The following is a 142671-nucleotide window of genomic DNA, read 5'->3' on the forward strand; positions in this document are numbered from 1 at the left end:
ACTAATATATTTTTCTATGTTTTAAATTTGGTTTTATACGTGTAGTTGAGGCACGAATTCAGCTTGTGTCGCGTGTACGTGATATCCGGAAGTTTCAGAGCATTTGATCGACGGCCACGGGAGGTGGTGGTGCCAAGAGTTCTTCATCATGGTTCTTCTACAACAAGTGCTCAGCAGCATCAAGGAGAATCATCAGCAAGGGTGCAGGCTAATAATAATAATAACGGGTCGAGCTCGTCGGAAACTTCCCTTTCATCAGGTGGTCCTGATTTGCCACCAGATACTGGAGGAGGAGGGTCAAGTAGCAATTGGAATAGTAGTGAGGTTCAAGTTCAAGCTCAAGTTCAAGAACCGCTATGGGAATGGGAACAACTCGATTGGCTATAAGCATGACTAACAATATCAATTCGTCAAGCCATGCATGCATTATTTCATCTCTCAAGACCGCTTCTCCACCACTTCAATAATTCCTCTGTTTTAAATTAATGGCGCTTTCACTACTTTTTCGTTTTAACTTCATTTATTAGAAATAGTTAGTAAGGGTAGACAAAAAAAAACAGGCAGAACTTACCTAAATAAGGCAAGTTATGGTTGTTTTTGATTGATTTTCACCGAAAAAATAAAGTAGGTGTAACTCTAATCAAAGAGAGATCTAGAATTATAAGCATCTTGTATCATTTCATTTGGTTTATTTAGTTTGCATAAAGGTTAATTTGTAACCAAATTTCTCTTATTCAATTCATATTTAATAAACCTAGCTCTTCAACGGATTTGTGATATTTAAACAATTTAAAGTTGTTCAATAACTTTAATTAGATAAATAAGGATGAGATGTTGTATTTGTTTTTTTATTTTTATTTTTTACTTTAAATTTTAGTGACCTTGTTAAAAGTTACACACGTTTTATATGAATTATTATAAATAAAAGTTATCTGGTATAAATCATTTTCATCGTTTGTAAAACAAAACTGCTGCATATGGTCCAATGAATTAACTTTAATTTTTACGCATAAATGTACAAATTCTAACGTAACTTTTTTAAAGTTAAAGTTGCCAACTAATTGAAAAGGTGTGTTGTTTTATCACTAATTCACACTATAAAATTAGAAGCACGTGTTTTATGTACTGCCTATGTATGATTAATTAAATTACTGTGATCAAGACATAAAACCAAAATTTATCTTATATGTTATGTTACTTTTAATGACAAAAAATATATTTGTCTAAAATAAATTTTTAATGGCATAATCTTTTTATACTCACCTAAGAGATTGCGAGTTCGAATCTCTCTATTTTCGGTAAGAAAAAAAAATATTTTATTCTTATATCTATATTATATTACATATGAACAAATAGTAATATATTTTATAGGAGGTAAAGAGTGAATATTTATGAAAATTAACATGTTGTTAAATTTAAAAAAGAAGAATAAAAAATTATTTTAAATTTAAATAATTAATATAAAAATATAATAAATAAAATACTAAGATTTGTTTAATTTAATAAAAAGTGCAATATTTCTTCCTAGAAGAAAAATCGTTTAAAAATGAGTCATCACATACGTCTATATATCTCTCTTGTGTGTATTGTAATCTAAGGTGATTACAAATATATTGATTAGCCAGTTGGAAAATGACATGTGGGGTAAATGTTTTAATTAGAAATTTTAGTTTCAACCTAATTAACTATGTTTGAACGTTAGATAATGACATGCACTAAATTTTGAGTTTGATGTAATATTCATATCTAATATTATAAAGAAAAAAAACTTCAAAAATCATTAAAATTTATTATTTTTGACTAATATTTTTAATTTAATAATCTAACAACATATTTTTATTCTATATTTTTAAATATTAATAACTAACTCCTAGTCAAAAATAATAAATTATACCAATCTATAACAATTTTGGACTAAATTAATGGAGGTTTGTTGGTATTATTTTGTATACGGGAATTTGTGGACGCAGAAAAAAAAATTATAATTGATTCTGAGTAGTGATAATTAATGATTTACAAAATAATTAGCTCACGGAAAAGGTAACAGAAGTTGAAGATCGCATTTTTTTTTATATATATGAAGTATGTTAGTTGCTAATTTGCGGGAGATTAGTAGTGGTTTGAAGTTTGATAGATATGTTTCTGACTTAACATAAAGTCAGAGCATGCATGTACTTCGGCAGGAATTTGAAATGCATGAACTTCGGCGGCAAAGGATTTTCTTTACAGATGACTTCTGAGAAGAACATATAGAGGCCATAGTCAATTGATTTACGATAATATTATACTCATATATAGTGATGGTTACATGTCAAATTCACTCTACTTTCCCCTCACCTGGGATAGGAGGAGACATGCATATTTGGGCACCAACTTCATATTATTACCATTATTTATTGTTTATTTACTTATTTCAACTATGCTTATTGCTCTCTCATATAGGTACGGGTGGAGAATGTATAGAAAAATAAACTTCCTTGTAAAAGTTATATCTAGATGTTTAGTTGTTTAGAATTGTTTTTACTCTTTCGAATTTAAGAATTATCTTAACAAAATTGTAGAGATCAGAGTAGATTGAAGATATGATATGATGTTACTGTCATCTTTTTATTCCGAGTTTTTAATGTTTCAATGGTGGGAGTGTTTTTGTAAGGATTTCGACACTTAAGTTAGCATAAGTCTCAAGAGAAACTAAATTAGAGATCATACTTTAATGCACATACTTAGAATAGTGCATATATTATGAGATTATGAACTTTTTTTATGGGATTGTTCTTTTCATGAGGAACTCTCATCTTAAGATGTTTTAATGTCTTATTGTGTCTTCCTTCATATAATGTTCTTAAGCCTTTATATAGTTAATACTGCAACATTTTTTTTTTAGAAAAAGGAAAAGTATAGGGTACCAACATATTATCTGCCAACTTATTGCCAATAATAATTAATTATTATATTTTAAATACATATATAAAGAGACACATCCAGAAAATATATCTATAAAGACACTTCTATTAAACACAGTCATAAAAAAGATATTTTTATTAAACACATCCATGAAGACACTTCCATTAAATACAATTATACATAAGAGTTGGCAGAAGTTGGCAGAAATGTTGTTGGTAACGTAGTGGAACCGTTAGAAAAAATAGTAAAATGATGGTTACAATGTAACAATTAATTTCATAAATTCAGTTAGGAAAAGTATAGGTAACCAACAAGATTTTTGAACAATGTGTAAACAATGTGAATTAATAGGGTTAAAAGAGTAAATTTAATTATTAGTATTAAATTAGGGTGTAGTATATTTTCATTTGATTGGTGGTTGTTCATGTTGTTCAAAATTTTCATTGTTCTCCTAGCACTCCCCAGTTAGTTATTAGGCATTAAAACGAGTTATGAAAAGTTAATGTCCTCTTTATAACATATTCTTTAAAATCTGAAAAAAAATATTTAATTATCAAACTAATTTTGTAAAATTTTTTATACTTTTAAATTTGATTTTTAGTATTAGACTTATAAAAATATTTTAGTACATTAATTATATATTATTTTATCAATAAAAATATTTGATTAAGTTTCAACTATTTTACCAGTTATATAAAATCAGACATTATATCATTAATGAATGTTGTAAGATTGAAACTCTGTTATTAGACATAAATTCATGCTAATTTAGGGAATGTGTTTGGGAAAGTTGACGTGAATTCAGTGGTAAGAAATGTGAATTCAGTGGTAATAACTTTAATTATTAAAGAAAATTGTCCTTCAAACCAACTTGGACTTTTGTCACGTCCAACTACTCATTATCTTTGCTTTTTCAGTACTTTTTCTATTATTAATAATTTTTTAAATCGAGATTCATTCTTGAACACTTGGATCATTGATTATGGTGGCACAGATCACATTGCATCAAATTTATCTTGATTCATTTCTTACACACAAACTTCTCTTATTATTTTGTTCATTTACCAAATGGTTTTCAAATTACTGTTTCTTATATAGAGGCATTGTTCAATTTTCACCATCTTTAGTTTTTTATGATATTCTTTATTTATCTCATTTCAACTTTAATATTATCTCCATCTCAAAAATTACTTCAGAAATAAAATGTGTACTCACTTTTTCATCTTCTTCTTGCACTCTACAGAGCAACAATTTGGGGACGATTGATTTGGACAAAATGAGAGAGAGAGATTATATGATCTTGAACCCAATTTCGGTTAAAATTCCATCCAATCCCCACCCATTACACCTTCAAATATATGGCATTTTCGTTTAGGACACATTTTTGGACAAGGACTTAATCATTTATATAAACATTTTTCTTTTATTTCTATGCATCTTGACGAGGCTTGTGACATTTGTCATTTTTTTAAGCAAAAAAAACTTTCATTTTCTCAAAGTTTTAACAAAGCCAATGCAAGTTTTGATTTATTACATTTTGATATTTATGGTCCGTTTCGACAAAATTCTATTCATAATCATAAATATTTTTTATTATTGTTGATGATTTTAGTCGCTTTACATGGGTTATTTTATTAAAATAAAAAAAGTGCAAAATCATGTAAAAAGTTTTATTACTTTAGTTGAAACATAATTTAACTCTAAAGTCAAAACTATTCGTTTCGATAATGGACCAGAATTTATTTTACATGATTTTTATGTTTCAAAAGGCATTACTCATCAACGTAGTTGTGTTGAAACTCCTCAACAAAATGGAAGGATAGAACGCAAGCATCAACATATTTTGAATATAGCTCATGCTCTTATGTTTCAATCTAATTTACCATAATTTTTTTGGTCTTATGTTGTTAAACATGCTGTTTATTTACTTAACAGAGTTCCATCATTCACAATTAATTTTAAAACATCATTTGAGATTTTATTTAATCATCCACCAAATTATCATGACCTTAAAGTTTTTGGATGCTTATGTTTTGTTTCTACCCTAATGGCAAATAGATCAAAATATGATCCAAGAGCAAAAAATGTTGTGTTTACTAGTTTTCAACATGGTTTTAAAGGATATATTGTTTATATTTTAGAAGATAAAAGAATTGAGATTTCTAGAAATGTGATTTTTTATAAAATGATCTTGGTTTTAGACATAAAAAATGTCCAATTTTAAACACATAGCCCAACATTAGCAAACACGCCTTTTCAAAAACAAGATTCAATTAGTCTTCTAGTTGGACCCTCACCCATACTCATTGACCCACTTTCATCCAATTCTTTTTTTTTTTCTCCAACAACCCCTCCTTCTTCCTCACTGCCATGTCCTAACCAACTTGAACCCATGACCCCTGAATCTATTTTAAGTCGTACAACCTCCCATCTTTTCGCAATAGACATTAACCCACCATCACCTCTTCATCACACGTCACCTTCCTCGCCACCTGAGCAACCCCGTCCTCGTCATTCTGACTGACCTCACCGACCTCCAGCATATCTCTCTAATTACTTGTGTAATTCCTCTTTCACTTCCACGAATTTCTCTCCCTCAAAATGTCATTATCTTCTATATTTAGTTATGTGTTTTTTTTCTCTTTCATCTTCTCATCATAAGTTTCTTTTATCTTTACATTTTGATATTGAGTCAAAGTGTTTTAAGGACGCCAATCAACAATCTAATTGGCATAGTACTATGAAAGATGAGTTGGATATTCTTGAGTTGAACAAAACTTGGCATCTTGTTGATTGTCCTGCAGGCGTTAAGCCGGTTGGCTGTAAATGGGTCTATCGCATCAAATGCAAGTCTAATGGTTCAGTTGATTGAATAAAGCATGCCTTGTGGCTAAAGGGTTCACTCAAACTGAAGGTGTTAATTTCTTGGAAACCTTCTCTTCTGTTGTCAAGCCTGCCACCATCAGATTAGTTTTGGCATTAGCCTTTTATGAAGCATTGACCCATATATTAGTTGGATGTCAATAATGCTTTCTTACATGGGATCTTTCTGAGGATGTTTATATGACTCTACCACCCGGGTTTACATCTCCTCGACCGAATCAATGCTGCAAGTTGCTGAAGTAACTGTATGGTTTACAACAATCTAGTCGTATGTGGTATGACAAACTTTCTCATCTTTTGCTATCTCATAGATATCAACATACCTTATCTGATTATAGTCTATTTGTTAAATTCACTGGTACTTAAATTTCTATCCTTCTAGTCTATGTTAACGACATTGTTCTCCTTGGTAATTCTATTTCTGAACTTGATGCCATTAAATCTATTTTGCACCAACACTTTTAAATTAAAGACTTGAGTCCATTAAAATATTTTTTGGGTATTGAGGTTGCTCAATCAACGAAAAAAATTTGCTTATCTCAGAGAAAATATTGTCTTGATCTTTTGGAGGATTCGCGTTTATTAGGGACTAAACTTGCCTCTGTTCTAATGGATAGTACCACAAAACTATATCAAGACAAAAGTCCCCTGACCCTTTTGTATATCATTGTTTGGTCGGGCATCTTATCTATCTCACCACTATTCTACTAGACATCATGTATGCCACTCAACAATTAAGTCAATTTATGACATCTCCTACTGAATCTCATCTTCAAGGGTACCAAGCATGTGTTACGATATCTGAAAACTAGCCCTGGCAAAGGATTTTTTTTCCCAAGAGAATCAGAAATTCAACTTCTCGACTTTAGTGACTCTGATTGGGCCGGATGTCCTGACACTCGACGACCTTTAACAGACTATAGTTTCTTCTTAGGCAGTTCTTTAGTCTCTTGGAAGACCAAGAAACAAACTACCATTGTCCGCTCATAGTAGAATATCGTGCACTTGCTAATCCAACTTATGAACTTCAATGGATACTGAATGTGTTACAAATTTTACGCATTTCTCCCATCTGCACCAGTTTTATATTGTGATAGTTATAGTGCTCTTCATATTGCTGCTAACCCAATTTTTCATGAACGGACCAAACATTTAGAGGTTGATTGTCACTTGATTCGTCAAAAAATTTAAGATGGAGTGATGAAATTTCTTCTCATTTTCTCTCCTAGGCAGCTAGTTGACATCTTCACCAAAACTTTATTTTCTCAACTCTTCTATCTTAATCTCAATAAACTTAGTGTTCTTGACATCTTTCAACCGCCAACTTATGGGCGCATTAAACCATTCTTCTATCTTAACTCATGATAACAATAAAAAAAATCTCACGACCCATAAATTCATCTAAACAAAATACATAAATTCACTTACTTTCATAATTTTATCACGATAAGAATTAGAATTATCATTAGATCATGCATAAAAATATAATCATGTGAATTTTAAACATAAAAATTCACTAACTCTAAACGGTGCGAATTAATTTGTTACGAGAAAGAATAAACAACGAAACTAATTTACTTGCAAAACGAGGTGTTTGGATAAATTCAAACTATATCGAATTTCTGACACTAAATAACGATCTTTTTCGAATTTTTTGTATTGATATTATTTATTAAAAAACATAGTGCTCCTTTTTTTAATTTTCTTTAGTTATTAAGAAAAAATAATCATTAATCTAAAAAGGGTTTAACTGGTATATATATTTGTTATCTTTAGTAAGATTTTGGATTCTAAATGAAAAATATTTATGTAAAATTTGAACAGGATTGTGCATAAAATTTAGTGGAATTAGTCTTTAGTATATAAAAATTAAATTGCAAAAAAAAAAAAAAAAAAAAAAAACTTGCATAAATTTTGTATTATTCAAGTTAGTTGCAACAAAACGGATAATTTATGCTAATAAAATAAAGGTGAAGTTAAAAAATTACACGTCTTAAGTTAAATTAGAGTAGTCTAATTTTAAACTCCATTCATGTTATTGTCCTACATTACCCAATAAAACATCATCCAATGCAAAAGCTGAGGAGAGTCACGGTGGTGCTACCGGAATTCTGTGCCGACGCCTCTGCCACCGCATACCGGAGAAGCTGCTGGCGGAGGCCAATTCCAATTTCCGCTTATGTCAGGGTTGCCACGCCTTTCATATTCACCTTATCCGATATCATCCCCTTCTCAAGTGAGTGCTTCCTCTTTTTGGTTCTTTTACCTAGAAATGGCTCGTGGTTTTCTTTGTTTTATTCATAATTTCACTGCGAATCCTTAGTTCAGTGTTGAGTTGGAGTCTCCGTAGATCGTAAAGTAAATCAATGTTCTGTTCGAAGAAGTGATTATTGACGTTTGTTTAAGCATTTTGATTAGAAAACTGTAATTAAGCAATCAATTAATTAATCAATCAAAATGTTCTGGGTTTCTGCAGCAAAGTAAGATTATGATACTTAATCACAGTGCAGATAAATGCGTTTCACTGTAATTTGCAGCTTCTTCAGAATGTTGGGGGGGGGGGGGGGGGGCTAAGATTATAGCACAACTTTAGCATACGAGACATGAAAGTAATAAATCTCAACAAAAAGGCTCTAAGAACTAGTCAGATAGAGTGCTACTTCCTCACAAGATTTCTCAGGAAATTTCATATGTCGGTTATAGACTTATAGTCATAGGTTATAAATTTACAGCTATAGAAATTAGAAAGGTCTTATCCTTATTTGCAAGTTGTTGAAAAACAAAACGAAAAAGATTGGGGTTGACTTAAAATTTTCAGAGATTGATCCTACTCAGGAGTCATCTATTTTTAGTATATAGCTGTCTCCAGTCTGGAAGTGTTCTATGACGCAATCATCTAGGACTCAATCTTTTGTCATGATCCTTGTCTGAAAAAGGAAGGCACTTCTGTTTTCTCCTTATTGAACAAATAGTTGACTACTTGACTAATTATCTTCAAGGCCTTCTTTAAAAAGTTAAAACTAAAAATGTACCTTAGCAATTGGAATTTATCATTGTTCTAGTTAGTTACTCACGCCACTGTGGAATAATCTAGTTAAACTCAAATTCCCTCTACCTTTTTATGTGGATCATTAATACAATTTCGTCTTTCGACCATAAATAGATATGAAGAAGAAACAAAAACATAAACAAAATCAATATAAATTTATTACAATTTATTTGTTTTCTTCCCCAGTAAGTACTTTCTGCTTAAAATGCCATGATATGAGTTGTTACTACAGAATTATCTCTAAAAGAATGTTGGTAAGCTAGCAGACAATTTATAACCCTTTAAAGTTCCAGTTCATTTTAAGGAGAATGATTGTTTCCAAAGGAGGGATGGACAGAAAGCCTTTACTGGCTAAGTGACTAGAGTGTTTACATAATATATCCATGGAAAATCATTATATTTTGCTTTATAAACATGCTTCTGATGAGGCTGTTGGATTTCAAATTTTATGGATGCCATAATGTATTCGACTTAATTGTTGTCTCCTTTCCATTCTGTTAATTTGATCTGCAGTATGATGGTGGAATATAAGGTGACCGAATTGAGCTCCTTGTTAATAAGATAGGAACAATGCAAGACAATGCGTTTCACTGCATCTCTTTTGATGGAAAATGTCGGATTCTATTTTCAACCCCCCCCCCCCCCCCCCCCAAATCTCCTTTTTTTTTTCGCATCTGTATGAAACTATGGGATATTTTGGAATCTGTAAATCTCTTTATTCTTACTATCCTTCAGTTATGAGTTTTTATAATTTACTTTTGTGCATTGTATTTACGAATATACGATGATAGCTGAAGATGGGAGGTTGGTTGGTTAAGTGGACTGTTGGACAAGGAAGTGCAACCTTTGCATCAAGAGTGGACAACGATTTATTTATTTTTGATGGGGAAGAATGGAGGATTGAATACTTTTTTTGCTTCAAATGTCCTATTTAATATATGTGAATAATATTAAATACAACACACACACACACACACATTTTTATGTGAATTGGTGTATACTATAATCGCACTATAAGGGTTGGAAGTAGATAATACCAAAGAAAAAAGAAATGAAGACGTATTAGATTAATTGCATTACTTTACTCATCTGTCGTTTTGGCTTGCCGACTGACCTATAAGTTATAACTAATAATATTCCCACAAAGTAACCGACTCCATTTTAAAACTTGCGCCAAAATGGATGTGGAAGCATAAGTTAGGGAGTATTTCTTTGTGATGCCTCTTTGTCTGTATATGCTTGATGTTCCCATCTTCCAATTGCCATTTGCCAAACTCTCTTTCCTAAACGCTTCTCCCTTTCTCCTTAGTTTCTTTGGAGTTCTCTCCTTCTAAGCATGGTCACGACAACTGTTACGTTGTTTACCCCACCACCACCTACCAAAGCCACACTTTCCTCATTCCCTCTCCCAAAAACTCATTACACATCAAGTTCATCATGTTCTTCAACTTCAAGAAGGTTCAGAGTCAGGGCCTACAGCAACACCAGCAAGTTTGGAAATTTCCTCAACTTGAAGCCTGCCCATCAACCTGAACCCTTGGATTTTGATCTCCCATGGTGCCATCCTTCTGATCGATCTCGTTTTGACGTGATTATCATTGGTTCTGGCCCTGCAGGCACTCGCCTAGCAGAGCAGGTTTCCCGCTATGGAATTAAGGTTTGTTGTGTTGATCCTGACCCTCTCTCCATGTGGCCTAACAACTATGGTGTGTGGGTGGATGAGTTTGAGAGTATTGATCTTGAGGATTGCTTGGATAAAACATGGCCGATGGCCTGTGTTTATATTAATGAAAAAAAGACCAAGTATTTGGACCGTCGTTATGGCCGAGTTAGTAGGAAGAAGCTTAAGCAGAAGTTGATTGAAGGGTGTGTCTCCAATGGGGTTAAATTTCACAAGGGAAAGGTATGGCAAATTCAGCATCAGGAGTTTGAGTCAACAGTTCTGTGTGATGATGGCACAGAACTGAGAGGGAGTTTAATTATTGATGCTAGTGGATTTGCAAGTACTTTTGTAGAGTATGATAAGGCGAGGAACCATGGTTTTCAGATTGCTCATGGGATTCTGGCTGAGGTAGATGATCACCCTTTTGATTTGGACAAGATGGTTTTGATGGATTGGAGGGATTCCCATATGGGGAATGAGCCTTACTTGAGAGCTAACAATTCCAAGTTTCCTACTTTCTTGTATGCAATGCCTTTCAGTTCCAATCTGATATTTCTTGAGGAAACTTCCCTTGTTAGCCGTCCGGTTTTGTCTTACATGGAGGTGAAGAAGAGGATGGTTGCAAGGTTAAGGCACTTGGGAATCAGAGTGAACAAGATATTGGAGGATGAGAAGTGTTTGATTCCAATGGGGGGACCTCTTCCTAGGATTCCTCAGAATGTGATGGCCATTGGCGGCACTTCAGGGATAGTACACCCTTCAACAGGGTACATGGTGGCTCGAACAATGGCCGTTGCACCATGTGTAGCCACAGCCATAGCAGAGTGCCTTGGCTCAACCAGAATGATCAGGGGGAAGCAGCTCTATGCTAAGATTTGGAATAGCATGTGGCCAATTGAGAGCAAGCTCAACAGGCAATTCTACTCGTTTGGAATGGAGACTCTGTTGAAGCTTGACTTGAATGGATCCAGGCGTTTCTTTGATGCATTTTTTGACTTGAAACCTTACTATTGGCAAGGGTTCCTCTCTTCAAGATTGAATCTAAAGGAACTCGCTTGGTTAAGCATTTCACTCTTTGGACATGCTTCAAACCCTTCCAGGTTTGACATTGTAACAAAGTGTCCAGCACCATTGGCTAAAATGATGGGCAATATTGCCTTGGAATACATTGGATGATGCAAGGTTGTGAAACATGTACCATAATCAATGTATTTTCATGTCTTAGTCGTAGCCGAAGTTGGATATTGATTTGTCGAACTTTGTTCCAAAATAATTTAGCTGTTGGAAATTATTTCAGATTAGTTGAATGTGAAACAGACATGCATCCACATCACAACCTATGCAAAGAAAGTTTGATTCTTTTGACCGCAAGTGTACCTTTTTCTAATAGTGATAGTATTCTTTATGCATATGATAGGCTTAATCCTGTTTTCTCCTATAACGAAGTTCTAAATAAAAGAAATTTTAGATTAATTACCTTACATTATATAGATGCATCTATGAACAACACGAATAATTTTGAAACTAGTGCATTGCTACAACTAACTACAGCCTGAAGAGAAAAAGAACAAAAGGAAGCATGAAACAAGAAAATGGCACATATACCACAGAAACAGAAAGAAAATGTAGCACAGCAAAAAATTGATAATGGGGTGGTTGAAATTTCATAGGCGAGTAGTGAAAACGCTGAGGATGGTCATGCTTTGGTGGTAAGGTGTGATTTGGTTTGGTTGGTGAAATCTGAGGTACTGTTGGAGGGGCCTTAAGCACTGGCGGATTCTGGTGAGTGATTCTCTGAGCTGGTGCTGGTGCATGCGCCTCTCTTCCAAGCTTTGTCGTCGGGGAAGGTGTTGAGAGCAAGAGTTGGTGGGGTTGGGAGGGAGGAGGCAGTGGTGGCGGATATACTCTTGGAGTTGGTCAATGAGGCAGAAGAGGCGGTTGACGTGGCGGCGGCATTGGGGGTTGGGGTGGTGGAGGTGGAGATGTGTGAGCCAGGTGGAGTGGCGGAGGTGGCGGAGGGCCACCGAGATGCGGTGGAGGGGGAAGTAAGAGGATGAGGGTGGGTGGCGTGTCCCTGAGGTAATAACCATTATGAGTGTGTTAGGAACATGGGCAGGAAGAAAAGTAACACTAACATTTAGCCATATATAGAGGGGAGTTAGATAATTGTTTGAGGTACTCATTTTGTATTGTATAGTAAGGTAACACTTTTTTTTCTTAATAAATAATATTTTTAAAGAAATATGTATGGATTTTATAATGTAGGGGATAAATAAGTACAAATAATATATCTAAGAGTGAAGCATTGACAGTGGCATGTGTGAGAGTGAGATAGAAAGATATGGGTGTGATGGTGGTAAGTGTCAACTTCAGCTGCGGCAAAGTGGTGGGATGGAAATAATATGTGTCTGTCTTGATTGAAGGCGAGGACTGAATTTATGGCAGTGCTAACTTTGGGGCCTCATTCATGGTTGGCACTTACCACTTAAAAACACTGGTTTTGGTTTGTGTCCGTGTGCTGACGGTGCTCTGCTGCTTCTTTTCGGCTTTATGCACTTGTCACTCCAATTTGGTCATACCCTTTCAAATTTGGACGATCTTTTTTTCTAATCAACATTTTTTATATTTATGGATAAATGAATAAGTGGCGAATTAAGTCACTCTTTGCATAAATCTACAATTTTTAGTGAACAATCAAGCCAAAGACACTGTTTGTTTCATATCCATATTCATTAGAAACATAAACATAATGACATGTTATGTTGAGCCACAATCAAGAGATAAATACCCAAAATTTATGTATTACATAAGTCATAAGATATGGGGAGACTAAAATATAAACATAAGACACTTTTTTTTTTGACATTTTTATTTCTAATAAATTTGAAAATTCCAACATTTGCCCTATGCTCTCTCCCTTCTCCCTCTCATCCCCTTCCCTACTTCCTTTCTCCTCCTGTATTTCCCTTCTACTTCTTCTGCATTGCCATTTTCTTTTGTTGCATCACTTTTTTGTTTTCTTCTTCTTCTCTTCCACCACTTCTCTACTTTTGTCACACCGCCTCTTCTTCCTCATTTTAGCAACTATTCTTGCCTGAAAACCTTTTTTTAAAAAATATTTTTATAAAAGAAATTATATAAAAATACTATATTTATATATAATATACTAAATTTAATGTTTAGGATAGTATTTAAAATATGTAAAAATATCTATAATAAAATATAACATGTTAAAAAAAGTTTAATAACTTTTAATTATAAAAAATTATATATTATTTATATTTTAATAGAGTGAGACAAATTGATAAATTAATTAGACTAATTTATGACCTGAACATAACCTATTAATAAATTTAAGCTTTTACATCAATCTGAATTTAGATCTATGATGAATCAAACTAGTTTAGACTAAACATAAACATAAGTAATAGATTTTTCCTTCCTATTTATTTTTTGAGAGATTAAACTAGTTTAGACTAAACATAAGCATAGATCATAGGCCCCTCCACCTAACCTATTCTCCCTTAGTCCCTCCTAGTAATGATGGTGGAAGATGATGATGAATCTAATACTAGGATAATATGGATTTTTTTTTTACCGAACTATATATATATATATATATGAAAAACTTTTAAATATACCAATATACCATATTTCAATAAATTTTAATTATTAATTTTAATTATATATATTATATATTTTTTTATAGTTAAAATCCACAGTTAAAAATAATTAAAACATCAATATACCAATATATTTTAAAATTTTCACATATATATATATATATATATATATATATTAAGTGTCTATATTTCATCCCATACACAAATCAAATACAACATAGGTGAATAAATCTACAATTTTTATTTGGTTAACATAAATCTACAATTTTAATCGATAAAAAATATAAAAAAATACTACTTGTACAACAAAATTTAGTCTTTATTCGGCCTTTAAATTTAATATTTTATTATTTTAATTTTTTAATTAATCATATTTCCTATTTTTAAGGAATTACTTTTATTTTGAATACTTATCACCGTAAAATTTGTAACCACTTGCAATACATTAATTTTTTGCAAACCAAACCATAAAACTCGTAACAACTTTTCGTGTACTAATTTTTAAAAAATCAGTGAAGTTTTCAAAATCAATTAAACTCACTTCAATTATTTTTTTTTATTCAAAACATTCAAAATTCATGTCAAAAACACATCTAAAATTAAATAAACAACATAAACACATTTAAAATTATGTATTAACACATCTAAATTATTGTCATTGTAGTTCTAAATTACATATTGAACACAGAAAAAATTAAACTCAAATACATATCCAAAATGATAAGAATGCATTCTAAATATTTTATCAACACATCCAAAACTCATGTAAAAAAACTTATATATGTACATAAAAACATAATGAACAACATAAACACATCCAAAATTAAGTATTGACACATCCAAATTAGGTTAACATTACAACTTCCAAATCAAACATATGAGTGCAAAAAAAAATTATAATCACAAATACATTTAAAAAAGGTTAAATTACACAGTTAGTCCTTACACTTTCAATGAAATTGCAAATTAGTCCTTACACTTTAAAAGTTTATAATTGGGTCCCTAAAGAGAATTAAAATTTGCAATTTAGTCCCCGCCGTTCAAAAAGTGTTTGATTTAACAGAATATTTTCAGAATATTCTGTATTTTGAACATGTGAGCTGCACATGTTTGACAACAGGGACCAATTTACAATTTTAGTGAAAGTATGGGTATCAACTGTATAATTTAATCATTTAAAGTGACCAAAAACTCCTTAGACTATCTGAACCTACCCCGTCCCTCCCCAACTCTCTCACTTTCTAAAACGACACCGAACCCCACCGCTCTCTATCTCTCACCTCGGTTCACCGTCGCTACGCCGGATCCACCGCATTTGTGCTCACGAGTCGGGTCTCGCCTCCTTCCTCCATCTCGCCTCTTTCATTCGACAACTTTTTCTTCTCTTCCAATCCCAATACTGAACACCGACGATAAATGAAAGAGAACAATTCCAATCCTAAGCATGCTCAAAGTGAACAATTTAATGTCTAAGAAAAAAATAGTAACAAATCAACACAAAAATAGCAACTTAATTTATTAGTGAATCCGGCGCGGTGACGGAGGCGAATGATGCGTGAGCATCTTTCCTACCTTTTCCTAGTGAATTTGCATTTAATTTGTAGAGTTTAATCAAGAATTAATTATCTTTTAGCCACTATGGATGCTACTTTGAGTCGTGTGCAATTATGTTTATTTTAGGTAGTATTCAGATGGATTTGATGGAGTTTCCACAGAAAAAGAGAAGAAGGCGAATGATGCTGTCAACCCTGACCTCTCTGCACTCAAACCTGAATAACTTGAGTTACAGAGGTCCAATTGACGTGATTCCAGTGGCGTTGAAAAGCTAACTTCCTGAGCTTTCCAACGATGTATAATAGTCCATACTTCTTCTCCATCAATTCTGCTAAGGCTGCGCCTAACTTGAGATTTCTCAAGTTAGGCGTGGACTATTAAGGAATCAAGTGGTCCCCAACTCTCTAAGAAGCAAGCATGCAATCTCCTATTAATTCTGATTTAAATTTTATTTTATTTAAAATATATATTAAGAAAAATATATTATTTAGTTTTAGGAAATATATATTTTACGTGATATATAATCCCCTTATATTTGGTTAATTAGGGTTTTTGTGGCATATAACTAGAATTGAACTTCACCCTCTAATTGGAATTAAGTGACCAAGGAATTGGCGGTCAATGAATTTTAGAGGAGACTAAAAAGGTCTAAGAAATTAGGGTTTAGTCACATATAGTTTGCCATGAATTAAATCTTGCATGAGAGACAGAGAGTGTTGGGGTTGGGGTGCCATTTTGAAAAGTGAGAAACTGAGAGTGAGAGAGCTGAGGAGGGGTAGGTGGATTCAGATAGTCTAGAGAGTTTTTTGTCATTTTCAAATGGTTAAATTACACGGTTGGTCCCTATACTTTGACTAAAGTTGCAAATTGGTCCCTATTGCAAACATGTGCAGCTCACATGTTCAAAATACAGGATATTCTGAGAATATTCTGTAAATCAAACACTTTTTGAACGGCGGGGACTAAATTGCAAATTTTAATTCTCTTTAGGGACTCAATTATAAACTTTTAAAGTGTAGGGACTAATTTACAATTTCACTGATAGTGTAGGGACCAACTGTGTAATTTAACCTTTAAAAAAAAGAAAAAACACAGACACTTCCAATATTATACATAAATTAAAAAATAGAACTTTTTATTAAGCGAAAAAAAGGATAGCATATCTTCATGAATGAACTCAACCAATTTTTTTTTAGAAATTTGCAAGCAGAACTGCCAGAGGCAGAAGGAGTGCGCCGTGGGGGAGGAGACAGGGGGAGGCGCTGGAGAAGGGGGGCGGTTGTGCGTAGCGCGAGGGAGGAGACCAGGGACGGGGAGGAGCCCATCGAGGGAGGAGGCGCGGGGGTATGCGCAGGGGAAGTGCGCGTCGCGGGGAGGAACGCGTCGCCGAAAGAGGAGATCGTCGCAGAGGAGTGCGCAACGCGGGAGAAGACGAGCGGCCACAGATGAGGAGGGAGAAGCCTGCAGTTCTGATCTTTACGAAGCGAAGATTTTACTAGTGATTTAAGATGGTTTAAGATTTATTTTAGAATTTTAACTAATTTGATTTTTGGATGTATATTTAAATTGTAATATATTAATAATTAAATATATTAAATTTGAAAGAGAAATTTAAAATTGAAATTTAAATTTTAAATTTTAGTTTTATTTAGTTTGTATTTTGAATGTGTATTTAATTTTAAAAAGATACTAAGGGTCCGTTTGGAAAACTCTAGAAGTAGCTTTTTTTAACTTTTGACTTATGAAAAGTAGTAATATTAATGTCGGGTGCAATTTTCAAAACCAAATTGCAACTTTTTAAGAAGCTATTTTGGAGCTTATAGAGAAGTTAAAAAAAATGACTTCTCTCATAATACTTCTATTTTTCATTACACTTTTGACTTATGAAAAGTAGTAGTATTAATGTCGGGTGCAATTTTCAAAACCAAATTGCAACTTTTTAAGAAGCTATTTTGGAGCTTATAGAGAAGTTAAAAAAAATGACTTCTCTCATAATACTTTTATTTTTCATTACATTTCTTTAAAATAAGCACTTTTAGAGTTAAAAATCCAAACACAAAATAACTTATTTATAAGTTACTTTTAACAGAGTTATTTATTGTTTAAGTTATTTTATCAAAAAGAGCTTAATTAAGTTAGTTATCCAAACTAGGCCTAAATCTATTTATAATTTTTAGATGTGTTTGTTTTAATTTTTTTAAATTATTGTAATAAAAGGCAAAATATTGTATAACTTTTAAAGGATACCTAGTAGAATTGAAAATTATAGAGCTAAAAAGACCAGAATTCCGAGAAGAAGGAACTAGCAGTGGTTTTCAGCCCATGGGCCTCGTGCCTTTACCCGCTAATATATTATGAATCGCCAGTTAGCGACCCAAAAAAGGAAACACAGAATCAGCAGAGTTGGTTTTGCTTGTCATTTACGAAATACGAGCAAAGTAATTAACAAACCGAGGGGAAGTGAAAGTGAAATTGTGTAGACTTGAAGGACAAAACCTTTTTCTTCATTCATTCATTCTTCTTCTTCGAATTTGAGTGTGGGATGCTTTGGAAGATTCAATGAATGGAATGAAATCAGCGTGGATGAGGCCAATTCAGCTTCCTGAGCCGCCAAGCCCCACCGCCCCCAGGTCTACTCCCGACGTCTTTGATTCCGCCATCATCGTCCGCCGCGCCGTCGTCATCGGCAACGGTTTCCCTTCCTCTGAGAATCAGTCCCTCGGATTGGTTCGAGCCCTTGGTCTCTCTGATAACCACCTCTTCTATGTACTTTCTCCCAACTCTCTCTCTCTCTCTCTCTCTCTGCAACTAACTTTTTCTAAATTCTTCTAACTGATTTCGTTGTGATTTTGACTCGTGAAGCGTGTGACGAGGCCCAAGGGTGGAATCAACGAGTTGCTTCAATGGCTTCCGGTGTCTCTCCACAAGAAGATCGATTATATCATAAGGATATTCCGTGCTTGCTCCCAACTTGTCTTCAAATCTCATCTACAACACGCCAAGCTTGGTCGAAATGGTTTCAGTGACTCTGCTGCTGAAGGATTGTTGGCGGTTCTAGAGGCTGATGTCAAGCACATAGTCAATTTGGCTCGTGATTCTTTTGAAAAGTATTGAATTCTTGTTCCCTCTTTATAACTGAATCGTTCTTATCCTTGTTTCCAATCATTATACAGTTATCTGTCTTATTGTATGCTATGAATTACAAGTTAGAATGGTTCTAACTTCAAATAGTAACTTATTGGAAGTTATGAGGAAAAAGCTTTATAACCATCAAAGAACATCTATGTAGTTGACATTTAGAACAAGGGGCGTTTTTGAAGCATGAAAATTGGACACCAGTCCCTTAGTTAACTCAGCTTTTCACTCTCGTAGTCTCAATCATATTCGGTATAACAGAGACTATGGAGTTGTAGAGGATTATCTTTGCTGGTGTTTCTCAAATTTGATACCAAGTCTTGGAATATAAGTAGGCTAAGATGAATATGTTCTCCTACGTTTCAGAAAAGGTTTTTTTTTTTTTATAGGCTTCTGTATGGTAGTTTCACCATTATGTCTAGGCTTTCTTAACCCCAAGGGAATCCACCAGTATTCCATGTTGTGTTATTAGAGGATGAGGAAATATATGCACACATATGATAAACTATGAGGTTGTGGAAATTGAGCTCCCTAATTTTCTCCTCTATGGTTTCAACTGATTACTTTTCATCTAAAGCAAAACCCCGTAGGTGTCCTTTTAGTGTCTGTTAAGTGGTTTATGGGACATACATGTCTTGCATGCTTAAAATATTTGGCAGTTTGTATCATAGAAAGAACAATATAAATGATGCTTTTTTTTCATCTAGGGAGGGACCGTTGTTGGTGGTTGCATCTGGAAGGGACACCATTTCTACTGCAAGTTCGATAAAACGTTTGGCATCTGAGAGTGTTTTTGTCGTTCAGGTCCGCGAATCTCCTGTATAACTTTTTTCTTTTAAATTGTATTTTGCTGAGATATCCTTTTAGTTGGTATGATAAATTCATGTGCATTATATTCTAGATGTTGTTTTGATGCACCATAATACATAGATAAGCACTATGATTCAAGTTATATGATGTCAAGCACTTGTCAATTTGCCTTGTGATACTTTTGTTTGCCCTGTTTTTATTTTTCTTTGATGGTATAGCTTCTAATTTACTTGTTCTTTTGAAATACAATCTGTAAGATGATATAGTAATAAAATAAGTTCAATGCATTAAGGTGATTGTACTTTCACTCTTTAAGGTTGTTTAGTTCTACTATTCCCTGGGATGTTCTTGACAGGAATCTGCAGGACGCTTAGCTTTCCTTTGGGAATGGATCATCTCAATTGTGAAAGTTGAGTGTTGGACCTCACTATTGATTTACCAGGTTAACGAAAATATAACACCCACTAATGAGTATAATCAATGGTGAAATCCAACATTTGACTCTCTCAAGGTGAGAAAATATATGAGAACCTTGCTTTGTCAGACCATACGGGGTTTTGTATACTTAATTATCAGACCATCAGTTGTGTATACTTAATTTTTCCAAAACTAACAATAATAAAGATGTGCTTGCTCCTTACAATGCTGGATTGTGTATTACCTTGTCTCTGTTTGCATGTAGCAATGTTTTCTTCTGCTCTATTTTTGCTTGATATTTATCGTTAATAATAAAGATTGGCTTGATATTTAGTCTGAATTTATTTCTGCTTTGGTAGATACAACATCCAAGGGTGCATTTGCACAGATTTGACATGGTGATTACACCTCGTCATGATTATTATCCATTGACTCCACAAGCACAGAAACAAGTTCCTAGGGTTCTTCGAAGGTGGATAACTCCACGCGAGCCTGCAGATAGTCATGTGGTATGTATAATGTTCCATGTGCATGTACTGAAGTTGAGAAATTGTGATTTCATCTATGGTATTAGCTACTGTCTATTTCTGAGGATTGATATGTGGTAATTAAAACTCAGGTTCTTACCGTGGGAGCCCTACATCAAATAGATTTTGCTTCACTCCGTAATGCTGCCATTACATGGCATGATGTGTTTGCCAGTGTTCCTAAGCCCTTGCTTGTAGTCAACATTGGAGGACCAACAAGTAATTTCTACTATGCCTGTCTTTCAGGATTTGTGTTTAAAACTGCAATGGTCAAAAGAATGTAGTAATTTGCTTAATTTCCATTATGGATACAGGAAACTGTCGATATGGTGTTGATCTTGCAAAGCAGTTAGCAGCCTCTTTGCTTAATGTCCTTGCTAGTTGCGGGAGTGTGAGAATATCCTTTTCAGAGAGAACACCACAAAAGGTTAGTCATTCCATGGTTCATACAATATCCATTTTATTTTATTTTATTTGTTATCTCTGACTCACTCTTCTCTTTCTTTTGCCTTTGAAACAGGTGTCAGATACTATATTGAAGGAACTTGGGGGTAATCCCAAAGTTCATATTTGGGATGGACAAGGTAAAGATTTATTCTGGTTTAGATTTGGTTGTTAAGAGATTTGTTTTGATAGTAAGCTCTGACAATTGAGCACAATTTTCAGAACCAAACCCACATTTGGGGCATCTAGCTTGGGCAGATGCGTTTGTTGTCACAGCAGATTCTGTGAGCATGATAAGTGAAGCTTGCAGCACTGGGTAAGCTTGTTAGAAGTATTTTTACAGTTCAATTAATTTGGCTTACCTAACCACTAAATGACTTTACTGAAAACTCAATTTTATTGTTCAATTTTAATTTCTGGCATACCTTTTCTCACAAGAAAACAATTTCATTCCTCCCACAGGAAGCCTGTTTATGTTATCGGAGCTGAGAGGTGCAAATGGAAGTTCACAGAATTCCACAAATCATTGAGAGAAAGAGGGGTTGTCAGGCCTTTTACGGGTTCAGAAGATGTAAGTTATTCTTTTACTTATCTATCAAATTCAAGGGTTGAAAATTATGCAGAAGGATTATATATATATATATATATTGCATTGTTGGCATTCCATTCCATTGCTACTGTTTCATTGGTTATGTTTCCTTAAATTTTCAGATATCAGAAAGTTGGAGCTATCCGCCCCTGAATGACACTGCTGATGCAGCTAAAAAGGTCTGTGAATCGCTTGCTGCACGAGGGTGGAAACTGAAGACATAGAGTACATTTCTTAGTGGACATGATACTAAATTTTGTTATATTTTTTTTTAAGGGTAGGAACCCCTTGTCGTTCGTAAGGAAATTCCTGAACATATGCCTTTTATAGCACAAATAGGAAACGTTGATGGGATGTTTATACTGTATTCTTTTGAGTTTCGACCATGTCAATTTTTGAGGATATAATGTAAAGTACGGATTGCTGTATGATTGCAGCTTGTAAAATGAGAAGAGGATGTTGGCATACGTGTATGCCAAAATGGCATTTTATTCAGTTAAGGTGAATAATAAAGAAAAACTCTGATTATTTAAACTCTATAGTATCCTCCGGTTCCCTATTTCACCTATTTGCTATCAGGTCTTTCTGCATCTTGTGATTATGTTGTTCTAAGCTATGCTAAAAGCTTCGGTCACAGGAGAAAGATTACTAAGGACCGATACCAGGTAGGTCTGTTAACTACGATATAAAGAAAACACCGACTTCGTGGCAAATTTGCAATTGTGATATAAACATATGCATGAACTCTCCCAATCAACGTGTTAACAAATCCCTTCGTATGGTACTTGAGGTACTATCTCTTATTTCTAATATTCTTTTCTTGAATTCTGCACGTATTGGTTTGTCAAATCATTTGTAAATTTAGTAGGTGAAGTTGTCACATGAGATTAGCACTAAGAACCTGACGAAATCATAGGAAAATGCTTTTGGTACGGGTTGGAGCAAGTAAGTTCTTAACAACTCCTTAGTCAGAAACATGATCAGAACAAAATTCTAAACCCCAACTCCACGAAAATGTAAAAATCTACACAAACTAACTCTGTTAATTGAATGGTACAACCGTCTTTCACATCTATGTATATATATATAACAGCTTTAGATCACATTCCAAGAAAAAGAAAACCATTTTTCCATACCCTTAAAAAGAGCACTGCAATATCATATGATGGAGCCCAGCAAAGAGGTTGATGCACCGGCAGCTACCTCGCCGCAGCCACAATCCAAGAGGACAAGGTCCAACAATGGCAAAGGCAAATCCATTGCTGAGGATGCTCAACCTTTGGCACCCATAGTTTCAACAAAAGCCACCCCACTCCAAAGAGGTGGATGGAAAAAGGGTGTTGCAATCCTAGACTTCATCCTGAGGCTTGGCGCTATTGGGGCCGCTTTCGGCGCTGCTATCCTTATGGGGAACAATGAACAGGTTCTTCCATTCTTCACTCAGTTCTTTCAGTTCCATGCTCAATGGGATGATTTTCCTATGTTCCGGTAAGTTTATTCATATCTGTCACTATATATATGAACCCATTTTCTGTCTGATTAGTCATATTATGTTCAGATAGAATTCTTCAAAAATTCAATATCATCTATTAACTTTGGTCTTTACAAGCAGGTTTTTTGTGGTAGCAAATGCAGCAGTGGCTGGATTTCTCGTACTCTCCCTGCCATTCTCGATTGTCTGCATTGTTAGGCCTCTTGCAGCAGGGCCAAGGCTTCTCTTATTGATCATCGATACAGTAAGCTTCGGCTCAATATGCGAATTAAATATATAACCATTTATGTGTCTCTTCTTATTACTTTAAGCTTTTGAGAACAACAATGCGAAAAGACAATGCGTCCATTCATGATATCAATATAATGAATTTGTTCATGTAATGCACTTAACTAGAAAGAGAAATGATCAAAATTGCAGGTTATGATGGCCTTTGTGATAGCAGCTGCTTCAGCTGCTGCTGCTGTTGTATACTTAGCTCACAACGGCAGCCAAGACGCCAACTGGATGGCTGTTTGTCAGCAGTTCACGGACTTTTGCCAGGTTACCAGCGAGGCGGTGGTTGTTTCTTTTGTCGCGGCGGTTTTCTTGTCTTTCTTGATTTTTGTGTCCTCTTTGGCCCTCAAAAGAGGTGGTTGAAACTTGAAAAAGGGATGGAGATGGTTGTGATTGTTACATGTTACTCCTAACTATTGTTAACTTCTCTGTCTTGTGTGTAAAATCATGTTCAAACTTTTTTGTGATTTCCAGTGACTCCTTATATTAATACTTCATATATGGTAATGTCCACAAAAGTGATGTCTGATGAAAAACACACTATTATGAAAAGAGCAATGCTAGGGGCAGCAATTTTGGTATTTTGTAACCATTAATTGGCCATCAATAATGTTTTTAATGGTGTGAGATTACATCTAATGGTGAGAAATTACTCACTTTTCTTTTAATGGTTAAAACTGACAAAAAACACAAACATTGCTGGGCCTCTAAACTTTTCCTTATGAAAATATGATAGTATGAACTGAACTCAACAAAAGCATTATATCTAAGCTTCACGCCTGCATGAATGATTATTATTATATAGAGCGCTAAAAATAACCATTCCACTTTTTTAAACTATTAGACTTCTATCTAAGTTCGTTCTTTCAGCTTTATTAGTCAGTGCCAAAATCAAATACAAAATTATATTCGAATATATTAATTTTATATAATTTGATAAACTTGCGGCTACATTGTATCATAACTAAGTCTAGGTTGTCATCTAGTATACCTATAACCTATGAAGCACCGCGTGTCGGACACATTTCGAACACGACACTCATTGACACTCATTGACACTCGTCCGACACGCGTGTCTGATGTGTTCAACCGTATTTTAATAAAAAATAAAAAATTCTTCTCCGAATACGTCTGGACGTATCTAATAATCTAAATACCATCACATATTCACATGTCAGCGTGTCTTATTCTTAACATATATTTTTAAAATAAATTTAGATATAGTATATATTATTATTTATTAAAACAAAAAATATTTTAATATCAATAAAATATCAAAATATCATTATAATTTATCTAACAAATATTTTATATTTTATATGTATACGTGTCTCGTATCATATAAAATTTTAAAATTACGTGCCATATCCATGTTAGTATCCGTGCATCATATCCTATAACCTATGCATGTTATTTTATACTTGGCTCATGATGCAAATGGAGTAGTGGCCATTTGTCATAATTTTCATTAATGGTACAGTTTATAAAGGTTATCAACACATGCAATTGGGTTATTTAGTGAATAAATATGTGTGCTCTATGCTTTTAGGTACAACACTTGGTTGATTGCCAATTGATCAATTTTACATTTAACAAAAGAATAAGAATAGTATTATTGGTTTATTGCTAAGCAAAAATATGACTAATTAATATTATTAGTTTAATTTTAACGTACTAACAATATAAATAATTTTTTAGGTTATTCAATTATTAAATTTATATATTTGGATGATCTTTTAAATAATAAATTAAAAAAATAATTATTTTTAGTGATGTAGTAATTTAATATTAAACATTTGTATAAAATAATTTTATACTATTGATACATAAAAATTAAATTTTTATTATTATTATTATTATTATTATTATTATTATTAGAAATTTAATTTTAATATACTATTAGTGTAAAATAATTATATATATATGTTTAATTATGTAATAATATATTAATAAAAAATAAATTTTTTATATATTAACTATATAAATAATCATAAAAATATTGTAATTATACTAGTATATAAAAAATTTTATATTAAAACTAAATTCTATTATTAAACCAAGTGCGAATAAAAGAAGTGGCCACTCATTGCCACATTGTTCAATTGCGTCATTGTGTTAAATAACGTATAGTGTATATTTCGTAAAAAGGTGGCGGCGATACCACCACGTAGCAGCTATACATGGTGGTGAGTAGGTGAGTAGGGGTGTACATAGGTTAAGTAAAATTAGGTTTGTCTTAACTTGGATTCTGTACTAAAGATATATCAACTCTATTTTTTAGATTTTAACTCAATTTTAAATCTGATGAAATCTAAATATTTTCTAGTCATAATTATACTGAATTAAAATTGGATAAAAATTGGACTTTTAAAATTTTACTAATAATTTATTAAAAAATTATTTATAAAAAAATTTATTTATAATGTACTTATTTATAAAAAAAATTTGTTATTGAAAATTTGATATCTATATTTAAACTTGAATTTGTTTATAAATTTTAATTTGATGTTTTTTTATCTATTTTCTAATTTAACAAGTATAATTAAAAATAAAAAAATAAACTTATAATTAATATAACATAATATTAAAATTAATTTAAAAAATATTTTTTTTAATTCTATTAAAATGCACATAAATCAAATAAAATCAAATTTATCTCGAATATAATTTTAAACAATATCTAGATCTATTTTTGAGATCTTACCTAATAAAAATAAAATCACACTAAATTAATTTCTAAAATATTCATATTGGAACGAATTTTCAAATCGGGTTAGATCATATACACCTCTCAGTGGTGAGGAAGCAAGTAATCTATTATTAACAGCCACATCTCCCATGCCCAATCCAAACATAAAGTGAAATTTGCCATGTCACTCTTTGTTACCATGCTAAGTTTGCTATACTTGCTAACGACTCACACTCACTAAGGTGGCACGTGCCATCAACAACAGATTAATTTAATATATATTTTGTGTTGCTTTTATTCTCTATTGTAACATAATAATTTCCATAAAATCATAGTAAAAAAATACTATGAAACATAGATGCCTAGCGAGTCCTGGAAATCCTTTCTTTTTTGTTTTATAAATTCTTTATTTCAAATTTATAATAATAGAAAAAATAATAAATGAGGTTAATTTCTTTAAGAAATAATCTGACTTATTTGATAAAAGTTTATCCAAAAGCTTCTTTTGTGTGATATTTTTTTTCTTTTTTTTTTTATTTTTTTTTTTCATATATTCAATAAAATTATTAAATATAAAAATTTCAGTACACAACACAAAAATTTTATGTGATCAACATATAAATTTTTATATATTAGTTTAAAATTTTAATTTTCTATAAATTTTTGTGTGTATATTTCTGGTAAGCTTTATTAATTTTTAAATTCTTTTAAGAGGATATTTAAATTTTTTTCATCACTCTAATTATGTAGTATGAAATATCGGAATTTTTTTTTTTTGCGTTGTATGAAAATTTTTTTATAATATCTTAATAAATTTTTATACTTTCTAACAAAAAATTATGTGCTTCTTTTTCATTATCTACTTTTTTTTCTTTGTCATTTTTTTTTTCATTTTCTCTTTTTTGGTTTTTCCTTTCATAATTTTTATTGTTTTATCCATTCAAAAAAGAATAAAAATAAGAAAAATAGAAAAAAAAACAAACAAAAAAATATAAAAAATCTGCAATAATATCAAGAAGAAGAGTAAAAAAGAAAAAAAAACATTAACAACAATAGCAATACCAAAAAAAAGGAGGAAACATACAAAAAAAAACAGAGAAAAAAAACGTATAATTCACGTGCACGATTGTTTGAATGGTTTTTGGTGAGTTTAAATCATTAATCTTTTAGTAAAACCTCTTGTACTAATAGCAGCACTGCTATCAATTAAGCAATTATACTTTTAAGTCTGATTAAATTACCAAAACAATATCAATTATACAGTTAAATATTATTGAGCTGAATACATGCATTTAATTTTTTTTGACAAGTTAATAAAGTGATTAATTTTTTTTTTTTTTGAAGAGAGATAACTCGACACATTAAAGTGGAGCAAGTAGGAACAAGAAAGCAACAGTAAAACTAAAATAAAGACATAGATATAATCTGCTGTCATCTCTAACATTGCCATCAACAACCAAATGGATCAACACCACATCAATCCCTGTAGCTCATAAACGACCTATTCTTGATGCCATCAACACCTGTCTCAGAGCTCTGGAAAATTCTGTTATTTCGTTCTAACCAAATGTTCCAGATAATAGTAAAGAACCCTATCAACCACTTCTTTTTCTCAGAGTTGCGTCTAGGCACTTCAATCCAACTCTCAAATAGATTTTTGACCATCCTCGGGATAGCTCACGCTCTATTTGCACACGTCAACCAAGTACACCACACCTGCCAAGTAAAATCACAACTAAGAAACAAATGGTGCACAAATTCTATTTCCTTTTTACACAAAAGACAAATCTTATCGCTATGATGTATGGTTCCTAGCCTACTCAGCCTCTCTTTAGTGTTGATTCTGCCTACTAAAACAAACCACGCAAAGAGTTCAACTCTTGGAGGTACCAATCCTCTCCAAATGGCGCTAGTGAAGCTGTAGCTTGTAATGTCTTTCGAGAGAGTCTCTTTCTGCAGCACCTGCACAAAAGAATTAGTAGAAAAGATACCAGTTTTATCAAATTTCCATACAATTGCATCCTCTCTACTAGGCGACATTCTGACTAGTCGTAATCGTTCATGAAGTTGATTAAGCAACTCAAATTTCTATTGGAATAACTCTCTCCTCCACTGAAAGTTCCACACCCACTCTATCCCATCTCAGAACCCACAATCCCCTACAACGGATCCTTGTTGATTTGAGATAGAGAAAAGTCTTGCAAAACTATCTTTCAAAGTACCACCTTGTAGCCAGTCATCCTCCCAGAAACGAATACGTCTGCTATTTCCCACCTCTATAGCCAAGCCATTAATCATCATACCTCTTGCCTGTGGCTCTCTAATATTAAGCTGACAAATATCTTTCCACGAGCCACCCTTTAACAGTAATGGCTGTTTTGATAATATTACAAAAGGGTTCAAATGATTGCAAGAGCATACAACCTTCTTCCACAACGGACAATCTTCTTTCGAAAAACGCCACCACCACTTGAACAGAAGTGATGCATTTCTGATTAATGCATTCCCCACCCCCAAACCGCCTAACCTTTTCAGAGCTTGCACCATCTCCCATTTCACAAGTGGTATACCGTTATTCCCATCTTCTTTACTCCACAAGAACCTTCTCTGTAGCCCGATTATCTTTTTTGCAACCGCCTTTGGCATCTTGTACAAGCTTAAGTAGTAAACCGATAGACTATTTAGAACGAATTTTATGAGAACTAGCTTGCCCGCTTTGTTGAGGGACTTGGCTTTCCACAAGCTGAGCTTATCTTTCACCTTATCTATGATCGGTTTCCAGGTCTTCACCAACCGGGGGTTTTGCACCTAGAGAGATTCCTAGGTACCTGACAGGTAAACTAGCTTCGGCGCATCCCAATAATCCACACATATTTGTCACCCATTCTTGCTCACAGTTAACAGAAATCAGATTTGATTTATCAAAATTAATACTCAGGCCAGACATCAACTCAAAACCACACAAGAGCCTCTTATAGTTCAGTATTGTTTCCGTATCCTGTGGGCAAAATAAGATTGTGTCATCCGCAAATTGGAGATGCGACAATTCTATATTATCCCTTCCCACCAACAGTGGAGAAATGCGTCCATTCCTAACTGCCTCACCCACCATCCTGTGCAAGAGATCAACCACAAGAACGAATAGAAAAGGAGAAAGAGGATCTCCTTGTCTAAGACCTCTCTCCATCCTGAACGGCTTGGATGGTGACCCATTAATCAACACCAACATAGACGCTATAGTCATACATTCCTTCACCCATGCCCTCCATCTAAGACCAAAACCCATCTTTTGTAGCACAACATCCACAAAACTCCATCTCACTCTGTCATAAGCTTTCTGAAAGTATAGTTTGATAATTGCCGCCTGCTTCTTGCGCAACTTCAACCATTGGACCGTCTCACAAGCAATGAGAGCACCATCATGTATTTTGCGACCCTTTACAAATGCAGACTAAGTCTCTCCCACTAAACCTGGCATCACTGACCGCATTCTTCTCACCAAGACTTTAGATATCACCTTATATACACAACCATCCATACTAATTGGCCTTAAGTCTTTAAGTTCCTTAGCTGCCACAAATTTTGGAGCTAGTGCCACCCATGTTACATTCGCATCCGATGGTAGCTTCGCACTTTGAAAAAAGCCCAACATAGCTTCAGTAAACTCCTTGCCTATCTCACTCCAACATTTCTTTATGAAGTTCATATTGTACCCATCACTACCCGGCGCTTTACTGGACTCACAATCCCATACTGCCTCTCGTATTTCCTCAGGCGATGGCATCACCTCTAGCTCTGCTGCCTCGTCTTCATTAATCTGCTTTACCAACCCATCACGAAGTCCAATCCTCGGAGTATATTCCTGTCGATATAGCTCTTTATAAAATCTTGTAATTGCCACTTTTATTCTGGCATGGTTCCTCACCACCCTGCCATTAATTACTAGGGAGTCAATTCTGTTGTTCCTTCTTCTAGCCGATGCTAAGTTATGGAAGTATCTGGTGTTCTTGTCCATATTTCTAGCATATTGAGATCGGAACATCTGCTTCCAATGGATCTCCTTTCTGGCATACCACTTCGCACAACAAGTCACAAGAGCCTTCCATCTAGCCTCCAATATTCCATCATAACTACTAACACTAACCATATCATCAATCTTTTTAATCTCTTCTTCAAACTTCTTTATCCTATCGTCAATGTCCCCAAAATTGTCTTTGTGCCATCTCCTTAGCGGTACCATCAAGGCCTTCAGCTTACTAGTGAACTGTTCATCACCTAAGCTTCAGAACGGTCTTGGACCCGCACTAAGTCTTGCATCTTCTAGAATCAACGGACAATGGTCTAACAGCCTTCTAGGTCCTCCTCTCAACCGAATATCTGAAAACTCCTCCAGCCACTCCACACTGACCAGAACCCTATCTATGCGACTACAAGAACGACCTCGAAACCATGTGAATTTTCGATCAGTTAGCGGTAAATCCACTAGCTGTAAATCTTGCACCATTCCTTAAAGTCTATTGCAGATGCCGGTAAACTAGCAGTGCCTCTTCTTTCCTCTAACCTTAGTATCTCGTTGAAGTCTCCCAAGAAACAAAACGGAACTTGACATAAACCCACAATATAGCTTAACTCCTCCCACATCATCAGTTTCTCACTCTGGACATGTGCTCCATACACCAAACAGAATGCATAACTAAAGTTTTTTTTGTCAGCAAACCTTGAACGCAAAGCCAACCATCTCCTTTATAACAGTTCAATCGTTTAAACAACAAATCGTCCCACATTAATAATAAACTGCCAGAGGCTCCTACTGATTCCACATAATCCCAGTCCACCGTGTCACAACCCCACAATCGAACTACATCAAATTTAGTCACTTCCTCCCTCTTAGTTTCAATCAAACCTAGCATATTTAATATGAACTTCTTTTTTAACTCTTTCACCATACTCAATTTTCCATCCTCCCTTAGTCCTCTAATATTCCAACAACTATAAATCATTTAAAGGAATTTTTCCACACCTTGTTATGTTATTTGGGCCTACTCCTCCTAACTTTCTCCTTTTGTTTTGCTATCCTTCTTTTTGCCGCCATAGCTTCATTTTAACTTTGTAAGATTGCCATTATGTCTTCTTTCTCATCATAAAAAATCGCACCAGACTCCACTGCCAATTTCCATGTTTCTTTATTTTCGGTTAACTGACATTTCTGCGCAAGCCTCTGATCAGCATCTTGATTTGTTTCTTCCTCTCCTGCATTGGATCCTACATCCTCTGTAACCCTTTCTTCAACAATTTCACATTCCCCAGCTTTGTCTCCAGCTCCGACTTCTACATCATTGTTCTCCTCTTCCTGAGATTGCACCCATTGGCCTCCCTGGGTTGCCCGGTTCGCTCTCCTGCAATTCAACTAGTCCACTGCCTGTACTTTGTCCTGTCCCATCTCATACACCTTCGCTACCCGGCCCTCCACAACAACGTTACAGTATCCTTGCGTTTGGCTTCCGATATGTGCATCCTTATCATGCCTCCCTTGCTCAATGGTCTGCGGGCATCCTTCTCTCATAGCTGCGTGATCAGGGAATTGGGTAGGCTGAGTTGCGCAACCCATTCCGCATGGAGCAGCAGCTCTCAAAGACGGACCCGCCTGGCTCGAACCGAAGCACACGCCCAGTCCATGACCTGGCCCACCTTCCTTGTCGGTCAGTTGTGGCAAGCGTTCACATTCCATCCGGTTCTCATTCGTAGGCCTAATTCCTTTGTGGCTCTTCAGGAGGCAGGAATTGTAGCATTGTGCTTGGGCCTCTGAACCATTAGAGCCCAGACCCAAAGCATTCCCCCCCTTGGACAATTATCTCAGCTCTCTTGGTCCCACTTCCCTTATCAACGCAGATATCTGTATCCATTCTTTTCGAGTCAACCTCCACATAAATATCAATTCCCTTACAATCAGTCGCGCCATTAATTCCATTTATTCTGAATAATCCATTTTCTGTTGCATTTGATACTGTTTTGAATTCTCTAGATTGCATTCATTCAAAAAGATATCTGATATTACCATTCTACCCTTATCCCCATCTTCTTCATTTATCCGTTCCATGAGGAGCTCAGCCGCCGGATCCCATGTCGTCGCCATCGTCGCGCTTCCACCGGGAGGTGAATTTGAGCTTTCACATGTTTGCCTAACGATTGCACGTTCCAACAAACAAGTATCTCCATATACCTCATGTCCCACCTCCTTTACAAAGACATCAAAACCACTAGTACCTACAGTGATATGCACCCATTCCTTGATAACGTCAAATGCACAAGTATCAATTAGCTGCCTATCGTGTTGAACGTTTTCACTGACCAAATATGTAAAGGAACTCCATAACATTCTAGCCAAACTCTTCTAGTCTCACTACGTTCCGATTCCTCCCATCTCCATACGCTATGAAAGAATTGCAGGAAACTATTCATTTTGAATGTGAACGCTTCCTCTGCATTCTTCACAGTGTCAAAAACTAACAAGACTTTGTACGCTCTAAGTTCTCTGACTTCAACAACTTGAGGAAAATTCTTTCTGAGCGCTTTCTGTAGCGATTTGAAGTTAATGGCCATCGTCGTTCCTCCTACTAGACTCCTCAGCAGCCAATCGAAATTCTCTTTTGCTATTGGAACTTCAACCTTCTTCGTCCAACCGTTTCCATGCGGGTCCTTGACAGATGTATCCTTCCTTGTTTCTTCCACTCTTGTAGGACTTTTGCCTCTCCTTGGTTGCCTGTTCTCTATATCCGTTCTTACAATATCTCCCTTTCGTATCCCAGTGGTCATCCCCTCCCTTGGCCTTCTATACTTAGCCTCACCTACGGATATTATCTTCCCCCTTATACCTGTATGATGCATTTCTGCTATAGCCTTCATCGCCCCTCCCCCTTTCGTCGTATATCGAACGAATGCAAACAAGAACACCTTCTCATTTTTCAGTTTCCGAGCTAAATATATGTCATTGATTCGCCCCGTCCAATGGAACAATTGAAATAATTCCTTCTTAGAAATATCTTGTGGCAAATTGGTGATAAAAACAGAGAAAGAATCGTTTTCCAAACGTAGATACTCTTCTCGATTCCAAACTTTAGGATCCCTATTTCTACCTCACTCGGTGTTTCCCTCCTCTCTCTCATTTTTTTATTATATTAGGTATATATTAAAATTAGTCATTAAAATTATTAGTTAATATAAAATATATATTGAAATATAAAATACATATTAAAAATAAATTAAACTATATATATTTATATAAAAATATATAATAATTAATTTTGATAATTAATTTTAATATATAAATAATATTTAAAAAAATTCACAACTATTCCATGTCCAAAATTTACATCGAGTGAAAGTTTAATGTATTTAAAGGTTGAACGAATAATAACAAAATGAAAAACAAAGCTCAATTACTATTTAATTAAGAATTTAATTTTAATAAATTAATAATATAAAAATATAATATATATTAATTTAATTATATATTATCACCTTAATAAATAGTATTCTTTATAACTATATTTTGAATTATCATTAAAAAATGGAATTAAATAATTATATATAATAGTTTATATTAAAATTAAATAGTTGAATTAATATAAATTTGATCCAAAATGAGATTATAGAGTGGAAAATTGAGTGTTGTGTGTTCCACTAAGTGTGGAAATGCAGCACGTGTCGTATTGAGAGGTTAATCCACCGTTAAAAGCAGAGAGCTTTCTATCTCCGTCTCCTTCTCTTCTCTTCTCTCACAAACAAAACATTCTATCCTTCCCTTCGCTTCTCAGTTTTCCACTTTTCCCCCCCTTCTCTCTCTCTCTCTCTCTCTCTCTCACCCCTCACCTCATTTCCCTCCTTCTCCTTCTCTGTCTCTCTCTTTCTCTCACCATCGCCATCAATACACAACCAAAACCCTAATCTTTCAATTCCTTCTTCGCGATCATCGCTGCGCATTCCCTCCGGTGAACACTTTACCTCCCATTTCTTTCTCTCCGCTTCAAATTTCATTTCTTCTTTCTAATGCTTCCAATTTCTGCGCTTTCTTTTTTTGTTCTTTCTCTTTCTTATGTCATCCGTCTTTATTATGCTCCTCAGAAGGACAACATGTGCATTTAATTTGATTAATTATCTCTCTTGTAACGGTGACTTTGTTTGCAGATTGCTGTCGCGAAGCTGTGAATACCTCTGGGTAAAATTCGACTTCCTAAAAGAGGGGGTTTTGTTTTCTTCATACAATCTTAGGGTCTGATGAGAATTCTTACGGAAATGCAGAGATCGTTTTCCGTGAAGGAACTGGCTTGCAAGAAGAAGAAATAACGGTCCTTGTTCGGCCAAGGTTAGAACACGCGACATACCGTTGGGAAAGAAGAAAGCGGTGGTGGCGGTGCAGTGCTGTTCTTGCAGAAAGAAAAGGTTGCATTTTGGCAAGTGTAGGTAGGGTTGATTAACGATGACTCGCATACTGATTCAGCGAGGGTCTTCTGGGGGTTCTTCAGGTAGTGGTTCTAACCAGAACCCGAATCAGAATCAGGGCCGTTCAGGGCCTCGGCCGGAGCCGGCTTTGCCTGTTCCTCCAGCTGGAAAGGATGAGGAATGTGGAGAGGAGGCGGCGGAGCAGGTTGTTGGTGATGATCTTTTGGAGTATGGTGGGACCAGTGATAGTGGCAAGGCAAACAGTGATGACGGTTTCTTGGAAGGTCCTAGGTTAGAGCAGAGTCACACCGTCTCAGGTGATGAAGTAGCTGATGATGATACTGGTAAAGATGTTAAAGAAGAGGATGCTGTGGTCCACCAAGAATTGATGAGAGGGTTGGGTGGAGAAAAACCTGCATCAGATGTTGAGGCCTGTATTGGGGATACTACTAGCGGTAGCTCGCACCCACCACCGCCACCTGTTCCGCCGCCTAAGCCTTCTGCAAATAACTTAACAAGAAGGAATGTATCAGGGACTTCAAATGCTGTCCATTTAGGATCACCTAGAAAAGCAGCTGCGTGGCCTGTGGTTTCGGCTAGGACTTCACCTGCGGGCTCTCGACCATCATCTCCGAGGGCTCATAGTGAAAATGAAGGGTACAATAGTGCTGACGAGCAAAATCCATGCTTGGGGTCCTCTTATGATGATGTGGTAAGTTTATCTTATTAAGTGAATACGCATTATCTGTTCTTTTATCCTTTCCTTCATATTCACAGTGCTTTATCCTGAGTTGTTGTATGCGGATTAGTGGATAAAACAATACTAAAACAACAAATCCTTACCCCACTATAGGTCGGGTACATGATCACATGATAGTCTCATGTCTGCCCTGATTTTCACAGGAATCTCTTGACCTATGTCTTGATATTCGTGGGTTGATTCAAAGAATACTTCTTTTCAAATGAGGTGATTATTTGTTCCATAACCACATTTTGTGAAGAGGATAACTATGAAGTGAAGTACACACATAAGTTAGTCTAAAAAGCCCAACAGGGTTTAGAATTGTTCCTTTGTTGTTTCTTCCCAGCTATGACTCAAACTCACTGGCCTAATACAACCTATTCATCAAAGATCTTTAGCAATATTTCCTTTGAAGGTTATCTTGGGTGTGGTTGTATGATCAAATCTTTATCCCTTGCTTTGATATTTTATAATGCATTATATTGCATTGCATATTTATATATCAGGGAACAAAGTTTCTATTTGAAGGCTATTACTTCACCTTATTAATGCAACTTTGTTTCTTAATGGCCATCATTGAGATAATCATTTTACATCAAATGACATCAACATCCATTTCAGGAGAAAGAGCGACAGTTTGAAATTGATATTAGAAGGGTGAAAGGTTATGAAGTAAAAAGGATGTTAGAGGATGGAAACTGCCTTTTCCGTGCCATTGCAGATCAGGTGTATGGGGACTCTGAATTATATGATGACGTCAGACAGCTGTGCATAAATTACATGGTATGATAACACTACACTATGTATATATGTCTTTTCATCCTTACTACAAATCTGCACCCTAGTTCCTATCACCATATTTTGGATCTTTATCACTTTATTGCTTAAATACTTTGATGGTGTAAGATAAGTAATACTGGTTTTATGTCTTCAGGAAAAGGAGAGAGACCACTATTCTCAATTTATAACAGAAGGCTTCACGTCATATTGTAAAAGGAAGAGAAGAGATAAGGTAGGGATCACGGTTTAGTTTGGGCAGCTTTTCTTCTGTACTGTACTGTTATTTTATTTTTTGTTTTGTTTTTTAGCTGATAAGATAAACCAACTCCACAGTTTTTGTGGATTTTTAGTTCTTGCATTTGGATATTAAGTGCATTTTTAGTTTGTTGCTGTTTTTTTGTAGTTTTAATTCAATTCAAAACAGTTTACATTTCTATAAATTGTATTCCATTCAGTCACTTGCCATTTCCCTTTTCTGAGAGCAATTATCTTAGTTCTAACCTAGAAGTGGTTGGTTATTCTTATTCGTAAAGTTGTATATGTTAAATAGAGTAAAATATTGGCTTTTAGTCTCTGATGGCTGTGCTCATGCTGATTGCTGACTTTTGAAATATGTGGAAATAGCCAATTTCATGCGATAGACTGCTGAATGATATGATTTTTTAAATCATAATACATTTTGTGCAACTTTAAGATTATTGAATTGAAATATGGCAAGATAAAATCCAAATTATTATGTGTGCAACCCATCAATCTTTCTGATTCCTCTTAAATTTCAATTACCATGTCAGGTTATATTCCATTTTAATGCTACATGCAGTTTTACTTGGTTTGTATGTGTAGATAGGTACTTTAAATTTTTTATTTAACCCTACATTTGTTGGCAGGTCTATGGTAACAATGTTGAGATCCAAGCCATCTGTGAAATGTATAATCGCCCAATTCATATATACTCCTATTCTACAGGTATTGCTTCTGTCTATACTTCTCTTGTGATTGTGGTTTGTAAGTTATTTGCTAATAGTAATGTTAGCTGTTGATGCAGAACCGATCAACATATTTCAAAGAAGCTATAACACTGACACACCACCAATACGGCTTAGTTATCACCACGGACATCATTATAACTCCCTGGTTGACCCACGGCGCCCAACAGTTGGCATTGGACTTGGGTTCAGCTCTCTTCGTGGGGTAAGTAATTAATGTCACACTTCTTTTATATATATATGGGTAGATTGAATTTTACATCAATTAAATATTTATAAAACATCGCTTTTAAGCAAGGATCTTATGAGGCCTATGAAAATGACCCTGCAACTTGGAAATTGACTCACCGATCATTGTTATATCTCTCTCACTATATTGGTTGGCTAATTGTACCCTTTTTTTTGTGCAATGCAGACAAATGTTGACAAAGATCAAGTCAAGGCTGCTATCATAGCTCAACAAAACAATCAGATTGATAATGCAAGTATTTCAAATTGCAAAGTGTCAACATGGTTTCTATATTTCAGTTGATGTTGACGACACCCTTTTTTCCTAACTTCTTTTTACAGGCACTTTTAGCTGAGGGACGGTTCTACTCTGATCTTGAGCTCACAGAGAAGGAAATTGAACGTTCTGTGATGGAAGCTTCTCGTGCTGAGTATCTTGCTGAGGGTATTAAGCAACAACTTGGGCACAGAGAGTCATCTACATCAAATGCCGAGCCATCTTCTTCTGGAGCTAGTGAGTGTCTACTCTGTACTCTCCTACTAGTTGGTCTATTTGCTTCGAAGATAGTGTTATTTTAGTTTCTGTAGGTTGGTGCAGTGTTTAAGGCCTTCATAAACTATGAAATCAAATAAAACTTTGAGCAATTAGAAAATTTCCCCTTTATCTGATATGCAAGTTTTTGTTTTGCAAATGATGATGTATAGATATTATGATTTGTACCCTTGTGATTGAAAGTTGGAATGCATAAGCTAAGTGTGCTTAATGTGTACGTGAGTAGCAGGGTCATCGAATATGGAACAGGGAAAAGAGCAGGACACAAATCAAAGCAGCAGCATACAACTTCTAATGTGTATGGGATTCACTTACCTTCAAGCTATTGAGGCATACAGCATATTTGGGGATGATGTCGATTCTATGGTCTGTTACCTTCTGGAAACTGGTACTAGTAGCAGACGCAAAGGAAAGGCCGCTGAATAAATAAGAAAAAAACTCTGAGCTTTCGATTACATCCAAATTAGATATATCAATGAATAAATAAATATCTTGTATTAGAATTAGATGCCTTTGCTCTTGTCCACGTGTAGTAGTACTGTTAGTAGGAAAAACTTGAGGAAATAATATACTTCCACTTTTAATAGTTACATAAAAAGATTAACTGCTTCCATTTACTTGTTCCTGTGTGCTGTGTGATGCGAAAAAATATACATATGAATTGAAACAATGAACATAAATGACTGCTTCCACCAGATAGTGGTTTATAATTATATCAATGGTCAACTAATATTGCATGTGCTAAGGAATTTAAGAAATCTAGGAACTGAACCTGAATCTAGCATAGTAGCAAGTTAGTATCTAAGGAACCCATTGTAGATAGATAGTGTTAAGGACTATAATGTATCTGCTAAGGGAGCCATTGTCAACTTAAGCCATTATTAATATAATGACGTGTCCACGTGTGTACCGCTTTCTCTTCAGAGTTCAGCCTTTGATCACTTTGATGTTTCGGTAATATAACTTGAGTTTATTTTTAAATCTTCTCATATTTTTTTTTTTTTTTTTACCAAAGATATGAAACTCGAACCCGCAACCTCTTAATTGAGTATGGGGAGATTATGCTATTTGAGCTATTACTCATTGGCAAATCTTCTCATTATTATCACATAAAATGTATCAAATATTTTTACAAGGCCACTTATAGCATACGATAAAAATTAGCCATCAATTAACTATTATGCTGTATATAGAAAATTAGAAATACATATTTAATATTTTATAAAAAAATTATTTTATATATTATAATAAATTTGATTATTTTATTAATTAATTATTTAGTAGAAAATATCTGAATTGATATATATAAATAAATAAAAATATACAGTGGTAGATTTTATGCTAACTTTTAATGTAAGTATATTTTTTTATATTTAAGATGTTAAATATATATTTTTTTGCATTTATTGAATTCTTTTTTTAAATAAACTTAGAAAATATCACTTTGGTTAATATTAAAATTTCATGGTTTTAATTAACAACAGAGTTGGTCTAAGTGGCTAGTGTTTGATTTTTAAATGTTCAGATTAGGACGGATTAATACATATTAGTGATTTTCTTGAGATAAAGTTTTATTATTTACCTTTTCTATTTAAACATATATGATTAAAAATAACATTTAATATAACGAAATTAAACAAGGATAACAATCTAGACTAAATATAATTTACCATTTGTTCACAACTTTTAATTATATTTTAATTGTTATTAAAATGTTATTTTTTGAAAAAAATTATTTTGTAAACTATGCATTGTAAATTAAAAATCTTATCGAAAAGCAATTATAATAAGTTACATAGAGTTAAAAGTATAAGGAAAAAAATGGTTTAATTATTCTATTGGTTTTTATAGTTTTATTAAATTCGCAATTAGATCGCTGTGCTTTTTTCCTTTTAATTGACACACTATTTTTAATTTTGTAATTAGGATTTTGTTATTGTAAAAAATATTGAAGTTAATAGAATATTTTTATCCAAATTAAAAATATCCACAATTAAAAATTTAATTGGATCTTTAATCACATATTTTTTAGAACAATATTCGATTAATTTTATTTTTTTTAACACAAAAATAATTTAATTATAAAATCAAAAGTAGTGTAAAAATTTAATTAAAAAAATATAAAAAATTAATTATAAATTTGATAAAATTACATAGACCCACCTGAATAATTAAAATAAAAAAACTAGACTGTGAAAGTTGTATTTTACTAAATTTGTTATATAAAAATAGAGCGAAGTAAAAATTTGAGTACATATAAAGTAAAGTATAATAATCTTAAGAAACTAGATGTACATGTATATGAATTAAATAAAGCATAGTACTTTATATAGTAGTGTCTAGTGGGTAAAGTAGTAAATTAGTTAAGAGGTTGTTTTGGTAATTGCGGGAAAATAGGGGGTTTTAATTTCGCTTGGGGAAGAAGGTGAGAGTGATAGACGACTCCAAAACAAGGAGCTGAGTTGGTTCACCTCTCTTTCTTCTCTGATTCTCCATCCCATTCCATTCCCCCTTTTCCATTCTCACTCTCAGGCACACAACACATCCAAACCCCAAACCCAACCCGCAAAATTCTAGGGTTTGTGTTTGCGGTTCCAAAATGTCTCAGAACGGGAAGCTCATGCCCAATCTCGACCAGCACAGCACCAAGCTCCTCAACCTCACTGTTCTTCAGCGCATCGACCCCTTCGTCGAGGAAATCCTCATCACCGCTGCACACGTCACCTTCTACGAGTTCAACATCGACCTCTCCCAATGGGTTCGTTCCGTTATAATCTCCTTCCTTTCATCGATTCCATTCTCTCTCTCTCTCTCTCTCTCTCTCTCTCTCTAACGCTTTCTCTCTCTTCTTTCTGCGATTACCGTTTGCAGAGCCGCAAGGACGTCGAGGGATCCCTCTTCGTTGTCAAAAGGTCTACTTTTTGTTCCTTTTCCTTCATCATATCGCAACAATTCATGAATTCCACGATCCGATTGCTTTTTGTTTGATTTTTTCAGGAACACGCAACCGCGATTTCAGTTTATTGTGATGAACCGTCGCAATACTGGTTAGTTAGTCCTTCTGCTTTTGTTTTTTTGTCGTCAACAAACTTTTTTTTATTATTTTATAGAAAGAATTTCGCCTTTCTTGTCCCTTTTTGAGGCAATCAGGCATGGTTTGGTGCGATGGTTGTTGGAAATTTAGTATTGCGAGTATCATTTCTCATTTTCTCATTTTGGGTTCTTGTCGGTAACGTAATTAAGTTTCTTTTTTTTTTCATATGCTTCCTGGTCAGAGATAGAGCACGATTTTAGTTATTAGTTGTGATCTTGCCCCCTAATATTGTAGGATTTGGGCTTAGGTATTGGCTATTGGAATTCCACCACAGTTGTTATGTTGCAGTCAATATTGTGAGTTAAAGTGAAATTAGTAATTATGCAAGCTGTAAATATAAGCCTTGTAGACATTATTTTGTGGGTGAGGTATATACTTTGCTGCTACTGTACATGGTGGTTGAGAACTTCCAAATATCCCTATATTTAACCCTGGTCTGTCTGCATAAGCAGAAAATTTGGTGGAAAATCTTTTGGGGGATTTCGAGTATGAAGTTCAGGTTCCTTATCTATTGTATAGAAATGCTGCTCAAGAAGTGAATGGCATCTGGTTCTATAATGCACGTGAATGTGAAGAGGTTGCAAATCTTTTTAACAGGTAATGAAACATGGAAATGCCGAGTTACACATAGATAGTTTGCAATTTTTTTAATTATTATAATTGATATTGTGACTTATGCATTAGTCTAACAGCAAAATTTTTCTCCAATTTCTATTATTTTCATGCAATTGTGTTATTCACCTAAAATTGGCTGGTTTTCAGGATCCTTAATGCATATGCTAAGGTGCCTCCAAAGTCAAAGGTGTCTTCTACAAAGAGGTAATAATACTACTATGTTTCTATCTGGCGCCACTACCTTATCCTGTTCCCATGGATCGTGGGGCTCGTTTTATCTATTATGTCTTTTTTCTTCTGGTTCATATGGTGTTCTACTCTTCTATTACATCATATGAAGGAAAGAGTGAGAAAGTTGACAGAAAAGTTAAAAGTGAGCTGATTCTGAAGGTTGAGACTTGTCCGTATTGAGTTGAATAAGTTTCACATCAGGCCCATGTATTAATAGTAGCACTTAGAAGTGCAACTTCTTACAACTTTGTATAAATTACCAACTGAGAAGCTGCTGACAGCTGTCTCTAACTAACTACAAACAACAGACCAGGTTAACTTACTCTGACAGTTAACTTCTAAAACAAAACACACAAACTAAGATGGAGAGACCCCCTATGTACTATTGGTTTACATTTTTGATTTTATCTTGGGTGAGCTTAACTTGCATGCAAGGTCTAATGACTAGCAACTTATGACAAGGCCATGTTATGACATGGTTATCTTAATTTTTTTGGTTGGGAGAGGTGATAAGATCATTTGTCTGTTTGACTCCATTCTTTAATCAATTGTTTTCAACATGTATAAATTGCTTATGTTTTATGTTCTATACTCCCACCACATATGCATGTTTCAAGGAAGATCTTTGATATGAAAATATTGGGTAGCCTTGTTACATTATCAGTTTTCTTGCTGCTTAATATTTATATCATTTAGGCTTGGAGGATTATAGCTTAAAAAGCTTACATTAATCATTATGGTGGATCTTGGCACATGGTGTTTTTGGAATTCTAGTATTGATGTTTTTCTTACATTTATTGCAGTGAGTTTGAGGAACTTGAAGCAGTACCAACGTTGGCAGTTATGGATGGTCCTCTTGAACCGTCAGCATTAAATGTTTCCAATGTAGCTGATGCTGTCGATGATCCATCATTTGTAAATTTCTTCAGTGTATGTGCCATAGTGGAGGGTTTAATTTCCATTTTCTACGTCTAAAAATTTGTCAACAGAGTCTTCTATTGATTTCAAATTTATTGACAAACATAATGATATGATGAGATGACACTGGCCCAGGGAGATGATTAATTGTTTCTGGGATTCTCTGTGGTGCTTGACAAAATTTTTTCTTGCCTATTTTTGTATTTCATTATAAATTGATTCAACTTATGATTGATATATCTTGGAGTCTTAACCTTATTTGATTGTCCCTTTTTTTTTTGGCACATTATTTGCCTTTGCTGATTGCTGGACTTGTTTGGACAAACTTAATAAACCATAGGACTGATGTCTATGGCATTATTGTAGTTCTTCATGCCGAATTGGCATTTAGAATTGCAACTCTCAGAAAGAGACTATGCCATGGCTTCCTCATTTGAATATTGGTCATAGATGGGATCATCTATGGAAGCAAGGAAGTGCAAAGTGTTGAGAAAATAATGGTGTGTTCTCGCGTATCTATGATTAATTATCTAGTCTCTTGAATATTATAGTAGTCCAAAATGTTTTTCACCAATAATCGTTTTCAACTTTGTACTTGACGTATCCAAGGTCACTGATCATCTGTTTTTCTATTGAACTTCTACAGTGAGCTATATTTTACCTGAGTTTAACATCATCTGTTGTGGACCCATATAATCCTGCACATGATCGTTTATCTGTAATATTCAGCACAATGATATGCAAACATAGTTTTTCATGGTATGTTAAACCTTTGTAACTCAAGTCTGACTGGGTTAATATTTCCTGATACTTTTATTATTGCAGCAAGCTATGGCCATTGGGAATACTGCAAATGCTCCAATTACTGGACAACTTTATCAGTCTTCTGCTACAATCTCTTCATCTTCCGTGCCAAGTCATGCTGCTGCTCCCACTGTGCCATCCTTGCAGGCACCCTCTATTTCAGCATCTACTCCTTTACTGCCCCAACACGATGCTCCTGAATCCAATAACAGCAACAAGCGGGCTGCAAACCTGGTGAAGCCTTCTTCCTTTTTTGTTCCTCCCCCATCTTCAGCAATGGTGGTCCCGCCTGTGTCTTTATCCACACCTACCGCTCCTCCACTTCATCCTGCTGTTAGCGTACAGCGTCCATACGGTGCTCCACTGCTACAACCATTTCCACCTCCAACTCCACCACCTTCACTTACCCCCACTTCAGCTTCTCTTCCAAACTTTGGTCCAGTGATCTCCAGAGAAAAGGTCCGCGAGGCGCTTCTTGTGCTTGTTCAGGTTAGTTTGCTTTTGGTACCAGTGCTTGATATTCCAAGTTCCAACTATAATGATCATAAGCATGACTGATAGGAAGCAAACAAGTTTGTATGAACTTGTTGTATTCTTTTCTCTGCCATGAATAGGAAGCATTTATTATTTTCTAGTGTCTTTTATATATATATATACATTTTTTTGTTTTTGCAGGACAATCAATTCATTGATATGGTATATAAAGCGCTGTTGAACGCTCATCAATCATGATTTCATGAGGTGTCTATTTACCAAATTGCTGAAGGAAGTGTTTTTTCTTTTCCGGCTGAATTACTTTTAGTATACTAGTTAGGCCAGGCTTTAATTGCTTCTTGAACTCTGATATGTTTCAGGCATGTATGTAAAAATGGGGTGTGTTGTGATTGACCATTTGGATCTAGCTAAGTTTCCTGAAAATGTCATTTATTTTTTCTTCCAAAAACTGATTGATTGCAAATAATCTGCCATAGCTACTGTAATTGTGATATATATATGACATGGCAGGAAATGGTGAGAGACCGCGATGAATGGTTACAGAAATACGGAACTGATTTAACAAAATATGGTGATTGATTCATTGACTGCAGCAAATCTCCAAATTGTAGAGGGGGTGATGGTGTTGTTATTGAGCCTTGTTTTGTCTATTTTATTTTTGTATGTTGAAGACTTGCTTAGCATCAGGGGTCGTTGTTTGAATGAAAATGGACTGTGCAGCATAATGCAAGTAATATAGTAAGCATCACATTGTGTCTGATGGAGTAGACGACACCTATATATTTTAATGTGATAAACCAGTTGTGGCACTATTTGATTATTGTACATTTTGTCATCCAGAAAGTAGAGATAAGCTGCTCCCACTATTTACTTCCATTGGTGGTATATCTTTTTTTAATGTTTTAAATATTGTTAAAAGAATAAGGATTAGGAGTCTTAATTCATCCACTTAATTATTTTTTTAATATTTAAAAGAAAAAAATTTAAATGTTTTTTTTTAACTTAAAAAGATAAGAAATTTAAAACTTTTTTTAGAAGGTAGAAAGATAACTAAATAGATGAGCTAGGACTTCAAATAAATTTTTTCGTTAAAAATTGTTTTATAACGTTTGTAAGACAAGAAATTGAGCTCGAGTAATTCACAAGAATGAACAAAAATGAATGAGCCAACGATGATAATGAAGACGGAGAAAAAATCGTCGACAAAATAAGTAATGTACCCTAAGGATGTTAGGATTTTACAGGAATAATTTGTTCTTCATATTACATTATTTTGATGCAGCGCTTGATACTAAAAAAAACAGGGATATATGGATATCATTAATGATATTTTATAATTCTCAAGTGAACCAACTCTAACTATGCCAACAACGGCCTCAACCATTGAAATTTGAAGGGCTTTAAGCAGTGCATAGCTTTGGCCATAGCTCTCTTCATTTCCCTTCAAATAAAATATCATTCAATTGAGTAAGTCATTTTCTGGAAATACTAACTGCAAGTCTTCATTGTCTCTATAAACTTGAACTAGAACTGCAGCCTTGTACACAAACATCCCAAACATGGCTGGCACAAGCTGAAATGAACAACATATATTAATGCAAATGACCATGTGTTTTGTCTAGTGATGTGTACTTCAAATGTTTTATAGCATAAGTTTCAAATTTTACCTGAAAATCAAAGAAATCATTGGTAAAATACTGATGGGACAGAACCCAAATACCATAGATTGCTGCCGGAATCACAAGCCTTGGAGATGAGAGGGACATGCTACAACCCTTTATCAACCGCTCCAATGAATCTTGTAGGTCCTCACTTCTTATACCAATCCTGGTTTATAAGAACTTGTTTATCAAAACAAGGGATGATCAACAACAACATAAGAACTTCTTTATGTTTTTATTTCCAATATTTTCTGTTTTAAGAATTTTGTGAAGATAAGATGAAAAAAGAAAATAAGATTTTATTGTTTTAGTTTTTTCTCTATAAAATCCTGAAAACAAAAAATACAAAAAATGAAAACAGAAAATGTTTTCTCAAACCAAATAGACCCCTTAGTAATTATGAAATTGTAAACAAGTTTGAGTTTTACTTCTTGGGCTTCTTTTTTCTGAATATCTGAGCAACAGATTCAGTGGAGAGGTTATCTGCATGTTGATACAATAGCCGAAGATACAAGCAACTGCATTGCAGATTATATCAGTTTAATTAAATACCATAACAATCATTGGAAAAACAAGCTGCCATTTTCTTCTCATCCACATAGAGAAGCACCTACTTAAAAAGAAATCACATTCACTACAGAAAATTAAATAAATGCAAATCAAACCTGAAAAGAACTCCAATCCCATAACTCACAGCAGCCTCCACATCATAAAGCAACAATAAAAATGATTGAGAGATTAGAATCAGTATGCTAGCTTTGTATGATTTATGAACTTTGATAGCAAGTTGTAAAATCTTCTTTCTTTCTTTTTGGCAACAGAAGAGAAAATAGTTATTTAAACAAAGAGCTTACCTGTGCTGATAAAGTTATGAAGCAATATCCACTACAAGCTAGTCCAATACCTATGGATATGAGAAGTATTTCCCTCTTGAGCTACAATTACAAAATCATGAAAAAGAATCAGAAGCTTCCTTAACATCTGAACAACAATTGCTTAATCAAAGCTACATGCCTCAGATAACATCACACCATTGTCTTTGAGACAATAAACCTACTGAGTTTCAAGATAAGTATCATACAGATTCATATTTCAGAATGTTCAGTTTCCTCCGTCGTTCGCTGCTATCCTGCAACATCTGTTAGTATACATGAAGACAAGCATCCTCTATTATTCAACGATTGAATTACTATAATTATTGACTGAAGAAAGGGGAGCTGGCCATAGTATTCATCTGATAAAACACAAAATGAAGTTCTAGAAATGTTAAAAAGTATACCTTAGCATTCAGTTTCTTGTTTATTGGGGCAGAATTTTCACCTAAAACCCACTCCTGGGTTCTTGAAAGTTTCAAAAAGCCATCATCATCAATATTACTCTCAGTGATCTACAAATATTACAAGCATCTGATGTGATTGAATTGCCTGATCAATGAAATCATACACAACATGATATACAATTGAATCATAGCAATTCAATGAAACAATGTATGGAAGCCAAGTTTGAAACTGAACCTGCCCTGGTTGTTGAGAAGTGTTGCCAATATCATAAGATTCAAGAGAAGTACTTCTGAACTTTCTCTGCCATAACATATCAGACAGCCTTGATATGAAATCCCCATTGACTTCTCTCTCCTCAAGAAATATTTGCAAGACATCCTCCTCTACATCACTCACTGTCACTGATAATCAAAGAGTTTCAACTCATTAGCTTTCATTACAAACAAATATCACCTCTTATTTCTTTTTAAAGATTAAAGGATAATAATGAAAGCTTGAAACTAGAGCATACATGGGGAAGCATTATCCACAGAAAGGAGACAAAAACGCTATCTGAATTCTCAAAACATGGGGAAATGAAGAAGAGAGGTGGTAAGTGCTAACCTGAAGGAGGAGCAGCTCTTAAAACTGAGACGGATGGAGAAATAGAAGTGGAAAAAGAACTTGGGAAACGAGACAAGACATGAATTCTGGGGAGCTGAAGGTTGGAAGAAGAAGAAGAAGAGGGTAAGAATCCAATCCTTGAAAGAGCGTCCATTATGGATGGATGAAAGGCTAATTGTTCATTTCAGTGTAAAGAAAGAATTGTGTGTTATTTGGTCAAAAAATATCTGAGCTGAGTAGAGTGATGAGTGATCTATCATCTCACTTTGGAAAGTAACATTATCCGCTGTCACAACTCACAACTTCAACCTTAAAATTTACATGACATAATGGTAAACTAATGACAAGTTCTATATCATTTTCTATGTATAAAAAACAAATTATACTTATTTTTTTAATTATAAATTTAATATTGTATTATATTTTATTATCATTTTTATTTTTCTTTCTTATATGTTTAATATCAAAGTGAAAGGTAAAAAAAAAACATATGTATTGTAGAGTATTTTTAAGAATTTCTCGCTATTTATTATTATTTTTGTTTTAAAAAAAGTTTAAAAAGGCTGTTTCAAAAGAAGGTTATTGTTATAATGTTATACATTTTTTAAAGGAAAATTGGGTTTAACTATTTATTATATTTTATTAAGAAAATTATAGATATTGAAATTTTCCTATGATTCTTTTGATATACAAAAAATCAAAAACAGAGTTCCCGTAAGGATGTGCTTTATGTTATAAAATATTTCTAATTTTTTTTTTTGGTGACTAAAAATATTTCTAATTTGTAAACACAAAACAACAAGACATGGGAAAAGCTAATTAGAAAAATTGCTTAAATATAATTAATTAATAATTATTTAACTTTTTTGGGGAAAAAAAGGTGTAGGGAAGCTAGGGTTTTTAATGCCCTTAGAATTAGTTATAACTTATAAGCCTCTCGGGTTGAATCGGTGAGAGGAATCAATGGCTCGCCTGAGCTTAGAGCAAGTATTGAAGGACAACAATGGCGATGATCCAAGTTCCATTACCAGTCTTCAGCTCAATCACAAGGCACTTTCAGATGTTAGGCTTCCATCCTACTCTTTTTTATTTCAACTTGGAACCACCAAAGATATTAACTTTTTCAGTTTTGGTAAATGCCCAGGTCTCTTGTTTGTCCAGCTTCAGCAATCTGGAGAAGCTCGACCTCAAACTCAACAACCTAACTTCACTAGAGGTACTCTCTCTTTTTCTTTCTTTTCTGAAAGAATAAATCTTATGGGCATTCTGATTGGCTTCTTATCTATGGTACCGCAGGGGTTGAGGTCATGCGTTAATTTGAAATGGTTATCCGTTTTGGAGAACAAATTAGAAACCTTGGAAGGAATTCAAGGGCTTACTAAGCTCACTGTAAGTAGCTGCATTTTGTGAATATTAATATCACCTGAGCTTGGGAATTTAGTTTACTTCTTTCTGGTTGCTAGTCCTGTGTGTTGTGTACCTTATTATTGGATTTAAGACTTCGTTTATTAAAATTTTTATGGTTATTTTGAAAACTACTGTAAGATTAGTTATTAGCTTTTCTTGTGCTGCTGCTACTTACTGGTGTGTGGATTCTGTTGAGTTTTATTGTACATTTCTGCCTCCATTTGTGTACTTTGCTGTTTGCCTATGTGTGTATTCGAAGTGATGAGCTTATTTCAAGTCAACCAATCTTTTATGCTTGATTTCTTCTAATAAAACTTCTTGAAGATTTAGGAGTCACATTTGTATGTATATACGAACCAGGTGCTAAATGCAGGCAAAAATAAGCTTAGATCTATGGATGAGGTCAGATCGCTTGTTAGCCTCCGAGCACTGATTTTGAATGGTAAGACTTCTTTTGCTGACCATCTACTTTGAAGGTTGAACTTGGAACATTGTGAGAATATTTCGGTAATCTTTGAAGGAGTTAGAACCTCTTTTCTCCCTTTGCTCTTACCTATTTTTGTATGTTTTCTTTGGGCAGAAAATGAGATTGTTTCCATTTGCAAGCTTGATGAATTGAAAGAATTGAACACCATTGGTAAGAATTACCATACTCTCTGTTTCCTATGAGTTCCAATACTTCTGAACTCACCTAATGGGATAGCTCGCATTTGAATAATCCTGAAATATCTCTAATTTCTCATGTAGTTCTATCCAAAAATCCAATCAGGAAAATTGGTGGGGCTCTGACAAAGGTGAAATCTATCACAAAGGTAAAGGTTCCTCAAGATGTGAAGCTCCTTCATTAATGTTTATTTCAGTATTGTATTCCCATTGCTCATAAACCTTTCCTGGTTGTAGCTCTCCCTCTCTCATTGCCAGCTTCAGGGAATAGACTGCTCACTCAAGTCTTGTGTAGAGTTGAGAGAACTCCGCCTTGCCCACAATGAGATTCAGGTGTGCTTTGAATGTGACTTCCCTTTTTCAATTCCAGTTCAAGATAAAATTTGCTGTTGCAATATTCCATAATGTGCTTTCATATCATTTTTTAATGACTTTATTGCTTAGAGTTTTTAGGTTTTACTGTTTATAACATCTTGCTACGTTTTGGATTCTCAGTCTCTCCCAGATGAATTAGCACAGAATTCAAAGCTCCAGAATTTAGATTTGGGGAATAATGTGATCACAAAGTGGTCAGAACTAAAGGTTTGACGTAGTATACATATATGGCATTTCTCTTTGTCTAATGTTTCATAATTATCTAGACACTTTCCAACCCCTGTATCTTCATCGTTGTTGTTGCACCTGTAGGTGCTTAAATCCCTCACAAATCTGAGAAATCTCAATCTTCAAGGAAATCCAGTTGCTTCGATTGAGAAGGTTACTAGAAAGGTAATCCTTTTATTTTCTATTCTTATGTTAATTCACACTTGCTTCTAAAATTTCATCCTTAAACAGCCATGGTGCTATGTTGCAGGTTAAGAAAGCACTGCCAAAACTTCGTATATTCAATGCTAGACCAGTAGATAAAGATGCAAAGAATGAGAAATGTGACGATGATGGTGGTAATGATTTTTCAGTAGATCAAGTAGGTCAAAATATGAAAGATAGCACCAAAGACAAGAAGAGGGCAAGATTCCATGGTGAGAATGAGGATGATCATGCTGAAGTTGTTGGTGATCTTGAATTTGAGAGAAAATCAAGTAAGAAAAAGAAGAAAACTGTTGATGATTTCAAGAAGGAAGTCAGAGTCACTGACGAGGAAAATACAGATCATAACAAGAAATCAACTAAGAAAAAGCCCAAGAATGATGACAATCCTGTGGACAAGGAATTAGCTCCGCGGGAGAATGTTACTAGGATCGAGAAGAAACATAAGAAAAAACAAAAGAATGAGAAACAAAGTGAACTTGATGTGATTGATGATGCAGAAGCTTCATTTGTGGAGCTTTTTAATACTGGAGATACAGAAAATCTTAATCATGTTGATGAAATGAAACAGGAGAAAGTGCCTAAGGATGCAAAACAGGTGGATAGCACATCGATCTCATTTACCAAGCGAAAGAGTACTAAGACAAAGAGCATGGAGTCTCAGTCAGATCCATTATTAGAAATTGGAATGGGAGGGCCATCGACATGGGGCGACGACTGACAAGTGGAAACGTCTAGCGAGATGCCGCAGCTTTGAGCCATTCAGTGCAACTAGAATTTAGTCTAGTTTTCTCACTCAGGATAACTCGTTGCTACTGAGTTCCTGTGTTATTCTTCAATGCTCCAGGTTGTTGGGTTATGTTGCTACTTTTTACTGCCCCTCAAATTGTTTACTCTTTGCTACTGAGTTCCTGGGTAATTTTGCTTTGCTCCAAGTTGTTGGGTTATGTTGCTACTTTGTGGTGTGCAAACATCATAGACTGGATCCATTTACTGATCATACTTTTTACTGTCCCTCAAATAGTTTAATTCCAGCAGTAGTAGCTAGAACCATTTCATTAAAGTATTTTACTTTATGTTTCATGCCCCCGTTCCCATATTAATGTAATGTTAAATTTTGAAAGGGAGCCTTTAATTTTTGTTATAAAAGAGTGGATATATTTGCAACTTCATGTCTCTAGTAACTGCTTGGTATATTAGGCCAATGAGTAATAGCTCAAATGGTATAAACTCTCTGTACTCATCTAATGTACTCATCTAAGAGGTTGCGGGTTCGAGTCTTCATATCTTTGGTATAAAAAAAAAAAATAAAAAACTGCTTGGTATATTAGAACACATGCTATTTTGATTTCGAAATTTAAATTAGGAGTATTGTTACTGTTAGGTTTTTTACCATCAAGAAACTACATCATGATAACATGCAGAGACATCTGTCTATAATTAAAAAAAGAATTGCACATTTGTTCTATTTTTAACTTTGGTTTATTTTTCAATGTTAATATGAAAACAGTTAAAATTAGTCTCGTCTTAAACACTCGAGCTACCCCAATTAGCACACGCACAATCTAACTATCTAAGGTTGAACAAGTCATTACGAAAATGTGTATATCCGAAACTGTTATAGATAAGAAGCAATATTGGACTTGTATCCAAAATATGAACACGCCATAAGTCAACTTTGACTGAAAATAATGAGAAAAAGAAAAAGAAAGCACGCACGAGAATGAGATTAGGACAATTTTATTTTCCGCATGGCTTTTGCCTTTTGTGTATATAGCTTTCTGACTTTAATATGCAGTTACGTGACTATACTAAATATCAAACAACATTAAATAAAAAGCAGAAGAATGCTAGAAATACATATATTTTTTTTTTTTTACCAAAGATAAGAGACTCGAACTCGCAACCTCTTAATTGAGTATGGGGAGACTATGCCATTTGAGCTATTACTCATTGCCTAGAAATACATATATTTGCTCTCACATTATTTTGTAATTTTATTATAGTTCATTCATTTCCTATTTTGTACGCAGTCATTTTTATACACAAGATATAATCATCAAGTGATTTGTCTGATTCAAACAAGTATAGTATACTATATAAAAAAATATACAAGGCGCCAAGTTTGATTGACCAAATTAGTCTGAAACACCATTTATAATACGGTTTGAAATATCAGCAAATGAAGATATTATTGATATGAAACTGTATTTTCTCACGCACGTTTTATAGTTGTTTCTGACTTTATCACGAGTTACTGCAGATAATATCTTCTATTTGTCTTTGAAAGTAGTTAACAAGATAGATGCATGTATGTAATTGCTGGTGATACTGAATGATACACTTAATTTGACCACTGTAGTTGATGCTCAAAACAATTCAGAATTCGTTTATAAATTATTAAACTATATGCCTTATATATATCAATTCAAATTTAATTTAATTTCTTTATCGATTGGTTAGCTAATTTTTGAAATGTCAATGCGATGGGGTGCATAAAGAATCTTAAAGCATGACCAATTAAGCTGTTAAGTGCTAACTGCTATTTAAATATGTACTAGTAGCTTTTTGGTTTCAATTGCATCTATATATAGCTAGTTAAGAGCCATTATTGGGTGCTTTAATTAATTTATTTGTAATAATAATATGAATTATTGCAGCTAACTTATGCTTACTCTATGTTTTAGTTGAAGAAAAGTACTCATCATCTATAATTTAATATATAAAACTAAAGAGGTTGCTATTTAAGTAGGAGCAGTTCACACGAATGCACTTGAATACTGTACTTATTTCCCAACCAAAAAAGAAAAAAGAAGGAAACAACAGTTGCAAGTTGAATCACGTAAATATCATACTAATAAATTAACAATAGGATGATATTTAACCAAGAAGATTATTATATCGTAGCCTTATCCGTAGTTTAGTGTTAGCCTTTTATGGTTTCAAGTCTATTATGCAGAATTAAGTCTTATAAAAGCGATGATACGCAGAAGAAGGCCAGGTCCTTATCAAATAAGCCTTGAATATCCTGTACCAATTTACTGATTATTACTTTCAAGATGTCCAAGTGATCATGGACAAAATCACCCGACTCTAAGACTGGGTTTGATTCTAAGAATAGGTCAAGACATTTAAAATAAGACACAAAGAACATAAATACAAAAATTAGTATTTTTGTATTTTGTTTGACGATAAACTATAACAAATTATATTTTTTTGTTAGTATTCCTGTATTTTTTGTGTCAAAATAAATATAAAATATACTAATTCAATATTTCTAAAAATACTATATCATATGATCGTGTATGCTTGTACTAAATTCAAGTTGATTGGTGACATGCATGGTATATGATGCAATTTTCGAGATGGGCTTAATACCTTACTTAACCCAAAAACCAAAAAGTCAAGATATTAATATTGAAGCGAAGTTGCATTGATTGATGGTGGAACCACTTGGTACCAAAGATATTGAGCAAAATGCACGCGTATGAACATTCAGATAAGCATACACACAAAATTGGTGCGCATGCAATTGTACAAATCGAAAAGCCTTGGAGGGTATATGTCGTCTATCTATATGAAACTACTTCTAAACGAACCAGTACAAACACGCAGTGGAGTCCTCAACTAGTTAGCAACTAATAGAAGCAAATTGCGTTGTATTATTGGTGGATATACGTATCAATCAAAAGTCAAAACCATCCCTCATCATCACCTCTTAAGATCGCTTTACATTCTTCACTACTTGTCTATCAACTGTTGTAAGAAAATAGAGTAAAAGTAAACCAATAATTATTCTCTTTATATTTTCCTTTTAATCATTAAGACTAATACCAATATACCATCTTGTAAGTTGTAACTATATAACTCTTTAATTTGACACACACAGATATATATAATTCTGAACCCGCTCCCCCATTCTTTTAAATTTAAGTTTGTGGCATTACTCTCTTGCGAAACGTAGTCATAAATGTCAATTATTAGTTTGCGAAAGAACACGGCATATATATATATATACACACACATTTCTAGAAGGGGGATATAATAAGTCATAAGAGACTAACAAGAGAGCCACTTGCACCATAATGTAGTAGCTATAAATGTATGCAAATTTGTGTACGACGTGCGAGCGCGTTATCTTTCTCTCTTGCTAATTAACTATTGGGATACATCATAGTTGATGCAATGTCAATGTATTGTTATTCAACGAATAGATCAGGTGGGGCTTAACAAATTAATGATAAATATTAGTATGTAGAAAATATTCATTCTAGGGGCGGCTTATTTGTATTTTTCGAATGTCTAGTCTGTGTACATACAATGCTTTTCACAGTGGCACGGTTAATAACAACCTTTTTTAATTATATGATATAATATTATTTAACATCGTCATTAATTATCATTAGTAGTTGTTGAATTTAGGCTTAATAGTAATCTGAGATGACTCAGCATTTGTTCAATTGGCACCGTCCTGAGCCGGGACACCATGCACCATCTTCATATTAATGTGGCCTAAATACAGACATAGAGATATAGATGGGAGCCTAAAACTTATTATTTGATTGTTTATTTTTATAAACGTTTTTCATCGTACAACACTAATATAATGATTTCAACATTGTGAATTGCAATTTCTGTTTTATTTGTCATCCATATATTTTGGTTCATGGTACGCTGGATCTGACAACGTGATGGTTATGCATTTTATCAAGAGATTCTTTCTGAGGCCACGTGTTTTTTTGTAGAACATACGTACTATTGCCTGCATTTTTGACATGTGATTTATATTTTTATTTTATGTTTTTCCGTTTATTGAAATAGATTCAAGTATATTTACCTTATTTCTGGTTCCCCATATTTTCACAAATTCACATGTGCTGAAAGTTGTGGTGCTTGAAAGTTGAAACAAAAGCTCATTATTAATGTCCGAGTGAAATATGGACCCCATGGTCCTGTTGTGATCAATATAAAACGAAAAAGAAAAAAAAGGGCACAAATTAATAATAAATGTCTAAACTTAAAGGTGTTTAAACATTTATTAGGCATATTTGAATAATTACTTTATTTTAATTTGTATCATAAAGAAAAACTACAGAAAACTATTAATCTTTTTTATTTTATTTTATAAGATAGAGATCAGAGTGGGTGATTTTTTGGCCTAATAATTTTGATAGATTTTGAGTGGAAAATTAAAGTAAACTAACTATTTCATTCTTTAGAAATCAAAATGTTACCAAAAAAAGTAATATAAAAAGATAAAAAAAGCTAAAACGGGTTTTATTTAAAGAAAAACGAAAAAACCGTGAAAGTTCGAATACAATTATAATATAATTAGTTGGGTAAGAGCGAATAGTAGAGTTGAATAACTAGAATTGGTGGAGAAAGATGCAATTTGAAGGAAGATGAGAATAAGAAATGTAAGAGCGAAATACATAGGATGGTTCCAAGTTGAATATTCAGCATAAACCAGTATTGACTCTACTTTCAATACTGATTCGCATTCGCTGTTGCTACCAGACACGATAACGGTCTCCTCTCCACACTTGTCACTTAATATAAATACCCACTCTCCCCCCTTTCCCTTTTAACACTCAATTCAATTCAATTCAATGGATATCGATATGATCACCACTCTTCACTCTGACATCATCAACTCCCACATCCTCACCCGCCTCGACGGCCCCACCCTCGCCTCCGCAGCCGCCTCCTCCTCCCACCTCCGCCGTCTCTGCACCCAGCACCACCTCTGGACCACCATCTGCGCCTCCACCTGGCCCTCCCTCACCCACCCCCTTGCCGCACATCTCATCTCTACTCTCCCCAATCAACACCGCTCCATCTTCTCCGACTCCTTCCCCTCCCTTCACCCATCCGCCCTCCATAACAACCAAAATCCACCGCCATCGCCCTCGCCAGAACTCATCTCCGCCGTTGACATCTACTACAACGGCCAACCCGTCTTTTCCCGCGTCCACCGCACCGAAACCCAAAAGGGATGGTTCCTCTGCTCCCCTCTCTGGATCGATATACTTGAACCCAACGAGACGGTTCCCACGCCATTGAAGTTCGCCAAAAGCGAAGACGACGACGACTGGCTCAGGCACGTCCAGGAGAATCTGGAACTCAGCTGGATCCTAATCGACCCGAGCCTGAAGCGCGCGGCCAACCTGTCGAGCCGGAGGGCGGTGTCTGCCCGGCGTCACTGGCTGACCGGAGAGGCGGAGGTGGTGTACGCCGTGGGCGTGGAGGAAGGAGGGGCGCAGTGCGCCGTGAAGGTGACATGCTGCGGAAAATCGGGCGGGGAGATGCAGGTGAGGGAGGTGAGTTTGACGATGGAGGACCTTGATGGGCGGCACGTGATGGGGAGGGACAGCATGGTAATTTTGCAGAGGGCGATGGAGAGTAGTAAGAGGAAGAAGGTGGATGTGGGAGAAGCCAAGGAGAGGTATGAAAAGTTCTGTGATACGAAGATTGAGAGGAGAGAGATGAGGATCAAGAAAGAGAAAGCTATGGACACTCTTGCCATGTTCGTCGCTTTCACCGTCTTCGTTACCTTGTTTTGCTTCCTCAGGTTCTATGTCTGTGTTTGACTATTTATTATTTCTTCATTCTTTTTTTTCTTTTCTTTTCACACATACAAATGTAATACTATACCAATCCAATAAAAATTTACTTTGACCAAGATTGTGGCACCATGTTCCTTTACACATGTCTAATAGTCTAATTTATACTGTCACCTATCTGAATTCTTAAGTACAATGATAATAATGTTTTCCTATATATCTGAATTACCCACTCCTTTAATAACTGCACGATTTGGATTGCAATGCGTCCTTATCAATAGCTTTGAAATTCACCATGGCAAACATTAATTATTCAATCCTAGATATAGAGCTCTTCTTATTTGGCTTGGTTACTTTTTGTTAATGTCATTGCTCATGCAAAATTTCAGTAGAATTTTATATGCAAGTTTAAAACTAGTCAGCTCATCGTAAGTCGGACTAAAAATCAACGAAATTGTCTAAAAGTAAAAACAGATATTTATCTCTTATAATAAAGTCTTTGTCAAAATCCATATTAATTCTGAATTAAACCGAGTTATACCCCAATAACATAACTATAATAGCAGTAAGCATTGCTTCTGACAAAATACACGAGTATTTCTTTTCTTTTCATTTGATTCCTTCTTCACATTACTCTGAACTATGCTTGAGATATATATTAAAATATCAATTTGGACAAAATATACTTGGAATAGATTAAAAGAAAATTCAAAAATAAAACTAAATAAGTAAATATTGGGACGCTGGGAGGGAGGAAGAATGGTAGCAGAACGCGGGATGATTGAGTACACAAGTCTACAACCACTATTTGTGGAATTCCAACTAAGGCGTGAATATCCTGTGTAATCTTATATGTTCAATGGATGTATTCATTGTATACTTAATTATTGGTGACCAAATTAAAATAAAAAAAAACATATATTATATGCTCATTAATTTTATATCTATTTTTTCTTAAAAAGAATATCACTTAATTTTAACAATATGATAAGACTAAAATTCACAATTATTCAGTCAATTGATATCAGATTATCATATTCCATATGATATGCATTATGCACAGTTTTCATCACACACAGATACTTAAATTTTAAAATGATCTTTGAGATTAGTGTTATATACTAAAATCGTCCCGAAATTTCAATTGCACTAATTATGTCTTTAACATTGACAAAAATACACTACATTAGTCCCTGACCCATTTTCCATTAACGGCATGATGACATAGTTTGATGACGTGACATGTTAGTGACATGTGTCACTCCATGATTTGGTCACGTATAATCGTATGATGATGTGTTAACCAGTGACACGTGATATGATGACGTAGATGGTTATGACACGTGTCACAATGTTATTTTGCCACATGTTTGTTTGTGCCACGTGTCGCAACAGTATTCATCTATGTGTCATCCCATTATGTCATCATTATAAATACTCCAAATTAGTCCCTCACTTTACATTAAGTGACTCATTTTAGTCCTTGAAATTGAATGTCGTGTACCAAACTAATCTCTTCACCAGTTTTTTCTCATTTTTTTTTTAAAAATTTAAAATTTTTAATTTTTAGATGCATTAATTTCAATTCTATTTTTTCACATATCGTTTAAATACAAGTGCTTTTATAAAGAATTTTAAAATTTTAGTTTTAATTATATAATTTTTTTTTCTATAATAATTTAACATTAGTAAATTTTGTAATATATAAGTATGTTATTATAAAAAAAGAATTACATGATTGATTAGACACATTTTTTCATAAAAAAATATGTTTTTAACAAAAAATTAAGAACAAAAATACACATTTTTTTCGGTTCTTATGAAATACACGTTTTCATTGTGTGTAAATGGATTAGACCGAAGACACTTTAAGCACCCTCACTATCATCTCCGACCTCCTCAGTCTAGATAAAAGAGGTCGGAGATGGTAGTGGGGTGCTTGAAATATCTTCACGTCAACTCTAAGACAACGGTTCAAGGTACCCGCAAGAAAAAAAATATTTTATAAAAGCACTTGTATTTAAATAACATGTGAAAAAATAGAATTGAAATTAATGGATTCAAAGATATTGATAAATTTTGAATTTATAGAAAAAAAAAGGAGAAAAAACTAGTGAATGGACTAGTTTGGTGCACGACATTCAATTTTAGGGACTAAAATGAGTCAGTTAACTCAAAGTGAGGGACTAATTTGGTGCATCTATAATTATGACATAATGGATGACACGTGGACAAATACTGTTGTAACACGTGGCACAAACAGATACGTGGCCAAATAGCATTATGTGTAATGACCCAGCTTCTAGCACGTGATGACCAATGCTAGCCGCTAGGCGCTACTACACGGCTTTTCCTAAAAACTCTAGATCTTATATTAAATAAATACATATGAGCCTGTAGCGCTAATCGAGATCACGTGTGAGATATATAGATATAAGGAAATAGATAATAGTTAAATAGATAATATATACATGAAGCATAGAAAATACAGAAAATATAGTAATATCATGCATATATGCCTTTACACCGGGTTACGGCTTATTCATGAAAATATTTACAGACTCCATATTTATACTAACAGGCCACGACTCACAAGAGTCACCCTAGTCTGAGTCCTATTCTAACTTGTTTATATAGGTATTTACAAAAGCACATAACCCTCTAAAAGTCTATACAAAGCGAGGGCAAAGACAACTACTACTGCTGCTACTATTATAACTACTGCTGGTCATCGATCCATGGTAGCTGAAGAAACACGGAAGTACTGTGTGGAAGTAAGAGAAGTAGCTCTGACCCTCCGGTAATGCTACTGCTGCTCGCTAGTCGCAAGGCTGGAAACTCAAAGAAGATCTCACTAGTTTGCATCTGCAGAATGGGGAAGTAAGGGGTGAGAACCTAAGGTTCCCAGCAGGGTACTACACAGGAATCTTATGGGGTTCCGCAGCCTAAGTCTAAGACTTCGTGCAGTTAGGTCGGTAAGTCACACAAACAAGTACAAGCACAAGTATATAGCAGAATAGTAAACAAACACAAAGTACAAGAAGCAAAGACAAAATACAATCACAGGTACAAGTAAGCAACCACAAACATAGATAATGCAGCAATCAAGTATGATGCATGTCTAGTTCTATGCAGTCCATGAACTCATGCTTCGGTTGACTATCCGCAACCTGACGTTATCTAGGAACTTGTCCTAGATATGGTTTCCCAATTGCGTCCGTCCGTGTATACGTGTCGATGTGGTTAAGCACACCACTAGTCTGTGACAACAGAAAATCGTCGCAAAACTTGACGCATAACATACGCACAAAGGAGAAACATAGTTTTAGCAATCAGTGGGTAAATACTCGCCTCCAAACAACCTCTAGCACCTTGGGATTTACAGTTCTTTTTTCGCGGCACATCTCAATAAACTTTATTTCTAGGGGACTTCTCTGCCCTTCTTTTTAAATAAAATTTGTGCCCGGTCCTCTCTTAAAATATCTCAGCCTTGTCACATATTTTACCATTTTGTCCTTGGAATTTTTGTACATTTTCAATTTTACCCTTTTTGTATATAACTTCATTTTTCTAGTTTTCTTTAGACTTTTAGTGACGCTTTCACCACTAGTGTTATTACTTCACCATTTTACCCTCATATTTTTTCTAAAAGACATTTTTACCCTTCATTAAGTTAATTAATAATTTTTAATTTGACTTTATGCCTAAATTTATTAATATGCCCCTAAATACTATAGTTTTACTGTTTAACCTGATTTATCGTCAAAATGTTACTGAGTTAATCCTAATATTTTTCTATGACCAAATTATTCATAATACTTTTAATTAGTGCCAATTCTACCCTTAGGGACCTAAAAGATCATTTTACCCTTTATTAATTTATTTACTTATTCTAGTTACCACTTTTTACCGTTTTACTTCTAACTTTTACTAAAACTTTTATTTAGACCCGAAACTTTATTATAATTATAATTTTGACTCAACCAATTTATATAATTACTATCTTACCCCTAATGATACTAAGTTCAGAATTTTATTTATTTTTCATTTAAATTACATTTTTAACTCTCTTTTTATTCAAAAATGACCATAACACCCTTTTTACTTTTACACCTTTGTTTCATAGGATTAAAAATTAGTATTCTAACCTCTTTTTAACCCTTATACACGTGACTTTCATGATCATTTAGTGGCTGAATTTTTAGAAGTGCAATTTTTCATTTTTATCCACTTTTAGTGACTTTTAAGGCTTAAAACTTAAACCCCAAGTGCTCCAAATATTTTCAGTGGTTTTATACAATTTTCAGAGGCAAATAAGCTTCATATATCACTCAAATAACAGTCCAAAACAGAGAAGTATCACTAAATTTTCAGAGTTAAGAATCAAGCACAAAATCACCACACGCTCATATGAACACCGAAAACAAGCACAAACATACTCTAACTAATCCTAACCCTTACCTCTTATATAATTTAGTTATTAAACCTTTCACACGCTTCAAAACGTGCACACAAGGGCAGAAGCACAAATAATGATGGTGCAACTTCGTTTTTGGCCGAAAGTGTCGCAAAAACGTCGAAATTCAACCACTTTGAGCTCGAATCTCTCTAACTCCTTAGGCATGCTCCATGGCTGCTTCAAGAGGAGTCCTCTATACATGGAGGAGAGTAAGAATTCATCATGGCTACTATTTTTAAAAATAGAAAAGGAAAAGAGGAATAACAAGGGTTTACCTAGCCGAAATTTTGGTATAAATGCAAGAATTAGTGAAAACAAGCAAGAGTTTGTATTTGTATGGTTTGAGTCCTTGAAGAACACTTGAAGAATAGTGTATGAATAGTGAGATAAGAGGTTAAAAATGCAGGTAGTGTGTGCAGAATTTTCTCTCTTTTTCTCTCAAGAATTTGCTCAAAAGAGTGTAAAAATGTGTAAAGTTTTTTGTGAATTTTGTGGCAAATGCTTCCTTAAATAAGAAATCAAAGTCTTAGTGAATTTATGATGGTAAAAGGGGCTGTAATTTTCATGGACAAGGGCTGAGCTTCAATGAATAAGGGGCGTGAAAACGAGGAAGCTTGGTCAGCGCTTATGTGTCGAGCTTATCCACGGTTAACCGCAGTTAGTTACTGGAGGTTAAAAGCACAGCAGAGAGGGGTGAAAGGCTAAGATAGTCTCGTTCCAGAGGCTGAGAAGGAGAGATAAGTTACTTGGGTGACAAGTAAGAAGATTTGGGGTCTCTAGGAGTCGTTTGCGGAATACTAGTCAGAAATTCGATTCGGAGTAAATTTTACCGTGTGGTAAAATAATTAATGGCTAAAATTTATTCTTAAAGAAATAAATCATGAATGGATAGCTAATATAAATTTTGAGGCACATTTAGTTGGGTAAAAATTATTTTGACCACTGATTCCGAGGTTTTCGGTTACTAGAGTTTTTCTCGATGCACGCAAAACTGTTACTAAAAGTGAATTCCCATCTCAAAAAGTCTCTAGTAAGGAAAATAAACCAATGGGAAGCTAATATTTATTATTTACTAGTCAAACTTGACTTAGGAGGATTAATTACCCTTATAAAGTCAATTTTGACCATATTAATGGTATTTTCTTAATTTTTTTCTTCTATTTTTTTTTAACCATTGGGCCAACCTCACTATTTCTTATTAAACCGTGGTTCAAAATTTTGTAAAATAAATTTAAAATAGTCAAAAAAGTCTGTTTACTAAAAATCGGGTTCTTACATTGTGACACGTGGTGCAACCATCCACGTCAGCATGCCACGTGTCACTGGTCAACACATCATCATATCATTACATGTGGCTAAATCATGGAGTGACACGTGTCACTAACACACTACATCATCAAGTCATGTCATCACGCCATTAATAGAAAATGGGTCAGGGACTAAAGTGGTGCATTTTTGTCAATCTCAGGACGTAATTAGTGCAATTGAAATCTCATAGACGATTTTAGTACACGACACCAATCTCAGAGACTATTTTAGGGTTTAACTCTCACACACAAAGTGAAGTTAATTAGTTTACACTTTACAGCCATCTTTGATGTACAACACATTATTTACGAAAAACTTGATCGATCGATGGCATTTTACAACGTTATTATTGTTAGTTAAATTATATACAATACTATTATTCATGTACCAAATTCACTTGACACATATATTAAAATACAATTATATATTTGTTTATACCTAACTCAAAACATAAGCCAGACCAAAAAATACATAAAAGTCCAAAGGACATCTATCACATAATTGATCTCTTGAGAGATCGGACAAAACGCTACAAGATGATAACTCTCTCTAAAAGAGTTATAACTAACCCCAAATATCTCTCACCTACTTCTAAAAGAGAGATCTCAACAATCCTTAAATAAAAGGATGGTTATCCACCACCAGAAGTAGAACTACTCCAACAGTAGTTATTGACTCATCACTTATAAATACACTAACACTCTCAAGTATACTTAAGTTCTAATACACTATAAACCTGCTAATACCCTTGTTGACTTAGGCATTGGAGTGTTTTGCAGGTACCACCCCCTAAAACAACTCGAATGATGACCGCTTGACGCCAGCTAAGTCGAAAACCATCTCACTAAGGTTTAGTTTGGTAAAACTATTACTTTTCAAAAATAGCTTATAAAAGTTAACTTTTAAAAGATGGCTTTTTAAAAGTTGTAACATTTATGTTTGGTAAATCAAATAAAAAATAGCTTTTATTAAACATAAGTAACATCAATTGCGTTTGGTGAAATAGCTTTTTTGAGGAGTGCTACACATACGAGTCATTTTTGTTTACAAGTCTTACAAGTTGGGCCTAACACGCGCGTTACAGAAGAAGAAGAAGAAGAAGAAGAAGAAGAAGAAGAAGAAGAAGAAGAAGAAGAAGAAGAAGATGCGTGAATATAAATGACTTGTATGATTTGTATGGAAAAGCGTTCTCTCTTTGCCTTCGATCTCCTTCTGTTTTTTTCGATTTTCATGGTTTCTGAAATCAAGCTTTGAAATTGTTTTGAAGATGATGGAACTTCAGAAATACACCCGAACGACTACAAAAATACACCCAAACGATTATAAATACATCCAAAGGATTACAGAAATACACCCAAACAGTTACAGAAATAAACCAAACGATTACAGAAATACACCCAAAGGATTAAAGAAATACACCCAAAGAATTTAAGAAATACACCCAATATAGGGAGAGACAGTATATTTCTTCTTGAAATCAATACACCCAAAGAATTATAGAAATATACCCAAAGGATTACAAAAATACACCCAAAGAATTTAAGAAATACACCCAAAATTCGTTGAAATACACCTTATGCATAATTCAGAACTCTTTCTCTTTTTTCTCCTCATCTTCTGCTGCTGCTTCTTCTTCTTAAAAAACGATTTCAGAGCTTGATGTCAAAAAACAATGGAAACCGAGAATAACGAAGAAAGAAAACAAAGAGAAAAGCACGTAAATGAAGAAGAAGAATAGGAAGAGGAAGAAGAACGTGTAGCAAGAAGAAGAAGAAGGAGAAAGAGAAGGTAAGAAACGTACCTTGAATAATGTTTCTTCATTTTTTCTGGTGATTTTGATGAAGGAGAAAGAGAAAACGAAAAGAGGAGAAGAAATTTCAATAAAAAAAAGAGGGAAGAAGAAGAAGAAGAAGAAGAAGAAGAAGAAGAAGAAGAAGAAGAAGAAGAAGAAGCACAAAAAAAAACGTGAAACGGCGTGTTTATAAATGACTTGTATAACTTGTATGGAAAATCACTTGTATGTGGAGAATTACTCTTTAAAAATTAAAAATACTATAATAGACATAAATGTAAGCATTAAATTTAAAAATTAGTTAACATATGAGGTTATATTAGACTTTTAAATTTTGAAAAACACAAGCCAACTTTGAAAAGCTCTATCTTAGGTGCTTTCAAAAGTATCCTGATCTTTTAAAAGCTGCAAGTATAAACACATGGTCTTTTTGATTTACCAAACACAAAATAAGGAGTTTGAGCTTTTAAAAAGCACAAATACCTCTTCAAAAATATTTACCAAACCAAGCCTAAGAATTTAGACCTCACGTTTAAACCCAAATACAATTTGGTTTTAGGTAATTTTCGGAACAATATTATTAAGTAATTTATATTTAAATTATTTTTTAGTTAACAAATAAAAAATATACTAATGCTAAAATAATATCTATAATAATAAAAGGTGTAGAAATAAGACTTCTCTTTGCATGTTTTACCCTAATTGTGTTTTCTTTTTATTAATACTAATTAATTAATAATGTGGACGCTGACACCATTCACACCTCTTTAGTCTTATGTCATTCTGTTCTCCATGATATACACTTATCGAAAATTCGAAACTGTGGTCCTACACTTATAAATAATATATAATCGTGATGCTTTTAATTATAATATAATTTATAAGTAGTCATGGATTATCTAGAATTTGACCTAATAAGGTCTTCTCTTACCCAGACTTTTTACCGGGGATGTGCATCACCTTGACTTGGACTAGCTTTGCTCCGTTAGTCTCTGTAATTACTATATATAATAACTTAATCTAACGAATTATAGTTAGCTAGATTTCAATATAATTGACCGTCACAAAAACACACTTTTCAAAGAAAATAATAATAAAAAAAAAGTAATTTCTTACTCCTACGATTATCATATTATATTAGCTCCCAATTTCCCAATTAGTGCGGACAATTACAAATATAATAAACAACAAAAAGTGACCTAATATATGTAATATCAAAAGCGTGGTTAACGCTTTTGAAAACGATATGGTATTGATCTCATCCGTTGTGTTCAGCTTTGCACGTGCTTTACCTAATCTTAAACTTCATTTGTGTGTAATGAGGAAGCAGATCAAGCAAGAAGCAACATGCATATGTAATATAAAAATAATGTGGCTTTCATTTTTCTAATTTTTTGGGGAACCATACAAATGGGCTGAGCCAGGGGTAAGGCCCATTTAAATTGGATCCATAATCAGTCTATGATTTCTCTTTATATATTTAGTGTGTGAATTGCAAAATGGAGTGGATATTATCGTGAAGAGATGAATGTAGAGCCCACTTTATCTTGATCCTCCTACGTGGCAGAACGTTATTGAGTAAAAACCGCATAGACACAATCCAATTAAAATCCATTTTGTACGCTGAAAAAAACTAAAAGAAAATCCAATATTGAGCAAGTGTGGTATAGTGTGTGCTTACATTTTTGTGATTGAGGGGAAAAACAAGAACAGTATTACAGTACAAGAGAGCAATGGCAGCAAGTTTGGGCAGCGTTGTAGGACTTGGCAGCACAAGTCGCCTGACTTCAGGTATCATGCCTTTAATTTTTATGTATTTTATGTTAATAATTGTGGATGGATGGATGAGATGAGAGGTTATTTTATGGTTATTTGAAGGATTTGTGAGATCGGCAGTGAATGCTAGGAACCCGTTAAGGCTAGCTTGCCCATCTGTACGGGGAGGAAAGGCTACCTGGTATGCGTGCCCTGCTTTTATTATTTGTCTTTTACATTAATTAGTATTTATTAACTTGTTAATGTGATATTTATGATGGATGAGAGAAGCTTCGAGAGGAACTGGTTGAGGACGGATTACAACGTGATTGGGTTTGGGTTAATTGGTTGGTTAGCACCTTCCAGCATTCCGGCTATCAATGGCAACAGTCTAACTGGACTCTTCTTTGAAAGCATTGGAGCTGAGCTTGCTCACTTCCCTACCCCTCCTGCTCTCGATTCCCAGTTTTGGTAATTACTTACTCCCTTCCTTTTCCCTTTCACTTTCTATCCATTCATTCTTCTAATTACATCATTATTCTCAACGCCTAAGATACACACCACACTTCCACCCAATTTCATTAATTACAAATTGAAGTTTGTGTCTTGTAGATACATACATACACTAAAAACTAATATTCTAAATAAATTAAACTTACACTCTTTTTTTATTTTTCTCAATTTTTATACTTACGCTTATCAGACATGTAAGACCATTTTTAAACCTATAGTTCTAAACCCAATTTTTGACGTTGTTAACATGTAAGCCCATTTCTTTTATTGAGCCAATACTCGGCCTGCAGCCCGTAAATTTCTGCTGATGTTTCTCCAATGAAGAAGTTGACATCTTGTTCGAAAACCACTTGTTAAATAAATAAATAAATAAATAAATAAATAATCAAATTAGATTGATCTAATAGTTAGTTTATTAATCTATTTAAATAAGTATTAGGAGATCGAATTTTACCTTATGCATATAACAACCCATTAGCCAATAACAAACTCTAAATGAAGTTCTGATCCGTGACAAATTAATCTTTGTCTTGCTGAATTAGAAAATATCATAAAAAATTTATAAAAAAAATAATTAAATTAATTTAATAGTTAAGTCACTAATTTATTTAAAAAATATCTCAGTTAAAAAAAAATTCAATGTGCATTGACTCCGAAATTAATACTAGTTACTATTAGTAACAAGTAGCAAGTCATATCTCCTCACATCAGCATAGTCTTAATTGGATTTGAATTCTTTAAAGTTTCGATTTCACTTTAGAAAGTAAAGTGTGATCTCTCACTGTTAATTTTATAGGTGGGATCAAGAATAAATATGAAAGAGAAACTATTCAAAAATAAAAGATCACATTTTATTCTCTAAAATAAAATGTAAATTTTAGAGGATCTAAATTCGTCTAGATTTTAAAAATTGTCATTTATTTAGGCATATACAATAATTTGAGTAGATTTGAAGGCTCACCGTCATTGTATCTGACATATATCTAATTTAAGAACTTTGCTTAATGATGTGCAGGTTGTGGCTGGTTACGTGGCACCTGGGCCTCTTCATCTGCCTCACCTTTGGCCAAATTGGATTCAAGGGAAGGACTGAAGACTACTTTTGAATTCCCCAACTTTTATGACCTACTCCTACCCTATATATATATATTCCCCCTTTTCCTTTTTCTTCTTGTTTTTGGACTTGTAATTTAATGTAACGTAATCTACTGGATTCTGATTCCTTCTTCTCTTAGCCTTTTCCTTCTTCTTTGTTACTTTGGAAAAAATGGTGTGTGTAATATAATATACCCAACCCTCCCTCTATTGTTTTACTTTTCAGCTCTAATTATGCTAATGTCTCATGCTAGGCCTGCAATTTTTAAATTAATTAATTCATTTAACTATACATTCATAGCATGTTGTGAAGGAATAAAACATAATGGTGAGCATATCTTATTTGCCTTGTTGGCAATGTTTGTAAAATAATTAATGACGTCTTTCTGCAACCTGAACATGTGAGTTACGAACGTGCCCAAATTTATCTCTTTTGCAACTTTTAATAATCAATAAACTTGTTTTTCTTTCTTATCTTAATAATGTCACCAAGCGCTAATGTCAACGTATTCCACTTCCCTAGCCACATATTTTCTTGTGTCCAATAATGCCTATGTAGGTATGGGCCTTTTGCAAATATAACATGAAAGAAAAAAAAATTACTGTTAAGAATAATATGATATGATGAGTAGTGACCTTTTAGAATATGATTAGTAGAATTTAAAAGAAGGGAATAAAAAAAGAAAAAAGAATATGGAAATGGAAGTACCCTACCTTGGTACTTGAATAGTGATGGCAGAGTGGAGATAGGACAAGTAATAACCACATAGTATGTTTCCCTAGCAAGAGAAAGGATCAAAAGAATGGAGTGACCAAATCGGCAAGAGAACCAAATTGGGGTGGTGGCGGGGTCCTCCATGCATCACACCCATGAGGCCACTGTGTTTGTTTACTTTACGACCATTCCATTCATTTCTTCAATAATAATAATAAATAAACCTCTAAAATCCAGCCATGACTTTCCAAAGTCCAAACATTATTGTGCCCTTTGGTGGGCCCCACCTCGTGCCCTTTGAGTTATGGCAAGTTCTTCACTTTATTTTCATAATAACAATAATAGTGCCATGATTGATTCTAATTTTGGATTTAGCTACAATAATCTCTCTTAATTTCCATCAAATCATCGCTTATAGCATTCAATGAATCAATCAAAACATACTAGAAATGTGTCATTACGTTAATTACATATCCTTTCTTTCACAAATTAAATGAATCAATCAAAACATACTAGAACCAAGAGTGAAGAGTGAAGACACAACGTAAATTTTAATGTTTAAGAAGGGAACGGACTCACATGCACGTCCCTGATTGGATCTGCCACGTCATCCATTAACGTCTTTTTAAGTGAATAGCATTTTCTTTCTCAAGTCATTAACGACCAATAAACAGTGTCCTTTTTCTTCATCCTCTCCTTGTTCTTCACACCTTTCCTCTTTCCATCAAAACGTATCTGAATATGACAGCAGGTTCTATGTAGCATTTACAGATTCAAATATATATGACGCCATAGAATGGGAATAAGGAGAAAGAAAGAAAGAAAGAAAGAAAGGAAAGTATATATATGGAAGGATCTTTGGATGACCCACTTCGCTAAATTTAAGGTCTAAAAGTTCTCTCACCCATTGGAAAGAGACACATGATGCTTCCATCACCTACTATTACTACTATGAACTCTCTGCAGTTAATTAAACATACTTCCCTCGTTCCTTGTCCAAATCAAAAATCATCATTGCTCCCTCAACATTAGCGCTTAAACACCATCTTCTTTCTTCAAACTATGTCTTCGTGCCACACAAGTAATCTCAAACACAAGAATAACCACAACAACAGTATCATCAGGAAGCGAGCCTGTTCTTTCTCCTCTACCACCAACTCTTCTTCTTCTTCCTCTTTGGTGGGAAGCTACCCTTTCAAGAGAGCTATTTTGGTTAGGAAAACCAGGAAAACAAGGTCACCTTCTATGGCCGCGCATCTTCTTCATGGGGTACCCTCTAAAGAGAGGGAACTGTATATGTCTGCAAGGAAACTCGCTGCTACTCTATGGGAAATCAATGATTTGCCACCTTCAAGGGTGGAGAAGGAGCTTGAGTCCGAGCCAATCAAAGCCATAAAGGATAAAAGTGTTGGCTTATTGAGATCAGGATTATTGAAGCCACGTATCTCAGATCCATCATATACTCATTTCTATGAGGTAATTCTTTTTTTAACTTTTTTTTGGAAGGATAGTTAGTAATGGGTTTAGCATGAAGTAGGTTTCTTGTTTCTATAATTGTTTGTGACAGGGAATTGAAAGGTTGGAAAATAAGAAATGCAAAAGAAGAGTTTCAGCCTCATCTCATCAATTTCACTTGGCTAATTACTTCTTGGAGGGCATGGATGATGCTCATTCTACTCTCAATTTCATTGAGGTATCAGCACACAAATTTGTCTCAGAATCATCAATTTCAAAATTGCTATGCCATTCACATGAAATTTTGGTTTCATTGGGAAGCTAATAGCATGATCCAAAAGCATATATCTAGATCTGGTTCAATAATTGAGGGTTGTATTCTGCATAGTGCTTGAAGATTCTTACCAATAATTAATGTTTGAAATGTTCAACAGGAAGGGAATCAGATAAGAAACAAGAAGAATTGTGCTAAATGCAGGGTTGGATTCAAGAACCCTATGAAGGAAGCTAGAAATGGAATATCTACATGCAAGAAGCTGCTAAAGGTGTTGAATGATATGTGCATTCAAGAGCAGCAGTCATCAAGCATACCCCTCATCTTGGCAATGCGCAGTGAGCTTGATCGCGTGCGCAACCAAATCGATCAACTGATCCAAGATCAGGGCTCAAACCAGAATGACATGGAGTGTCTCATGAAGAATTTTGCAGAAGAGAAGGCTGCCTGGAGAAGAAGAGAACGAGAAAGGATCCGCGAAGCAATAACAAGTATAGCACAAGATCTTGAGGTGGAGAAGAAGTTAAGAAGGCAAACAGAGAAGTTAAACAAGAAGATTGCCAGAGAAATGGCTGGTGCAAAAGCCTCCTACTTAAAAGTTTCCAAAGATCTTGAAAGGGAGAAAAGGGCCAAAGAGATTTTGCAGCAAGTTTGTGATGAACTAGCCAAAGGCATTGGGGAGGACAGAGAACAGGTAGAGAAGCTCAAGAGGGAATCAGCTAAAGTCCGCCAAGAGGTTGAAAAGGAGAGGGAGATGCTTCAGCTAGCTGATATTTTGCGCGAGGAGAGAGTTCAGATGAAGCTCTCAGAGGCTAAGTATCAATTTGAGGAGAAAAATGCTCTGTTGGAAAATCTGAGAAATGAGCTTGAGGGATTCATCAGGACTAAAGAAGAAGAAAATGGTGATGTTGATGTTAATCCTGAGTTGAAAAGATTCAAGGATCTTGAGTCTTATTTAAACACATCATGCTGGGAATTCCAAAATCCAGTGAAAGACTATAATGGTTTAGATGATGGAGATGATAGTGATCTTCAGTCCATAGAATTGAACATGGACAATGATAATAAGAGCTACAAGTGGAGTTATGCTTGTGAAAATGATGCTCAAGAAAGAGTTTCAGTTGAAAAAGATAGAGGGAGGAGATCTATCTCTGAGAAAATTCAGTGGGGAAGTATTTGCTTCAACAAGGGTAGTTCTAGTTGTAAGAAGAGGGACATTGTTACTATAAACATTCAGGGAAGTTCTGATCAGTGTAATGGAGAAAAGTCAACTGAATTTCTATATGGAGCTGAGAGACAAGATGATTATGATGAGGAGGAGGAAGAAAATGAGGGCAATGTGCCAATCACTAGTCTTAGAGATTGTTTATCATGTGTTAGTCCTGCTAAAGGAAGAGTTCAACCATTGAATTTGCAGTGTATTAATGGTGAAGCTGAGGGACACAATCTGAAGCAAGAAGTTGCTGGAAGAAAATTCATGTGTTAAAAGAGTTTTGGTAGTTTAGCATCATATTCATACAGATAGATTATGCCATTTGTGTCTGAAACTGTTTTCTATTTCTCTTGAATGATGTTCAAGGCTTTTTCAATGTCACTGTGTCTTAATTAAGTGATAGCAACAACAAAATGTAAGTATTGACTACAATTGAAATGCTAGCAGTTTTGGATCTCCTTATTTAGTTAATTAATTAATCAAAATAAGAAAAGAGCAAAGTAGTATATTGGTGATGGTAGTGTGAGAAGTGAGAAGACAAGTGAGTTGGATGAGAAAAGTAGTGGGTGTCACAGGCTGACACATCACTTCATATTATTGAATACTTTCCATCTGCCGCCTTATCCTGGATCAACCATTTTGTAGGGTAAAATACATTCTCACCAGGTATATTTTACTTTTACATATGCCAGGGCACGGATATTCATGATGTGGACTAGATTTGTCTTGATTTAGATCTTAAATATATATTGAATTTATTTTTTAAATTATAACTCGATTTTGATTTGATAAATTTTATACATATTTAAGTCATAATTATACTAGATAAAAATTAAGTAAAAATTGGACCTTTAATAATAATTTATAAAAAAAATAAAAATTTAGTTATTAGTTGTTATAAAAAAGTTAGTAGCGAATATTAAACATATTTTTTATAAATTATAATTTCATATATCTTTGTATCTCTTTTCTAATTTTATCATTTTTATTAAAAATAAATAAATTAATTTATAATTAGTATTACACAATATTAATTAAAAAACACAAATTTAAAGATAAAATGTATTATTTTTTTGAATATTAGTATGAAAAAATTTCCAAATTTTTTTAACAATAATTTTAGAGGAGTGCTAAGGGATCAGCACTTTTGTTAAATTCTGGCCAGCACTTAACCATTAAAAAGAAATTGAATGATTCTACACCATTAGATACAATTTCACACCATTAAAAAAATCATTGATGGTTAATTGATGGCTAAAAACCACAAAATCTGCTGGCTCCCTAGACTTTCTCATAATTTTAAATGATGAAATTCACTTAAAAAATATAGAAAAATAAGTACTAACTAAATTTTAAAATTAAAGTATAATCACGAATCAATACTAATAATACCAAATATTTAAGTTACATATAAATAATATAAAATATTATATATTAGTCTAAAATCTTATACTTCCAAAACACAAAATATTAAATTTGAAATATAGGATCGGGTGACTTGAGCTATAATCCAAACCCAATTAAGATATTCTTCCAAATATTTTTTTTTTCCGATTAAACCCAAGCCACTTTAAATCCGCGCCAACGTATACAAAAATACTTTAAATTCAGACCGAATCATATACACCCCTAAATCAAGATTCACATTATTTCTATATTCCCTTCCTTATATAGTTTTTTAGTGAAATTTTAACACTCCATAAAAAATAATACCTAAATCACTTGTCAAAATATTTTTAGTCCTATATTTTAATCTTTAACAAATTTTAATTATCAAATCAATTCTTAACATTTTATTCCTTGAGACATTAATTTTACATTAAATTTTAATAATCATTAGACAAATTATTTTTTTATCTTATTTAATAAAAATATATCAATCTTTAAAAACTTTTAAAATTTTTAAATCAATTCATCTATATGAACAAATAATTTGATATAAAAATTAATTTATAATAAAATAAAACTTTAAAAATTATTTTGATAATTAAAATTTATTAAAATATTTCATTTATTTTTTTAAAAGAACTAATTTAAAATATTACTCCTTGTTTGGGCATTGTTTGGCATCACCAAAAACGTATAATATCTACTGCATGGGAAATGAATCCTCTCTAATGAAAAAATATTTGAGAGAATAAAGTGTGATCTTTTACCTTTAATTCTCTAAGTGAGACTAAAATTAAATAGGAGAGAAAAAATAATGAAGGATTAGATTAAACACGGGATAGTATCCAGTTTTTTTTCACTGGAGAGGATCCACTCTCCTATGCATGATATGCACTTCAACAACTTATAAACATATCATGCATAAAAAATATTATATGTTTTTTTGTGTTTGCATCAAGGTATCCATAAGGCCGGAAGCTTAATGACTAATCTCTCGGGTACTGCAGAGGTAAAGTGGGCGACCCTCCCAGGCAAACAAGTTTCAGTCTTATCCTCCAGTGAGTATCGAACGCGGGAGAGATGGTTAAAGGACACATACTCTCATCTATCTATCCCGATTTTTTTTTCGGTATAATATGCCAACTTATTTAGTGATGCCAAACAATGCCCAAACAACTTCAAACGAGGCCCATTAGTTTAGTTACGGCAATGGACATATAACTTGCCTAGTATTGCACAAAAAAAATGGTCTAGCAGAAAAACCCATCTCCCACGGATATAGATATACAGTTCAAGACCCAAAAAAAATTATCCGCTATGGATTACTGAGGACAAACCAAAGATAGTTCTCCTGACCAAAAAAAAAAAAAACTAAAGATAGTTCCTAACAACAAAAAATCTAAGAATGGCTTGCTTTTATTGAAATGAAAATTGATTTTTTTTAATTATAAAAAAAAAGAATAAACACACATATTAAAATTACAAATAAATTTTTTTTATTAAAAATATAAAATATTTAAATTTTAATGTATTTATTTTATATTTATTAAATAAAAATATTTAAAAATTTTTACTAATAATAAATTTATAATATTTCTTTATTTTTAGAATATACGTTAGCTAAATCCTATATATATTTAATTAGCAATTATGGCCCTTTTTATATTGTATGAGTTCCTCATTCATATCACAGATGAAATAAAGAAAAGAACAACATATGTTCACCGCTAGTTTATAACTTTCGGTGATTAATATTAATGGACATTGAAAATTGTCAACAGGAGACAACAAACTTGACCAAAAGAAAACAATCGTGTTAATTAATTGACTTTCTAAGTAGAAACCAAAAATTCAATCACTCAAAATATGGTTAATTGAGTAGGAACCATAGATATCCAAGCATGTTAACTGCACCTGCAATCAAATTGAAACGACTAAGTTAAGATATTCATATTCTAATAGTTATTCCTAAATTCTACTTGTTTTTGCTTATGATGCAAGTAGATGCTAACCTTTACTTTGTTTAAGGTATCTTTCTTTTCCTTGTCCAGAGATTAGAGCTTTTGTGTGCATGGAAAGTTACTTTTGTTGCGTAAAAAGTCTGGATTACTAATCAGTAAAGAGAAATGCATTATTATTAAAAAAATATTAAAAAAATATTCCCGACCAAGTGGTCATCCACACATGTACTCTGGAACACAATTCAGTGCTATAAATTAAACATCATAATGAGTAACATTTTAAGCTAAAATTGTGTGTATTTATTAGGCGGACTAAGATGATAACGTATTTATGAAAACTGAAAACAAGAAGAAAGAGACCAATATTATACTAGTTAAGTTATGAAATAGATGATCTTCTTTTCCTTTACCACTAAATTATTAACATGTTATTTTATTGTTTAAAATTTGATATATTTGAAATTATACCAAAAAAAATTATGAAGAAATTTTTAAGGTGATGCTAATCAATTTACCAAAAGAGTGAAAGACAATAAATTCAATCTTTGAAAGCCAAAGCTTTTTATTTGGTTAATTTTTTTTTAAATACAAATATGATTTTGTGTTTTAGTTCGGTTTACTAGAAACAATAAATAGTAGTAATTTTTGCGTTTGCGTTCAATTATTAGATTGAGAAATAATTGAAGAATTTTTTATGCTAATTTTGCCATTTAATTTCATGGGTAATAAGATATACATTAGGAACAATTATTAGAATTTTTGTATTTTTTCATGGTCATACTTTACAAATAACTATTCTTTTTATACTATCATTTTTAGTACTTTTTTTGAGCTTTGATTTTTATTTTATCAGTTTTTTTTTTCTTATTCATAGTATCATGTTTTTATTTAAAGTTTTTTCTTTGACGTTGTCTAATGCATATAGTTGTATTTTTTTAATAGAATTTTTAATTATTCATATAACTTTTTTAATTAATTTTATTAATACATTTTTTATGAAATTTTATTTTTTTGTTTGACTTTGTATCATTTTTATTATATATTTTTAAATTAGTATATATTTTATTTATTATTATTATTTTTTATAATATAAATTATTAATTTTATTAAAAATATCAAATTAAATAAAAAAGTACTAATAAAGAACAACACTAAAAAATTATGACAAAAAATACTAAATTTTAATATATAAATTTAATTTTTTTTTAAATATATAATCAAAGAATGTTAAAAGAATATAATTTTAAATAATATAAATTTATATTTTAATTTTTATTTAAATATAATTTTAAATGATATAATTTAAATAATATTTATTTTATTATAATTTATTTTAATACAAAATTATCAAACATAGATCACGTTAACATTAAATCACTTTTTATTAAAATTAAATCTATAAAATTAATTTTATATGAATTTTTTATTCGTTAATACAAACAAATACTTAATCGGATTAAGACAAGAAAATAAAAAATGAGATGAAGCAGCTAAGGAAACGGTGGGATGTCAGAATGAGGGTGAAAGATAAAAGCGGAAGCACTGACTAGTTGTAATCGAAGTGGATAACATGCGAATGGCACGTCACAAGAATGACACCGAACCTGCTTGGTTCCCTAGCCGACCCTGTTTCACTCAAAGTCTAAAAGCCTAAATTGCCATACCAAGTTGTTGTTACTCACAAACAAGCAAAGAACAGAACAATATAACCCTCTCTGACACCAAACCCTTCTACCTTCACCTTCGAATCATGGTGGACAGGGATTCAAGCGAAGCACACATGTCAATAGCAGCTTCTTCGATATTCCCTGGCTTTAGGTTCTGTCCCACTGACGAGGAGTTGATCTCTTATTACCTCAGGAAAAAGCTGGACGGTGATGAGGACAGTGTTCAGGTCATTTCGGAGCTTGAGCTTTGCACATTTGAGCCTTGGGATTTGCCAGGTCAGCCTTGTTCTTTCTCTTTGAATGATATATCTACTTATTTCTTGAACCACATAAATATTTATTATAAAAATGTTTGAAAACAGGAAAATCCTTCATTCAATCTGACAACGAGTGGTTTTTCTTCTCGCCACGGGGGAGAAAGTATCCCAATGGTTCACAGAGTAAAAGGGCAACTGAATGTGGATATTGGAAGGCCACAGGGAAAGAACGCGTTGTAAAGTCTGGTCAGAATGTTATTGGTACCAAACGCACTTTGGTATTCCATCTCGGTCGAGCTCCTAAAGGCGAAAGAACTGAATGGATTATGCATGAGTACTGCGTCAATGACAAATCTCAGGTTAATTCGTTGATATTCTTCTTCTGTTGATTGTGTAAGAGAATTCATGTATTATCAAGATTTAAACAAGTCAAAATTTGATTAAGTACCTGTGAATTAGTTAGTTAGAGTGAATCTTGGTTTCATTCTTGAGAGTACATAGCACTTTGCATGTGTTAATTCTCCGTATAAATAACTATGTATAAGACTTGTGTAAACACTAATTTAGCATACATTTTCATAAAAATAATTTATGTACTTCCGATTCACTGGCTACCTTTATATGGCATCAAACCTAGTATTCATATAAGTGCAACAAGTAAATTTTGTGTTTTGAATTAGGATTCATTGGTAATTTGTCGGCTCAAGAGGAATACAGAATTCCGTGCAAGTGATCATTCTAACAGAACTTCACACGATAGTGATTGTGGAGTCTCAGAAGGAGTTACAGTTCAAGGGGACACTTATGTGCCTATTCAAGATAAAGAGACTGGATGCAGCTCCAAGAGGACTAGCAGTAGTAATAGTTCTCCATCTACTACTGGCCAAATTGAATCCAGTCATAGAGTTGCCAATGAAGGCAATGAAGCCAATCAAGCAAATGAAGCCAATGTAGCCAATGAAATCAATCAAGTCAATGAAGCCATTGAAGCTAATGTAGCCAATATAGCCAAGGAAGCCAATCAAGCCAATGAAGTCAGTGTAGCCAATGAAGTTAATATAGCCAATGAAACCAATGAAGCCAATGTAGCCAATGAAGTCAATATAACCAATGAAGCCAATCAAGTCAATCAAGCCAATGAAGTTAATATAGCCAATGAAGCCAATCAAGTCAATCAAGCCAATGAAGCCAATGTAGCCAATCCCAGAAATCACCCTCAGGTAACTTGAACAATTGTATAAGAAAAACAGAAAAATGATTTGATATATTCTGATGTGTAGTTGGAAAGTGTGATGGAATTGAATAAAATTATGGTAACATGTAGGTGAATGAAGAAGAGGATTGTTATGCAGAGATCCTAAATGATGATATCATCAAGTTAGATGAATCAACACTCTCACGGCCATCGCCACCACAAGGGACAGCAAACAGGAGAATCAGGCTAAGGGTTCCCAAATCAACAGTTCCCAAATCAAGGGTTCCCAAATCAAGGGTTCCAACGGGAAATGGTTGTCAATGTTCCAAGCAATCATCAAACAAAATTAACACCTTCCTGTCATACCCTTTGGTGGTCTTCACTTTCTTCGTTTTCACTTTGTTAGCTCTAGGCTTCTTTTTTATTAGGAGGTCCCAAACTACTGCCCAATATTCTCAAGACCTCTCTAGAGTTTAATTATGACTATTAATTAATTAGTGTTTAGCGTTGCATAGCCTTTGGATCAATGTTACGTTGTATACAAAATTACAAACAAATGATGCACTCTTCATAGTAAAATAGTAAGGATAAGGATTATATTATTCGTTACATTTCTTTATTGTGCATCTGAATATATATTAAACCAACGTTGAATTGCATTGACATCATTATTAATATTAAATAACTAAATATATGATTAAGCAAACTAAAGCAATTGATTAGCACCTTCCTTATTCATACATGCTTGGGTCGCCAATCAAGTATGAAGGTGTGGGCAATGGCATGTGGTTGATGCTGCAAGGAGGATCTTGGGATAGATGGATAGATATGGTCTTATGGGTATGTTGTTAATCATATATTTGGCTCTTATATATGGGAAATTGCACCATTTCCATTATTTTGCGTTTATTTTTAAAGGTTAGTACTGGTCCACAACCACGAATAACATATAACCGGGAACTTTTAATGCATATTCACTACTTATTATAAAGTGCAACACCGTTCTAATAAATGCCACTTATATTATACTATGTCACATTCTTGCCCATACCATAAACGGTGTATTAATAAATTAATCATGTAGCTATCAACTTGGTTATGTAGGTAGAATATATATATATAAAATAAATATTAAAAATAAATTAAATAATATATATTTATATATAAATATATGATAATTAATTTGTTAAGTCTAATTTAGGTAAAAATTTTAATTAAGTTTTTTTTGAAAAAATAGCTTAAACAATAAATGATTATATTAAAAGTAGTTTATAAATAAGTTATTTTGTGTTTGGATTTTTAGTCCTAAAAATACTTATTTTATAAAAATGCGATAAAAAGTAGTAATAGTATGATATAAGTTATTTTTTTAATGCGAAATAACCTCTTAAAAAGCTGCAATTTGGTTTTGAAAATTATACTGGACATTAAGTGTGTGTTTGGTAAACACGTTGGAAGCATAAAAAGTACGTTCAATATTTTTGAACGCTGTAATTTTTGTTTGGTTAACTTTGTTCCTCTAAACGCGAACATAATTCTAAGTTTGAACTCCCGTTCAGCAGAAGCAACAAATGGTAGCTTTTGCGTTTACTTAATAAATTAATTTACATTCTACCAATTTTATCATTCAATTTTATTTACAATAAAAGATATCAAATACAATTATCAAAATTCTTGAATTTTTTTTTTCATGGCTATATTTTACAAACAAATATTTTTTTAATATTATTATTAGTACTCTTTGTTAAGTTTTAATTTTTATCAATTTTTATTTATTTTTCTTGTTAATAGTATGAATAATTTTGTTTAGAATTTTTTTTATGTTCACTTATGTATATTATTGTATTTTTTTAATAGAACTTTTAGTATTTATTGTTCATATAAATTTTTTTAATCATTTTTATTAATATGTATTTTTTTATAGAACTTTATTTTTTTATTTGACTTTGTATATTTTTTATTATATGTTCTTAAATTAGTATATATTTTATTTATTATTATTAATTTTTATAATATAAATTTTATTAGAAAGATATAATTAAATATAAAAAGAGTATTAAAGAAGAGTACTAAATTTTAACACGTAAATTTAAATTCTTTTCAAAAGAAATTATAGTCAAAAGAGTGTTAAAATAATATAGTTTTGAATGATATAAATTTATTTCTTTTTTTGTAGTAATTTTTGTCTAAACATAATTTTGAATGATGTAATCCAAACAACATTCATTTTATTATAATATATTTTGATACAAAATTACCAAACATAAATTACATTAACACCAACTCACTTTTTATCAAAATTAAGTTTGTAAAATCAATTTTATACAAATTTTCGTTTGTAAACTCTAATCTAAATACATACATACTAATATTACTACTTTTCATAAGTCAAAAATTCAAAAAAATTACTTTTAAATTTTTCAAACAGACTCTTAGTTGATCTTTTATATATACACTATGGTACATCACATGTTTTAAAGAGGCAAAGCAGCAAGTTTCTTCCCTCGTTGCCGCCTATTGTGATAAAAGCAATTTTACAAAATCAAACAAAATTGTTTAAAAAAAAATCCTAACTAAGAGTTTAAGTCAAAGTTTAGATTTAAAAGCATATTCTTTTCTTATTTTAAAAGAGATATTTTATAAAAAATAATATCGTCAACAGTTAGATGATTAATTTAAATTTATGTAGTAAGTATGTTAAATTATTTAAAAATTTATAATCTCGTCACATAAAAATATTTATCGATTTTAAATGTACTTGTAAAACTGTGAAGGAATGAATAGCTCAGGTTAGAAAAGAGGAATAGTTTAGTTAGTAGCAACTTCTGTTATTTTAAAAAAATAAACATGCTAATTCTTCTCAAAGTTTAGTTTGATCCAAAATTGTTAAAATTAAACTAAACTTATCAATCACCTATAATCAAGGTAAAGAATTTAAGTTGAATTAAAAATTTTAAAAATTGCTAGAACTTTCATGAATTAAAAAATTACTTATTCAAATTGATAAATATGGGTAAGACATAGAAATAAATAAAAAAAAAAACAAATGATGTTTACTAACAAGTTGATAATAAAGAGTAGAGTCAAAAATTGAATGAAACTATTAAATATGACTCACTGTTTAAAGTTAAAATTTGTAACTAGAATTTATCATAATTATGTTATCATGTAATGAAATTATTATTAAGTAGGAAAATTAAACGGATTGCCAATCTGATATGCTAGAACTTTGTAGAAATAGAGTAAATCTCCTCTCTGGTCCTAACTATTTACGAAATTGACCTGGCGCTCCCTCACCATTAGAAATTAACAACGCGGTCATTAACTATTATCTTTGTGTGACCAAAAAGACTCTTTTACCGATACTTTCGGTTACTTTTTACCTAAAAACCGACAAGATGGTCCTTTCAGTCACACAAGAGAATGGATAAGGACTGTGTTATTATTTTCTAATAGTCAGGGGACGCCAGGTCCTTTGCTAGATGATTAGGGACTAAATATTTTAATAGTAGAGTTACACGTAGAGACTAAATATTCTTTTTAGATTTTTAGAAGTGATATTTGTTTCATTCAAATGTTCATGATATGACGAATTAATTTTAATTTAATTTTACGTATTTTAATTTTGTCTATTTAGTTACTAATTTGAATTTTATGTCAGAAAATTTAGAGTTTTCTTTATTTAACCTAAAATTGAGTGAGTTTCTTCGATTTAATTTCTAAACCAGTGAACAAATTAGATTGATGCATTTCTTTCTCGTTGCATCAAGAAATTGAATAAAAAAACAACTGATTCTCTTTATATTCATTTCTTGATGCAACAAGAAAGAAATACCTCAATCTAATTTGTTCACTGGTTTGAAAATTAAATCGAAGAAACTCAATCAACTTTAGGTTAAATAAAGAAAATTCTAAATCCTCTGACATAAAATTCAAATTAGTAACTAAATAAACAAAATTAAAATACGTAAAATTAAATTAAAATTAATTCGTCATATCACGAACATTTGAATGAAACAAATATCACTTCTAAAAATTTAAAAAGAATATTTAGTCTCTACGTGTAACCCTACTATTAAAATTATGGTTGATGAATTTAATTCCACTAATAAGAAAAATAGTTTAATTTTTTTAGAAAAAGGTGTATGGAATAATAATCTTGGACTAACTTTTTTTTATTTAGGTTCAACAATATAGAACATACATGTCATTCTTAAAACCCTGAATCCAAGACATAATAATGCTTAATCAACCCAAATAATTATCACTTTTATGTTAAGTCTCGTTGTTAATGATTTTGTGCTATCTATTAAGTTTAACGTTGTTTGCTCTCCGTCCACATGTAAAATATGGCAAAATGCATTAGATGCAAAACTTAAAACAATGCTTTTTTTTTATTTATTTTTTAATTTTAAGTAAAATCCCTCCCCGGTTCCATCACCATTAGAAAATAACAACACGGTCCTTATCCATTCTCTCCGTGTAATCGAAAGGACCCTCTTAACCGGAAGTACCGGTAAGAGGGTCTTTTTGGTCACACGGAAAGAATGGTTAAGGACCGCGTTGTTAATTTCTAATGGTGAGAGAGCGCCAGGTCAATTTCGTAAATAGTTAGGGACCGGAGAGGGGTTTTACTCGTAGAAATATTAGTTGGAGTTTATTAGCCATGACTTGGTGATTAAAAAAATAGCATATTCAAATGTACAAATAAACATCATGTGTAATAATATCATTTAAGTGAAGTTCATAATACAATATGAGTTTAGAGTAACAGTTTTTGCTTATTCTCTATTAAGAGAATATAATTAAGAGTAGAGTTATATCTTATTTTTATTATGTTTTTTTTTTATATATCTTATTGTTATTATGTTTTTTTTTAATATGTTATATTATTATTGAAAAAAAAATTATAATAAGATTATGTTATATTGTTGTTGAAGTGTTTATATAAGTGAGTTATTTTAGACAAAATCAACTTTATTTATATTTTAAAAATGTATATTTTGTTTTAAAAAAAAACAAGGTATAGATGATGATTGAAAAATTTCAATAGAATAATTTTAACTTATGCAAAATTATTGAACAAGTCAAATACTCAAAAGAAAAAGTATAAAGAGACTAGGAGAATACTAAATAATGTGAATAATAGAATAAAAAATTAAAATTAAAATTACAAATTAAATTATTAATTAATTATTTTTAATTTCAAATTTTGGATTTTGAAAAATAAGGATTTGCAATTAAACAAAATTACAATTAGTATAGTTACTCTTAATATTACGCCAACTTCCATTCTCCATTTGCAATCACCGGTCCGCCGAGTCACCCTGGCACTGCTACACTTCCCCGCTGTCCGGACCGACGCCAGTCACGCCACCCAGCCTCCCGCCGACGCTGTCCAGCCTCTCCTCGTCCCGTTTGTGCTCCGTTGCAATGTGAGATCGCGCGCAGCCCCATGCATCCTCCTTTCCGCTGTCCACCCGCCGCCGGCCGTGTAGATCCCATAGCAGCGTTGTTGAGTTAAGAAATTAACTAAATTAATTAGTGATGGCAAACATTATTTTTGGGTAAAATAAATAATTAGTGTTGAGTGTTAATAATGATATGTTGCTAATTATTTATTAAACATTGCAGGCCAAGACTTTGTCTAGCAGCCCAAAATGGAATAAAAATAAAACATCAAGGCTAATGGGTTGGTTAGTCAACTGGAGCCCAAAAGAAACAAAACCAAAGAAACCAACGGGCTGAATATGAAGAAAGCCAACCCAAGCCCGAGATGCTTACCCAAGCTGATCCCACCAAGCTTCTCATACAAGATTGAAGTCTTCACTCTCTTTTATTGCTTCGGTCAGCAACAAAACATTAGAAAGAGAGTTGCGTTCCTCCTGCTACTTTTATCAGAGAAAAAAGAAAGAGAAAGCTTAATCATAAAGCAAAGATCTAATCACCCATCAAGTTGAGTTAGAAATTAAAAGGTGATTTATTTCCATTTGTATGCAACTTACTTTCTTCACTTCATCTCAAATCTTCTGCTTTACCATTTTTGGTTAAATGAAGAAAGAAGTATTTGATCTCTGCTGCTGTAAATCAATGGTTCACAAAGTTTCTTGGAGCCAAAGCACATTATTAATGGTTCGGATTTGGGTTTACCACTGAACAACTTTCTTTTTGCTACTCAAATGTCTTCGGTCAAGCAAAAATGAGACAGCTTGAAAATTCCTAATTTGGGAAAAATGAAGAAAGCAATCTTTGTTCACCACTGTTGTACATCAATGGTCAAGATTGTTTTTTGGGGACCAAGAAGTATCTCAAGGGTTCAGATCTGGGTTCACTATTGAAAATAATTTTCTTTGCTTCCCTGAGGCTCTCGGTCAAGAAAGAAGGTCAGACTCAAACTTCCAATTTGGGGATTAACAGGAAAAAATGTGATGTGGTGTGTGAGTGAAGCACACAGCTCGAGGATTAACCTCGGAGAGAGAAACCCAGCAACATGCAAGGAGATAAAAGAAGATTTTCTGTTCATTCAGAGGTAAGGAGAGGAAACCAGAGTTTGGTGAGTTGTGCTCTGTAAAGAGTTCCCTGTGAAGTTCCTCTACTTGGATAATGCTTTCTATCAAAGAAGCATTCGGCCAATACTGAAGAACAGAATCAGAGGTTTGCAAAGCTGGTTTTTCACATAGCAAAGAGGCTGTTGATGAAGTCAATCTCCTTCATGTTTTACAGATTGTGATGTACTTTTTTATGTTTATATTTCTGTAATTTCTTGTGAGAAAAGGCATTGTGAGAAAGCTAAAGTAAAAGCCATGAGTGGAAAAAGGTTGAGTGATACACTTGAGAGAAAAGCCTAGAGTTATTTTCTGATTTCTTTAGGTATGTCTATGTCTTGTATCTTGTACCTGTGAGGTATCCCTTTCTTAGTTAGGTTAGCACTATGAGTGAATAGTTAGGTTAGAACTTGAGTGTGAAAGGATTGGGTCAATCCTGTGGAATTTGTGTATGTAATACTGTTAACTATAGTGAAAATTCTTCCATAGTTGTGGAGGAGACTGGACGTAGGTTGCATAGCACAAGGCAACCGAACCAGGATATATGCTGGTGTTAGCTTTTCTCTTCTCTGCTGTGTTCTGTTTTCTGATATTCATGAGACAAAAATAAATTGTCTCATAAATTTTCGTTGCTGAGTTCAAACAGAATCGGAATTCAAAGTTTGTTTTAGAGGGTCATAACAGCAACTTAAAAGAAAGGCATAGATTCAACCCCCATTCTCTAAGCCTACCACAACCTTCAAGCGTCATCGTGCGCGGTAGTGTCTTCGACGTCTAACGCCATATGTTACTACATTTTCATACATGCATAACAGTCACATGCACGTAAATGGAGTCTAACTTGGATGAGCTGCTTTGTGATGCCCCATCGTCATTCACCAACGACAATTTCTCTCATTCACATGTAGTTACTAATGGATAATAAGCTAAATGTTCTGTTCATTAGGTATGCGGATGGTTAGTCTAATATTTATGTAGCTTGTTTGATTAAGTAGTTACTAGTAACATATGTCGGATGTTCAATTCAATAGATATGCATATTGTTATGTTGATTCTTAATTTGATACTTATTCCTTTTGATTCGGTTTACTCATGCACAGTTAACAATAATTGGATGTTTAATTCATTAGGTATGTGAATGGTTATCCTAATGTTAGAATTTAGAAGATAATTTGAGGGTGAATTACTTTTTTATTTTATTGGGCTAATTTTAGAACTTATTGTTTACAAAAAATCATTATCTACTTTTTTTTTTTACCAAAGATAGGAGACTTGAACCCGCAACCTCTTAGTTGAGTATGGGGAGACTATGCCATTTGAGCTATTACTCATTGGCAAATTATTATCTACTTAGTAAAATTGATTTTATTAAATTTTTAATTAAATTTGTATAATTTAAAAATTTATAATTAATTTTTATATTAGATAAATAATTTAATTAAAATAATTAATTTTTCAAGTGAAAATTAGATAAGCATAAGAATAAAAAGAATATCATATGTTAACATCTATGTTTTTAGAAAATTAAAAATAGTATTTATATATTAAAATTAATTACTAAAATTAATTATTAATATATTTGATATATAAAAAATATTTTAATTTAGTTTTAATATATATTTTATATTAATGATTTATTTTAGTGATTAATTTACATGTTCATACAATATTCTTGTTATAGAATTGACCTTTACCTTTACTTTACTCTCTTGGGGTATTGCCCTGGAGGGTGCGCAGCTAATCACAATAAGCCTTCGTCTCCCAAAGTTACCACTGTAAATTGGTCAGCAGCTATACGGAAAGAAGAAGAAAAAGAAGCAGCTCAAACTTCTTGCTCCTTGTTGTTCCTTACTTACGTTTCTCATCTTCCCAATCCCTAAAACCCTAAATTACTACCCAGAATCCCCTTTCCGTTTTCCTCAATCACCTCTAACTGTTTCCATTCCCATTTCCGATATTCCCACAAAACTCGCCTTCTCTCTGCTTCCTTTAATTCTTTTTAGCGCTTTTACAAACCTCTCCCTCACAGGACACAGCACGTAGGTTGCAGATCCATAATGAATTTCGGGTTTTCTCGCTCACATCAATCTGTAAGTTCTTTTCACGCTGATCTCGATTTCTTCCCCTTTAATACCACTTGAGTTTCTCAATACAACCCTAATTTCAACGACCTTTATCTGATTTCGCTCATTGACTTCCTTTGACTTGTCCATTTTCAATTTGGGATTTTTAGCTACTTATATTGTACATAAGCATAACTATGTAAGAATTCCCAAATTTCCCATTCTAATTTCAGGAAGAAGCAACTGAAGTAATTACTATTGTTTTGGTGTTTCTTTATTTAATGTTAAGCAGGTGTTTAGCGTGTAATTAGCTAATTGGGAATCATGTCGAGGCCCATGTTGCTTGTTTTTCTGCTGCTTATACTCATAATCACTTCGCAGTTCGAGTGGAAGCAACAGCTAGTGGCCGATGTTGACTCAAATACCGCTCTATCTCAAAAGCAGCATCAGATTACAAAGGGTGAAGAAACTGTAAAGGAGAAGGTGTTGTTTTGGTTTATCCCCATTCTCCACGTTGTTTGGTTTTTGTGCATCTCTGTTTTATAATTTGTAGTATTTTAGCTATGATCCAGTATCTCTTTGGTGTGTTGTTGTTCTAAGTCTGTTAGGTTGCACTTTGATTCAAGATGCGTGTTATCAACTTATCTTACAACAGAGAGAGGGGGGCGGGGATAAGACTAGATTGTAGTTGTTTTTTTTTTGTTGATGATGATGATTGTAGGTCTTGCAATTATCAAACAGATAGATAGTTACGAGTTTCTACACTTGCTTTTCCTAGTTACCATTGTTCCTTAGCGGGCTGAGTGCATGTGCTCATATGTTACCCTCGATCCGTTTAATTCTTCCTTATATGAGTTTTACAAAGTCTGTGCTCCATCTTCATTACCTTGTTTAAAGAGAAGAAAAATGACGCGTAGCAAGTAGTGTTAGTAGGTTAAGTATATTAGTTAATTGTAACAAGGGAATACAAGTCCTATACTGTTTAGGATAGTGAACTTTGTGTTATGTATTAGTCTCACATTGCGTAAAAAACATTCATGCTGCTAAGTTAGGACATAGGAAACTCGATAGGCCGTGCACCAAAAGTTTATGAATTTGTTGACAAGAAGATAACTTTTGCCGTTCTGGCAAGACTGGCCGCACTGGTGGAAGCTATATTTTGCTTAGGTTACCATAGATAGCAAGGTTTTTTTGTGGGGTCGGGGTTAATGTCTTTGGTTTGAATCTCATGATTGTTGGTTATTGCTTCCTTAAACAATGAAATTAATGGGAAAGGGGGAGGTAATTTATTATGAATAACCATTTTTTAGCTCGTTAGCTTAACAAATTGCTTTATATATGTAAGATAAGAAATTGTGTTGTTGCCCCTTCGGTCTTCTTTGCTTATAGCTGATAAAATCTATTCACATAAGCTTAGAAGATATTCTTCTAGTTGTATAATATATTGCTTTGATTGGCATCTCTCTGCATATTGGATATTGTTTTGAGTGAACATATGGACTTGTAGAAGACCATAGTAAACCACTAGGTTTCTTTTTTTCCGAAAGCATAGTAAACCATTAGTTAGCTGTTTGAATGTTGATTAGTTATGTGATATGTTTGGGAACCATTAATGACGTTGCTTAGTGGTACATACATTTTGTCTCTCACCAACAATGACATAGTCTGAGTTTATGGTGGCTATACTAGTTCCTTTAAAGTTTAAACTAATCATAGTAGCACTGTTAAATGTTTACCTAATCGCATACCTTCTAGCTTTTCTTCTCCATGTTTTATTCTATGTAACTCTAATATTTACTCATAAAATTATCTGGTGTAGCCATTCTATCTATTATTTACAAAGTTTTCTTTTAATGGTTGTTGCTTCTGCAGATCATTTTAGTACAAGAAAAGAATATTCGAAGACTGAACGAGCTTGTGCGGCATCTCCAGGAACAACTGCAGCAGTGTAGAGGAAGCAATGGAACTACAAATGGCACTGCAAGCCCTCTAGCAGAGCGGATTCTGGAGTTCGAGCGACAACAGATTTTAGAGGATTAAACAAAATGTGGCAAGTATATTCATGGTGTTCGTCTTTCTGCCCCATTTGTAAAGTTGTATCTTATAATTCGTTGCAAGGGAATGTTGTAAAAGATTTGCTCCCTGTATGATTTGCGATTTTGAACTCCATCTCAATGCGATTTCCACATAATCTCATTCAGTGGAAGGTGCAAATTGTTTGAATCATGTGTTAACCGATGAATAACAAAATATGGCTTGGATTACTATGATGATATGATTCCAAGTTCCAACTATTGTCGGCCAAGTAGCTGGAAGCAGGAGATTAAGAAAGCATAAATGTATGATGCGAGTAAAAAGTAGCTATTATTATTTAAACATTTATTATTATTATGGAAAAGTCTCGGGGCCAGCAACTTTGTTAAATTCTGGTCAGCATGTAACCAGCAAAGAAAAGTGAGCCATTGGATGAAATTTTAGACCTATTTCATACCATTAAAACCATTATTGATGGCTATAAATCACAAAGTTGCTGATCCCCTAACATTCTTCTATTATTATTATTATTATTATTATTATTATTATTATTATTATTATTATTATTATTATTATTATTCGGTTAAACTTATGTATTTAAATAACTATTCAACTTGTGAATTTAAAAGTAGTTAATTTTATTAATAGGATAATATATGATTAAACGTCTCTTTAAACTATTTTTACACCGACCATACATGAAAATAAAATTTCTTCCTAAGGGCAAATGCAAAATCGTTTCAGGCTAAACAGGGCATCTGTGAATTGTGACTCTCATTTTTAATGGGATCAATAAAGAAGATTTTTATTTATTATTATTTTGTCTTAAGGTGAAAATTTATATGATTAAATTATTTTTTAATAATTTTTTATGGTCAATTTTATATGAAGATAATTATATATAAATTTTTATTAATAAGATTAATATTTTTTATTTTTTATTTATTATATTCTAAATATTTATAACCATTCAATTCTATTCTTACTGTTAGGTAAAAAGGCATTAATAAAAGTGGTGATATATAAAATATATGTCACATAATAAATTCTAATGATATAACAATTGTGAATAATTAAAGAGGATTTATTTATTTTGGTCTTCAAAAAATTTTATATCAAACACTCTAGTCTTTCATTAAAATTAAAGGTAATGTTAGGTAACCAATAATTTTTTTGAACAATATAAACAATTACCAATTAAATTAAAATACACTATACCTCCAAATTATACACCTAAATCTTAATATTAGAATAATTATCTGCACACCTAGTGAAATGAACATTCGATATATTCATTGTTCACATTGTTTAGTATTTTTATTGTCTACCTATACTTTTTCTAAAATTAATTATTCAATTAGTGCCTAATAATTAATTTCGTTAGTCACTTAGTTCTTTTGTTCCGTCAATTCTAACGGAGGACAAAATAGTCCCTGACAACTCTAACATAGGACAAAATGGTCTCTGAGGCCCTTTGTTCAGAAACGACACTGTTCTCTCCCAAATTTCATCATATTTCGCATAACCCTAATAGTCTAACACTGCAACTTCAAGTTACACAATGCACACTCTGCAACTTCAATATTCACAAGAAGAAAAATTCTCAACTTGTTCTCAACCAATTCATACTAAGAAAACTAATGACTATGTCTCTCAAGTAATTGTCTTCTTCGATGGATCCCATTAATTTAGACAGCAAATCCGATTTGTTAAGACTCGACGTTGTCATCGCCATCTCCCTCATTCTTTGTCCTATCATCTCCATGGTCACATTGGTCACCACTCTGATCGCTTCCTTCAGCTTCTTTTCCAAACCAATGTTCAGTAATCGCTTCAGTTTTCATATGAGCGACGACAACGACATTGCGCACTATACTGATAGCTTGGATGCAAGGTCGAAGCTGTCTGCCAGCTTGGACTCCGGAAGAGAATGAATGAAGCACTCGGGGTTCATTCCAAATGAAAATGTGCATATAATGTCGAAGGAGAATCTTTTCATGATGTCCTAATATCCAGCAATCTATATTACTTGCCGGAGAAGACGTGCCCTTGGGATAGTTGTGGAACTTGGTCTATCTGAGAATGTGATGGACGTTGTCGGGATTGAAAGTGATGCTGTTATCGAGGACGTGGAGTCGTGGAGGTAGATGTTTCTGGTGGGTGAAGTGTGGAGGAGGTGGGACCAGTTACAAAGATTTGAGAAGTGTGTGATTTATGACATGTTGAGATAGGTGCGACACAATACCATGGCGGCTTGGGAGTATTCAAATCCAAACCGATTCAAATTAAGCCGCTCATCCAATTCAATTCAAACCGAAAATCGATTAAAGCCGCATTAATTTAAATTTGATTGGATTTTAATTTTTATAAACCGTTGGATTGGATCGAATTTCGGATCTACTTCTCATAACTGATCCAATCTAATTCAAACCGCACAATATACTATAATATTATTATTTTATTATTATATTTACAATTTTATTATAACATGATTAATTTGTTATATATTTTTATATTATTCATATATGATTATTATTTAATAAACATTTCATGTTCAAAATATGATTTATTTATTTATTTATTTATTTTAACTCACTTATAATTTCATTTCTATTGTTATGGTGTTATTAGTTTTTTAAGATATTATTAAAACTTGTTATGTCATTGTTGGTTATTTAAAATTTGATGATGAGACTTATTTTATATATATATATGTAATTTACAAAACCACAAATTCAATCCAAACCGCCCTACAAATAAAATTAGTGTTCGAATCGAATGAGTTTTTTATTTAAAACCGATCCAAACCATATTGCAAACACCCCTATTATGCTTGATCTTGGAGCTGAAGATGAAGAAGGAAAAAATAGAGAAAAAGATTGTGAAGGTGAAGAAGGAGAATGTGAATGTTAGAGTTATGTGAGATATGATGGAAATTAGGGACAATAGTGTCGTTTTCGAAGAGAGGGGGTTAGAGACTATTTTGTTCCATATTAGAATTGTCATGGATCATTTTATTTTTCGCTAGAGTTGATGGAGTAAAGAACCTAAGTAACTAACGAAATTAATGGTTAGAGATCAATCGAGTAATTAATTTTAGTTGAGAACTAAAGTATCGAGGGATGCTAGGGTACCAACAAATTTTGTGATTTGTAGCGATCAATTAGTCATCATTAGTATTTTTAATTGTGTGAGATTTCATCTAATAATATAGAATTACTCACTTTTTTTATTTATTAAGTACTAATCAAATTTTAATAAAAGTGGTGCCTTTAAACTTTCTCCTAAAATATCTGGGTAAATACTCATAATTAAATTGTGAAAGCTACATCTTCTCACATCCGCAGTCGACACACAACAGGTTACACACTCGATGACCAACAAGTTCTTGCCATTCTGGTAGCTTTGTAAAATCACAGCAATAACTGTTCAACCAATTTATGTACTACGCTTTTTAAAGTATTTAATTTATTTACCTGGTAAAGTAAGTTGCCTAACCAAAAACACAAATTAACATCTACCGTAAGCATTAAAAATAAATTAATATCCACTCTCACCAATGTAAAAATAGGTGACTGCTAGTGCTATTCTTAAACCCAGCACTTACGCACTTTTACTATATTTAGATGGATTAGATAGACGGTGAAAATAAAATTTATTTGTGCACAATTTTATATCTTGCGTAGAAAAGGAAAGACAAAGAACAAAACAAGTTACTGGAGCTCTGGCAGGAGGAAGCATAATTTGTCAGAAGCCATACATGGATGGTTCCCATGCAATCTCCCATATAAAGGGCAAAAGTGTTCAAAATCACCAATCAATTTAATCATAACTATTAAACTAATTTTACAGAATAAAAGATTAATTAAAATTACAAAATTTTGAATTTGATTACATGTTTTCCTTTTCTTTGTTTTGTTTAATCAATGCCATTAATTTGAATGAAGTTTAAATTTCACGGTAACAATATTTTATTTTCTACTTTTATGTATGTTTCTCTTAATATTAGTCACTAACAATTATATATTTGCAATGAAGATTTTTTTTTACCAAAAGATAGGAGACTCGAACCCGCAACCTTTTAATTGAGTACGAGGAGTTTATGCCATTTGAGCTATTACTCATTGGCTGCAATGAAGATTTAATTGAACAACGTAACATAATACATTAATTTTCTTTTCAAAGGTAGTGAATTTCATTAATAATAATACATATTTATACACTGTCATGTTATATATATTTTAAATAATTATATTAGATGTACATTAAAATTAATTATTAATATTAAATATATATTAAAATATAAAATACACATTAAAAATGAGTTAAACTATACTTATATTTATATACTACATACACATATTCATAATAGCTGATTTTAATAATTGATTTTAGTGTATACTTAAAATTTTGGAATTAAAATGAAATCTTAACTATTTTAATACTTGATTAAAATATATCAAAGAACTAAAAAACAAAGAAAAATTTTTAAACACTACTTCAATTAACATTTAACGGTTTTAAGAATGGGATAATTTTTTTTGTTATGGAAGTAAAAGTGGTGATATACCTTAATATTGTAATTTTTGGTGTTTTTTAAAATTGTGGAAAGTACACAAATTTCTGGATTCGATTTCTGTACTTAAAATTTTTTAATTTTTTTTTACCACAAATCGGATGGTCCGATTTCTGTACCTCTACAAATCGGACGGTCCAATTTGTGTACCTCTAGAAATTGGACGGTCCGATTTTTGTACCTCTAATAAATCGGACGGTCTGATTTCTGCTTCTCTAGTTAAACGATTCCACATTTGAGTATAACACCCCAACAATCCACATTTAAAAAAAACACCACTACCACTCCAATATTAAAAATAAAAAGTTCTTTAAGAATCGTCATCCTTCTTTTACTCTCTCTTATATACTATTATTGCTTAGGTCTGGCTCTTTAAGAGGAGTTATCAAATTAAATGTGATTATCATGAAAGATTTGGTACATCAACATTATATATTTGCATTCATCTACAGCATGGCCACCAGTTTTAGAGCCTATATAATTCAGAAACTAACAATCTGCTTTCTTGAATGATCACTAGCTTCAAAAGCAGTAGTTGCGGTTGATGAGTTTTTGATCATGCCAATCTACTCCATTTTAATTAATTAGCAATTCAATGAATTGAGTTGTAAGGTATTTACTGAGTTGGTAACCCAAGTTTAATTTGAACTAACTTTAGCTGCAAATAATTAACATCCTCAATCTATTGATACTCTTCAATCTTCATTCAATAAACCACTTATTTGGATTAGGGTTCTCTCCGTACTATTTTTATTCAAATATTCAAAATATATATCGAAACTTACAAAGAGCTAATTATAATTAAATCTTTTTAAAACACCTAGCTAGCTAACAATAATTATTGTCTAACTGGAATGTTTAATGAGAAAGTCTAGCGGGCGAACATTTTTATTAAAATCTGGTCGGTAGTTAATCAACAAAAGAAAAGTGAGTAATTCTATATTATTATTAGATGAAATTTCACACCATTAAAAATATCAATAATAACTAATTGATAATTACAAATCACAAAATTTGTTGCTGCTGACACTTCTCATGTTTAACTTCTCTAGATCATCTTTTATCTCTAAGTGCACATACAAAGATAAGAGGATTAATTAGTTGTTAGTTGTTATTTATAAAATTATCATGACTGACATTGGTCATATATACTATTTTCAATGTGTGCAAAATATTCTGTTGATTTCATTAATTTTTCTTTTCTTTTGTTTTTGTACTATCTGCGTACTTTATTTATCAAGTTGGAAGTTAATTTCAACACATAAAAGGTAAAACAAGTTTATATATGTTGGAGGGAGTGGATCATTTTTAGTGAAAAAAAAAATTGAATACTGTCTAGTGTTTAATCTAATTTTTTATTGTTTTCTCTCCTATTTAATTTTAGTCCTATTTAAAGAATTAAAGATAAAAAATTATATTTTATTTTCTCAAGTATTTTTTTCACTAGAGAGGATCAATTTCCCAATTAACATATGACTACTCTATGATCAATATTAGTAATTGGAACTTAGAAACAGCACGCAATATGAGCACAAATTGTGGACTAACTAAAAATATAAAGGAAAATTAATACGAGAAACTCAACAAAGACACCTAAGACTTTTTGTATATATGTATGATTATAACTCAACCAAATGTAGGTGCAAATTTTAATTATTTATGATGACAATTCGTATCTTGTCAAACTCTCTAACTGAAGAATGGTCAAATTTCGCAATTTATGGATGATATTGGCCTCAAAACAAAATATCTATTATATTAATGCTTTGATTATTCCTGATTCCAGATGTATATCCCCCGGCCATGTTTTTGTATCATCGTTCACTATATATTATCATCATTCCATAAATACTAAGGAGACTTTTGGTCTATTCTCTCCACTTAACATGTACAATGCTTTAATTAATTAAGATCCGTGATGATGTATAAAAGACTATCGGCATTGTGGAAAAAATATATTGGTATTAATAGAATATCAGATGAATTTTGCTTTATTTATTTACTTACTTTTTCACAAAATGATATTTTAAGAAAAGTATATATATATATATATATATATATGAAAAATATAGGGTACTAATATATTATCTGCTAACTTATTATTAATAATAGTTAGTTATTATATTTTAAATACATATATAAAGAGATACATACAGAAAATATATTGATAAAGATACTTTTATTAAATACAGCCATAAAAAAGACATTTTTATTAGATACATCCACAAAGACATTTTCATTAAACACAGCTATATATGAGTTAGTAGAAGTTGGCAGAAATACTGTTGGTAACGTAACGGGATTATATATATATATATATATATATATATATATATATATATGGAGAGATAGATTTTATCAAAACAAAAGATATTAAATAAGTACTTATAGTAGTAGAAAGGGTTATAAGAAATAAATTAAAATGACGTTATAAATTTTTTCTGTTAATTTTGATCTAACAAAATTTAAAAAGTTTTTAATTTAGTTTTTATCATTAACTTGTTCAAATTTAAATGCATTAAATACTAATATGTTGTCACGTTATCCCATTGTAAACAAAGAAGAGACTTCTAGATCTTTCAAATTTTACTAGATTAGAACTAAGAAATATTATAAAAGTAACTGTTTGAAGTTTGAAGCTTATAATTAGATGAATAATAGCGTGTCAAAATGGGATAAAAAGAAGCATGTTTAGCAATTAATGAAAGGGGTAGCTGGCACACCATAAACTATCATCGTATCTACTGAATACATTGCATTGCGCGTGGTATAATGTTCTTGACATTTACCTTCCATTAAATCTTGTTTCCATATTTCTATGCCCCCATTATTCAATTCAACTATATAACAATCACCGTATGAATCAGAATCACTCACACAAAACCTTCTTCTATTCATATTGTCTTTCCGCAAGCAGGTAAACATCTCAATCAATCAATCAATCTATCTTTCTTTTCTTTGGATGATTGATTACTCATGTTTAATTTTCTTAAGCAGATGAAAGGGGACACAGCAAAGAGTGGTGCAGAGTTGGAACTGAATCTGAAGCTGATGTGTTTCCCAGCATCATCATCAACAACAACAACGGATGAATCATCATCATTGGAATCTTCGAATGCGTCATCAGAGATGTCGTGCGTGTCTTCTTCATCAGAAGAAGCAAAGCCAATGGTGCTGGTAGGTTGTCTTGGGTGCTTGATGTATGTTCTTCTTTCAGGTGCTGATCCCAACCCTAAGTGCCCCAACTGCAACAGTAGGGTCCTTCTTGATATCCTCAAGAACGAGAAGATCAACAACCCAATTCCATAGCTAGCTACCAACTTCAAAAATAAAGTTCATGCATGTATCTCTTTCAGATTATTTTATTTCTCATTTGTTACTGCTTGTTCATTAATAATAGTACCTAGATTATATTTATTTATATTATTTTCTTCCTTGTATCTTGTATTCAATTCTTGTGTATGATGAAGGGAATTGAAGATCAGGAGATTTGATTTATAATATAAACATGATTATATATGCTTTGTTTATTGATCAGAATCATGCGGACCCATCACCCAATTTTGTCTTTTGCATATACAACATGTTTTGTTTAAATTTCTTCCAAAATTTCCCTCAATATGTTTTACAAGGCCTTTTATCAGATCAAAGGAGTAGTTGTAGTGCCGTATGGTAAATTAAATAGAATAAGTATTGGGAGCCAATAGCCTAACCATATAATGTGTACAATGGAAGTTTAGGAAGTATTAGAGATATGACCATTAGTGTTATATTGTCCTGTCAAGTTACGCTTTTGGGATGAGTGGTTTTATGATATAGTATTAGAATTCTAGATACAAAAGGTCAAGAGTTCGATCCTTGGTGAATTCCAAAATCAGCTTAAGCTTTTGAGAAAAGTGGTTTTATGACATGAGATGTTTATTATTTTGTTAATTATTTACTTAATGTAGAAACTTAATGATGATATAATTTCAACTACTTATAACTTTCATTAAGTCCATATATGATATATGTGTACTAATTGCAAGTCTTTAACTGTTATTGTATTGTTATGAATTTCTTATATATCTCTCTCTATTATTTTGTTTTTGTTGATGATTGTTTATCTTCATCACTTTTTGGCATGGATATTGAATACCTGCAAACTAGTTTAAAAGATATAGTTTAGAATCAAGTTTTGAAAGGTTTGAAAAATCACTCTAGCTACCTCTCTTCCTTATTACTTACTGTTTTGTAAAGGTAGTTTTTGCCGTTACTAAATTTGTCCAATAACAAAGTATAATTCGATTTTATTAGAGCAATCATAAGTCATAAGTATCAATTATTTTAATTTAATAATGTCATCTTTTTTTTTTTAATAAATTTATGCAAACATACAATACAAAATATTATGTATAGAATAATATTATTAAAAATAGGAATAACTATATCATTTTCTTTTATTATATTTTTTAAGGATTAAAATTTTAATTATTTTCAAGTCTCTTAATAAAAAATTGTATGATCCAATTCCAATTATCTAATTGATTTTTATATGTGCTTCTTTTTCAAACTCATCTAACTAACTTAACTCCTGCTACTTAAAATTTGTTTCCTTTGTTTTTCTATGACATAGAAGCAGACTAATTAAGAAATAAAAAAAAAATTATTTATTTATTATGGTTTTTAATTTCATAAAGATGGTTGGCGGACGGCCAAGTTAATTGTTGGATGTTTCCTTTCACTTGAAAACAAAGAACGAAGTTGCATCACTAATAACTTCAGGTTTATGCATGCACACTATAATCATGTTGTTAATCCCCATTTAGTTATTTTATATATGCACTTTGCAATATATATACTTTAAAATATTACCACTACCTAAAGTTGAAGTTGACATTTTCTTCATAAGAAGAACAAACTGCACGTGCCCATATTGCAAATACTCCAGTTGAGTCTTCATAAGAATATTTAATTTGAGGTTGGTCGTTGAAACCATGCGTTGAATTAATTAATAAATAATACGAGTACTTTGCTGAGTCGGCAAATCTTTTTTTTTTAATCTCATAAATTAATAAAGCATATATCCTATCTCTAAAACAACACAAAATAATTACAATCACTGGGATTAATATATTCTCTTAGAATCTGTTATATAACTGTCGCATATTCTAGCTAAAACCTACCAGACTCAAATTTGTTATTACTAAATATTCTTAGGCTTGTGTTTTTTGTTGTCATAAGATTTATAAATAGTACAAATAAGTGAATAACTTAAATAATATTCAAAATTATATTTTCTAACTCCATTTTTCCAATAGTAATGAAAAAACAATTCATAGAATTGGGCTTGTTCTATATCATGATGAAGCCAAGTGGGGTACCCTTTACGTATATCATATGGATAGATATTTGACACAACATGATTCATTTCATGGTATCTAAATTTAGGCAAGGTTATCATGTGTGTTAAAAATGAATAATCAACCACTTGGTCGCCGCCTTTTCTATAATCCTATCATATTACTATTTTATAATAAGAGCAATTTCTGTAATACAATAATGGGATTGCTGGCACGCACGCGTAAATCGTGCTAGCCATTCTTCTTTTTCTAATACAAATCAGTGAAATCACTGCCACCGTGTAGGTAAACAATAAGTATTAATTACCTATTATTTTGCATCAGAATTTTGAATTTAATCCCACTATGTGTATATTAAAATTAATTATTAAAATAAAATATATTAAAATATAAAATATATATTAAAAAAATTAAATTATATATATATATTTAAATATAAATATATAATAATTTATTTTAATAATTAATTTTAGTGTAAAAATAATATTTTTAATAAATTATCAGACAAGAGTTTCATACATTCCCTTTATTATGGAGGCTAAGCAACATTCCAGTATAAAATAAAAACTACAATTAGCAACGTTAAATTGAATGCAAATTTACGGGGCATGCATGTATAGGATGACGTCTCAAGAAATTTCAAGAATATATGCGTGTACACATACAGATAAAATAAGAGCACCGTTAGGAGACAATAAAATATGTATACAATATATATAATGGGTTAATTTATTAGGCCCAATTAATATTAATAGAGGAAATTAACCCTAATATTATTATGGTTGTTTAATTTAACATACCACACCATTTCTTATATTTTCACTTTTTCCCCAAATTATCCAACCCTTTTGTTTCATCATTCCACCCCCACCCCCTCCCCCCAAACCCAAACCCTCCCAATCTTTGCACACTAACCGCGCAGAACCCAAACCCTCCCCCAATCTTTGCACACACCCAAATTCTTTTGCAACCGAGGAAGGTCACCTCTCAACGCAATAATCCTCATTGTTGGCATCAAGGACGGCGTTCTCTTGGTCCTGAACATCACGCCGTCTCTGCAACCGAGCCGCTGGGCACGACGCCGCCGACCAGGAACACAACGAAGGAGTCCTCACGGACGAACCGAGCAGCAACAGAGTTCTCCTCGCGTGGGCGCCTTCCTCTCCTATCAGCGGAGCAGCCGACCCGGAAAAAAACACCTGCCTGCTCGTCAACAGTTCACCGAAAACACAAAGAACATCATCTCTAGAAGAATCATAACCATCCAATGTAAGTGGCTTTTGTTGTTCATATTTGGATTGGTAATCGATGTTGCATGTTTGAATGTAAATATATTTTGTTGATTAAATCCCTGATGACCCATGGTGAAAAAGCCGTGGTTGCTGTTTATTATAGCAGAGACTGTGGAGTATGTAGTTAGTTTAGGTTCTTGATATGCTTGGTGATTTAATTTTGGCGCGAAAAAGGTCGAAAATATTTGGGATCGTGTTTATATAGCAGTTAAATTTAAATCTTTTTTGTCCCTTCCCGTGTGGACCATGTGCATGCAACGTGACGTAAACTGGCTGACCATTGTTGAAAATGGGTTGATATTTGTTGGATGGTTACTTTAATAGTATATTGGATGGTTATTCTTCAATTTTTTTCCAGTGTCGTCAGTTTCTAATTATTGCTGTTGCTATTGTCACTGCAGCCAAAGAGTTAGCTAAAATTGTTGTTATTAGTTTGTAATAAAGTTAAAATAATTTTTATAACAGACCTGGACCGTTAGATTTTTAAATCCAGACGACAAAATTGCATTTAGGACACTCTAACAAGGTATTATATGCTGTATAGATATAAGAAAAGGGTTGATGCACTTGAGGTGCAACATGTGTGGTATGCTGTTTTGTGCAAACTAAATGTAATTATGGGTTTATTTATTGTATTTTACATCAGTTTCCAATATTGCCATCGTTGTTGATAGATGATGTTAACGCAGGAAGTTTGGGATAATTTGTTTTGATAGACCGTGCATGATATGTGGTTGTTTTTGGTGTGTTTGTAATTGATGGCTGTGATCCTCCTCATGGGTTGTTAGTAACTTGTTTTGTACAATTTGGATGGTCGCTTTGATAGGGTATTGGATGGTTGGGTTGCTATTGTCACTGCAGCCAAATAATTAGCTGAAATTGTTGTTATTGGTTTGTAATAAAGTTAAAATAATTTTCATAACAGGCCTGATCCGTTAGATTTTTAAACCCGGACGACAAAATTGCATTTAGGACACTCTAACAAGATATTATATGCTGTATGGATATAAGGAAAGGATTGATGCACTTGAGGTGCAACTTGTGTGGTATGCTGTTTTGTACAAACTAAATGTGATTATGGGTTTATTTATTGTATTTTACATCAGTTTCTAATATTGGCATCGTTGTTGATAGATGATGTTAACACAGGAAGTTTGGGATAATTTGTTTTGATAGACCGTACATGATATGTGGTTGTTTTTGGTGTGTTTGTAATTGATGGCTGTGCTCCTCCTCATTGGTTGTTAGTAACTTCTTTTGTACAATTTGGATGGTCGCTTTGATAGGGTATTGGATGGTTGGATTACGTATTTGCTGCTATGTCTTCATGAGTCAGTTTTTTATCTCATTCATAGATGGTTACAAAAGGAAAATTGTGAGGTTTGATCTTTATATGAAACAGGCTATAATCTTTGTGGCCAATATTTTCTTATTTTTCTGGATACATAAGAATGTTATTGTTGTGCCATATAGCGTCCAATGATTAAGTTTACATCAATTGGAATTTAATATAATGCTATTATTTACGTTATTTGGCTGCAGTTTACCAGCTTCTTTTGTAAGACTTTACGACTCAGATTGCCGGCTGAATATTGCGTGTGTAAATTATCACGGTGCTCGACTAAACCAATCCCTAAACCGGCCGACGACACACTCAAATGGGTAAAAAGGTATCCCATTATTGATTACATGAATAAATGAACATAGTTCGTTATTTTTTATGAAAATATGATGATCCTTTTTTGTTTTGCTCAACAGAAACTAGTTGAGACACGATGCTCACCCTGCTACATTAACAACTTATTTAACCATTTGGAACGACATAATGAGCAGACTAAGTTAGCAAAGATTGCTATTTTGATTTGATTGTAGTGACAGTTCAAATTACAATTTCACTCTTACAATATTATGGGCTCCATTTTTAGTTAAAGCTACTGGTGCTGATCTTCGTGGTAGTGCATTTGACAATTTATTAAGCCTTTATCTTGATGAGCCAAATGATGTTTGGGTCAGCAGTGTTGCAAATTTTGATTATGTGATTTTCTCAACAGGACAATGGTTCTATGGACCATTGACTTTCTATGAGAATGGTCAAATTGTTGGAGGCCAACAAGGAGTAAGTAAAGTACAAGACATTAACTTGTATGGTTACAAAAAGGCTTTTCAGACATCTTTTAGAACTATCATAAACCTTAAAATGTTCAAAGGATTGACTTTTTTAGTGTCACAATCTGCAAAATACTTTGAGCATGGAGAGTGTAATGAAGGTGGGAGTTGCAACAGGACAAGACCATTTACAAAAGAAGAAACACAAGGCTATAACAATGGGGAGTTCTTGGAAGCAATGCATCATGCTCAAGTGGATGAATTTAGAGAAGCAGAAAAGGAAGCTAGAAAAAAAAGGGTTGCACTTTGGTTTGATAGATATAAGTGAAGCAACGTCATTGAGGCCTGATGCATATCCTGATAAATATGGCCTTATTTATAATAAGAATGTTAAGGTTGTAGATTGTGTACATTGGTGCTTGCCTGGTGCTATTGACACGTAGAATGAATTTTTGTTCTATAAAATGAAACAAGCAATCAACAAGACAAGTACTTCAATTTGACTTGCTGTGTATGTTGCTTAATTCAACTAGTGTTTCTTTTGAAAATAAATGTATGCATCTATTTAACATTATTATATACTAGCGGCTTAACAGGCACTAGTGCCTGTTCAGCCGCTTTTTTTTTTATGGAATTTAAAGTTAATTATTTTAATGAATTTTAAAATTTTAAATTCGAATAACATAAAAATAATAATATAGAATAATCAATGATAATATAAAAATGTTCAAATTAAAATAATCATATATTACCTATCTATAAACAGTAATAATATGAAAATGATTTAATTATAATGAACACATACATCACCTATCTACAAATCTACAAATAACATAATTCATAAAATAATTATTACAATATTATTTTATCTTCTTCTATCTAACTCAAAGTCATAAAAATAAATAGAAAAATACTATTATTTACAAAATATGAGCCATATTTAAAAGTCACTTTTTTCTTTGTTTAGGGACTTTTTTTTTAGTGGTAAGCCAAAGTACGGATCTGTATTTGAAGAATCTTTCTTGTGCCTACAAAAAGTGTAAAGAAGAAAAATAATTATGTCTTTTTTTTGTGATTATATATCAAACTATAAGTAAAAACGTTAAAATAAATCTAAAGTAATTTCTGAATTTGTACCGAGAAAAAATCTTTAGCAATTCCTCATACATCTCCTTATCAATAAATTCTTGAGCCTTGAAGAACTACAAAATTTAGAAATCAATAAAATATACCATATGCCAATACAAATTTCATTATATTTGAACGAAAAGTTAACAATAAAAAATATAAAACCTGCAAAATTGAAATTTCTTGTTTGAGGTTGGATTTCCTACACATGCACAACAAAAGAAGCCATTAAACCCTCTGTAGAGCATTCAAATCTATAAGTATCCGATATTACCTCTATTTTGTGCGGTTTCTTAATCTAATGATAGGTACCTGCAATGTTGTTCTTTACTAACATCAGTTGGTTCCGCTCCTATGAGTTTGTTGCTGGAAAAAGAAAAATATTTAATTTATTATCAGTAGTTTAAAATTATTTTTTGTAACTTTATTCAACATGAGAAACATAATCTTCGTTACAACCTCAGAGTAACCTTTTAATATTTTAGGCATACACTTTTTTCTTTCATTTTTTATTAGTAAAAGAAGAACATAGAAGGGGATAGATAATAGGCATATCGATAATATTCTGATTACGATGATTGTGTTACCTTGTATGTTGTTGGAGCAGTATTTCCTTTTTTATCATCTTCCAGAATTGGGTCTTGTCTGTTTTAACCGTTCCTCCCCAACCAATAGAATAATTTTGAAGGGAATGAACCTATTAGATAACATATGATTATGATTACTAACATAGAAATAGAAGTATGTATATTGAATACAATTTCGACAGTAATTAATTTACAAAATTACTTTATTGTCTATTGGTTTGATTGATGCAATTGCTTGCTCATCTTTCCATGCACTCCAGAGATTTTGGAATCCTTCTTCCTGTAATTGATATTTGTTAATATATTTCTAGTATATATATAGTATGTCTTAGTTAATGATAATTAGTACATACCTGTTGCATAAAACAAATGTTCAAGTTCGTTGTCTTTATCTCCTGGCATATATTGATGAGTTCCTTTGAAATCAAATTGTCTATTAAAAAAATATAAGTCGTTAGTCCTCAATAAATTGAAGTTTGTATACAAAGATATATATCAATGAAAAAGATTTAAAGATTAAAATTATATATAGACTGAATTGTACCAAGAAGATACTTACTAAGAACATAAATTACCTGTGGGGAAGGTAACAATATTTCTTTGAAAACTACATTTTTGGTAAATTCTCCACTTGTTCCATCTATTTTTCCTTCTTTGACTAAAATTTTTGTAGTTGACTGAGAAATACTTCGAGACAGAGCAACATATAATTGGTCATGGCTAAATACATGTTTAGGGAGATAGATCCCTACTTTAGGAATGGTCTGTCCTTGTGATTTGTTTATTGTTATTGCAAAACTCAACCTTACAGGAAATTGCTTCCGGATAAGTATAAATGGCAGTCCTGAATTTTCTGTTGTTTTGTGTTTTATCCGAGGCAAGAAAGCTCTTCTTCCACAGTGATGACCGGTTAAAATTTCTACGTCTAACATGTTTTGAAAAGTTCCACGACATAGTAACCTTGTACCATTGCATAAGCTGGCCTTAGGGTCTATGTTTCTCAATAACATCAAAGGTGCACCTCTTTTTACCTTCAACACATGAGGTGGCAACCCGCCTGTAGAAACTAAGTTAAGATATTCTTGTTGATATAAATTATTAGCATCTCCTTCTACCTCATCAAATGAGACTAAATTTCGTTCTTCTCCTGGAAACTGGTTGATAATTATATCATTAAGCTGTTGCACATCATGATTTTTTGGCGTCAATATTGCCCTTTCTACCATGTAAGAAGCGTCCCACCCATGAGATTGTAAGTTTGGAAATATTTCTTCTATTAACTTGTGTAACGATATTTCACCCTCCCACGGAATTGCCATATTTGCTTGTATCCGTACAAAGTCTTCATGTATGGTGGGCTCAATTCCATCACCAATGCGCATAAGATACTCAGCAAAAACATGATCATTAGAAGATCGCATATTTTGTCGCAAATGGAGAATTTTAGTGGAAGCCCATAAATGAGACTTAACTATAGAAGCTGAAATCATTTGTGACTTACTACCTTTCGGTACCACAGGCAGTACTTGGCAGAAATCTCCTCCCATCACAATCACTTTTCCTCCAAATGGCATATCGTTTGCTAATATATCTCTCAGAGTGCGGTCTAATGATTGCACCGATTCTTTATTTGCCATAGGTGCTTCATCCCAGATGATTGCCGTTGTTTGTCTAATCAGCTTTGCAAGATCTGATTGTTTGCTTATGTTGCAAATGGATGATGGTTCTGCATTAATTGGGATCTTAAATCTAGAATGAGCTGTTCGACCCCCAGGCAATAATGTTGCGGCTATTCCTGATGATGCAGTTACCAAGACAATATGACCCTTATTTCTCAATTATGCAATTATAGCTCTGTAAAGAAATGTTTTGCCTGATCCTCCTGGCCTATCAACAAAGAACACTCCACTTTCTCTTCGATCAATTGTATTCATAATGCACTTGAAAGCTTTAGACTGGTCATTGTTCAATCTTGTTACGGAACACAGGCCTTCCCGGGGTACTTCGACAGACAGTTCTTCTTGGATAACTCTGGGTATCGAGTTGTCATTGTCATTTTCATGAGTTAGAACTGGCAAATCGTATTGTGTAATCTGTTTTCCATGCTGAAGGAGTATATCATTTATATCCCTGAGTAGCCGATTTGTGAACACTAAGGCTGTTGTGGTGCTGGTTGACGGATAATCATCCACCATATATGAAAAAAATTCATCCCATAAGCTTCTTACATCTGTAGGCTCACAAAATATTAAGATGGTTGCAAACAACCTTCGTAAAGCACATGGCAATCGTAAAACAGAAGCCTCAACCAAACACTCACGGATGCTACTGTCACTCTCTAACAATCCTCGGTGTTGAGCAGATTGCTTGAAGGACGAATATTGGACCCCATTCACTGTTAGCAAGTCACCCAAACTGATTGGTCCTCTGACATTAGATAACAGAATACGCAAATAGAATTTTTCTCCTTCTGAAGGTGATACAGTATAAATTCGACCGATGGATCTCCTCTGTGTCTTGCGCCGACGCCATTCCTTTTCCTTGTTGTGCCAAGTGTAATACTCTGGAATTTTCCTGTACAAAAGATGCCTAGATTGTTGGTCCTCCTCACGATTTAGGGCAAAGAACTCAGTGAGCATTGTTCTAGAGAAATAATCATCATTAAGTATTTCAGGAATGGTTTGGTGATCATAGAAGCTCACTTGATGTTGATTTGGAAAATGAATTTGTAACCTTTCCACTGATGGATACATTCGGTAAAGGTTAAATTTAAATATTCTCCAACATGCCTCTGGAGCAGCAATCCATCTTGCATCAACAAACTGTTGGACCTCGTCAACATTAGAACCGTTGTGAACTTCCATTGCAACCCGGTCTGGACCCTTGTAGCAATATTTGTAGAGATACATTATACTCTTGATGCTACTACATATCTCAACATTAATATGGCAATCATACTTTAGTAGTAGACAAGGGTTGTACGGAACTACCCATCTATTGTCAACCGTGACACTTTGGTTAATTTGTACTGGAGTGTCGAATCATCGCCTATATTGCGGATATGAGTCGTCACCTGACAAACCCCATTTGTAGGGTTTATCTTGTATTGATTTTTGGGGATTTTATCAACTTTTACCCACATTTATTCAATGAAATAGCATGGTTTTATAACTTCTCCCTTAATTGTGCTTAAGAGTGAAAACATGCTTTCTAGGACTTAAAATAGCTAAATTTAATTCACCTTGATTCTAGATGCCTCGATATGTTTGTTAAGTGATTTCAGATTTAGGAGGCAAAGATTGGATTAAGGGAATGAAGAAAAAGCATGTAAAGTTTGAGAACTCATGAAGAAATGATGGAACCAAAAAGCTGTCAAGCCTGACCTCTTCACACTTAATTGACCATAACTTGAGCTACAGAGGTCCAAATGATGCGGTTCCAGTTGGGTTGGAAAGCTAACATCCGGGGCTTCGAAACGATATAAGATTTGCCATAGTTGCATCACGCATAGGGGCGCGCACGCGCACGGTACGCGGACGCGCCAATGGTGGCACATGACCCACTTAATGCAAACGTGGCCAGCGATTTTAGAAGCCTTGTGGGCCCAATCCAACTCATTTCTGATGCTATTTAAGCCAAGGATTGAAGGGGAATCAACATACTTTTCATACTTTACTTTTACTTTTAATCATTAGTCATAGTTTAGTTTTAGAAGTAGTTAGAGTTAGAGAGAGAAGCTCTCTCTTCTCTCTAGAATTAGGATAGGAATTAGGGTTAGATTAGGATCTCATAGTTCTAGGTTTAATTCAAGTCTCCTTCTACTTCCACCTTCAATTGATGATTGCTACACTTTGGTTCTTCTCTCTATCCCTATTCTCTTGTTGTAATTTCTCTTATTTTGTTTCTAGGTTTTGTAATCATGATACTCTTGTTCTCTTTATTTTCTTTCAATAATACAATTTGAGGTAATTCATGATAATTGTGATCTCCTTGATTGTTGTTAATTCTTTACATTCAATTGTAGTTAGAATTCATTCTTGTTGTGATTGACTATACTTTTCTTTTGTGCCTTCCAAGTGTTTGATTAAATGCTTGGAAGAATTTTAGACTAGAATTTTATGTTCTTGGCTTGAGAAGGTAACTTAGGATTTCTTGAGTCACTAGTGTCCAATTGATTGATAGTTGATAGCCATTAACTCTAGCCTTCATTAATCCAATTAGTGGAAAGCTAGGACTTATGGACTAGGATTGATATAACTCACTTGACTTTCCTTTGTTAATCGATTTAAGGATGACTAAGTGGGATTAATCCTTGCAACTACCATACTTGTGGCTAGTGATAATGATGAAGACCCTTGACAACCAAACCTTGCCAAGACCATTTTGTGAATAAAGTTTTCCTACCATTTACTATTCACATTCCTCATCCAAAACCCCAAATAAACAAGTCCATAACCAATAGCAAGAACACTACCCTGCAAGTGCTTTGAGAGACGACCCGAGGTTTAAATACTTCGGTTTATAGATTTTAGGGGTTTGTACTTGTGACAAACAAATTTTTGCATGAAAGGATTATTGTTGGTTTAGAAACTATACTTCAACAAGATTTCATTTGTGAAATTCTAAACCGTCAAAAATCCATTCATCATCACCTCTTCGTGTTTCTGCTGCGAACTCTTTTGGGTAGTTGCGTTTACATTGGCCATTTTTCATGCAGGGTGAAGATTGATCAAGTGTACCGCAAGGACCATAAATCATATGTTTTAGCACTGCATCATGTAGGTGTGGTTCTACTTCTTTAGATGGTATCTCTGCACGTACCAAACTATCATAATGCTCCGGATCAATTAACTTGTAATTGTTTTCTAATATTAGCAACATATGTACATGTGGCAACCCTCTTTTTTGAAACTCAGTAACATAAATATAGCTCTTCACCTTTCCCAAGACACCCTTAGTAATGACATCCTCTTTCAGCTGTTCAAATTTGGCTCGAAAAATTCTTGTTGTTAGATCTGGACGATCTTGTGGAGTTTGAACTGGGTTGAGTTCTGAAGTTACTTCAGTCCAAGATGGATTGCATGTCATTGTGAGAAAAATATCTGGCTTGCCCTCTTTAAGAACAATCGCCATTCCATCTTCATATCGTTGGGTCATGTCGCGACGACTACCAATGAACGACGATGGTAATATTGTTCTTTTTCTTCCAACATTTTCTGAAGACAAATATATAGAGAAATATTATTAGTTTTAATAATTATTTTGGGGTAATTCTTAATGATTTTCGAAGTAGCAATTAGATACAACAATATTTACCTGCATTGGTTTCTCCTGTGTGCAAAGCATCTTGTAAACCTTGGTATAATTCAGCCCGTAATTTCTTCTGTCTATTTCGAACCCATCTTAACTTTCCGGTTTCAATTTTCACATAGTTATCAACAACATATTGTTGTAGTAGTCGCCCTGCTTGCAATACGGTGGAATGATCATCGGGGCGGATCTACAAATTTTTTAGAATTTGCAAAAAAGATTAGATACATTGCTCAATTTTTTGGCATAATTTTATTGAAGTCTATACTGCGTAGGAAATGGGAATTTGTACCTGGAGCATATAACTATTATATGTTCGGCATGATACTTTGCCGCCACTTTGACTTCAGGTATTGATATCCCATCCATGAGTTCCAAATGGCAAAAGAAGAGGATATTGTAGTGGATCGTAATAGCCAACGAATTCCTGAATCCTTCGTAGGCTACCAGCATGAGTTTGCACCTTAATATCTCGCCCACGAATCATTATTTCAACGTCATCACCAACAATTATAGCTGCTACCTGCGACGCAGTTGGAAGACTATATTGTGGCTGATTAGCAGGTCGCTCTCTAATGACCAAACTACACTCATGTACATCTGACCGTTGTGCAAGCTGGCGAAACACATGGAGAAAAGGATTATACCGGTGTAGCAATTGTTGTAACTTGAAAACTAATGTTTCATGTAGTTGTGTGTTCTCCAGCATCCTATTCTGTAACTCGTGATCAGTATCATATATGTACAGTTGCAAAAACCGTGGTCGCGTGCCTTGATCCGGATGAAATCCCCCTATACTGTGATATATTGAGCCTTGAGCATGAAATGTATATATATCACGACCTATTATAGCCAGTTGTTCGTCTATGTGCACACCACACGAAGTGAAGGAAAATACATGATTGTATCCACGAATATGTTTCCTAAAATGGTTTCCTTCTGCAGAAGGGTCCAAGAAGATTTCAAGTAATTCCTGAGGAGCATTTACTTGGGGAAGAGAGACTTTTTCCCATTACAGCACATCTCGAACGTCTCATGGTAAAATAGACGTGCGCTATAGTAATGACATGTTCTTGGGACTGGTAGCGGAGTTCGAATTATTGTTGCATCCTCTTGAAAATTTCGAGCACAATTATGGGATTCTCGAACATTTTGTCTAATTTCTGTACTCGTATTAAATTAACATATATTTGGTTACATTCATAATGAAAATCATAAAATAATGAATTTTGTAACAACTAAAAAAATAGTTCTTTGTTTGTTGATTATAAATACAAAGAATTACTTCCATTATAGTGGTGATCATAAAAAAGAGATAAGTAGCTATCAAATATTTAAGTGATGTTTCAATCTTTTTTTTTAACTTTGTTACATTGTATAATATTGTGATGTTGTTTGACTTTAATTTTTTTTAAATTTTGTCATTCAGATGTATTTAACAACTTTAATTATAAAATATTTTATTTTATTCTTTCTAAAGATGTTTTTTATTCGTTAAATAAATCTTTTTATTCTTTTATTTAATTATAAAGAAATATTATTTATTATGTAGCAATATAGTTTTATTCTTTTTTTAATAAAATTATTTTATTTAAAACCTTTTATTCGAAACTGTTATAACAAAGTTAATCTAACTTATGATATATAACAACATTATATTATTCTAAATGATTATTATTTTCTTGTTCCATTATATATTTTTGTTTATATGGTAACACTATCTTTATCATGGATTATTTTTTTTTAGATTAAATAGTCAATACAATATAGTTTGAGTCTGAAATAAATAAATTTTTTTTAAAATACTTTCTTTATATATCATAATTTTTTTTGTATAAAATTCTCCGTTCATCAATTGTCTTATAGCATTTTTTAGTTAATTATCTTATATAGGGTATGACAATTTTTGTCTTTGGCCAAATTTTTTAGCTTGTATGTTTTGTTTCATATTTTTTAAATGTTTAGATATTACTGGTCGAAATAATACAATACATGACGATAATATTGGTTCATATTTTATTTATTCTATTACTTTTAATAATTTTTATTTTGTATGCTTTCGCCTAGAGTTATCATTTTAATTTTTACTATTTATTTTATTTCTTAAAATATATTTTATTTAATCATTTTATGTTGTCAAATTTGTCTGAATTATATAATAAAATAATTCAACAAAATATTAAATTTTTTAAATTATTTTTTTTTCGTTTTCACTTAAGTTTCCATATTTTTCATTTTGATTGGCAAATAAATATGTTAAGTATTATATTGGTTTTTATAAAAAATTTTGTGTATAGAGATTTTAATTTTTTTTTGTTAGGCACGGGCACTCTTTTTTTATAATTGGTTATTGTAATGATCTTAAATAAATAAATTTTTTAACATTTTATTTAATTATTTTATTTTGTCATGTTTGTGTGAATTATAACAGAATGATTCAACAAAATATAAAATTTTTTAAATTACCTATTTTATTATTTTTGTTAAAGTTTACATATTTTTCATTTTAATTGGCAAATAAATATTTTAAGTATTTTATTGGTTTTTATAATTTTTTTTTGTGTATAGATTTAAATTTTTTTTTGTTAGACACTGGAACTCTTTTTTTATAATTGGTTCTTGTAATGATCTTAAATAAATAATTTTTAACACCAATTATACTCACACTTAATGTTTACTATGAATACATTAATATACTAACATATAAGGATAAAATAATATTTTTTTATAAATTTATTTACCTAATAAAATTATGTCACAATACTAAATATATAAAGAAAAAAAAGTACAATACTAACCAGTTACATTTTCTTCACGTCTACTGTTTTGATCATATCTATTTCCATGAATTTCTGATAGTATGTAAAAAGAACACATCAACAAAATTATAAAATTTTTCATTAAATTAAGTCTGTACAGTATCAGTGGTAATTGAGAGGTTACTTTTAAAGAAACAAATCATACAAAATTAAATGGGTAAAAAACCTAATTAAGCCATTGGAGGAGAAGTGTTACGTAAATAAGCCAAACTGAATTTCGATACAGCATTCAACCAGAAGGAAATATTTATATAATTCGAATCTATATGATTCGAATTAGAGTTGCATGTAGTTCGAATTGAATAAACTCGAATTACGTGTATGCATGCAATACAAGTAATTCGAAACAACTAGTTTCGAATTAGTGAAGAGTAATTCGAAAGAAGTAAATTCGAATTACGAAGAAAGTGTGACGCTATGTGTAGTTCGAGAGATGTTGACTCGAATTACTTACAATTTGTAATTCGAATTTAGTTAATTCGAATTATATATATATGGTGCGAATGGAGTTGATTCGAATTAGTGTGAGGCGGAGCTCTATATATATGCTGTGAACTCGTGTTGCTCTCAACAAAGAGTTGAGATGGCTAGTGAGCTCTATCGAAAGTATAAATGTTTCTTTCTCTATCACGGTGCTCCATGATACGGTGAAGTATGACTGTTTCACGATCGGCAGTGATGAGGACTTGCAGGTCATGTTTCTTTCTCGTCGGCAGTTTCCCGAGGTGAGGACACCAGAGCTGTTGGCAAAGTTGGTTGACGTGGTATCCAGCTCGGGTGGGTCGAACCGGGTTGCCAACAATATAGCCACGGTGGCCGGTTCAAGCTTGAGACCTGCGGTTGCTTCAACCTCTGTTCCAGTGTATGAGCCACCGATCCAGCCCGCCGCCTCCCCATCGTTCGCTGCTGATCTCTGCGGCAATGTTGGAGACGAGGTTGGATATGGGGAACATCTTCCGACCGAAGTACAGTGTCCTCCCCCGGCTGGTGTTGGAGAGGGATTGTTTGATGCTCCAGATGACGATGATGTCGAGCCGGAGACGATTGCTGATGATAGCGGCGATGATGTTGGAGGGATTGATCCGATAAGGGCTACTGGTGGATCTAGTTCTGGCACACAGCAGTACCCACCCCATTTTTCATCGTTGGACCTGGATGCCATTAGGCAGGACGAATATCCTGGACAGCTTGCTGGATTTGGCGTTAGAGATACGGAAGGGTCTGCCGGTATGACAGAGTTCCAGGATGGTCAACAATTTCAGGATAAAGATGAGGCGCTGTTGAGTGTAAAGAGTTACAGCATCCGCAGAGGGGTACAGTACAAGGTAGTTGAGTCTGACTATCGCAGGTATGTCGGAAAGTGTTCTGAGTTTGGGAATGGGTGCACATGGTTGATTCGGTTGAGCCTCCGGCAACGGAAGGGCATCTGGGAAGTCAAGCGGTATAACGGACCGCATACCTGTCTCGCCTCCTCCATCTCCAGCGACCATAGGAGTTTGGACTACCATGTGATAGCGACATTCATTATGCCAATGGTTAAGGCCGACGCATCCGTCAACATCAAGGTGCTTCTAAATGCCACGGCCGCACACTTTGGGTTCAAGCCTACATATAGGAGGGTGTGGATGGCGAAGCAGAAGGCCGTTGCAGTCATCTATGGGGACTGGGATGAGTCATACAACGAGCTTCCTCGGTGGGTCTTAGGAATTCAGTTGACGATGCCTGGAACTGTAGCAATCATCAGGACTTGCCCTGTTCAAGTTGGGGGAGAGGTGGACGAGACTCAGGCTTATTTTCATAGGATGTTCTGGACGTTTCCCCTTGTATCGAGGCATTTCGTCATTGCAAGCCATTAGTGAGTATTGACGGCACCCATCTATATGGAAAGTATGGGGGAACATTGCTTGTGGCGATTGCACAGGACGGGAACTCCAACATACTCCCTGTTGCATTCGCACTAGTTGAGGGTGAGAATGCTGAGTCGTGGTCGTTCTTTCTCTCCCACCTCCGTCAGCACGTGACACCTCAGCCAGGACTGTTAGTTATTTCAGATAGACATAACGGCATCAAGGCAGCACTCGAGGCTCCCGATGGTGGATGGCTACCTCCGGCTGCATACCGGGCATTTTGCATTCGGCACGTTGCAGCGAATTTTGCCCTCACCTTCAAGGGGAAAGATGCCCGGAGGCTTCTTGTGAATGCGGCCTATGTGAAGACCGAAGTGGAGTTCGACTACTGGTTTGACATTCTGCGCTCTGAGAATCTGGCAATGTGTGACTGGGCGAACCGAATTGAGTATTCGTTGTGGACACAATACTGTGATGAGGGTCGCAGATTCGGGCACATGACCACCAATATATCTGAGTGTGTGAATTCAATCCTGAAGGGGGTAAGGAACCTCCCTGTGTGCTCACTGGTAAAGGCGACATACGGAAAGCTTGCGCAGCTATTTGTCCGTAAGGGGACGGAGGACGAGGCTCAGATGGGTACCGGACAACAATTCAGTCAATACCTAGTCAAGTGTATCGAGGCCAACCTGAAGACGGCCAGGTGCTTCACGGTGACTGTTTATGACAGGGATAACTCCGAGTACACCGTGGCCGAGACGACTGCGACAGGTTCGTTCTCACTTGGTAGCTACAGGGTGTCACTACGATCTCAGACTTGTGATTGTGGATACTTCCAAGCACTTCATTTCCCATGTCCTCACGCACTGGCCTGCTGTGCTTATTCACGTTTTACTTGGCAGCCTTACGTCCACGAAGTCTATCGCCTTAGTTTTGTTTTTGGTGTCTACCAGATGGGTTTCACACCTCCCATCCCGGAGGGCTTCTGACCGCCGTATGCCGGTCCCACAGTTATACCGGATCCGAACATGAGGCGTGCGAAGGATGGTCGGCCGAGGTCTACTCGCATACGCACCAACATGGATGATGCAGATCCAAACCGGCCAAAGAGATGCGGTCTCTGCAGGCAACCAGGACACACTTGTCGGAGTTGTCCGCAGGCTGGACGACCAACCGGCACAGGGGGGAACGAATAGGGATGCATGATGGTCTATTTTTATTTATATTAGTATTACCAGGTATATCTTATGTAGCTTAGCAAGCTATGTCCTAGGTGGAACTATGGTTTATCTTCTAAGTAATGAAAGTTGCATTTCCTACCAATTATGTATGTTGATTGTGTTTCTAAATATAGAGTTAAGTTACATAAGCAAAGTACACTTTTTGTCCAAGTAAATCATAATACATAAAATAACATCAAAGTAACAGCTGGATTAACAAACACCTAGAGGTACTCATACATAACACTGATACTCAGTTAACAAGACACATAAATAAAACATAATCAGAAATACACAAGGATCCCTGAATCATCTAAAAAGGTGCGAACCCGTGAAACAACGGCGTGGATGCCGTGTCCTCTGAGGTCTCCGAATAAGTGGCTCCTCATCCTCAATCGAGTCGTCGTCGTCATCCGGAGCATCCGCTGTCGGCGTCCTGGGCTGCACATGTATGGGTCTGGATGATGACGGGCCGGCTACTGAATGTGACCCAAGGGGATGTGCGGATGCTGGCGTCCCACCCATGGCAAAAGTCTGCACAGGAGGCACCGTGGCAGGCTGATTCAGATCCACATCTAACGGTGCCTGTGACCCTGTCGTCTGAGCCCGTCCTCCTCCAGCCTCATCCTCCTGCATAATGGTCTGGATATCCTCAAGGAAATGCGGTCCACCGAACTTGGCCATGATTCTGTCACTAGCAAGGAAGTCTGGAAACATGGAGCCCGGACTCACCCATGGGGTACTGTCCTGTAGTGTCTGATCGTCATCGGGAACACCGACGAAATAATCTCCAAGCGGCCCACCACCAAGCCCGGCGTCAGTGTGACTCGGGGGATCTCCCAAACCAGATCCATACCACTCACCATCATGCCCCCCTGACGGGGCCTATCAACCCCTACTGCCCCGCTCCTCCAGCTGCATCCCCCCCATGCTGATGGCCATCCTCTCTAGCAGCAGCCCCCCTCCTCCTGCCTCGACGACCACGTCGTCTCCCGCCACCCCTAACTGCGTCATCGGCGTCCTCCATGGCCTGATCAACCCAGTTCCACTCACGCTGGCTACGACGTGTCCCGACTCGAGCTCTCCTCTCAATACGACGTCTGTCAGGAACATCGTCAACTCGGTCCATCTCTGGAACTCGGCCTGCACCCCTCTGTGTCACCTCATCCGGAATAGGAATACCTCTCGGATCCCCCAATAACATCTCCGGCGACAGGAACCTCTTTCCGTGCTGATGCCACCATGTCAAGAAATCATGCGAGGGACCGGGGTCGGCAACGATGTCGAACTGTAAAATATGCTCAGCACGCTCCTGCCAGTGATGATGCCAGTCAGCTAAGTGGGCCGGGAACCAACGGTCACCTCCCCTCCCGTCCTTCGACATCAAGAAGTCGATGTTCAGGGCGGGACGCGGTGGGGCCTGAACGCCACCAAACTGCGGTAACACTCTATCAACCTGATGCCACTCGACCACCGCAAAATAAATCAGGGAGGTCACACACCGCCATAACATCGTATGTCGAGGCTCCAAGACCTCCGGATGAACAACCTGGATGACGTCCAGTACGCTATACGGCATCCATACGAACTGAAGAAATCCATATGAAAACAATTTGACACTAACGTTAGACGATATAAACATAAACAAGGACTGAAAAATAGATATGGGTTCAGCGTACTTACGTCCCGAGGCTGTAACAAGTCAATCTGCAGGCGAGCCATCTGAACCCGAGGCCCCTTGTTGCTAATCCCAGGATTGTAACCAGACCATCTGCGTAAGAGGTAAAACATTCTAATGCGTTCCTGACTCACTCAACAATGCATGAAATTGCTAACATAATCAAAAATAAATACAATAACAAAATTTAAAACAAAACAATAACGGTACCTCGAGGCAAGGGGCCAGCTAAACGCATCATACCCAGTAGGCCTAAAAGTGGAAAACCTCCAGAAGATCCAAGACTGCAGTAACTGTAAAGGCCCAGCTAACTTCACGACATGTCTGTTGGCGACTCGGCACATGCACCTGTACAACCATGCTAGTGCGGCCGAGCCCCAACTGTATCCACCCATCTCCTCAAGCCGAGCAACATAGGGGAGCCATCTGATGTGTATATGATTGCCGGACTTGTCGGCAAACAGCTGCGTGCCCAATAACATCATGATATAGGCACGGGCGAATCGCCTAACTGTCTCCTCATCAGCCCCGAGGGGACACTCGCCAAATGTCTCCTGGAACTAGGTGCAGTTGACTGCGAATTTCTGAACCTGGTTCTCAGGAGGTAAAACACCGAGCAACTCATGGAACCACTGCCAAGCTGGCCTACCACCCTCAATGTAAAGGTGGAAGTCTGTCAGGCAACCACTGACGTAATGTCCATCCACTAGCAACCCCAGCTGGTATGCGACGTCCTGAAGCGTGATGGTGCACTCTCCGAACGGCATGTGGAAGGTATGCGTCTCAGGCCGCCACCTCTCGACGAATGCGCTGACTAAGGGCTCGTCTAGTCGGAACCATCTGTCGTTCAGTCTCGCAAGATGGTATAACCCGGCCATCTGCAAGTACGGAACGTACCTCTCATCAAGACGCATCCCCTGCTGCCGCCTAACGCTGGATATACAAAGACGAGGCTGCCCAGTAGATAAAACACATAATAAGAACGGATGCACAAACTACTAACATGTACAATTTATTTCATAAAGAATCAAAAGAGACAATCACTAGCATAAACCACGTGCAAAAACGATTAACAAGTACAACAATCACTAACAAGTAAAACAGCTGACAAAAACCGTTACCAGATACCTCTATGATAAACCGCTAGCCTAAACAACTAACCGTCACTAAAACCACTATCCAACACCATTAACAAAAACCGCTAACAAAAAACAATAACAAAAACTACTAACAAAAACCACTGGCCTAAACCACTAGCTTAAACCGCTTACACTAACATAAACCGCTTTAAAAAACCACTAACAAAAACCACTTGCCTAAACCACTATCATAAACCGCTATCTTAAGCCACTATCCTAAACCACTATCCTATACCACTATCCTAAACCACTAACAATAACATAAACCATTATCAAAAACCATTAACACAAACCACTATGACTAAACCACTGTCATAACCCACGGACAAATACTACTATCATAAACCGGTTTCATCAACCACTACCATAAACCACTAACAAAAAACACTATCAACATTGCAACATCATAAACCACTAACCTCGTCGTTGATCACTCCGGCGATATGCGCAACTCCATCTAAACGATAAAGCCTCCCCGGATCGTCCCCCATCGCCTGAATATGCCGCTCCGGTCTTACTCTGCCCGAATGTTGGTCGTTTTCTCTGGGTTTTGGTGGGGTTTGAGAATGAGAAAGTGATTCGAATGAACTTGGTTCGAACTCCTTATATAGCCGAAACCATTATAATTCGAATCAAGTAGATTCGAATTACTCACACGAAATTCACTTAATTCGAATCAATATGATTCGAACCTCTCTCGTGTGTCATTCACCAACTAATTCGAATTGATTGATTTTGAACTCCTCTATTATAATTCGAAATTACTCGTTTCGAATTACTAACGAATTTGGCATGCATAATTCGTATCTTATTTATTCGAATTACGTTGGACTAGCACTTGAGAGTAATTCAAATTGAATCAATTCGAATTACTTGGAAACCTGATTCGAATCCTATTGATTCGAATTATATAAATATGAGTTCCGGTGGATTGTGGTAACGAATTTTGATTTGGCAGATTTGGGTTACAAGGACCTCTCCTTGGCTCATTTAAGTGTTTTACCCAAATTAAATTGATTGGAAGTAATAGAAAATGTAGAATACTCATTAATATCATAATTATTCAAACTCTGAATAACTAAAAAAAATAGATAGTGACCGTAAAATACAAATACATGATAGGCAGTTAGAGTTCCTGTAAAAAGTCACAATTTGAAAAATAATTCAAGTGTAATCGTATAATAGATTTATTAAGTGAAGAAATTATCATTTATTTTTTACAATGTTATATATATTTATTAAAAATATTTTAACCTTTTTTGTGTATTAAATAAAACGTTTAAAAGAATTGTAAAATATTAAAAAATATATGAAACGTAAACTTCTATTAGATATTAATTGGACCACTATTATTATGAGCATCTGAATAATAGCAATCATATTATTGGAACGACAATAATATATTTTAAATGATTATATTTTATCGTGTTTAATTTTTCTTTAGAGATAAATAATTCGTGAGTATAAAAATTATATTAAACTGGTAGCATAATAATTATATTAAAAATAGTAAATTTATCAATTTAAATTTATGTAGTGAAGAAATTAATACTTCTGATATATCTATTTTTTATAAGGAAAAGTATAAAAAAAATATCGAAATACTAATTATTTTTGTTATACAGTGAAAAAATTTAAGTTACAATTATATTATTAAACACATATATCTAATATAATTTTTTTTATAATGATGCGGCGCGAGAACATTTTATTTATTCTTATAATAATATTATATAGGTCAATAATAGAAGGTTTATTGAATCAAAATTTATGAAAAAAAAAATATACAGGAGTTCTATCCATATTTATTATCATTTGGTCTATTACTTGAATCAATTTTGCTTTTATTATGAGTATCTAAATATTTAAAAAATTTATTATTAACATGAAAATAATGTATGTTGACAATTTAAGAGTACATTCGGTAGATAAATTACAGATAAATAGTACTAAGAGTACATTAACATAGAGATATTGTAGAAATAATTCAAATTAAATGGCAAATTAAATTGTAAAAAAAATAAAAAAAATATACCAGAATTATCTATTAAAATTTAATAATAAATATATTATTAAACATTGAACATATATATTTTTCTTATAATAATACAGTTATAAAAATTGTTTGGCAATATAATATTATATTAAAAAATTATTAAACTATTTAATAATCGAGATTATAATTATATAAAGTACATTAAGATAATATAATAATATCTATAATAATATTATTTAGGCCAATAATAAAAGATTTATGGAATCAAAATTTAAGAAAAAATAAATTATTATTAATTAAATAAATATAAATATAAATATATAGGATTACTTCCTATATTTGGACTGTTTGGGAACGACAATAATATATTTTAAATGATTATATTTTACAGGGTATAATTTTTCTTTAGAGATAAATAATTCGTCAATATAAAAATTATATTAAACTGGTATCATAATAATAATTATATTGAAATAGCAAATTTATCAATTTAAATTTATGTAGTGAAAAAATAATTACTTCTGATATATTTATTTTTTAGAAGAAAAAGTATAAAAAAAATATCAAAATTATCAACTAATTTTTTTTTGTTATATAGTGAAAAAATTTAAGCTACAATTATATTATTAAACATATATCTAATATAATTTTTTTTATAATGATACGACGCAAGAACATTTTAGGACAATAATGGAAGATCTATTGAATCAAAATTTATGAAAAAATAAATTACTATTAATTAAATAAATATACAGGAGTCCTACTCATATTTATTATCATTCGGTCTATTACTTGAATCAGTTTCGCTTTTATTATGAGTATCTAAATATTTAAAAAATTTATTCTTAACATAAAAATAATGTAGGCTGAGAATTTAAGAGTACATTCAATAGAGTACAGTAACATAGAGATATTGTAGAAATAATTCAAATTAAATGGCGAACTAAATTGTAGAAAAAAAGTTAAAAAAATATACCAGAATTATCTATTAAGTTTTTTTTGTTACAGAGTAAGAAAATTTAATAACAAATATATTATTAAACAGTGAATATATATATTTTTCTTATAATAATACAATTATAAAAATTTTATATTTGTATGATATTATATTAAAAAATTATTAAACTATTTAATAATTGAGATTATAATGATGTAAAGTACATTTAAGATAATATAATAATAATATTATTTAGGCCAATAATAAAAAATTTATTGAATCAAAATTTAAGAAAAAATAAATTATTATTAATTAAATAAATATAAATATAGGATTCCTACCCATATTTGGATCGTTTGGTATATTACTTGAACCAGCTCCGGTGTTATTGTGAGTATCTGTTTGTAAAAAATTCATTATTAAGATGAAAATAATGTAATTTGATAATTTAAGTGTACACTCAAGAAATAAATTATACATAATTGGTACGTACTAAGAGTCTAATAACATAGATCTATCGTAAAAAATAATTCATATTAAATAATAAACTAACAATATAAATTTATTAATGAGAAGTATAATTTAGAGTACCTGATATAGAGTATTGTTGAGGAGGTATATTTGTGATATCTTGTAATGGTGTTGCCATGTTAGTTGGTCCACTTGATGTATCAATTTGTTTTCCTCGTCTAATACTCTCTCGGTAAGTGGCACGCCTTCTGGCAAGGTGTTGCTGCCTCTGTTCTTCACTCATATTTTGTCTTCGTTGTCTGACATAGTCTTGCCAAGTTCGTCGACCACTTCCACGTGAATCTTCCATTGGTATGTCAACTATAATTAATCAAAGAAACATATAAAAAGAGCTATACACTTTTATTTAATGACGAAAAATAAATTACAGTAGATTTTACATTATATTTAGACGAAGTGAGAAGAATGCAAGAGAAGACAGAGGAGAAATGAAGAAAAAAAAATTTATTATGGAGAGATATGGAGTAACCAGTGAAGTGAGAGAGATTAAGAGAAAAAATTGGGAATAATAAAATTGACGCAGTAATTGATGTGAGAGGAATTAACTGATGCAGTAGTGGAGAATTAAGTAGTAGAATTCTGTAACTGATGCAGTAACGTGATTTGAGAGAAATTAACGTGGAGAAGTTATATTGTGGTGAACGTGGATGGAAATGAAGTAGTAGCTGTAACTGGAGGTAGGTTACTAAAAAGGATAAAAATAAAAAGAAAAATTGGACACCAAAAATGAGTTTTCCCATTATATATTGTTATAGATATATCTCCTTGTTCTACTTAATTGTTAATGACTAACCTATTAATTTTGATAATCCAAGTGAAATTACTATTTCCATTATTTATTACATTAATATATTTTTGTATATAGATGTAAGAGCTACTCAGTAATTGGAGCTAATTATGCTATCATGTATAAGCATATATTCTCTTATGTGAATCTATCGAAAATGATCATCTATTTTTTTTTTATGAAAGTAACCATCTAAATACATGGTGAACCGAATATCCAGTATAATATTTCTTAGTACAGGGATATCTCTTTTGTATTTCAAGCTGACATTACTTGAATCTGATAAGTGTTGATTTCATTATCACTGTTCTTGAACTAATATACTATGATTTGTTTTGAGTACCGGCTACAGTTTACAAGGATTGAATACCCAAAAATAACCATCCACGTATACAGCTACAGTAAACATCCGATTTCATACATAAATGAACATCCAACACATCTAAGTAAAGATAAACATGTAACTACTATCTAAAGCGACTAGCTGCACACCGAATGAAATTAATCAAGCTCCTTATACAACAAAGTATCGGAACTTATCTAGATTAAATTGGTTCATTGAAATTAATCAATTCTAGTTTCTTGCAACAATTACGAACACACCGGATACCTATATCTTTAGAGAATAAAGCCACCCGTTGCTAACAACAAAAGCATCACACTTGGCATTTGCGTCTTTGAAAAATATCATCTTCATCTACAATTGCTGACAAATGAATAACTATTGAAATCCTATATCCATGGAGAAAAATATTAAAGGTACTCGAAACCATTTCCAACAGATTCTAACTGCTGCCAAATGAGCTTAACAAAGACATGCAACTACCAGCTTGTTGGCGCTCATGCCGGCAAACCGGAGCACCAAATTCTATATTTTGAGAGGCCTCCAGAGGAACCACCTGCTAAACAACACAAAAAGATAACAACAATTAACTACTTGCATAGTAATATACTAAATAATCGTGCAAGGTCGGATCAATTTAATCATATACCGGAGCGACATTTAATTTGTTCTCTATCTAGTTTATTCATCATATAAATATAGTTAATCTAAATATGCAGGATAAATATTTATTCAACCATGAATTCATATCTCCTGAATATTTAACAATTATTTTCATAAAGAGTCTAAATAACCACATCTCCATTAGCTAGATTTTATATTATATACTTCACTAATACGGTTCCAGTGGAGCTTTGAAATCATTATCACACGCAAATTCTGCACATATCAAATATACATGACATTGAATTATCACATGCGAATTCTTCATCCATATAATCATAAAAAGAATTTAATAAAACCATAGAAGTGGTTGCATGTGGAGTGCTTCTGTTGCATCTACTGAAGCATTTAACATAAAAAAGAGCCCCCTACTTTCACTAAGTGGAATGAATAAAAATCATAAGCAAATAACCATCCGCTATGCATGCCTCCACGTAAATTGCTTACCTTGTTGGATTCCTCACCCTCTTCTACCCAATGGATGGGATCATTGTTATGTGAATTTGATGAATTTCCATTACTGACGGCCAATGGAACACCACATAGTGGTTGAATGAAATTCAACTCCATTTATGCTCTTCCGAGGCGTGATGGACATCTCAAGCCTGACTCCACTTGTAATTCCTCTAACTTGCGAATGCCGACGTTGCAAGGAAGACGCAAGCCGGCTACGACGGAATGCCTAAAGATAACAAAATTTAAAACAAAAACTAGCCAAACGTAGGAATTAAATAAAAAGTTTCACTCAGACATTTCATCGAGTATATGGTGTGCAAAATATGTAAATAGGGATTTTACACTCAATTTAAGCAACAATCAATCTAGAAAAATCAGCCATCAAACATTTTAGAATCTAAAAAGTATCAATCCATTAATCTAAGTCTAATCTAAACACTAAAAGCAGAATTAAAAATTAGTTAAAATAAATAAACGAAAGAACACGGGAAGGAGGAAGTATGGAACCTGCATTGGTGAAAGGGGAAGAATGAAAAGAGAGGGGTAGCAGAGGCGGTGTTGCAGCGGCACAGAGCTCAGCCGCTGCTGGGTTGCTCTGGGGTTTATCGCCAGAGTTGGGCTTTGCACAGAGACTAGGAGTAGCGTACAGGGGATTGAGAAGAAATGGAGAAAGAGGGAAAAAAAGAGAAGAGAGGACTTGATGCGGTGCGGCCAGAAGGAGCCAGACGCTCGGAATGCGCTTCTGGGCGTTCACTGGTGCTGACCTCGACATCTCCGGGAGTGACTTCCGGTGATAACACACGAGCCAGGGAGATGATGAGATACCACCGTCGGCGAGAGGGTTTGCGTTCTTGGTTCTGTCCCTGCCGTTCATAGAGAGATGATCGTGGTTTATGTTTTCGTTTAACTGAATCCTAATATTTTTAAAAATTCAAATTAGCAAATCTTCATAATTAATAATTGTAACCATAATTCAATTTTAATTTCAATTAAACCCCCCATTACCCATAATTTAATTTTAATTTCAATTAAACCCCATTGTATGCATTGTATAATAAGAACATTGGTTCCTCATACTTTTCCATAAAATAAATGTGTTAGTGCGATATTATATTGAATGAGATTGTTGTCATATTGTTTATAGGTTTAAATTTGAACTACTCCTTTATTCTCATATTTGTCTATTAGAGTGTAATTTCCAATTTTTTTAAATTGTTTATAAAATATAAATACCATCATTTCTTTTTCAACATAAATATTTTTTTATGCCTTTTATAGGTCAAATTTGCTCTACCAAAATTTTAAACTAATTAACAGAATTTTTGCTCTAAGTCAACGTTACTTGCTCAAATCTTTTCACTCAACATTGTGATCATTATCAGTAATCTCAACTCATCATTACATTGCAGATATAAGGAGAATTACGTAGAGTTTCAACGATAGAAAGTGATGAAGATAAAAAAAGTTGATTTGATTGGAGAAAGGGACATAAAGAGAAAGGTTCATAATTGGGCTCTTTGATGTGAAAGGCAGAGAATCAAGGATCATCAAAGCTCGAGTGGAGGTGGATATAAACCGTGGTGGTTTTATGTTATGAAGGAATGAGAACAATCTACAGTTATTGTGTAAAGATTAGGCATGATCATAAAATGTCAACAATTCATGGAAGATTTGAAAGAGGAACGACTAAAGGAAGATAAAATAGGAGATTCGGTTCGTGTTGATCAAGTGGGAATAAGGGTGGAAATTGGAAAAAAGAAAAAGACAAAAGGAAACATGGTAAATCAGTAGAGCAAGAATTCTCATAGAATTACACACTTACTAAGTCAAGTTTGCTATATATATATATACATGGCTAGTGACTATTTAAACTCAATACTTATAAAGAAAGACACTAGTAACTAATCAAGAAAGATAGCAATGTAATTTTGCACACTGCTATTGTACACTATTACTCTCTAACCTTAATATCCCCCCTCAAACTGAGGTATGAATTCTGAAATACTCTCAGTTTGCGCTTATACCTATTAAATAAGTGTTGTAACAGTGATTTTGTTAAGCAATATGCAATCTTGTCAAAAGAGGGAATATGCACAATATAAAGAGATTTATGGTTAATTAGGTCCCTTAGAAAATGCAGATCTAGTTCCAAATGCTTACGTCTGCTATGAAGTATAAGTTTTGCCGCAAGAAGACACACACTCTGATTATCACAGTAGATAGTAGGCACCACGGTTTGAGGTATCCGAAGCTCTTGTAGAAGCTGCTGTAAGGACATAATTTCTTTTTGAGTTGCACACATAGCCCTGTATTCTGCCTCCATGCTACTTCTACTCACTTTAGTTTGTTTGTTACTCTTCCAAAATATAAGGTTGTTCCCAAGATATACATAGAATCCAGAGATAGACTTTCTATCCTCTAAATCCCCTCCCCAATATGCATCTGCAGAAGAGAAAATTCGAAAATCAGCGGCTTTTGTGAACACAATCCCATGATCCAACGTACCTTGCAAGTATCTGAGGATCTTTTTTACACTTTTTCAATGAAGCAAAGTTGGACCATGCACAAATTGGGATACACGGTTAACAGCAAATGTGATATCAGGCCTTGTCATAGTGAGATACTGCAGTGCACCCACTATAGACCTATATTGTGTTAGATTTTCAAACGGTTCTGAATCATTGGAGAAGAGTTTGACATCTGTAGCCATTGATGTAGGTAATGATTTAGAATTATGCATTCCCGCCTTTAGAAGCAACTCCCTTGTGTATCTAGCCTGAGAGAGCATCATGTCACCATGAGGGAGATAAGTTGCCTCTAAGCCTAAGAAGTAGTTAAACCTGCCAAGATCTTTCAGCAAAAAAATTCTATTCAATTGAGATATTAATAGTTCAATTTCTTTTGAATTATTGTCCGTTACAATAATGTCATCCACATATATAAATAGATTATATGAGACTGATTATGTTTGATGAACAATGAAATGTGTGATTTTGTATTCATAAAACCAAATTGGAACAAGGTATCTTCTAATGTCTTGAACCAAGCTCTAAGAGCTTGTTTCAAGCCATAGATTGCTTTATTTAGTTTGCAAACTAAATGACTATTGGTACTAACATATCCTTGTGGTTGGGCCATAAAGACATTCTCTTTCAATCTGCCATTCAAAAAAGTATTATCAAAGTCAAATTGTCTTAATGGCCAACCTAAGAAAATTGCAATAGTTAGAATAACTCTCACTGTGGTTGGTCTAATAACTGGGGAATAGATTTGCTCGTAGTCTATCCCCTCCTTTTAATGAAAATCTTTACCTACCAACCTTGCTTTATACCTAAGTATCTCACCATTTTGATTCTTTTTTATAGCAAAGACCCATTTGCTTCCTATAATGGTTGAGTTTTGTGGTGGTTCAGTTAGAATCCAGGTCCGACATCGCTGTAATGCTTGTATCTCTGCATCTATTGCCTGTTTTCAATGTGGACAGTTAATGGCTTGATTGACAATAGTTGGGGTATAGTGTATAAGGTCAGTGGTTTGTGTGACAAATGCCTTAGGTTTACGGATGCCTGTCTTTGATCTGGTAATCATAGAATGAGTATTTAAAGGTGTAATGGGAGGTAAATTTGTCTCAGGGTCAGTGATAAAAATGGGTGTGGGATGGTGTCATGGAGTTTGAGTTGGTAAGGGTCGAGAGGCAGGTTGAGCAAGAGTAGTGGAAGGATCAGGTGATGCCAATGGAAGAGGAGAAGTTGGGGAACAAGGTTGCTGTGTAGAGAGTGGAAGTGATGAAGGATGATCAATTACAAATTTTGTCAATTCTGCAGTATCTGCAACAGTCTCCATAGCAGATTGGATTGAGGAATCACAAAACATAGATTGATAAGGAAACAAATTATCAATAAAAGTTACATGTCTTGCAAGATATATCTTACCATTCTTATTCATACATTTGTAACCTTTGTGGGTAGAATCATATCCAAGAAAGAGGCATAAGTCAGACTTATAATTAAATTTGTTTATTATAAGGTCTTAAATAAGGAAAGTAAGCACATCTAAAAACTTTAAAGAAGGCAAAATCTGGTTTTTGATGGAATAAAATTTCATAAGGACTCTTATTATTATCTATTTATGATATAGACAAAGGTAACAAATGCATCTTCCCAAAATTGGAAGGGAAGAGATGCAGAAGTAAAAAGGGACAGTCCTATTTTTGTGATATGTTTGTGTTTCTTTTCCACACTTTCTTGTTGGTGATGTGTGTAGGGACACGACTGTCTATGGTGAATGCCCTGAGTGTTAAAAAAATCAACAAATGTTGTAGATAGAAATCCACCTCCTTTATCAGTTTGTAAAGCCTTAATCTGGTGTCCTGTCTGTTTTTCCATAAGTCTTTTATAGTTTTGAAAAGCTAGTAAAGATTAAGATTTATTTTCAAGCAAGAAGGTAATTGTAAATTTAGAAAAACCATCAACAAAGCATGCATAGTATCTAAATCCATTTATAGAATTAACCGGGGCAGGTCCCCAAAGATCAGCAAAAATACATTCTAATGGTTGATGATATGTAGTTAGAGTTTCGTTAAAATGAAGTTTATGCATTTTAGCCAATGGACAAATTTCATACATATATTATAAAGATGATCCAGAATTAGAGATAGGAATAGAACACTGATTCATTACTATATGAACTGTTTTGATTGCACAGTGGCCAAGTCTTTTATGCCACAAGATTGTATTATTACTATTCTGATTACAGGAACTGTTAAAAGCACAAAAATTAGGAAGATTAGTTTTTTGATTGCTAATCCTATCTGAATTACATTGTATTGAAATAGAAGGATGATTATTACTAAAAAGTTTATGAGAATATGTAGAGTTGTAAGATAAAGTAGATTTCTCAGAAGCATGCCTAGGAACTCTAAGATTGTGAAAGGAATAGATCCCATTCCTAGCTATGCCCTGTAGGAAAAACTCCCTGGTAGCCTGATCACGAATAAGGCAAAAATCAGGCCAGAATTAAAAAAAGACACCATTATCAGCTGCAAACCTAGAAACGCTAAGCAGATTTTGGGAAATTTGGGGTACATGGAGTAAATTTTGTAATAAAAAAGTAACATTAGCATATGGATCATGCAAAATTGAAGAACCATAGTTTTGAATGGCAATACCTGACCCATACCTACATACACTTGATCGGAGTCATTGTTGCTCGCAGTGGAAGTTAGCAAATTGGATGGATCGGGGGTCAAGTGATGGCTCGCACCAAAATCTACAAGTCAGGCAACATCACTTATGGAGGAGGAAGAGCCTGTGAGATATGTAGTTGGTTGATGGAAACTTGAAAGGGGTAGTGGAGGTTGAGCATTAAGGTAGAGAGGCTGAGAAGATGAGTTAGGGTTTCCAGAATTAGGGTTGAAAGACTGATCAAACCTATGATAGCAGTTTCATACCACATGATCCATCCTGCCACACAGTTATCTTCATTTAGTTTTTCAGCAATTGGGGAGAAGGTCTTCTTTGTTGAATTAGAAAGGATGATTTCCATTGTGGAGCTGAAACTAAGCAATAGGCTCTGATAGCATAAAAGATTCAGAGAAGGTAAGAAAGAACAGTAAGCTCAGCTCTATGAGAAAGAGCAGTGATAGGTTTGAAAGGAAAAGAAAAATTAAAATAGAGACAAAGACTTGTAATGAGAGCAATCAAGCATCATTTGATTTCAAAATTACACACTTGCTAAGCCAAGTTTGCTATATATATATATATATACATGGCTAGTGACTATTGAAACTCAAGACTTATCAAGAAAGACACTAGTAACTAATCAAGAAAGACAACAATGCAATTTTACACACTGCTATTGTACACTATTACTCTCTATCCTTAATAGAGGGACTCTCTGATCATAGTTTCAAAGAAAAACAAATGGGTAAGAGAGGTGATAAGGGGAACATGGTGGAAGAGACGGATGAGGACACTGAAAAAAGAGGGAGGTAATGAAAGTACTATAATCATAGGTGATATCCAATAGAAGGGGCAACAGAGTAATTTGAAGGCAATGATGCTGGAAAAGAATTAGCTCTTGATGAATACAACACCAGCAGTGACACTTGTTGAGTTTAGTAAATTTTAATAACATTTTTTGTGATGACAAACATGATTTTAGTTGGGTTGAAAGTCCACAAATATTTTGATGGCTTAGATAGTGTTGCAAGCTCAAATATCATTGAGCAGTTTAAACAAAAGAAACCAACTATCTGAGCCATAACTACTTATATCAAGGTTCTAGTCTTAGTCAGTTTGGGTAATACACAAAGAAAAAAAGGAAGTTCATTTTCTCTTATCAAGAGCCAAAATAGAAGAAAGAAAAACTAATTAAGAAGGCTATGTCAAATCAAAATCAACATAAACGAGTTAAGCAAAATCAAAAGATAAAGGTATGAAGTTTCTATTAACATGCAAGTCAATTACTTACTGATTTTTTTTTCTCTTTGCACAATTATTTCCAACAATATGAAGAAAGCGGTAGCTATTTTACTCTGCTGTAAATCAATGGCTAATAATGAATTTTGGGGTCAAAGCACAAGATTAAGAATTTAGATTTGGCAAACTCATTAAGGAAGCAAGTTGCTGCTACTCATCTCTCCACTGTTGTGACCAACTCTAATTCTAAATTCCTGATTTTCTGGCCTGAATGAAGAAAAGAAAAGGAAGACTTAAGCTAGTTCAAGATTCAAGAAGTTGACTTAGGAAAGCAAATCCTAGCCGTGGCTAAAGGACTCCATACATAAAGAAAAATCACTTCAGTTTGAAAGGCAAAGTGAGAGAATCCGAAATTAGAATTGAGAGAAACCTCACAAATCAAAACTTAAAGTCTTGGAAGCATTACACCTACACAAAAAGGAGCATTCCGCCAAGATGAATAGCTACATTTGAGAGTTCAAAAACTGGGTTAAGCGTATAGAGTTTGAGCTGTTCAACATCATTTTCTTCATGGTTTATTATTAATTATTATGTTTGTATATTGTATCTTTTTTTGTTTTCATTCAGCGATAAAATGCATATAAGTGAGGCATTGAGAAAGAGCCATTGAGAGAAAAGACAAAGAGAACAACTTGGAAAGAAAAACCAAGGTTTATGTCTTATTTCTTTTGATTGTATTTCTGTTTTGTATCATGTGTACCTAAGAGGTATCCCTTGTTAAATTGGGTGAACACTTAGTATGTTGAGAGTCTAGAAAGTTACTTAGCCAAGTCAAGTTTATGATAAAACTTGATTTGTCCCTGATAGGATAAGGTAGAATATTTGGTGTATGTAATACTTGAAAAGATAATTAAACTGTGGTGAAGACTGGATGTAGGTTGCATTGCACAAGGCAGCTGAAGTAGGATACATAGCTGTGTCATCTTCTTCTTCCCTGCTCTGATTCTGTTTCACGATTTATGAAACAAAATAAAATTGTCTCCTGCATAATCATTCTCGCAGTCCAAATAGAAGCAAAATTTTATGCTCTAATATTCTAAATCTTCTATATGACTACGAGGTGACAAGTGGCCAGAAGGTGAACTTAGATAAATCAACAGTTGTTCTAGTAACAATACCCCCATGATCTTAGACATCATTTGGTAGAGCTTCTAAATATTGGACATGTTGGAGCTCAAAATAAGTACACGAGACTCCCTTCTATTGTTCAAAGGTCTAAGAAGAATACGTTCAATGCCATAAAGGATAAGGCTAAAAAAAGGTCTAGGCTTGGAAGAGGAACTTATTATCATCAAGAGGCAAGCACGTGCTTATCAAAATAGTAGGAAAAGTAATACCTATGTACATCATATCCTATTCCTGATTTATTATTGGAAGACATACATGGTATTCCAAGGCAATTTTGGTGGGGTTAAAGAGATTCGAAACGGAGAATGGTGCGAATAAGTTGGGATTACATGATGAAGCCTAAACTACAAGGGTAGATTAAGCTTCAAGGACCTCAAAGCATGAAATTTGGCATTACTTGAAAAATAATTCTTGCGTATAACAACAAATTTCAATTCACTTCTTGCACAAATGCTTAAAGGTAAATATACCAACCCATTGCACATTGATAAAGGAGTCCACCTATCCTGGAATTGACAAATTATTTTGGAGGACGGGAAGATATCATAAAAGGGTTTGAGATAAAGTGCTAGGAGTAGAGAGAACATTTGATTTTGACAAGATTCTTGGCTCTTTCCGCCCTCATCCATTTCAGATTATATTCAACAACAATCCAGGCACATGAGTTTATTGAGTGAGGGACTTACTTATAGTGGATAGAAGATGAAATTTTGAGATGATCAATAATCTATTTCCACCGAAAATTGCAGACTACATCCTTTCCATCTAGGTGAATGAAGAAGGCAGAGATAGAATCCAATGATCATAGAATAACCTCAAATAGTATGAAGTTACATATGGGTATTGAGTTGCCTATAGCTTTTTCCACGTTCCTGTTGAACAACTTTCCTCTGTCATGAAAAATCTAGTCATATGCAAATGATTTTGAAGACTCAAAATCTCATCGAAAGAGAAGATATTCATATGGAGAGCTATTGACGAAAAATTACATGTGATAGATATCCTCAACCATTAGTTTCCATCAACCCATGCGCTTTGTCCTCGCTGTAGAGAAGAGAATGAATCGGTCATGCATTATTTGAGGTGGTGTGTCCCAGCTCCTGAAATCTAGAGATATGCCCCCATTGATAACTCGATTGTACAAAATGAGTTTTCAAATTTTGAAGCTTGGTGGCAGGAGATGGTCAATAGGGCGCATGGTAGAGTGTCATAGACTGAGTGATGAGCTAAAAAATTTGATACACTCGAATATTGTGCATCAAATCGCTCCAAGTAATACCACGATGAGTAGATATTATTTCCATGAAAGATTAAAAGATTGAATCAAGCAACTTATAATTAAACATTCTAATTAGATCAATCAAATCTTAACAAGATGTAAATCTTGAAGTAGAATCTTGAAATAATAAGGAACAATGAAGGAGAGTGTTTGATTCTGAATGATAGAATGCTTATGAATTTAAGGAAGTAATTAATTAATGAGATATTAAAGATTTTGGAGATGTTTAACTTTTAAAAAAAGTAATACTTATGTTTTCTTATTTTGACTCGTACAAAAACACTTTCATGGCAAATCATATATAACAAAATTTCAATTACTTGATAATTTAATTTCTCTTTAACTTATTTAATATCCAATTCCTTAGTCAATTAATTAAGAAAAAAAAGATTAAGCACGATTTCAATTTAAATCCGCACAATTTTCAAAATAATATTCCTAGCCAAGTTGAAAATTATGAGAAAGAGTTTCAAGTTAATTCCAATATTAAATTTTTTAAAGTAATAACAGAATCCAAAACAAAATTTAAATATTTTACAATACTTCTAATCATTAAAGATGAAGAACGAGACTCAATTTTAGAAAAAGTGTTACTGCATTAATAAAAAAAAAAAAATACTTACATTACCAATCTATAAAATTAATAGTGCTCCTACTACTTAACAAGAGAGGTTTAATTGCTCATGATAAAGAAAACAACCTTAAAATTAATGAGAAGCTGGATGGATATAGTTATCCTTCGATGTCTTCTTTGTGAACTATACATTCACTTATTTATATTTTACTTCTAACCTAGAATTCAAATTCAAAAACTAAATCTAATCTTATCTTTTTAAGAATAAGACAGATAAAAAAATAATTCAAATATAATCTAAAACTAAATTTTAACAAGCGAAAGAAGAAGTTAATGCTAACTAATCATTCAAATCTTGAATCTTTGAGTTGAATTGGAGCTTCCCGAGAAAAGATATTAGACTTGGCGCTGGACTTGGATGATTGGCGCCTAACTTGAATGCATTTGTGGGCCACTGAATGTGAAAAATCACTTGAAGCTGGGTTCCGGGAGTTGGCGCTGGGCGCCCATGTTGTGGCCTTCATTCGTTGGATGCCGGGTTTGAATAATGGAAGTAGGGAGCTAGCCCTTGAGCACCATCGAAGGTGCTGGGCTTGGAGGTTTGGGCGTCAGTTCCTGACGTTGGACTTGGATGCTTGAAGTTGGGCGCTGAACTTGATTGACTTACGCTGGACTTGAAATTCTTAAAAATACAATCATTCTAAAACAATTCCAAATACATGACTAGTCATAAAAACTTCACTAAAAACATAAGAATTTTGATTTAAACCTAAAAAAAACTATTAAAAAAACATATAAAAATCACTAAAAATATCCAAACATTAATAAGCAATTCCACATTTAAAATCTATTTTCTCTTTCATTCCATGAAATCCACTTTCTCCTTTTTCAATTTATTCTAATTATTTATTGCAGTTGCAAGTGGGAGAACCCAATTCTTATTTTGAATACTATTGCCTTAATTGAGACTAATTTTTCTTTTATTTTAAAAAAATACAATAATCTACTTTTGAAAAAAAAAAAAAACATAAGTATATTTTTTAATTTTTTATGTTTATTGAAAAATTTATTCCATATTTTATTTTATAAATCTAAAAAATGAAAAATACACCTATTTGTAAAATCAATTGATGTACTAATTTTATCTAATCAAAATTGTTTATTTAGATAATTATTTAAGTAATTCATTGACAAATATTTCTTTATAATATAGTAATATATGATTGAATGTTTGAATAATTTTTTTGACATTAGAAAAATTAAATTCCTTTAAAAGTAAAAAGTAGGCATTTATATTTATGTTAAATTATAGGTAGGGGTGTACATTAAAATACCAAAATGTAATTAACCGATTAAAAAATTATAACCATATTTTATTTAACTAATTTAACAAAACAATTTTAAAAATTATATTCTACATTTTTAAAAATTGATTAATCAAAACCAAATTTAAAAAAATTGATTTTTAATCAGTTAACCAAAACTAAAATAAAATTTTAAAAGATTTTAATTTCAATTTTAAGATTAAAAATTCAATTTTTAAAAAATGGTTTTTTTTAGAAAACCAATTTTTTAGTCCAAAAATTGATTTTTTGTCCAAAAACTGATTTTGTTTTTCCAAAAACTAATTTTTCTATTCAAAAATCAGTTATTTTTTAAAATTGGTTTTTATTTTTATAACTAGTTAAAAGTTAATTTTTAAATTTTATAACCAATTAATAAGTAATTTTATCATATAAAATTAATTTAATTAATTAATTAAAATTAAATTTTTAATTAACCAAAAAATAAATTAAATTTTTGAATTAACTAAACCATATATATTCCTAATTACATGTTAGAATAGACAACAGCGAAACTGATATGATATTGATAGGCAGTAGGTACATGTTGAATAATGAATATTAGTAACAAATAACAAAATTGCTTAATTTGTTGGAAAATAAATAGAAGGAAGGCGCAAGTCATTAAAGTTTCTGGTCAACTTACACTGAATGCGTAAGTGTTGACCAAAATAATGAAAACACAACAACAGTAGCACAATATGTTTCTTTTTTCTTTTTTGTTATAAAAGGAAGATGAGGACCCAAATATAGACCAAGTCTGAGCAACAATTCATTGACTGACTCAGCATCCGTATTAGATTAGTTTACACCCTTGGCGGTCAAAGTTTCTCTAATTCTCTTTCTCCTTCTCCTTCTTCTGGACGCGTTGAACGTAGACAACTTGACACTCCTCATACTTAAGTTACATAAAAATAAAAATTAGGATAATAATACACTTGCTTTTGTTTTGTATAAAACATTAACACCCACCACTAAAAAGAAGAAAGAAACAACCCCACTCCACGCACCGATTCACGCACAAATACACACCCACACACACTCACATGACACTAACCAATAACCACTCTCTCTCTCACATCACCACTCTCACGCATCACGTTTGAGTGTTTGACGTTTCCTCACTTTCCAAGCAACATCCTCGCTCCTCTATCCCACTTTTCTCATATAAAACCACACCTCTCACCCCCTCACCCTAAACCACAACCATAACACATTGACAACTTCCAATTTTTCAGCCCCAACCAAAAATAAAGATAAAGAAAAAAAGGAAAACGCAACCTTCTGATTAGAAAGCATGGGTGTGGCCATTGAAGATGAAACGAAACCCAAGCCCATCGTCATCCGTGAGGTGTGGGCCTCCAATTTGGAATCCGAATTTGAACTCATCAGAGAAGTCATCGATAACTACCCCTTCATTTCCATGGACACGGAGTTCCCCGGAGTAATCTTCCGTCCGCAGCCTACAGATCCGTCCAACCCTTACCTCGGGCGACGCCTCAGCCCCTCCGATCACTACCTCCTCCTCAAGTCCAACGTCGACGCACTCAACCTCATCCAAGTTGGACTCACTCTATCCGACGAGAACGGCAACCTACCGGATCTCGGCACCGGTAACCGCTATATCTGGGAGTTCAACTTCAGCGACTTTGATCTGGCGCGTGACGCACACGCCCCTGACTCGATCGAGCTGCTCCGCTGCCAGGGCATCGATTTCCGGCGCAACGCCGAAGACGGTGTGGAGTCAAGGCGGTTCGCGGAGCTGATGATGTCGTCGGGGATGGTGTGCAACGACGCCGTGAGCTGGGTAACGTTCCACAGCGCTTACGATTTCGGGTACTTGGTTAAGATCTTGACCCGAAGGGCGTTACCAAACGGGTTGGAAGAGTTCTTGCGGGTTCTGAGGGTTTTCTTCGGTGATAACGTTTACGATGTGAAACACATGATGAGGTACTGTAAGGCCCTCTATGGCGGTTTGGATCGGGTCGCCCGAACCTTGAATGTGGATCGGGCCGTCGGTAAGTGCCACCAGGCCGGCTCTGATAGCTTGCTGACGTGGCACGCGTTTCAGAGGATGCGTGATATTTATTTCGTCAATGATGGGCCCCAGAAGCACGCCGGCGTCTTGTTCGGCTTGGAAATGCCTTGTTCATAATTCAAACAAAATGAACATTGTTATTTATTTATTTATATATAAATAAAAAATATATTCCATTGATTGTTTTATTTGTTTCGTAAAATGATGTCTCCCTGTAAATTATTATATTGACAAATTAACTGGAATCTGAAAGGCGTTCATGATTACTATTATTCAATTGTTTTCTTCGTGACGAAGAGATATCAAAGGATTAGGAGACTAGAGATGCGGCGAATTTAGACAATCAAAGAAGCACTAATTGACAATTTAGGGATAAAGTTGATTATATACGCAAAATAATGCTATAAACAGCATATAATAGATAAAGCTAAGGGAATAGGAGTGTGTGTGGAAGATGATGTGACATGCAAGATTGTCTTTTAGCACTTAAAATCCGAGTGTGTAGTGTGCAGTGGATACAGTCCATACCACCCCTATAAAACTAGTTGCGACCTGAAAACTGTGGGCTTGCATATAAAGGTTTCTTCACTGTTTTCCAATCGAGATTCCTTCATTTATTTTTCCATTTTTTCCCTTACAAAATTATATATCAAATTCTGTTGGTTTAGAAACAAGTATTATTTGGTCGAGCATTAACTTGTTCGTGCCTATCAACATATTAACTTTGTTAAAAATGAAATTAGCATTATAAATTTATAATATATCTAAAACTAATTTTCATAACGCAATTGTGTTACTCTAACGAGGAGAAAGTAGAATGGTGGGGGCAGCTTGGCATATATATCCACAGCCACGCGTATTATTAAGCAATCATAATGTGCAAGAAGATTCTTTATGCGAAAGTTTCACGTGGATTAATTCGAAGGTCTCAATATTCAATGTATCATGTATGTTATCACTTTGACTTGGGATTATATAATTAGTAGCAACAGTATTGTTTTGTCAAAGTATGACCAACAAAGAGCTTGAATAATCAGCCGCCATCAAACCCTTTTGCATACAGGATCTGAAATAATCATAAAGTAGTCTACCATGACTTAAAACTCTTCTCTTCCCTTCGGATTTTTTTTTTTTTTGGACAGTTTAATCAAACTCTTCTAACCACTTACTGATAACGAGGTAGAGAATGCAGTCTGGCCTGGTTGCTTGGTTCACCATTCAAATTTTCAAGAAGAAAAAAAAATTACAATAAGAGAACTGGAAATATACTCCTAATTAAATAACAAGGGGATTTTTATTTATTTTAATCTGTTCCAAGTAAAAAATATAAAATACTGAAGCACCAACATGATTAGCTCAAATGAAACGTAATTAATTTTCATTAAATAAAGTGTTTAATTCAAGCCTTGTCTATGAACAAATTTTCTGTTGAAAGACTTAGTTCAATAGTTCCAGTTGAGAATGCCATTTTTTTTTTGTCACAGTTTTGGGCTGGACTACAACCCAATCTAGAGAACAGATCACTACAAGAAATAACCTAGCCTCGCAATAAACTCCTCAATAAGTGTTCTAGGCTTCTAGCTACTTCTTCAATTACTTCTTCACCAAACCTCCATGGTCACTGTACCTGCTTCCTCATCAATCAGTTGGTATCAATAAGTACCAAAGCATAGCTGAATTGGAAGCTGTGATACCAAGGAGAATGCTTTTTTAAAAAAATTAGAAGAAAAAAAAAGTATTGTTTGTATGATGATCCAGTAACCAGATCATAGTCCAAAAGGGTTGGTCCATCCTTAGTGGGCTTTAAAGTTGTCCAGATTCAAAGAAATCTAGTCCAAAAACTGTATGGTTTAAGATATCCGACTTACTTGGGGCAAGGGTGCCAGGACCCTGCACCTGACCCGACTTGCATGGCAAGAAAGATCTTACCATCCACTATTTTAGATACCATCAAACAACTCAACCACTATCTTACCGTGGGATAATTTTTTTAATATTAAAGAAAAAATGACCGACTATTGCTAGTGAAAAAATTTAGGAGTGATAACTGATAACTAAGTCATCACTTCTTTCGGTAAATACTCCACTAAATTTAAATATTTCTTAAGTTTGATTCACTTAAATTTATTTAAAATTCTTGCTAATTTAAGTATTAAAATTCCTTCAAGTATCCCACTATCATCCACTTGAGGATCTCAAATAGCTTCACCCCTCTAGTGAACAAGTTAGAGCCTTCACTCATAAAAGGAGTTTGAATCTCACCTTTAAGCCCATACTATCTAGATTTCAGGTATCCTCTCTGAACAGGTACGAAAGCAAGGTTAAACTATGATTGGTTCTGGTCCGATTGAAAAGTTCTCAACTTTTTTTTTTTCATGAAAAGTTCTCATTTGTTATCCCAAATTCAATAGGGAGAGCATGACTCAATTCTTTTTTGTTTTGGACAGGGGATTGAGTCCTTCGAAATAGGCGTATGTCTATATTGGGCTCGCATTTTGAAGACCCAAAAGAGTGGGTTGGATCTATTGAGAATTATTCAGCTCAAATAGAAATATTAGGTCCTATTTATAAACCAAGCCCCGTTCGGCCCGTGCGTTTTTGTGAAATTATCGGGATAGTCTTCTATTGATTTATTTATTTAACTTTTGATAGCTTTATTGATTACACCTAATTAAATTTCACCCGAGATTGAAAGTAGAAGTCCAAAATTACGAATGATTAGCAGATGCTTATTAAAAAGGTCAGTTCCAAAAACTCGAAAAGGACAAAGTCACAAAGCCAAATTGAATGTTATTATCACACGACCGCTTTTTGCATTGATTTGCACATGTTAACAGCCTCTTGAGTCAGGAATGTTACATACTTACACCAACATGGATATATATATATTTGGGGGGACCAACACATGCATGCACCTTAGCTTCTTGGAACTTTCTTTAGCCTTTTCTACTTCTATAAGCAATCCAAAGTACCCAATTCCAGATATTCTTGTCTTCCGAAACAACATATGTATGAGAATGAGATGGTATGTACTTTCATAAGTTTATTTACTACTCAGCCTTTAGCATTGTTTTTTTTTATAGCGAATTTTTATGGGTACGAAAATATGAGCATTCCTTGTATAAGCCATATTAGGCCCACATAGCGAAAATTAAAAGAAAGAAATACTACTCTGATTTATTCCACAGATACCAAAAATAATATCTAGGAAAAAATAACAATAAAATAAATGCTGCCCGCCTGCCCCCTTATTCATACATTCGAAAGGGTGAAATATATTATTTATTTGCTTCTCTGAGCATACTAAAAATAAATAAATAAATTGTAGCTGCAAGTCAAACTCAAAAGACCAGGTAAAAACACAAAAAAGAAAAAACCAAAAGCCCAAGAGTCAATACATATCTACTATCTAGGCTCCACAATCCCAAATTTCCTTAATAGTTTACAACATAATTAAACTAATCTCGAAGTTGAGGCTTGGAATCAAGGACAGAATCTGTTGTCTCACAAGAAGCTGCACAAGAATTCGAATCTTGATAATAGGCTTAGGAAGTTATAGATACCATAGTAATAATGGTTGTGTGAGTGTGTATGTGTGTGTTATGTAAAAGACTAAAAAAAAAAAAACTCATCTCTCTACAAATATATAGAAATTTCGCCATACAATGGGAAAAGGAAATCTAGCTGATGATATTATTTATCTTAACTAACCTCCTTCAAACTAACATACATGATTGCTCAATAAATAAGTGACAAAATCTATTGATTCATAACCCTTTTAATGAATAATTAAAGAGAGATTCATACTCAATAAAATTTCATTTCATTCAATTATATTCATATAAAGATACTTGAATTTGCATATTTCCAAACTTAAATTAAATAGATAGAAACAATCAAGATATATTTGGTTATTATTTAACTCCATGCAAGCTAAGCTACAACTAGGACACATGATACACCAACAAATAAACAAATTAGTTACTATATATTTATTTAATTCATTATGGATGCATAGTATATATTCTATACGAATGACTAATTTACTAGCTGTATTAATATAATAATAAAGTTAGCAACAATTAAGAAAGGTCTAGTTCTCTTAGTCAAAATTTACAGCCAAATTGAAAGGCTATATCCCGAAAATAATGTGAATAAATTAAATTTCAACCCCAAAAGGTACATAATAGAAAGATCAATGAATGGGGAATTAATTGAAAACGAATGATTTGCATTGCAAGTTGTGACGATGACTTTTCCATGCACAACACAAACAGAGCATCTTCCCACGTGCTGCAATTCAATGCAGTCACATGGCCATGGCTGACCTATCAATCATCGTCATTCACCCAATAATGAAGCTAGCTAACTACTTTCTGGAAGAGGGTTCACCATCACAGAACTTCTTAGGGAAGGTCTCTTCACAGATCTCCATGAATGCTTGAACAATGATTTGGTGCTGACATGGCGAATTCAGCTCCAGAAAGCATTGTAGAAGCTCTTGAAGACCCGATTCGGAGAAGATCTCTTTTTGAAGGATCATTTGAAGCATTGAATACCTGAAATCCCTATAAGGATCGGTGGATTCCTTCTCAACCGCTATGCTATCAACGATTTTAGGGTTAGGTTTCGTGAATGAACTACTTACATTATTATTCTTCGCAATAATGCCCTTGTTATTATTGCTGTAGTCTTGATGATGAGTGTCGGTGTCGGAGATGGTGGTGGAGGTGAAGTCCTCGTCGTCAGCGGGGTCGCCGGAAGTGGTGGAGGAAGTGCTAGGGTTTGTGGTTTGATACACGGAGATCTTAGGTTTTGGGGCGGGTTGGTGAACCTCAGAGGGTTTCTGTTTACCGCAGCCGCAACCACCATTTGATGAGAGTAGTATCGTTCTCATGATTCCTTTCTTGTTGGAAGACATTGTGTGTGTGAGAGAGAGGAATGAGAAGATTATGATAGAGAAGAGGGTATGTATGTGAAGATATATATGTGTGTAAGGAAGGTATAGAAGGTGGGTATTGTTGTTAGGAGTCTTTTTCAAATTGAATTTGTGATGAGCTCAAGAGTGTGAGTGTTTATGAGGAGTTTCTTTTGGGAATCTTTCTCTAATTTATATCAAAAGGTTGCATTGCAATGTGTTTGACTTAGAGGGTCTAATTGGGTTTGTGCTTGCCTGTTTTTATTTTCCTTCCGTTTACTATCAATGTTCTCATTATTTTTTTATTGTTTAAAATTTAAAACCTTTCGTGTGTTTGATTTATTAAGTTCTTCCCTAGCTAGTTAATTAGCACCGTCTTTATGACCAGGACCCAAAAGAATTTTTTAATTTCAACTAGATATTCCGTTCAATTTATTAGCTCGTATATATAATTGGCTTCCAATTGGCAAAACAAAATATATATCACTTCTTTGAATTTTAAGTTGTATTTACGGTCATACATATACTTCATCCATATATTCAATTTTATAACTATTGTTCACAGTCGGCTAGTAGGATTCATCTTTGAATTGTATTTACTATTTACTATTTAGCGTGCATAACAAAGATATTTCGATGAATAAACTACTTAAATATGTGCCGTTTCATTAAAAGTGAGCCAGCTAATTCAAAATCAAGGAATCACATCCCAACTGATTTCCGAAACTGAAGTTTGATTATCGCTTAACCCACATGGTTTAATATAAAAAAAATTATCAGCAAACAACCATGCTCAGGATCATGAAAAATGGATTCTTTTTCTCTTTTTGGGTAGATGTCAAATTCTATGATACAATGCTGAGAACTCTAAAAGCTATACATGTTCGGGGGCTACACACATATTTGTAGCTCCATATTTGTATTGATTTCCCACCGGTTATAAAAATCCTCCACGAGATCCAGAAATAACTACACTATTCTAGTAACTTTATGGTACGTGAATGAACTTTAAAGGAGTGAAAGTCTCAATGCCAAATTAGGCCACCGACATTCTCTGCATATAAAGCCTTACATTTATTGCTGTTGTATCGAATCTATCGTATTCCTTTGTACTAGCATCATTTGCCAGTTATATATTGATATTATGACATATTCAATAACTCCATAACATGCAGATTGGGGCATTGATGAATCAGAGATGATAAATTTTCCCGACACCAGTGCATGGACCGTGCGTTGGGCCTGGGGGGGTCCCCGTTAATTGTCTGCTTCTTGTCTCACCTATTCGGCTTCACTAGCTGTGTCTAAATTTCTGCACTGCTAGAAACGTCCAATTTAATATCTTGTAAGTCAAAATAGGACTTAAGGAGGATATATTTGGCGATATATTATTACTCTACAATAATATATGGTTTGGCTAGTGAAGAAATTTAATGAAGGAAACAAAATCCTTGAGAATGTATACACTGACTGACTGACATAAGAAATAGCTAAGTATATATTACAAAAGATGCGCCTTCACATTATCAAAGCAATTTTAT

The 142671-nt window shown here is 33.6% G+C and overlaps 17 protein-coding genes across 25 annotated transcripts in view; 14 read left to right on the plus strand and 3 right to left on the minus strand.

Annotated features, from left to right (window-relative positions):
- Positions 1-770, plus strand: part of LOC112773081 (NAC domain-containing protein 90-like) — a 1674-nt gene extending 904 nt beyond the window's left edge. Inside the window, exon 3 of the mRNA XM_025818122.3 lies at positions 46-770. Within this exon, the coding sequence (XP_025673907.1) occupies positions 46-387 (342 nt within the window). The 3' untranslated portion in view covers positions 388-770. The remainder of the gene's footprint in view (positions 1-45) is intronic.
- A 7007-nt stretch (positions 771-7777) lies between these two features.
- On the plus strand, positions 7778-11870 carry LOC112772391 (capsanthin/capsorubin synthase, chromoplastic). The gene is made up of 2 exons (XM_025817326.2): positions 7778-8023; positions 9350-11870. The coding sequence occupies exon 2, from the start codon at positions 10173-10175 to the stop codon at positions 11673-11675; it is 1503 nt and encodes a 500-aa protein (XP_025673111.1). The 5' UTR covers positions 7778-8023; positions 9350-10172; the 3' UTR covers positions 11676-11870.
- Positions 11871-17914: 6044 nt separating this feature from the next.
- LOC112771505 (mitochondrial fission protein ELM1) lies at positions 17915-22132 on the plus strand. The gene is made up of 10 exons (XM_025816271.3): positions 17915-18442; positions 18539-18783; positions 19519-19615; positions 20398-20547; positions 20658-20784; positions 20880-20992; positions 21086-21149; positions 21232-21325; positions 21472-21580; positions 21721-22132. Exons 1-10 carry the CDS (start codon positions 18236-18238, stop codon positions 21820-21822), a joined length of 1308 nt encoding a protein of 435 aa, XP_025672056.1. The 5' UTR covers positions 17915-18235; the 3' UTR covers positions 21823-22132.
- Positions 22133-22531: 399 nt separating this feature from the next.
- LOC112771506 (casparian strip membrane protein 5) lies at positions 22532-24072 on the plus strand. The gene is made up of 3 exons (XM_025816272.3): positions 22532-23086; positions 23211-23334; positions 23511-24072. The coding sequence occupies exons 1-3, from the start codon at positions 22761-22763 to the stop codon at positions 23727-23729; spliced, it is 669 nt and encodes a 222-aa protein (XP_025672057.1). The 5' UTR covers positions 22532-22760; the 3' UTR covers positions 23730-24072.
- A 9733-nt stretch (positions 24073-33805) lies between these two features.
- On the plus strand, positions 33806-38400 carry LOC112773234 (OVARIAN TUMOR DOMAIN-containing deubiquitinating enzyme 6). Of its 4 annotated transcripts, none has more exons than XM_072225839.1 (10): positions 33806-34043; positions 34240-34270; positions 34354-35206; positions 35858-36019; positions 36171-36248; positions 36904-36982; positions 37062-37207; positions 37418-37483; positions 37573-37744; positions 38010-38400. In XM_072225839.1, the coding sequence occupies exons 3-10, from the start codon at positions 34532-34534 to the stop codon at positions 38207-38209; spliced, it is 1578 nt and encodes a 525-aa protein (XP_072081940.1). In that variant the 5' UTR covers positions 33806-34043; positions 34240-34270; positions 34354-34531; the 3' UTR covers positions 38210-38400. The 4 variants fall into 4 exon arrangements, with proteins under 4 accessions (XP_072081940.1, XP_025674089.1, XP_072081939.1 ...); XM_025818304.3 differs by having other exon boundaries at positions 33815-34043; positions 37050-37207; XM_072225838.1 differs by having other exon boundaries at positions 33815-34043; positions 37050-37207; positions 38013-38400.
- A 1739-nt stretch (positions 38401-40139) lies between these two features.
- On the plus strand, positions 40140-44752 carry LOC112773235 (mRNA-decapping enzyme-like protein). Of its 3 annotated transcripts, none has more exons than XM_025818309.3 (9): positions 40140-40541; positions 40655-40695; positions 40781-40830; positions 41330-41474; positions 41640-41696; positions 42527-42653; positions 43467-43934; positions 44121-44186; positions 44300-44752. In XM_025818309.3, exons 1-8 carry the CDS (start codon positions 40383-40385, stop codon positions 44175-44177), a joined length of 1104 nt encoding a protein of 367 aa, XP_025674094.1. In that variant the 5' UTR covers positions 40140-40382; the 3' UTR covers positions 44178-44186; positions 44300-44752. The 3 variants fall into 3 exon arrangements, with proteins under 3 accessions (XP_025674094.1, XP_025674095.1, XP_025674093.1); XM_025818310.3 differs by having other exon boundaries at positions 44451-44752; XM_025818308.3 differs by having other exon boundaries at positions 44121-44752.
- A 361-nt stretch (positions 44753-45113) lies between these two features.
- LOC112773236 (uncharacterized) lies at positions 45114-47784 on the minus strand. 3 transcript variants are annotated; one of them, XM_025818311.3, is made up of 9 exons: positions 47485-47784; positions 47116-47282; positions 46881-46988; positions 46683-46739; positions 46456-46536; positions 46267-46301; positions 46030-46119; positions 45608-45767; positions 45114-45513 (listed from the first exon to the last, which is right to left on the minus strand). In XM_025818311.3, exons 1-9 carry the CDS (start codon positions 47636-47638, stop codon positions 45400-45402), a joined length of 966 nt encoding a protein of 321 aa, XP_025674096.1. In that variant the 5' UTR covers positions 47639-47784; the 3' UTR covers positions 45114-45399. The 3 variants fall into 3 exon arrangements, with proteins under 3 accessions (XP_025674096.1, XP_025674097.1, XP_029150626.1); XM_025818312.3 differs by having other exon boundaries at positions 46683-46730; positions 47485-47769; XM_029294793.2 differs by lacking the exon at positions 46683-46739 and having other exon boundaries at positions 47485-47769.
- A 284-nt stretch (positions 47785-48068) lies between these two features.
- LOC112773238 (uncharacterized) lies at positions 48069-51528 on the plus strand. Its single transcript, XM_025818313.3, has 10 exons — positions 48069-48546; positions 48629-48700; positions 48781-48873; positions 49252-49333; positions 49472-49528; positions 49639-49703; positions 49792-49887; positions 50050-50136; positions 50242-50322; positions 50408-51528. Exons 1-10 carry the CDS (start codon positions 48448-48450, stop codon positions 51080-51082), a joined length of 1407 nt encoding a protein of 468 aa, XP_025674098.1. The 5' UTR covers positions 48069-48447; the 3' UTR covers positions 51083-51528.
- A 4442-nt stretch (positions 51529-55970) lies between these two features.
- Positions 55971-56951, plus strand: LOC112769474 (F-box protein At2g27310). Its single transcript, XM_025813988.1, has one exon. The coding sequence runs from the start codon at positions 55971-55973 to the stop codon at positions 56949-56951; it is 981 nt and encodes a 326-aa protein (XP_025669773.1).
- An 8926-nt stretch (positions 56952-65877) lies between these two features.
- On the plus strand, positions 65878-68064 carry LOC112772315 (photosystem I subunit O). The gene is made up of 4 exons (XM_025817232.3): positions 65878-66274; positions 66362-66440; positions 66530-66709; positions 67767-68064. The coding sequence occupies exons 1-4, from the start codon at positions 66217-66219 to the stop codon at positions 67855-67857; spliced, it is 408 nt and encodes a 135-aa protein (XP_025673017.1). The 5' UTR covers positions 65878-66216; the 3' UTR covers positions 67858-68064.
- Positions 68065-68697: 633 nt separating this feature from the next.
- LOC112769475 (uncharacterized) lies at positions 68698-71959 on the plus strand. The gene is made up of 3 exons (XM_025813989.3): positions 68698-70037; positions 70129-70254; positions 70451-71959. Exons 1-3 carry the CDS (start codon positions 69624-69626, stop codon positions 71774-71776), a joined length of 1866 nt encoding a protein of 621 aa, XP_025669774.1. The 5' UTR covers positions 68698-69623; the 3' UTR covers positions 71777-71959.
- Positions 71960-76337: 4378 nt separating this feature from the next.
- On the plus strand, positions 76338-78583 carry LOC112771000 (uncharacterized). The gene is made up of 4 exons (XM_025815533.3): positions 76338-76796; positions 76883-77136; positions 77458-77997; positions 78102-78583. The coding sequence occupies exons 1-4, from the start codon at positions 76604-76606 to the stop codon at positions 78447-78449; spliced, it is 1335 nt and encodes a 444-aa protein (XP_025671318.1). The 5' UTR covers positions 76338-76603; the 3' UTR covers positions 78450-78583.
- A 7625-nt stretch (positions 78584-86208) lies between these two features.
- Positions 86209-88850, plus strand: LOC112771001 (uncharacterized). 2 transcript variants are annotated; one of them, XM_025815535.3, is made up of 3 exons: positions 86209-86607; positions 86962-87063; positions 88453-88850. In XM_025815535.3, the coding sequence occupies exons 1-3, from the start codon at positions 86575-86577 to the stop codon at positions 88618-88620; spliced, it is 303 nt and encodes a 100-aa protein (XP_025671320.1). In that variant the 5' UTR covers positions 86209-86574; the 3' UTR covers positions 88621-88850. The 2 variants fall into 2 exon arrangements, with proteins under 2 accessions (XP_025671320.1, XP_025671319.1); XM_025815534.3 differs by having other exon boundaries at positions 86210-86607; positions 86873-87063.
- Positions 88851-101649: 12799 nt separating this feature from the next.
- On the plus strand, positions 101650-102373 carry LOC112769476 (protein trichome birefringence-like 21). Its single transcript, XM_025813990.1, has 3 exons — positions 101650-101662; positions 101750-101940; positions 102047-102373. The coding sequence occupies exons 1-3, from the start codon at positions 101650-101652 to the stop codon at positions 102371-102373; spliced, it is 531 nt and encodes a 176-aa protein (XP_025669775.1).
- Positions 102374-102736: 363 nt separating this feature from the next.
- Positions 102737-109664, minus strand: LOC112769477 (uncharacterized). The gene is made up of 8 exons (XM_029294861.1): positions 109419-109664; positions 108962-109145; positions 108467-108861; positions 105519-106602; positions 104677-105440; positions 103646-103755; positions 103371-103424; positions 102737-102752 (listed from the first exon to the last, which is right to left on the minus strand). Exons 1-8 carry the CDS (start codon positions 109662-109664, stop codon positions 102737-102739), a joined length of 2853 nt encoding a protein of 950 aa, XP_029150694.1.
- Positions 109665-134712: 25048 nt separating this feature from the next.
- Positions 134713-136414, plus strand: LOC112770676 (probable CCR4-associated factor 1 homolog 9). Its single transcript, XM_025815017.3, has one exon. The coding sequence runs from the start codon at positions 135472-135474 to the stop codon at positions 136327-136329; it is 858 nt and encodes a 285-aa protein (XP_025670802.1). The 5' UTR covers positions 134713-135471; the 3' UTR covers positions 136330-136414.
- A 4167-nt stretch (positions 136415-140581) lies between these two features.
- Positions 140582-141133, minus strand: LOC112771583 (uncharacterized). The gene has a single exon (XM_025816368.2). The coding sequence runs from the start codon at positions 141131-141133 to the stop codon at positions 140582-140584; it is 552 nt and encodes a 183-aa protein (XP_025672153.1).
- Between the last annotated feature and the right edge of the window lie 1538 nt (positions 141134-142671).

The sequence above is a fragment of the Arachis hypogaea genome, chromosome 18 (assembly GCF_003086295.3).
Source record: "Arachis hypogaea cultivar Tifrunner chromosome 18, arahy.Tifrunner.gnm2.J5K5, whole genome shotgun sequence".
Taxonomy (NCBI): Eukaryota; Viridiplantae; Streptophyta; class Magnoliopsida; order Fabales; family Fabaceae; genus Arachis; species Arachis hypogaea.

Bases quoted from the DNA above. Each gene is read 5' to 3' on its own strand.
- LOC112771505 (XM_025816271.3), top strand. From the start codon at position 18,236: ATGAATGGAATGAAATCAGCGTGGATGAGGCCAATTCAGCTTCCTGAG. The intron at 20,785-20,879 runs GTAATTTCTACT...TTATGGATACAG, and splicing joins CAACATTGGAGGACCAACAA to GAAACTGTCGATATGGTGTT. The intron at 21,326-21,471 runs GTAAGCTTGTTA...TTCCTCCCACAG, and splicing joins AGTGAAGCTTGCAGCACTGG to GAAGCCTGTTTATGTTATCG.
- LOC112769474 (XM_025813988.1), top strand. From the start codon at position 55,971: ATGGATATCGATATGATCACCACTCTTCACTCTGACATCATCAACTCC.
- LOC112772391 (XM_025817326.2), top strand. From the start codon at position 10,173: ATGGTCACGACAACTGTTACGTTGTTTACCCCACCACCACCTACCAAA.
- LOC112773234 (XM_025818304.3), top strand. From the start codon at position 34,532: ATGACTCGCATACTGATTCAGCGAGGGTCTTCTGGGGGTTCTTCAGGT. The intron at 36,249-36,903 runs GTAGGGATCACG...ATTTGTTGGCAG, and splicing joins AAAGGAAGAGAAGAGATAAG to GTCTATGGTAACAATGTTGA. The intron at 36,983-37,049 runs GTATTGCTTCTG...TAGTAATGTTAG, and splicing joins TATATACTCCTATTCTACAG to CTGTTGATGCAGAACCGATC.
- LOC112773236 (XM_025818311.3), bottom strand. From the start codon at position 47,638: ATGGACGCTCTTTCAAGGATTGGATTCTTACCCTCTTCTTCTTCTTCT. The intron at 47,283-47,484 runs GTTAGCACTTAC...TTTGATTATCAG, and splicing joins AAGAGCTGCTCCTCCTTCAG to TGACAGTGAGTGATGTAGAG. The intron at 46,120-46,266 runs GTTTGATTTGCA...TCTGCAATGCAG, and splicing joins GGGATTGGAGTTCTTTTCAG to TTGCTTGTATCTTCGGCTAT.
- LOC112771583 (XM_025816368.2), bottom strand. From the start codon at position 141,133: ATGTCTTCCAACAAGAAAGGAATCATGAGAACGATACTACTCTCATCA.
- LOC112771506 (XM_025816272.3), top strand. From the start codon at position 22,761: ATGATGGAGCCCAGCAAAGAGGTTGATGCACCGGCAGCTACCTCGCCG. The intron at 23,087-23,210 runs GTAAGTTTATTC...CTTTACAAGCAG, and splicing joins GATGATTTTCCTATGTTCCG to GTTTTTTGTGGTAGCAAATG. The intron at 23,335-23,510 runs GTAAGCTTCGGC...TCAAAATTGCAG, and splicing joins TCTTATTGATCATCGATACA to GTTATGATGGCCTTTGTGAT.
- LOC112769477 (XM_029294861.1), bottom strand. From the start codon at position 109,664: ATGCTGGAGAACACACAACTACATGAAACATTAGTTTTCAAGTTACAA. The intron at 106,603-108,466 runs GTACGTGCAGAG...CTACTACTAAAG, and splicing joins CGGAGCATTATGATAGTTTG to TATGATTGCCATATTAATGT. The intron at 103,756-104,676 runs GTAAAAAGAGGT...GTTATCTAATAG, and splicing joins TGCCACCTCATGTGTTGAAG to GTTCATTCCCTTCAAAATTA.
- LOC112769476 (XM_025813990.1), top strand. The intron at 101,941-102,046 runs GTAAGTAAAGTA...TGACTTTTTTAG, and splicing joins TTGTTGGAGGCCAACAAGGA to TGTCACAATCTGCAAAATAC.
- LOC112770676 (XM_025815017.3), top strand. From the start codon at position 135,472: ATGGGTGTGGCCATTGAAGATGAAACGAAACCCAAGCCCATCGTCATC.
- LOC112769475 (XM_025813989.3), top strand. From the start codon at position 69,624: ATGTCTTCGTGCCACACAAGTAATCTCAAACACAAGAATAACCACAAC. The intron at 70,038-70,128 runs GTAATTCTTTTT...TGTTTGTGACAG, and splicing joins CATATACTCATTTCTATGAG to GGAATTGAAAGGTTGGAAAA. The intron at 70,255-70,450 runs GTATCAGCACAC...AATGTTCAACAG, and splicing joins CTACTCTCAATTTCATTGAG to GAAGGGAATCAGATAAGAAA.
- LOC112772315 (XM_025817232.3), top strand. From the start codon at position 66,217: ATGGCAGCAAGTTTGGGCAGCGTTGTAGGACTTGGCAGCACAAGTCGC. The intron at 66,275-66,361 runs GTATCATGCCTT...GGTTATTTGAAG, and splicing joins CACAAGTCGCCTGACTTCAG to GATTTGTGAGATCGGCAGTG. The intron at 66,710-67,766 runs GTAATTACTTAC...AATGATGTGCAG, and splicing joins GCTCTCGATTCCCAGTTTTG to GTTGTGGCTGGTTACGTGGC.
- LOC112773238 (XM_025818313.3), top strand. From the start codon at position 48,448: ATGGCTCGCCTGAGCTTAGAGCAAGTATTGAAGGACAACAATGGCGAT. The intron at 48,547-48,628 runs GTTAGGCTTCCA...GTAAATGCCCAG, and splicing joins ATCACAAGGCACTTTCAGAT to GTCTCTTGTTTGTCCAGCTT. The intron at 49,529-49,638 runs GTAAGAATTACC...TTTCTCATGTAG, and splicing joins GAAAGAATTGAACACCATTG to TTCTATCCAAAAATCCAATC.
- LOC112773235 (XM_025818308.3), top strand. From the start codon at position 40,383: ATGTCTCAGAACGGGAAGCTCATGCCCAATCTCGACCAGCACAGCACC. The intron at 41,697-42,526 runs GTAATAATACTA...CATTTATTGCAG, and splicing joins AAGGTGTCTTCTACAAAGAG to TGAGTTTGAGGAACTTGAAG. The intron at 43,935-44,120 runs GTTAGTTTGCTT...TTGTTTTTGCAG, and splicing joins CGCTTCTTGTGCTTGTTCAG to GACAATCAATTCATTGATAT.
- LOC112771000 (XM_025815533.3), top strand. From the start codon at position 76,604: ATGGTGGACAGGGATTCAAGCGAAGCACACATGTCAATAGCAGCTTCT. The intron at 76,797-76,882 runs GTCAGCCTTGTT...GTTTGAAAACAG, and splicing joins TGAGCCTTGGGATTTGCCAG to GAAAATCCTTCATTCAATCT. The intron at 77,137-77,457 runs GTTAATTCGTTG...GTTTTGAATTAG, and splicing joins GCGTCAATGACAAATCTCAG to GATTCATTGGTAATTTGTCG.
- LOC112771001 (XM_025815534.3), top strand. From the start codon at position 86,905: ATGTCGAGGCCCATGTTGCTTGTTTTTCTGCTGCTTATACTCATAATC. The intron at 87,064-88,452 runs GTGTTGTTTTGG...TTGCTTCTGCAG, and splicing joins AAGAAACTGTAAAGGAGAAG to ATCATTTTAGTACAAGAAAA.